Below are 115,100 nucleotides of genomic sequence, written 5' to 3' on the forward strand. Positions count from 1 at the left end.
GGGGGTGGAGGGGCAGCGTGAGGCGCACACGTATTCAGATTTTGGCATATGCTCGCGTGCACGCGCGCGCGCCCGCTTACACACGGAGGGAGAAAGGGGTATTAGACCCAACTGAAGCAAACCTGTGAGCGTGAAAGCGCCTTACTGCCTGCCTGCTAGCAAGAGATGTGACTGAATTCTTAAGCAGCCAGCCAGAGAGCGAGGGCAACTAAACACTGTGCGCGCACGCACGCACACGCACGCACGCACGCACACTGCTTATATCTCAAGGCTCAGATGAAGGCTGGTGCTTCATTCCTCTTGAAGCTCTGCGCCTTCAGAGCCTCTCCGTGCTCGTTGAGGTAACGATCAGATGCGTCAGTGCAGCTCCGTCTGTGGTTTTTCAGGGTCTTACATCAATGTTTAGATCACATTTATTGATGGGTTTTTTTTGTGTGTGTGTGCGCTGCTCTTAAGGGAGAGTTTTATTAGACACTGTAGCTTAGACACAGGGAAAAGAGATGGAGGACTGCTAATAGTTAAAAAGAAAAGCACTGTGTACAGTGATCACACATAACTTTGCAACACATGATGGCAAGGTGTGGCTGAATCAGAGGGTTAAAGGTGTTTGAGTATTCTTTGCGTCCTTTCAAATGATTACTTAATTTCTTCTGGTTTAGCAAAGTTTAATTCTCCACTCCTGCCTTCCAGCTCCCATCAGCATGACTCAATGAAACAGAAACTTTTTGTTCCAACACAAACCAGAGAGAATCACAGCCCCAAATGTACCCCTAACGTTGCTGTTGACGCATTAAATGACCAATTACCGAGTTTATGTATATCTGAGTGGCTCTCCCTTGGGTTGGTGGGAATCACAGGACTCTGAAAGCAGCCAGGCAACAGCAGTGATGACTGACTTTAATAAGAACAATTAAAAGTCAACAGATTCACTACATTTGATGTCAGCCACTCAACAGCAACTGTCTAAAGTGCTTGCTCGGAGGGAAGTGAAAGCTTCCATCCATCTTTCATACCCGCTGTTCCTTGCTTGGTCACGAGGGGGGCTGGTTGCCATCTCCAGCAGTCATGGGGTGGGAGGAAAGGTACACCCTGGAGCAGTTGTCAATCTATCACACAGAGAAAGAAAAACACTGGGAAACTGACTAAAATCACAAGACCATACAGGGAGAAACATAAAAGCAGGACAATACCAACTGAATCATCTTAGCATAGAAACAGAAACAGATATTTGGAAATCAAATTAAAAAAATATCCCATATTCCATACAATTTAACAGATTTTTTTTTTCTTTAGCTGCTGTTGTATTCCTTTGAAACCTTGAAACAGGATATTGTGAAGCTGTTCTTTGCCCACTTCTCACAACTGAAAATGTTTAGTCTCTCTCATAAATTTAGAGAAAAAAAAGTGAAAAGCTCATGTGGAAGTCAAAGGTCTCCCATATACTTGCAGGGATGGCTCTTCTGTTTTGGAGCGAGATGATGAGTCATTGGTACAACAGATGCTACGTTGCCGTGAGTTTGGAGTAAAAGTAAAGACATCCTCAGGAAGTTGGAAGGATGCTAGTGGATCTTATGGATCCTCTGCCTTAGTTAATTTCAGCGATTTCAAATAAATCACACTGAAATTGTTTGGGATACAAAGCTATATCAGCAGATATTAATGAATCTTGAATGCTTTGCGTAACAGATGACCTGTTGCGTTTCTCCACATTTCTCTACTGCAATGAAAAATTAAACAATGGCTGGGAAAGTCAGGAAGAGGAAAGCTGCAAGTGATTATGTGCCTAAAAATAAATCAATGATGCCACACAGTTATTGAGATTTTATAGAAATAACATCAGAAAAAAAAAAACAGTGTGTGCCCGGCTAAATGATTGAATATCTATGACCTCACCCAAAATTAAAGTTGTAAAAATTTGCTGACATTGCCAACGGATCAGTCAAGCAAATACTAAACAGAACATAATTATACATGTTGTAATTTTCAGGATTGTCAAAAAAGTGGGCTTGCTTACACTGAGCTCTTACACTTAAACACCCGAAACATATCATGAGAAACTGACCATTAACATTTATTTCCAAACCTCTTTTTATATATGCCGAGTCTGAGCTGATTGTGTGTGTATGTGTGCCACGTGTGAGCCTCCTTTCTCTTCACTGAGTGCCTTGCTTGGTTACTGTGTGATATCCTTGTGTAGCAGTGGAACAAGGCGGCCTAATTACATCTTTAAGTGTGTAATTAGCAGCAAGTTAAATTGCTGGTTTGCACAAACAGCACACTTTGAATGTGAAAATACAATTCAAGTCTCCCACCGCTGCAGAACTAAAAAAAAAAAAAAACCTATCTCACAATGTAGTTAATGTTTTTTGTTTGTTTGTTTGTTTTGTTTTTCTTATAGTGCTCTGCAAAAGTATTCACATCCTGGAGCATTCTTGTATTTTTTCACAAGATGACCACAAAAGGCACATATTTGTATTTGCCCACTTTGATACTCACAAACAAATACAAAAACAGTGCTTATAATTGCCTGCAGAAGTCACCTAATTACTAAAAAAAAACTGTTCAGTTGTGTGTAATTTAATCTCAGTATAGGTAAAGCTGTTGTGTGCAGGTCTCAGAGGTTTGCTGGAGCGCATTGATGAACAAACAGCCACCATACACAGCTAAAGGTGCAGTCCTGTTTAGTCCACTTTAATCAAACTCCTGTTTAGTCCACTTTAATCAAACTCCTGTTTAGTCCACTTTAATCAAACTCCTGTTTAGTCCACTTTAATCAAACTCCTGTATAGTCCACTTTAATCAAACTCCTGTATAGTCCACTTTAATCAAACTCCTGTATAGTCCACTTTAATCAAACTCCTGTTTAGTCCACTTTAATCAAACTCCTGTTTAGTCCACTTTAATCAAACTCCTGTATAGTCCACTTTAATCAAACTCCTGTTTAGTCCACTTTAATCAAACTCCTGTTTAGTCCACTTTAATCAAACTCCTGTATAGTCCACTTTAATCAAACTCCTGTTTAGTCCACTTTAATCAAACTCCTGTATAGTCCACTTTAATCAAACTCCTGTTTAGTCCACTTTAATCAAACTCCTGTATAGTCCACTTTAATCAAACTCCTGTTTAGTCCACTTTAATCAAACTCCTGTATAGTCCACTTTAATCAAACTCCTGTATAGTCCACTTTAATCAAACTGCTGTATAGTCCACTTTAATCAAACTCCTGTTTAGTCCACTTTAATCAAACTCCTGTATAGTCCACTTTAATCAAACTCCTGTATAGTCCACTTTAATCAAACTCCTGTTTAGTCCACTTTAATCAAACTCCTGTATAGTCCACTTTAATCAAACTCCTGTATAGTCCACTTTAATCAAACTCCTGTATAGTCCACTTTAATCAAACTCCTGTTTAGTCCACTTTAATCAAACTCCTGTATAGTCCACTTTAATCAAACTCCTGTATAGTCCACTTTAATCAAACTCCTGTTTAGTCCACTTTAATCAAACTCCTGTATAGTCCACTTTAATCAAACTCCTGTATAGTCCACTTTAATCAAACTCCTGTTTAGTCCACTTTAATCAAACTCCTGTATAGTCCACTTTAATCAAACTCATGTTTAGTCCACTTTAATCAAACTCCTGTATAGTCCACTTTAATCAAACTCCTGTATAGTCCACTTTAATCAAACTCCTGTATAGTCCACTTTAATCAAACTCCTGTATAGTCCACTTTAATCAAACTCCTGTATAGTCCACTTTAATCAAACTCCTGTATAGTCCACTTTAATCAAACTCCTGTTTAGTCCACTTTAATCAAACTCCTGTATAGTCCACTTTAATCAAACTCCTGTTTAGTCCACTTTAATCAAACTCCTGTATAGTCCACTTTAATCAAACTCCTGTTTAGTCCACTTTAATCAAACTCCTGTATAGTCCACTTTAATCAAACTCCTGTATAGTCCACTTTAATCAAACTCCTGTTTAGTCCACTTTAATCAAACTCCTGTATAGTCCACTTTAATCAAACTCCTGTATAGTCCACTTTAATCAAACTCCTGTTTAGTCCACTTTAATCAAACTCCTGTTTAGTCCACTTTAATCAAACTCCTGTTTAGTCCACTTTAATCAAACTCCTGTTTAGTCCACTTTAATCAAACTCTAGCTCATTTACCTAGAAAGTTTGGTTTGTTTGTGGAAGCGTGAATGTGGAATCAAACTCTGATGAGGACCAAACAAGCAAAACTACGTCCAGGTGAAGTAAGCTGGTGCAGTTTGAATGTAGTTTAAACTGGGGAAGCTGGTCTGAGCTAAAGAGAAATTGGAAGACCTGGTCCTGCAAAAAACCTTAGGCAGGATCTCAAGTTAACTTTCCAGTTGGACAACGACTCTAAACGTATGAATGGAGATACAATGAACTGGTTTAAAAGCATGGTGATCAAAGTCTAGCAGAAATACATTTTTTTTGTTCACAGATGCTCTCCATTTCCTCTTGCTGCTGTAGAGGCTGTGCAAAGTACTTTTAGGATTTACCCATTGGGAAGAATGCAAAGGCAGACCACACTTGTTCAAAGTTTTGTCTTAAAAAAAACAAACAAACAATAATTTTCCACCGCCGTTGCAAAAACACACTACATTGTCTTGATCTGTCTTTTGAAATCCTTCAGAAATGTGTTTCAAAGTTGACAAAGTTGAGACCCCGTATCTTATGACATTGTGTATACCTGTAAGAGGACAGAGATATAATTAAAAGGAGGTCTTACCAAGCACTGAAACTGTACACTGAATTGTTAATTCAGTACCTGCTTTGTAGTACGGTACATAAATCATGCACACACACCTCCTCACAGGCTCACGGAGGAGACAATGGAGGACACGAGGAGGCAAAGGAGAGGAGAGAAAGATTGACAGGGCAGGCCTTTAGCCTCTCGCCTGTCCACAGAAGGGTTGTTTGTTTAGAGGAAATGACACGTGCTGCCGAGGAGGAAATGATCTGCTTGGCCCCATGTAAGATCCTCCCTGGCACCAAGAACACTTCACTCAGCTCTTTTTTCTCCTCCAACTCACACACACACATGTACACACGCTCCGCTTTTTTTCCTCGCTTTCTCCCCTTCATCTTCTCAGCTCTCCATCCATCGCTCGTCTGTCACGGCGGGAGTGCAGCCAATCCATCACGGGTCAGAGCTGTGCGACCCGTCGGAGTGCGCGTGAACAACTTGAATATGTGAGGGAGAGTTTGCGTTTCAAAGTATCACGACAAAAAAGAAAAAAAAAAGACACGGCTCGGCTTCATGTTTGCATGCGAGCTCTGCACACCGGGCCGTACGCCCAAACACACACCTTTCCTTGCTCTTTCACCTCTAATGAACAGCCTGACTGGTGTAGGCGCACGTCTGTGTGAGCGTGTGTGACACAGAGGAAGTGGTTTGGCCCTGCACCTTATGCTTTGCTGACAGATTGTTGGACCATGGCGAGCTGCAGAGACCCACACCGCGCTGGGATAGAGACTTATGATGAAACATCAAATTATGTGGTGCCGGAGTGTGTCTGCGTGGGGGGGCCTCGCCCGCGCACGCAAACACGCCTGCATTTGTGCTACAGCACACCTAATCGAGCCGTTGCTACGTTTAGCCGAAAGTCTCCCACTGAGTCATTATAAGCCAGCATTACTGATGGCATGTTGTTTTATTTACATAATACATCTCCTTTATGCCGCCGATGTGGTCCCTGTAAAAACCTCTTTGGATTTATGAGGCCATTTTCACGCTTGTTGCCACAGGAAATATGAGTGTCTATCAGCATGTGTTGGGGAGGAAAAGAGTGAGAGTCCCAGCTTGACACTGCACGACCATTTCACACACATCCAGCATGCTCTCTCTCCCTCACGCACACACACGCGCACTCATTCACAGACTCTGGTGTGTTTTGTTTTCTGGTGACAGTAAATTGAGGCTGTGTGCTCAAATACAAATTCAGGCTCATAAAACAAACCAGATTGAAGCCTTGTAGGGTGATTTTGGAAGTCAGAGTCAGTGTGAGGTGTGTGCGTTTTATGTTTTCTCCTACATATTATGATGTTTCTAAGTTATTTAAGTGCCCAAAGGTCTGTATTATCATTATTATTATTATTATTGTTTTCATTTTCTGAAAAAAAAAGGACCAAAAAAAAAGTTTGGTGCTTTTTTTTTGAGGACCAAACTCCAAATCCAGTGTACTTTCCTGTGTGTAGTGCATCATTGTGGCACATCGTGTTAAAATTTCCGATCTATGCATTATAGATGCATAGATCTATAATCTATAGATTGTAGATCTATAGATTATAGATCTATAATCTATAGATTATAGATCATAGATTATAGTGTGTGTATAGATTATACACACACTCTATAGAGTGAGGTGTGTGGGTATGTACATAAGTTGCAAGTTTACCGTTCTGAGATTGAATGCCATCAGGGCCACACAGGGATCAAGTAAAACCCAGGAGGAAGCTCTCAACAAGGCATCGATATGCAGCAAACAGCCTCCGTACCACTGCTTTCGTCAGCAAAGTGTTGCTCCGTATGTTAGAGGGAAGCTGAGAACAAACTTTGTGTCTGCGGGTATCTTATTCAAACGGCTCCTATTTTATATTTAGGTCTATAAATCTAAAAATGTGTTCAAAAAGCTCATTAACTAAGCTTTTTTTTCTTTCTTTTTTTTAGTTAAAATTACAATAAAGGTTGAAATTAGAGATGCAACAATTAGGATTTTGCTGACTCATGCTGAATTTATTTAATTAATTTATTTATTTATTGTTTTAGATTTGATGTTGATAACTTACAAAGTAAAATTCTGGTCAAAGCCTATTTTCGTTCAGAAGCTGCTGTTGTTTTTTAATTTTTGCTATGGATAGCATCTTGTAGAAATAATAACGATACTACCTTTCAAATGTTTTTGTTTGGTTTTTCCACATCGCAACCGTAATACTCTCACTGCAAAGTAGTGCAGAATTTGAAATGGAAAGGCCATACATGGTTTTGATTAAAAATAAATAAATCTGGGTCTGAAACTCACTTTCACTGAAATCATTCCTCTATGCCTGTGTTAGTGCTGTTCAAACATTTGGCCAAGTTGAAGGTCCTGAGGAGATACACTTTCTATTAACATTTTGTGTCATAAATTAAACAATATTTCAAGTAGCGATTCACACATTACTGGAAGTCTAATGAAATGTCCTCAGATATGTGCCTGAATAAAAGAAAGGGCAACAGTTGAACTTGACGGGAAAGGGTGGGAAATTATGTGGAAAAGTTTTGCGGGCTGTAGACGCTTTGACGCCCCAACTCGCAGGAACTGTTTTATTTTTAGACTTCTTCTTGTCTTTTAACTTTAAATGACTAAATCATGTTGCAAACAGGATCAAAGTGTGATTAAAATGCTTCAGGATGATTTGGAAGTGAATCAGTTTGCCCAGGTGAACCTTGTGAGTTCTGAAGCCAGTTGGCTGCCCTGGTTTTTATTTACGGGTATCAAAAAGAGACTGAACACGAATGCACAACACATTTATTTAAAATTTATACACAAAAACCTTTGAAAATATTTGTCCTTTTACGCTCCTTCCACAATTACCCACTATTTTGCTTTGTCTGTCTCAGAAGTCTCAATACATTTGCCTGAGTTGAATCCTTTTTCACCTTATTTACACGTCCATCTTCTCTGTGAACTAGATCTGGAGAAACATCCAGTTTTTCTCCCGCTGAATAAATCTTACTCTCATAGAGAAAAGCCTCCTATAAACCCAGGAACAGAGAGTCAATATAGCCTGTTAGCATGAGAGATTAAAAATTCACATCAACTCTCAAGGCTTGAGTGAGTTTTTCCAAATCATTTAGTTTTATCTTTCAGCACATACATTTCTTTTTACATGAAAACTCTGTCTTTTAATTTGTTCTAAAAGTTTCTCAGGCACATTTGTGACAGGAAGTCAAAGTGACTAGCTGCTTCCAAGGACAATAAGATGTAGCTCTTCCTGTCCGGTGAGGAAAAAGACACACAGAGGCAGTGAATCTAAAGCAATTTCAGTATCGATGGCACATGTTTCAATAAAAATCAATGGTGCTTGCCTTGTGTCAAGCTAGGTCAACTCTCCAATTTAATTTCCTACTGGGGTAAAGCTACTCGCACGGTGTTAGAGGAAGCAAAGTGTGGCTGTACGTGACTTAGATATGGGGGTTTGCGAAGGTAAAAATTAAAACTAATTAAAAATAACAAGACCATGAAATGACGTCAGCGATACAGTTGCAGAGTGACTCTTTACAAAAGTGTGTTGTTGTCAGACAAATTGTCAGGTCCTGCCACTCTGTCTATAACCGATAATCACATCTCATCTTTCGATATAATTGTGCAACACAAGACTTTCTGTGTCGCTGACAGCCTCTCTACTGAAACTCTAAAGTTTGTACAAAAGGGCCTTTGTAGGCCATATGGAAGAAAAAACTTATTTTTTTTTACTTAAAGTTGATGCAAGAAAAGAGAAAATAATTAATCTAGTGAGGCTCCTTGAATTTGTCCTCATTCCTTGAAAACAAGAGTTTTCACACACATTAAACTGTACAAAAGTGGATTCTTTTTAAGGTGACTTATTGAGATAATAGAAGATTTTATCCAGGACTATCAAATCAAAAGTTGTTGAAAGTTTCAATTAAAACCCAATAATCTTTCAAAAATAATTCAGATTTCACCTCTCACACACATTTTGGCGTGAATATAATACTTTCATGGACTTTCATCAAGTTTTAAAGAACATTAGAGACTTTTTTTTTTAATTCACACAGTAATATAATACATGCAGACTGAATTTTGTACATGTGATTACATTGTTAGTTGTGAGTTCCACCTTCATGAATTGAATTTTATATTTATCGTGCAAACATAAAGCTGAGCCGTCCCTTTTTCAAGAAGCTAACTGTTCAACGAACTCAGACGCACGTCCAAACTGGTGTTGGGATGGATAAAGCGAGCTAACATTAAGCTAAGACTTCGAATGTGCTGAAAAAGAGCCCAGTCTGGAGCACCAAGCCAATAGCTTGGTTGAAAAATAAAGAACAAAATGTCAGGAGTTTGACAATTTCAAAATGGTTTTGAAATCGTCCTTTATGTAAAAAGTTGACCCTGTTTAGATTAGATGAAAGAAAATCAGTAATAAACTCAAAGTTGTGCTCTCAGTTCTAGTTTAGAAAACCCTTTGAAGTCATCTTATTATTTTACTATTAAGGGGAAAAAACACTTCACAGGAATTATTTAAAAAAATGTTTTCTAAAATGATGAAGGCAAAGTTAATAAAAAATGTCAACGGAACAAACTGAACTCAGGCATAACAAAATTTGAACTTAGACCGACTGAGCAAACAAAAAGCTCACCAAACGACACTAGAGAATATTACGTGAATGATTAGACCCTCCCGGTAACTAAACAAACAAAATAAACAGTACAGTTATGTTCATTAATACATCAGAATGAGCATGAAGAAAAGCAACTTTTGTTTATACTTCAAATTTTTCCTTTTACTTCATATTTATTCATGCAGCAACTGCTTTGCAAATGCTAGACAACAGCATGTCCAAAAGTTTAGCAACTAGGTTCCCTCTCAAATAGTTTAGATGAGCTCTATGAGGAACAAATCCATAAATTGGCAGAAAAAATATCTGCAAACAGCACAAACATTCAGAGATTCAGGTGTGGCCATCATGGCTTAAAACAAAGCTCAGAATTTTGATGAATGTACGTATTTAAACTTAAAATCTGATGCCTTCGCATTGGTTCTACTGGTTTCCAAACAGAGGTGTTGCTGATGGGAACTACACCTGCTGGGATGAAAGGAGCCTCTGCAGTGCTGAGCAGTGGGACTGAATCTTTCACAAAAGACAAAATCTTTAGGGAACGGGACAAGGCACACAGGCAAGGACACAGACCATCTTGATATATACATAAAAAAATACCATCAGCGGCCTTGAGGCTGGTGGGTTTTATGACCGTCTTGTAAACTGGAAGCACTCCTCTGGTGATGTCAGGTGCGGTGGAAGAATATGAAGGTGTTTCACAAGCTGGTCGGTTGGGGAGTGGGGTAGTTAAACGTGGGGGCTTAAGAAGAACAAGGATCACTGAACCCTCCCCACCAAACCTATTCCATTCATATTGTGCTGCCTTATCCCGACTGATCTGCGCCATCTGGCTCTAGATCTAAATTTTGGCACCCGATCCGGGTGGAATGCCCCGACACACGGCTCGCCTCTCTGTGAAATGAAGGGAAAATGAAAATGAAATGAGCCAAGCATCTCTGCTGATCCTGGTCTCCGCTCCGTCCTCGCCACACGTACACACAGCTACACACACTACCTCCCCTCTGTATCATCATTCTCCATCCTCTCACCCCTCTATCTCTTCAAACCCACCCTCCCTCGTCTTCCTCCTCCTCCTCTTTCTCCTTCGCGCCACCCCTGGGTAATCAGTGTGCTCTCTCATTCTGTGGCACACTGAGACACATTGATCAGGCCGTGCGCACTCATGTTCATGAATCACGCATCCGCACACACACTCATAAACACACCAGGATTGTCTTTTCCACCCATAAACACACACGCACACACATTGATCCAGCCCGCAGGTCAAGTTCAATAGGAACAGCCAAGCAGCCATTTTTTCCCCCCGTTTTTTAATGACAGGCTATGCTGTGTGTTGCAAGAAGCTCTCTCTTCATCTACCTTGCTCTCTCACAAATGCTCGCTCAGACTCTGAGGCTCTGTTTTTTCCTGCTCACGCATACATGAATGCGCCCAAATCTGACAACAAAACAGCACAAATTAGCGTACGAAAACAAAGTTATAACCTCCAGCTTTTACAATTTCTTTGTAGGATTTTTTCATCATCGGACCTCAAAAACTATATTTGCATGACCAGAAAGCAATTTAAATGTTTTTTTTTTTTTTGTTTTTTTTTTTAAAGTAAGCTAGGTTAATATTATTAGAGCAAAGATCATTGAGTGAAGGACATACAGTCTGAGCATACTGCTAGATGTTCACAATTATCTGCATGGGAGAGCTGGCCAATCATTACCAAAGACAATCAACAGAAATCAGTCACAAAATTGTTTCTGTCTTTTTTCTAACATCCTGTCTTCTGTTTTACCATTGTCCTCATTGAATTACATCTAAAAATAACAGCTAAAACAGCATTTTATACATGAATAATCTTTTTGAACAGAAGATGACATTCATTGGAAGTTCATCGTTGTAAAACTGATGTTAATCACAGATTAAAATTGATGGATATTTTAAATTAATTGCAAGTAATTGAGAAAACTTAGCTTTTAGATAATCTACATTTGATCTAGTACCTAATCTTTAAGTTCTTTTGAGTAATTCAAATTGAAATAGTGACAAACATATCTTTTTTACATATTACAATTTTTAAAATGTTAGCTATGATTATCTTTATTTGTTTAATTTGTATTTAAGTGGATTATCTGTTCTTGGATTTGATTCTAGCTTTTCATTTGTTGGTGAAAAATAAAAGAATACACTGATATTAACTAAAACTGGACTGAATAAGATTATTTGGTCCAGAATAATTCATCTTTGCCCATATGAATTAGATGTGTTTGTCTTGTGAAATAAAATCGGGGTTTTTTACTCTTACATGATCTATATTATAATTATGTTGTTTTTTTATCCATGCTTTTGCGTGAAATTTGCTGATTCAAGTTTGTCAAATATTATATAAGAAAATCATTATGTTCCCATAAGGTTTTGATCACATGCTATGTAAATAACAGAGCTGATTGGGCCAACACAGTTTATTCCTTTTGCTCAAAGATTTTTGAGCTGTTCTGTTTGACTTTTCCACTGAGATCAAGCTCACTAACAGGGTAAATACATGAATCATGCAAACAGACACAGAGGGAAACATGCAGGAAAAAGTAGATAAAATCAGAGCAGCTCTTACCACATGCTGAAAGAATATGAGCCAACATCTCAGTAAGCAAAAGCAAGCAGCGATTGATTGGGAATGGGAATCCCACCGGACCAAAACCTCTCTTTTCCACTTTCCGTGTAACTCTGTTTTGCTCCTTTTTTTATTATTTTATTTTGGAGTAATTTATTCCTCAGAGGCCTTGCAAGAGACACAGACACAAATACAGAGAGAGTCCCACATTTGGCACTTTGATTCAGAGAAGCAAATTTAATTTTGTTTGCTTTATGCAAAAAAGCTCAGCATCGACCATGACTTGTGTTGATTTCCACTGGAGGCAGAAACATCGCTAATGGGAGCCAGTGCCAAGCTCACCACACAGCTACAGGGATACGACTCTAACCGAATTAGACTCATGCATATATTTAATACAGACTTGCTGCACAAATTAGCCCAGTGGTATGTAGCCTAGCACCTCTCCAGTGAGGGTTTGAGATCTGAGCAGCAAATTAATTGGCGAGGTTGCCTCCAAGAGTGGCTCCTCTGTGTTTCCTTCACCCTGGATTTTTGCTTTTCAATTGCTGAAACACATTTGATATGCATGGAGGAGAGATTGTGCGTGTAAAGCCGCATGCGTGCACAACAGCAACATTTGCAGTGATTCCTTCGGTTTTGGGCGTCTGCTTCTCAAATAACGCAAACGGCGTGTGACTCATTGTCCCCGTATGCATACGACCTCGAAATCTAATTCAGATATGGAGTGTCTCCATTCTGCACGTATTGCTTTGCGTTTTAGCTGAACAGGATTTTGTTCATTAAGAGTCGCACAAATTCCACTTGCTAAGCGACCCTCTGTTAAACCAGAGCACATTCGTAGACCATGGAGACTGGAAATGCTGGGGGACTATTTCTTTGGTGGTTTGATACAGAGAGAATTTATTATCATAGATAAAATATATGCTAATACATTGGAGAAACACTAATTGGAATTAGAGGTAATTTTGTGTCCGGGACAGAAAAATAAGTAGGAGAACAATGCAGGGATTGGTTTGATTACCACCATGAGAGCACACTTTATAGCTCCCTGAGGTCTCTCTGCCATCCATTTCGGTTTCATTCTGGAATGCTTTGGCCGGGCTTCAGTAGGAAACCTATAAATGTAATCATGATTTACTTTTTTTTGTGCCAGGCTTTCATTGAAACCTAAATATTAGCTGTGTAAATGCACAAAGACATGTTTATATTGGGATTTTAAGTGATTATAAAGCAGGATAATAAGCTGTGGACAAACAGAAACATGATTCATTTCTTGAAAATGAGTTATATTTTTCTTGGAAAAGTTCTTACCTTATTGGCTGAGGGGGCATTATATAAAGCGGCGTGAACTGAACAGGCCTTTCTTGCTCAAATCTTATTGAAAAAGCCTGTAACACTTATCTTACCAAACCTGATAATCACTGAATCTAACATGTTATATATCTCAGTTCCTTTTACTTCATGTAATTTCCCTGATTTATTTTCCTGTTTCCCCTCCTCTCCCTTCAACTATGGATTTTAATGGGCCAGTTTGGTAACTTTATTGTTTGCTCCTGTAATTAGTCAGAGAGGCCAACTAATCACACCTCAGTATTTTAGGAAAACAATGCTTGCCACATGTACACAAGAGTTATAAAATTTTACCAACAGGTGGCCAATTGTGCTTGGTGAAACACAAATGTGTGAATTTTTTTATTTGGGTGGATCGGGGGAGGGGGGGCAGCTGCTCTGGCTTGCAGTGCTTGGCACAGCACTGTCTGGTTTTTGCTTTCATGTGTCAAGTTTCGCTGGACTGGTCTGAAAAGCGCAAGAAACAAAGATGTGTGAGAGTAAGGTTTCCATGAAATGCGTAGTAAATATGCAACATCTCCAGCTGACGCTTATTCATGAAACTGGACAAACCTTATATCAGTATTTTTTGTACTGCAAAGCAGAAAGAAGTACGTTCTACTACAAATTATCATTATGTATATACAACAGCTTAGCCTTAAAAACTTGACAATTTCACCTTCAATTTGACGTTACACTCTGTTATTTGCAGAGAACTTGCACGACCGCTGTTGTGGTTTTGGGGTAATTTAGCTCTGATAATGCCTTTCTACAGAACCTTCGTGAAACCGACGCTTTAACTTGGCCTTTGAACAACCTTCACTCTCCTCTGGTTTTGCGGTTTTGTTTGAGTTCTGCTGCTTGGGGTCATCATTTCGCTGTCCTTCACGGTGCTCTTCAAAGCTGCAGCTATTGGAAGCGTGCCCTCACATTTGACTAAGGAAGGCTTTGATCTACAGCAGGGCTGACCCATGACAAAAAGCCCGCATGGGGAGTAGGCAAAGAGAGCAGTTTTATTATTTTATATTTGATTGTAGTTTGACTCCCTTTGCTTCATATGTATGACTGTTTATGTTGTCAATCTCATTTGTAATTAATTTTGTCTTTTGTAATCATTCCACTTATGACTAGCTCACACTGTGAGGGAGAATAAAAACACGAGCAGAGAAACTGTCAAAGTACCACACATGATATCGGGCATTACAACGATAAGATCCAGCACTGAGTGGCACAAACCGTGATGTTTAAATACAGAAGAGTGTGATTGTAGAGAAGGGGATGGAAACAGGTAGACTGAGGGGAAAATGCATAATTAATACTGGGAGCTGAGCTGAGTCTTAAAGAAACAACAAAACACAAGCAGCAGAACAATAAGAAACAAGCATAAAAAACAAAGCACCTCAATAGAGGCAGAAACTGAATACAAAGAAATAAACTCAAATGCAAGACCATTCCTGGAAGAATGGATACGGGAACTGAATGAAATGCGGTGAGACCTAATCGGACGCAAATAAACAACAAGGAGGTGGTGATGACAGAAATACAAATGAGACCAAGCTCTTGAAAACATGTAAAATTCAAACATATATCATAGTTGTAATTACATTTACTCTAATGGTCCCTTCTATTTGTCTCCTCTCTTTTTTTTCATTGCAAATACTGACAGGTTCCCTCTGTCTATGAAGCATTTTATTTAAATAGATAAATAAGACCTAATGAGCTGGGTAACATTACAATCCATATGCTACTAAAACACTTTAAATAAAGTTCCTTTCGAGTAAAAGTGGGGCATGTAGATGACAATGTGTTTTCTAATTCTGTGTGTGTAAAACTTATGATGCGACAATCAGTGTTTTAAAATGCAAATGATATCAGCAGATGTTTTGATATCAGTTCTCAGCGCTTATTTAAATCTCATTGACATTAACTCTCTGAGAATATATTCAGTCATATATCGTGGTGGCTACATGCAGAAGATTATCTGGATAATCTTTGTGTGTGTGTGTGCAAGATGACATCAAATACAAAGGTCTTTATTTTCTTGTCCTATAAGCAAATTGGTTGTGAGATTTGATTTCCCCCAAATAAAAGATAGCAAGACATGTAAACATTTCTTCTTTTGTCTTTTTTTTTTGCATGTGACCACATGTCAAGTTTAGATGTTCGACGAGAATGTGAATTGATTTCACCGCTGTAGGAAAATGTTGGACATGCATTTTAAACACGATACTTTGTAAAAGTCGTCTCTGTGTTCCAAAAGGCAAGGCTTTATGCAATTGGAGATTTTGAGTGTCCAATATTTGCATAATTCTCTATGCTTGTTTAAACTCATTTAACACAAAACTTATCATTTAAGAAAATGCATAAGGCAAAAAATATACGCATTGTCGCACTGGGGGGGGAAAAAAATCACACTGATGGAATTTAGATGTGCAGCAGCTTTGTCTTCCTGTAGATACTCTGATCCATATTGGTTCCTGATAAGGAGGCCGGTTACTGATAAGAAGATCAATCAAAGCTGTGATGTTCACCTTCTATTAGGGTGTGAAACAGTCAATCAGGCATGTGAGCTCTTTGTCTATATGCCGCTCTTGCGTCTATTACCGCCTGGCTGTTTGCAGAGATGCAAACACGGCAGCAAATATTAGTTTTCTCTCTGGCCTTGATCCTCAAACTCTCTGATGAGAGCTTCCCTCAGTCGTACTTGTCACCTCCTAACCAGACTGAGTGTTACTCCACATGGATACAACCACGTATGTTGCTGCCTATAAAGCACTCATTCACATTGATCGCACTTTTACAGTAACCAATTGTCTTTCCATTTGCATGGATAGTTTCAGATTTATCTGTACTGTATGCCGCGGCGTGGGCTTGTGTATGGGCATGAATGGGGATTTACGCCTGTTTTAACCCAGGGGTTAGCCATCAGTATTGATTAGTACAGACTTAGCCTGATTTTAATCCCTGCTTGGCTCGAGACAATCGATCAGGGCGTCGAGCTTTCAAGTGGGTTTAACGACCTACCTGCCCTCCTTCCCCACACCCACTTTCTTGGTGTGATTTTTTTATTTATTTTTATTCAGCTTGAAAGTGAAAAGATGATAGTCATTTTCACAGCCCATAGGAAGGAAGCAGAGCCTTCTTCTAAACACTTAAAGAAGCACCTGCCAATGAGTAGATGGTAAAATATGACTCCACTCATGCTTCTCCTACATTTGCAGCTTATGTAGGACATTGTAAAACAGAGGACAAGATGAACCGCGGCTTTCTCGACAGCAGTGTCATTGTAAAAATACCCAACAGTGAGTTATGTCCACTCAGTTGGAGGTGTGAGCGACTCTTTATGTCTTTATGGGTTCTCTGAAGACAGTTATATGGGACAACATGGGAAGTCTTATAGGAGCCTTGGTGCCCTGGGACTTGGGAAGAGTGGCGAATTTACAGTTCTACACAATGATCACAAAAATGGAGACCTCAGTTTGAGGTGGTTTTAAAACTGTGTGCATGAAGAAAAATGGATTTAAGAGCATTTCTGCTTGTGGAAACACTGACATTGTGTGTGTGTGTGTGTGTGTGTGTGTGTGTGTGTGTGTGTGTGTGTGTGTGTGTGTGTGTGCGTGTGTGTGTGTGTGTGTGTGTGTGTAGGGGGAAGAGAGGGAGGGATAGTTACTCTGCTTGGCGTTTCTCCTCCATTCGTCCTCCCAGAGGCAGATCAGGCGAAGGGGAAATAAATTGGAGAAAGAGAATAAATCAATGCTAAACTGAGCACCATTGAGACCTCCTAACCCTCACGCTGTCACTCACCAACAACACAAAATGTGAAATGCGTCCAGGGTAAGTGAAGTACTGTATGCTACCATTTCTCTCCACAACCCCCATGCACAGTTCATATATGACAAAGAAGAGCCTGGCTTATTCATCGTTCTGGATCACATCACAGCATCTGAGCTTAAAACTCGCAGATATTACCTTCTATGGGTCTGCAACCACTTGTAACTATCGCATGATAGTGATGTGTTAACTGCTTTTATGTATAAAACCTTTGATTGTTTACACAACCAGTTCCAAAGATTCAACTTGTAAGTCCGATCTGACAGCCAGCAATCAGCCTTAATATGTTAAATATTTGAAATATTCATTCCCCTGCAATCTGGCCTGCATTTTTAGTGAACTACTACTGGGTAATGTAGAAGACAAGCCACCTGCTTTCATAATTCACAATCAGCTTCATTTTTATGTCATTGAGTTTAATCATAAAGTCAGTAAAACAGACATGTTTTACTTTCTGTAAAAGATGTCGGCCTTCCTTCGAACACTGGCAGCAACTAAATCATTGGTGAAAGAATGGTGACTTATATTATGCAAAAACAACAGCATAAGCAAGAAAGGATGCTCTCCAATTGATCAAATTGTAATGAGTATTGTACAATTTGGACAGAGCGCAAGAAACAACTTTGTGAATATTAAGAGTTTTTTATTATTACTACTTATATAAAAAAAATGTGAAAGTTGGTCAGCAATTGGGCCTTCAGTTTCTGGGGGCCTGTGACCAGACCAGTGAGAAACTAACAGAGTGAACAGGAGGAACTGCGTAATCAGGAGAAGTGGTTTTCCTGGAAACTGCTCGAGACTCAGACCTTGAGCTCAGTACTCAGAGTGTCTAGGTCAGGGGTCTTCAATTCCAGGCACTGAGGGTCATGTCCTGCAACTTTTAGACAAGCGTCTGGTTCACCACATCTGATCCTAATAACAAATCAAGACCCAGGAGAAATTGACTGAACACTATGGATGTGATTCAGCTACTTGATTCAGACGTGTTGGACTACTAGGGATACATAAGTTGCTGGAAACTGACCTTCAAGGCCTGCAGCAGAAGATGCCTGGTAAAGGTCAGCAACAGGGCAAGCAGAACAAATCCCAAAAAATCAGTGAGGCAGTAATCAGTGTCCATGTACATGAGTCTAGGTTCATAACCAGAGGCAGATAATCTCACAGAGCAGACTAGAGGAAGGCAAAGGCAATAGTCATGAATACATTTATGGGGACCTCAACAAACTGTGACAAGTACTAACAGCAGACCATCTTACCTTCGGTGTGCCTCAGGAGTTTATAAAGGTAGCAACAGCAGGTGAAAACAATCAGCAATCAGCAGCCAGCAGGAGCAAGACAGCAGGTGAGAGAAATGAATTAACTGACATATTAGGGAGGGTGCATGAGCAGAGGAGCAGCATGGACCATGACAGAAAACAGGACACAGGGAAATCTTGACACTAACATTCAGAAAAATATTTAAAATGTGCCTCAAAATGCTTGCTGAACCACTTCTTGCTGCAGTTGCACCTGGAAGGCTTTTGGTGTATATGTGTCTGACACTAAAGATTGTTTTGGGGAAATGTATTTTCATCTTTCCCAAACAGCTCAAGCTCATCTGGAGGTTTTGACTTTGACTGTTGATACGCTTTGATCCAAATCGTCTCTCTGTAGTTCTTCATGTGTGTTCAGATTTATCGCCCTCCTGGAAGGTGAAACTCTTCCCCAATCTCTTCCCCCATCCCTCTCCTCCAGTTTTAACATCAACTCTAACCAGCTTGTCCAATGGCTTCCTTCTCACAACTTCAAAATAAAAGATGTAGATGTGGAATGCACAACTAATACCTGTTATGTTAATACATTCTCCCACCTGAGCCTTAGATCTCTGCAACTCCTCCAGAGTTTCCACTACACACTTGTGTGCTACCATGTGCTGTGTCCTTCAGTCACCACAAGGGGGAGCTACAGCCTCATCGCTTGTTGCAGCAGAGCTTCTATGAGGTGTAGAGCTTAAAAATTAACATTTTAAAGCATCCATTCTGTCTCAACAATCTCTTCAACAAGGAGACATTTAAATGTAAGGATCTAACCTGAATGGGCAAGATGACTGCTAATCCAAAATACAGTTTATGTAACTTCAGAATTAAAAGTTGCTTTCAAAATTCCTCTCAAAGTTTTTGCTCAAGATTGTGACTGTATTTATTATTTTCTTTCTGTTGTTTTTTTGGGGGGATGATTTCTATTCAGACTTGCTGGATATGTTTATATTAAAACACTTCCACAATTTATCTGGTAACTCTTTAGGGTCACATTATTTAGTCAAACTAAAAGTCAAAGTTTGAAAAGTCATCATCACAATTTACCAAGGACTTAATGGACCCCAACAAGGTTGCTGTGTAGAGGTTCTCTGCTTCCGCTCTCAAATTTGAAGTAGAGTTCTTGATGGCTGAGAGACATTTATCATCAGCCAGAAAAAGAATAAAACTTGCAATTCATCACAATGGGACTGTTGTCCTTTTCACCCTCACAATGATTTGACTTTGTAAAACTTGTTCCCTCTTATTGTAAAAGCAGTTAGATAGCCAAAGAATGAATACATGTTATGGATTTTAAAACAAATTTTCAAAAATATGTTTACATTAGTATATAAAACTACTTCCAGGTATCAATACTTGAATCAGACAACATTCCCAGTGTCATGGTGTATCAAGTGGCACCACATAAGCAATTATCTGTTAAGTACAACTCAAACAAGTTTTCTGCAGTAAGAGCAGCTTCACTCTTGTTATTTTGAGGATTACAAAAATATTGGCTGAAGTTTGTTTTGAATCAGAATTTCTAATCGGCATTCACTTAATGGCTATTCTTTCTTTTCTTTTTTTTTTTTTAAATCTTTACTTTTAACAAATCTGGACAATATTTGACCATCTCCAGTTCAAAATAATAATAATAAAAATATCTAGATTCAGACTTGAACTATTCCACACCAAACATTTTTTTGTTTAAATCAGTTTGAAATTCATGATGTACATGACTAAGAGTTTGACACAAACAAAACAAAACGTGACGCTCTGTCCAACCTGGATTGAAAAATTCTCTGATCATAAACTGTTTGAAACACAGTTTACATCTGGAAACCACCAGAGAATGAGTGCATTCTTGCAAGAACTGCAACTAATATTTGATGTGCAATTTGAAAGTTTTGCTTTACTTTTACAACTAAACAGCTGATTTGAGCCGACTCTGTAAGATTCTCTCTAAGACCAAACATCACTGAGCAGTTTTATAAGCTGAATAGTTCAGAGGACAGATGGAGTGGAGCACTAGAGGTTGGGGCTATGGGGGCTCCAGAGGGAGGGTATAGATTGGGATTATGGGGGTGCATGAGGGAAAGACTCTTCACTGTGTTTTCTATTCAACCTAAGTCCTCTAAGACCTCCTTATCTCTTCTGAGAGCAGCAAACTGAGATCTGATCTAATGCCAAGTGCCACAAGTGAGTGTGTGCGAGCGAGGCACAGCACTTTGATGAGAGCCTGCTGGGGATGGGGATGTGTTTCTGGGTAATGAATGAGTTCAGAGTCTCTCTCTCTGCGCGTGTGTGTAGGGGTGTGTGGGTGTGTGTGTGTGGAGGGGGGGTGGGGGGGATGGACGCCAGTTAACATTTAAGGATGGTGAATTAGTCTGCAGGTTTCTATATTTCTGTGCATGGAAACCTGCAGAGGCAGAGTGTCTGTGCACTCTGCCTCCTTGCTGAAGGGTTGTTTGGGGTATTCTGTGCAGGTTTTGCTCCGGGAGGGAGGAGGGTTCTTGGGGTCTCGCATTCAGATGTAATTAGCCCAGACAAAGGCCTGGTTAAAGCTAGAATCCTCCAAGCTCCCTCTTCCTTTGATTGTGAGGGCCAGCTGTGGAGGAATGGCCATTATCTCCCTGTGTCCGGCAGCATAAAGAAGCCCCCACCCTCTTCTGCCCCAGTTACCCCTGGTGTTAGGGTTCCCACAGGGGGAGGGACATGAGAGGGTCACATATTGGTCCAGATAAATTGCCAGTTCACTCAGAGAAATTGCTTCATCTCACACTTGAATCATGCTTTTTTTTTTTTTTCCTCAAAGTGGCAAAAACGAGCAGCTGGCACTACTTCCACAGGAACAGCAAACAGAAATGGATTTCACATCTGGATTATTTAGATTCTGTATAATCCACATTCAATTCTTTCAACCACCTTTATTTCCCCCTAGACACACGGAAGCATCCATCTGTGGATGCTTCCCTGATACTATGTACTTTTTAAATCATAAATATCTCATACAGAGTTTAGCCTGCACATTGGGACACTTAGACCCATTAGGTTTGGAAACAAATTGAATCTTTACAGCTACGGGGCCTCATAATTACTGTTAATTTAACGGTCAGAATCTTCATCATTAACCCTCACTCTTGAATACATGCAGGCAAACTGAGGCAGCATGTGCGCGAACCTGCTGAGTCGGTTAGCAGCCATACCCAGCAGCCTTTGACTGAATTAACAGCGACCCCTTCGACTTGTAAGAACAGGCCTCGCATCATTTATGCATTATTAAGTTCTGTAATTGGGCAGCCAGTAGTTTGCATATTAGTCTATTAGTGTAATATGTTTTGCTTGTCTCAACACACGGCTTGCCAAAACCCCTGGTGACACATTTAGTAATTCTCTGAATTGTGCCCCCGATCATAAGTTGCTGTTCTTTCGATCGCAGTAAATTTACGTCAGTTTAAGCCAATGCATGCCCTGCTTGTTCATTCACAGTGTTTGCTAATTGACCCATTATTATACAGCACCTTGCAAAAGTATTTATAGTCCTTGAACTTTTTTACACATCTTCAGGCTGCAGCCATTAATTCTAGTGTATTTTATTGGGCTTTTATGTGATACATCAACACTCGGTAGGGTGTGATTGTGAAGGGGAAGGAAAATGATGGACGGTTTTCTAAACCTTCAGAAAGCACAAGCTGTAAATTGTTGCGTGCACATCCAAGCAGCCCTCCTTGGTGTTTTGCACCAGCGTTTGCTCCCTTTTATGCAGTAAGGTTTTTGGTCTCCAAGCTTCTCGGTAATAGAAATGAAAATGTCTTCCCTTTCTTCGTGGTAAAAGAACTCAAGCTCGGTCAGATTTAATGGAGAGTGTCTGTGAACAGCAGTTTTCAATGTGACTTAGGTTCAGACTTTGCCTGGACCATTCTAACATTTATATTTTCTTTTCCAAACCCTTCTTTTGAGAATCTGACCGATTTCCTGGCTCTGCAGCTGGAATGTGAACTTCTAGCTTCAGTTTATTTTGCTCAGTATCGAGTTTTCAACTGTGTTTTGCTCCATCCATCTGCTCTAGCCAACTTTGCTCCTGTTGAAGAACAACATCCAGCATAAAGCTGCCACCACTGTGCTAAATCATTATAATGCTGTCTTCAAAGTGATGGGAAGTGTTAATTATCCGAAGTGCATAATGTTTGACATGCATTTGATAAAATTGTAAATATACTGCCTTTTATTTCTTTGATCACCTTTGAAAGCAAATTGTTGCAGTGGATTTTAACCAGGGGCATCAGAGTAAAGGGGATGAGTAAAAATGCATCAGACTCTAGATTGTATTTCTTGAGTTAATTTAAAAAGCATTTAGCGTTTTCCTTCAGTTTCACAATTGCACTATCCATTTTGTCTGTCACATAAAATCCCAATAACATGCAATGAAATTTGATGTTGTAATGTGACACATATGAACACATGAAAAGGGTGACAGTTTCCTCTCACAATGTGCTAATAATCTGACTGCAGATGTGTATCTGTTGGGCTCTCCAAGTTTCTTTTTTTTTTTCCCCAAGTTATCTTTTTTTGCTGTGTTTGCCCCACATTGAGCCAATAAAATCACATATCCCTTAAACTCGTTGCAAGTAGGTCTAGACAGACCCTGGGGGCTTTGGGTGGATTTCAGGGGGACTCAGCAGAATATGATTTTTTTTGTAATTTTTTTTCTTTTAATATCACTCAACTAACTTACAGACGGGATGCGGCAAAATCAAACCTGCCAATGATAGTGAAATGTCTCAAATATCTTACAGAATATTAGTTGAATTAATATAGAATGGTGTAAGCTCCATATATGTAGAACAGAGAACATCAACCTTTTGAATTCTTCAAAATGTACAACATTCTGTACATATTGATGTTATTAATACGAAACATGGGGAAAAATCAAATGAAGAAGACATGATTCAAGATTATTTTATTATAGAAGGTGTCATGCTTATCGGCACATATTATTTATCAATGCTTTGGGTAAATTATGGCTACTTGCTCTTGACAAACTGGAGATATTTCTATCATTTTCAATACTTCTGCTGCAGCTTGGAGCTGTTTTTAAGATGATGATTTAAAATCTGCAACACACTCATTACAAATGACAATGTGCTGCTCTTATTTATGCAACACCAAAGGAAACTCTATGAATGAGTTTCAAAAACTAGAAGTAGTGTGCCACAATTCTCCTCATCAACTGGATTGGACATACACTGAGGTAAATCTTGTTCATGTGCAAGACTTGGATACTGATTTGTCAGATTTATTCACAAAATTGGCATTGCTGATCTGGAAGAATTTTGTCCCCAATCTTTTTTTTTTTTTATCATTAGCATTATTATTTTAAATATGGTACAATTTTCTCTATATTTCAAAGAAAAATGTAATTAAATTGACTGTTTGTCTATCAATAATACATCACATCACCACTATCATTTCATGAGAAGAGGTTAAAAATATGTCATCGTAGAGGTAAGGAAAGCATTGCATTATAACAAATAAAGGAAGTAGAAAAGTCAATTTTTGTGGAAAATCAAGTTGTTTTACTTCTTCTAATTTGTAGAAGTGGTAAAGAATGCTACTTCTACAAATTAATTTGTATACTAAACTAAGAACATGCAGAATAAATTAATTTTCCAAACATGCTTCATGAATTTCAAAAAGATCTGGTTCATTTGCTCGGTCAATTCAAGCTCCTCAGAATTTTTTAGGAGGAAAACAACCCCCCCTCGTGCTACTGTGGGCGCATCCATCTCCAAAGTTTACCCAACAAGCAGGTGGAAGGGGGCACGGCGCACTGAGGGATCCATTCTTGCAGCCTCCTCTCTGTTTGGCCCCTCAGCTGCCCTCTCTGCTCGCCCCCTCCCCTGGATTATTTGTCCCCGACGGTCCGGGCGAAGGGCGCAAAAGAAGCTGCGAATTGCAGCTGTGACGTGGGCGTCGTTGTTCCATTCACCGCGTTCGCCATGGCAACGGGGCAGAAGCTGGAAGCACGCGGTCCCTCTCACACACACTCTCTCTCCCTCTTTCTCTCTCCCTCTTTCTCTCTCTCTATCTCGCTCTCCTTGGACGGCGTCCTGAGGGCAGAGAGGCAGCTGGAAGTTCCTCCAAATGATCTCTGCAATATATCCAAGAAGAATTTGCTTTCCACTCCCATCCTGTTTTGGTTTCGAACACACAAGTGCATAATTAGAAGGTTTACAACTTTTACGCGTCATTTTTACGCAAGAAACCAATAAATGTGACCCACTGACCCAGATTAAGAGGCATTAACTGTAACAAGACGTTTTATTTTTTTATTTCCTTAAGTCTGAACATGTTCTGTGTTTTCCGTGTTTGAACTCAGCTGCCACAAATCTCTCCTTCCACTTTGTTCACCAACATGCTGCAGGACTGCTCGCATTGTTGGCCAGACTGATTGGGGTTTCAGCACAATCTCCCGTGACCAATGAGCGGGGTGCTGTCAGGGGTAACCACATCTGTCAGGCGTTCTCGGCCAATAAAGAGCGGAGCGAGGCGGACCACAGGTGCGCGCCTCTGCGTCCCCTTGGCACAGCGCCCGGGAGATGCTGGAGAGAGACGCCTATAGCTGCCCCGTGGCGCAAAGAGAGTTCCTGTCAGAGGCAGCCTCCCTCTTTAACTCCGGCTACCACTCTGGCTCCGAGAGAGTTTATGGCGACCGCAGCGTCAAACCACTACAGCGTCCTCAGCACCCCCAGCAGCGCGCCGCCGCCGCCGCCGCACTCGGAGTCCGGGAGCATGCAGCAGGCGGCAGCGTACAGGGACGCGCACACCATGCTCCAGAACGACTACGGCACGCTACCGGGCGGTGGGCATCCGCTCAGCCACGCGCACCAGTGGATAACGGCGCTCTCTCACGGTGACAGCGGGGCGCCGTGGCCGTCCAGTCCCCTCCGAGAACAGGACGTGAAGCCCATCCTGCATGACAGTGACCGAGAGGAGCTGCAGAACTCTAGCAGCCTGCAGCAGCAGCAGCAGCAGCAGCAACAGCGACACCCTCACCTAGCGCACCAGCAGGCGCATCACGACGCCAGAGCATGGCGAACCAGCACGGCCACGACGCACATCACCGGCATGGCGACATCTGAGGGACAGAGCCTGGTCTACTCCCAGTCCGGCTTCGCTCTGATGCCAGGGGGAGAGCAGGGAGCGATGCACCACCACCCTCTGCGGGACGAGGACCACCACAGCCACAGCCCGCACCTCAGTGAGCACGGGGGCGGCCCCGGGGCCCACCACCACCAGCACCAGCAGCACGGGGGCCACCAGGACCAGTCGGACGAGGACACGCCGACCTCGGATGAGCTGGAGCAGTTCGCCAAGCAGTTCAAGCAGCGGCGGATCAAGCTGGGCTTCACGCAGGCGGACGTGGGGCTGGCCCTGGGGACGCTCTACGGGAACGTGTTCTCTCAGACCACCATCTGCAGGTTCGAGGCGCTGCAGCTCAGCTTCAAGAACATGTGCAAACTTAAGCCGCTGCTGAACAAGTGGCTGGAGGAGGCGGACTCCACGTCGGGGAGTCCCACCAGCCTAGATAAGATCGCGGCGCAGGGGAGGAAAAGGAAAAAGCGGACCTCCATCGAGGTGGGCGTCAAGGGCGCTCTGGAGAGCCATTTTCTGAAATGCCCCAAGCCGGGAGCGGCGGAGATCAACTCCCTGGCGGACAGCCTGCAGCTGGAGAAGGAGGTGGTGAGGGTCTGGTTCTGTAACCGGCGGCAGAAGGAGAAGAGGATGACCCCCGCTGGGGGACAGATATCAGGAGGGGAGGACATGTACGGGGACACCCCCCCTCATCACGGAGGACAGACTCCTGTGCAGTGACCCCTGTCCATTATTTTCTTCTCTTTATTTTTTTTACTGTTATTATTATTATTTTCGGGGGGGAAAAAAACCACGAACCTCTGCAGGGAGGAAGCTTCTTATTTGTTAAAATTCTCAATGCTGGAACTGGACCTCAGCCAGTTTTAAGTGTTGGACGGACGCAGGGATGCAGAGTGGCACCCCGGTGCTAAAAACACTCAGAGCAGAGATGTGTAGAATGGCTTCATGCCAGGCACATTGAGCTGGGGTGTGCTAACCAAAATAGGGAAGAAGAGAGGAAGGAAGAAGAAGAAAAAAAAAAGATGGGGCGAGAGAAAGCAGCGACATTTTCTGCATCAGTCTTAAAGAAAGGCGGGAGGAGGAAAACTATAGGAGCAGGCTGCAGTCGGTGTGGGTAAATAAACGCCATCTTTCCATCATAACAAAAGCGACAGGGATCCTGCAGCTTGTGGTAAAAGACAGGGCTGAAATGGCAGGCAAATGCTGTAGCCCACAATACCAGCCAACCGTTTATTATTATTATTATTATTATATTATTATTATTATTATTATTATTATTATTATTATTATTATATTATTATTATTATTATTATTATTATTATTTATAATGTCTCCTAAAAATAATATGTCAATTTAGAAATGTTGAAAATATAGAAAAAAATATTATTGATATAATAATAATAATAATAATAATAATAATAATAATAATAATAAATAATAATAATAATAATAATAATAATAATAATAATAATAAGTGTACTGGTTGACTCGTGATTTCCTTTCTGTGCGTCCGTTTACACTGTGTTTTTTGCTGTCGGTTATTTCTGTACTTTCCCCCCAAAACGCTGTGACGAAACAGACCGAGACTGTCCGACTGGAGCCTTCAGAGGGACCCGGTTTATTTTGGCCTTGATTCCTTTAAGTAAGAAGAACGGGGGACATATTTAAAGTGACCCTGATCCCGTTAGTTGCGTTCTGGACTCAGTCAGATGAGGAGACTGTGGTTTATTATTATTATTATTATTATTATTATTATTATTATTATTATTATTATTATTATTATTATTATTATTAAAAATAACATATGTATGGCTTTACTTTGTTTGTTAAATTTTTTTTTTGTGTTTGTTTTGGGTTTGTTCTCCATGTCAAACTGTGCCAAAGCACAAACACAGACACGTGTTCTTGTGCCACCTTAATCCTGTGATTATGATCTGATATGTAAGATGTTTTCTGTGGGGGGGAAGAAATCCTCCACAAGTCGGAGATCAAATCTCTGACATATTTTGATTCAAATCTTGAACGTCAGAAACTCAAACACAATGAAGGAACGTTGATGGCTGCAGAGAAATTATTTGGTTATCATGAATAATTGTAATGATAACTTCTAAGTCCTTTTTTGTTTCTTGTCAGTCAAAGGGAAAAATAGCAATATGTGAAATATTATTCTGCAATACGCACAGATTTTTTTTTTAAATATAGCCTATATATTTTGTTTATTGTCAAACAAACAATGACAGGCTTTTTTTTCTTTTTTCTTTTTCTTTTTTTTATTCCAAGATAGGATAATCCGGAAATCCTTCAGATGAGTTTGAGTTTCTGGTGTTAAAGAGAAGGAGGGGGAGGAAAAGACAAAAAAATCAATAAAACCAAAATAAAAATTTATCGACCTGAAATCTGTGATCCAGCAAAGAGGGAAATGAAATCAACAATTGCACAATTTCTATCTGCTTTTTTGTCATTAAATCGTACTGGTTTTCTACAAACTTGTAGTCTTGCTCCATATTTATTTAGCTCCAAGGGAGGAAAAAAAGGAGGAGGAAACACTTGCAAAAAGCTGCTTCTTTTCTTTTTTCTTTTTCTTCTTCGTTTTTTTTTTATCTATTCTAGCCTTTGCATTTTAATTACGGACTTTATCGCTTCGTCTGGGTTGCTTGGAAGTGTCCTTCAGCCGCTTTGCAGATGTGGGCACCGATACTGCTGTGCGCAGATGGCCACACTCAATCACCTGCATCTGAAATCTACACCAGCGGTCAGAATAATTGGGAAATTATTCGATGGTGACGGCGAGGTGGTTTTTACGGTTTCTGGGAGTAAAATGCTTTTTTTTTTTCGTAATTCATAATAATGCTTAGACCGAGATGTCTTAAAAACGTCCAATCATTAAGACAGTCACAGGTGAGCAGTTGGAGCATGAGATGGTGCAAAGTGTGTTTGTTTGTTGAACTTCTTAACAATGAAATCTGCCTTCATTGACAGTCTTCCACCCTAAAGTAAGATGGACGTTTCATCCTGCTGATGCACATAAATGTCAAACGTGAAAACTCCAAAAAAAAAAGGGTGCAAACGTGTTTCACGATGACGCAATTTATTGTAGAAATATCCCAAAAAATGTATTTGTTTAATTATTATTATTATTATTATTATTATTATTATTATTATTATTATTATTATTATTATTATTACATTTTGGGTAACTGCGTCTTATCTGGCTTCAGCATTTTTGGAGCGTTCAAAACTAAATGAATAATTCTAACAACGAAAATACAGCTGACTGTGATTAACATTTGGGATTCATTTAGATCTCGTCCTTTATGGTTTTTAGTTACGTTTTGTAACTAACAACCTAACAAGAGTGTTTTATAACGTGGCTGGGCAATGACTGGCTTCACTGCAGCTCGCTGCTGTCACCTAGTGGCCGAACACAGCTATGACTCTATCAATCATCGTGAACGAGATACAGTCTCTCAGAGTCCAAGGCGAGGCTAATGGCTGCTTGGATTTTGTTTGTTTATTAGTGGAAAGGAGAAAGAGAGGAGAACCCAGATTAATGTCGGATAAATATTCCAGATAAAGACCCAATTCTTTCTCACCACAACTCAGTGAGGAAGGTTTACAGAACTCTAGATTTCTGACGTGCAGCAAAGACAGAGATTTCAGGGTCGTCAAGCTTCCATGCATACAGTTTTAAGGCTCACATAAATGCAGCAGCATAGTACACATGCTTCTCATTAAGGGCTTTGTTTATTTTTCTGTCAGTTAAAGGTGATTTCTTTTTCTTTTTCTTTATTACGACTCATTGCTGATTTAAATCCAAAACTGCATTACTCAAAAAACTACATTAAGTAAGGCAATTAGAAATACTAATTAACACAGACATGCAGGCGCAATACAAAGTAAGCAGACATGTACTTTATACTTGGTTGCAGCTTCTTTGGAAGAAAAAACTGTGTCCCTTGATCAGCCAGTGTTTCTGTGAAGGTGTTCAGGAAGCCCTGCTTCCTTATCAGCTTATCTGCACTGCTTGGTTTGGTGTTTCTCATCTGACTCTTCATAATATCCCATAGATTCTCCATGGGGTTTAGATCAGACAAGTGTGATGGCCAATCAAGCACAATGACACCAAGGTCACTGAGGTAGGCGGTGGTACTTTTTCAGAGTGGACGGGTGTCAAGTCCTGCTGGGAAATGAAATCAGCATCTCCATAAAGCTTGTCAGGAGAGGGAAACATGGAGTGCTCTGAAATTCCTTGCTTGATGGCTTCAGCGACTTTGGACTTGATAAAACACAGTTGCTCAACAGCAGCCGACAACATGGCTCCTAAAATCATCTGTGACTTTATGCTGAACTTCAAGCTTCTTGGTTTTTATGCATTTCCTCTCTTCCCCCAGACTCTGAGACCCTGAATACATCTGTCTGAGGCTCTGGCCACAGCTGCACCCCACACCTTGTGAATCTCTTAAAAAAAATGAAATTGGATTTTCTTCACAATCCTTTCAACGGTGCGGTTATTTCTGCTTCTTGTGCATATTGTTCTATCCCACTTTTCCTTCCACTCAACTTTCCATTAATAAGTTGGATGCAGGATTCTATGAACATTTACCTTCCATAGCTCTGATTTGTTGTTACTACACATTTATGTAATAAAAGTTTTATGTATTTGTAACATTTCTGAGAAACTGAACTTTAGGTTTTCATGCTTGAACTGGAACACTGTTTGATGGGAAACTGAACCAAACCCAACTTCGTGATGAGCGTGGACGACCAAGGGATGATCTGTATTACGTCTCAGAGGGCCTTCCAAACGACTGAGGTCAACTTCAAGCTGAACGAGTCTTTCAATGAGACAACGGCTGATGACTGGAGGACCTGTGGACTTACATAACTGTGGTTATGTAAGTTTATGCTTTAAAATTACATTTGTGTAAAATTGATCCTGTTTTAGTAAATTGTCTATTTTTGGACCTAAAGTGAACTCTGAAATATATTGTTAGTTACTTAACATATTTGCATATGCTGGTTCCATTAAATTAAGTTTTTTTTAATGCAATAAAATAGTGCCAGCTATGTCAGATATCATAAATTAATTATATTGCTTCATGTTCTCAGATTATGTTCTGATTTAGGGAAGTTTTCAGTTCAATAAAAACTTTGGTCATTTTATTTCCTAAGAAGGCTGAAATCTAAAACTGTGCTCATTTAGCAGCCCTTCTCCAAAAATCCAGATTTTGGTCGTTTTCTCAGCTAGAAAATGAATGCAAAGCCTTTCATTAAAACAATCTGATCAATACATGGCAAAAGAAAGCACAAGTGCATACTTGTGGGGTTGTGTTAGTTGTTTCTTTGATTGTGTGTGTGTGTGTGTGTGTGTGTGTGTGTGTGTGTGTGTGTGTGTGTGTGTGTGTGTGTGTGTGTGTGTGTGTGTGTGTGTGTGTGTGTGTGTGTATATATTCTGAGGCAGGTCTGAATCCAGCTCTCTGGAGGACCCTGCTGTCTGAATCCTGCCTTATCATCCGACGGCCATCTGCCCTCCTCCCGGCCCTCACGCTCCTACAGGCATCTCCTGCATTATTCATACTGCACACACACACACCCACACACACACGCAGCTGCCACCTTTCACACTGTGTATCCCGTCTGAACGGAGGATGCTTCAGTATTGTTGTCAGTCCTAGTTTGTTTTCTCCTGCTTCTGTAAAGCAGACTTTGTTGGAATTCTTTTATTTTATTTTTTTTTGCACAATACCTGCATGACGGGCCAGAGCCATCAAACATCCCTCATTTGTTTGCTGCCGGTTTTCTCTTGCTCCTTGCTGTGCCTCCACAACTTGCTCTTTTCACATTCTGTGCTCCTTTCTGTCTGTTTCTCTGGAGCTCCTGGACAAAGATAAGGGCAAAGAGTTAATCCGTCAGCAGCCTTGGACAGGCTTAGCACCGTCACAGGGCAAACGCAGTGGGGCAAGATTAAGGGACAGAAGTATGAGGTGACATGAAAAAGTGTTTGCCTTCTTACAGGTTTATTCAGTTGTTTGTCACATCTAAATGTTTCAGATCATCCAAAACTGTTTATATTAGAAAATAACAACCTGAGTAAATGTGAAGTTTAATTTATAGAGGATATATGTATCCACAACAATCTGGCACCATGTGAAAAATAACCAGCCTGATAACTGCTGATGTCATAAAGCATCTGTGAAAACTGGGAATAGAGGAATATTGGCCCACTTCAAGACCACTTGAGTATCTATTCATTGTCAAGTCACAGCATTTTAATAAGATTGAAGTTTAGCCTTTAACTTTAACTAGGCCACTCCAAAATCTTTTTTTTAAGCCATTCAGAGGGGGGAGTTGCTGGTTTGCTTTGGATCATTATCCTGCTGCATAACCAAAACGCATAGGAGATAATTCACAAATATGATGCGAAACATTTTCAACACAAAGAAGAAAAGAAATTCCTTTTCAGGATGTCAATAGTGTTTTCAGAGCTGTACCAGAGAGAAACACTTCAAAACCTTGGCTGCAGTAATGCACATATTACTTTTTTTTTTTTTTTACTGCAGGTGACGCTTCTCTGGAATATTAATCAATGCCAAGTCAGTAAATAACAAGGACACACCAAAGGCGAAAAAAAAAAAATCACAGCTATTTTTAATGAAATATTGAAATGAATCAATTTTCATACAGCCGTTTATCTCTGGTTGTGGTACATTCAGAAAATCTTACACAGCATTTTCTCGTAGGCCATGTTGGCGTTTTAATTAGATTGTTTTTTTTTTTTTAAATCTTTTTTATTTACAGCCAGAAGATATTTCACAAGTTTGTTGCCGAAACACGGGGAGACGATGTGAGGCAGCACCTAGAGTCTACAAGCCGAAAATGTCGGGGGGAGGGAAGCGACCGTACACGAGAGTTAAGCCGGCGTTTCCGCAGTTTGGGAAACTTCCTGTGGTCCTGAAAGGAAGGAGGAGAAAGTTTGAAGTTCATGCAGCACTTACAGAGAATCACCTGAAAAATGGGTCGAACATGCAGACATGGCAAAAAGTGGGAAGCATGAAAAATGTTTGCCCAGTTTTGTTTGTTTTGTTTTTTTTTTTATGTCTGCAGGTCAAAGGAAAATGTACATTATTGCACAGATACACAGCTCAACGTATAATTCTGAGAGCGACATGTAAACATAAAAAAAAAAAACACTGTAAAAATATGAGCACATAAAAAGAACAAAACAATTACATTAAATAAACCAGCATTGGTAAAATAATCTAAATATATTCAACATATATAAAAAGAACTAATATACACATTTTTAAAGCATATATTGGCACTGTTGTAAACAATAGAGCAAACCTGAACTTTGTTGAGCCAAAAGGCAACATCATGCAGGAGAAAAATATTATGAAACATAAAAAAAAACTTTGCATTTTTCAGGACTTAATTACATCACTAAACTTCTACTTCAAGGTCTCTCCCATACAGTTACTCGTGAAGGCATTCCTGTCTTCTTTGATATTACCGGTAGTCCAGCAATTCTGTACTTTTTTTCTCGACTTGCAAAATGCAGCAAGAACCTTTTCACATTTTGCCATGTTTGTCTACAGACCTCAGTGCATGCTGTTGGGATTTAAGTGACGAAACAACAAAAAGTAGTGCATATTTTCCCAAACTTTAAGAAGTCAATATCTGCAGTGTGTGGCGTGGATACCCATGAAAAAAACCCCAGTGCATCTAACAGCATTTAACCAAATCCAGCTGTTCTACAAAGGCCTCAGAGTTTTTGTCAGAGAGCATTAGTGAACAAACGACACGATGAAGACCAAGGAAAACAGCAAGGCAAAGTCATGGAGGAAGTCGCAGAGACGTCTAACGGTGGGTTAGGTTAGAAAACAGAGCTTTCAACATCTCACAGAATGAAAGCATCATGACGCAACTTTAAATCCACCAAGACTAGGAGCCAAGAGAGATAACTCTGGAGGAGCTTCACATTTCCAAAGCTCAGGTGGGAGAATTTATAGATACAATTAGCCATGCGATAAAACCTTGAGCTATTTTGCAAAGAACAATCTCCAATCTTTAGATGTGCCAAGCTGATGGAGAAAGACTGGCAGCTTTGATGGCAGAAAAAGCTGTTTCTGCAAAGTTTTTTTTTTTTCCTCAGGGACAATGAATAAAGTTCACATCTGCTGAAGCTGAAGCAACCAACGTGTCACCACACGGCAACAAAAACAAAGTGAACCCACGTGTAATATTGGACAAGTAGCTTTTCAGACACCCCTGCTGGTGCACTATGAGCATTTGTTGAGTGACAAACACACATAAACCCTCCACCTTCACGCCGCAGATCCAAAACACCACAAACCAGCAGGGGCTTTATCTCATTGCAGCTAAAAAATAAGAAATCAACACAACATCAGACTTAACCAGGTAACCTATAACTAAATGAAAGGAAGCCTAAAGGCATAGTTTTGTGGACACGTATCAGCCATGCACATTAATTCAATATGTGAGAATTTAGGGTTTTTTTTTAAGAGATTGTTTAACGCGCTCGTAATGCTTGAATGCATCTTAGATGTTTCTTTTAGCCAAAGCTGTGGCCAAAGTAAAAATACAATGTGTAAAAGTACAAAACCATAAATCATTTTGCTGATGATTTGTCAGCAAAAAAGAGCCAGACTTTTTTCTGTCATCTTTCAACGTGGTCTTCATCATCGCTTCTTAAAATGATGGGGAAATAATGAAAGACTTTTAAAATTAGCTTTAAATTTATGCAGCTTTTCTTTGATTTTCAAAGATATGGGTGAGAAAATTGGAACAAACTGCTTTTTTTGTTGTTTTTAAGATTTTCTTTGGCCTTTATTGACAGTAACCAGACAACAAGTGGGCAATGCGTGAGAAAGGCACGCACCAAAAGTCCTACAATAAGTAAAAATAAGTTTACTTATTGTAAACTTATTACACACGGGCAATTTTAAGCCCATGTAAATCCTGAACATTGTTTGTTTTATGCCTAATGAAGCATAGCACAAACTTAAGGGGCTTAGCAAACTTTGAAAGGAAACTCATTTGTCAGGCATTGATCAAAACCACTTTGAAAAATAATAAGTCAGTCTGGCTCTTTGGAAACAAGATGGACAGAAACGACAGATGGCATTTGCACAGATTTGGAATTCCTATTTTGGATACATTTTATACTTCTAGATGTGACTGCAGGTATTACTCCGATGCATGGAGCGAAAGCAGATGGGACACAGGACAGAAGGTTTCAGGGGTCTTCTTGCTGATCGAGGACCACCATAAACTGGACTTTAAAGGAGAAACACTAACAATATTTACATCATAAAACAAAGGAAATAAGTTTCGGTTGTCAGATTATCTACACACTTTATATGCATAATATAATTCCGTTTTCTATCCATTAATTTACTTTGATTCCTAGAAATATTTACACTGAACGGCTTGGATTCAGTCTGGCGTAGCTGCAGGTGTCGACATAACTTCACCGAGAGGCCTTCAAAGCACGCACACGGCCGAATGGTGGCGCACGTTGCTACGAGGAAACACTGTGGGCGCGCGCAGATGTGGCTGCCATGATCACCAAGATGCCAAGTGTGTAAAAGGGCTTTTGTCTGCCGACGACGTGGAGAACCTGGAGGAGCCTATCAGCAGCAGCCGCGTCATTTACTCCTTTTGACTTTGCAACCTGTTGCTTTTTTTGTTGGCTACTTTCCTCCTCCGCTGGAGATTTGCAGGGAAACCTCTTTCTGCTCTGTCGATTTGTACCAACACAAGGAATCTTCAGCTATTAAATGTTCAGAGGTAGGTGAGCTCTAGCTCCCCCCTGTGGGCGTGCGTACCTACGAGTGTGTGCCACGTTTTGTCAACATTTGAGCTGATCTATTTCAGAGCACTCGGTGTCCATGTCGGAGTCGTAGAGAGAGTGGCCCGTGGGGTCGCTGACGGGCGACGGGGGCTCCTGTGGGGTGGGAGTGTGCGAAAGGTGGGAGAGATGGGAAAGCGGAGAAGTATGCGAGTAAATCGTCTCCTGGGAGGTGTCTGTGCGAGAGTAGAGGCCCAGGTCCGGGAGCTTGGATGGCGTGTCGCTGAGCTCGGTGGCCAGGTCGTAGCGGAAGTCCTCCAGGTCCACGAACCACTCGGGCCAGAAGCGCCGGCGGATGCGCTCACAGTACATGGCCAGGTTGATGAGCTCGCCTGTGATGGACAAAGAGCTCAGTGAGACGAGAAAAAACAATCATTGATTTGCAGCTTTTCCTCCGGTACAGCTTGAAGGAGAACTGCACTTGTTTGACCATTCTTACGAGCGTTTTAAGGCATTAAAAGAGCAAATGCAGAGAAATTGTTTCAAAACATATTTATCTTTTAAGGCAAATCGTATTGAAACAAATCTATCACACAGCAACGTTCCACTCCGCTCAAGTTTGATTTAATCAGACTGTAACAGATTCTACTATCAAGCTTTAAGAGATTTTAGATTTTAGCCTGCATGCTTTTTGCACGTTTTTTCGGAAGAAAAACTTCAGCTTCACAATCTTGGCATTCAGTCTATATGAGTGGAGAATTTAAAAGGCTGCTGTGACGTGTAGAAGACTCATCTGTCCTCTGTTTCTGTCTTGTCTTTTCATTTTTGGAGGAAATTACTCCAGCAACCAGATTATTTCACCACTTCTATTTACATTTTTGCATTACGGCAGCACTAAATTGGATTTTGTTGTTGGCGATATGCGCAGATGCAGCAGCTGGTTACTCTGATACGACGTTTGTTGAGGACACATTGTTTGCCCTCTCGACGGTCCCATTAGAGGACGAGAAGCAGAACAAACACACTGATAACATCGCTCCTCTTTGGGCCGTCAAACCACTGAACAGTAACGCAAATGCACAAGCAACTTCTTACTGAAGCACTTTATGCCACTTTATTACTACTTATTGTGCTCTTTAAGGAGTATTTATTTATTATCACTGCTTTTACTTAATGTCTGAAATGTGCCGTTTCTCTATTTAATGTTGTGACTGCACTTCTAATTTTGTTCTGCAACCTTGCAGTATTATGTCACATTTATTCATTAGTTTACTCAAGAGAATATTTTTGATTTTTTTTTTTTTTGTATTTAGTAAGAAACATATACATTTCTTCTTCTAGCAACCTCACCTTTGATGAGCTGCTCCGGTCGGGATCCTGGTAGAGTCCACATGGCCGGAGCCAGGTGGCCAAACACTGTAGCATCTACTGCTGAAAGCTTGGAGCCCATGATGTACTTCTTATCACCTGAGCGGGGCAAACAGAAGGAAATACGTCGCCACCAAATTAATAATAAAACGCAGAAAGACTTTAGATCATTTCCATTTGGGTTTATGTGTGGAGCAGTAGCTGTGGTGATGCTCAGCAGATGTTATATCTGACAGAGACTCTGGATCACATCCAAACAAACACTGATTGAACAATACAAAAAAAGAAAACACCACCAGAGGTCAGTGTTGAGCTGTTTGAGTTACCGTCTCAATAACTTAACGACGAACCGAATGCTTTTAAAATAAGTTAGATCTGATGTGTCTGTTAACAGCAGAAACCATCTGATAATCAAAATGCTACCTAGCAAGGTGGCCAAGGTTCGCATGTCCTTCTCCATGAGGCTGTAGACCTCCTCCTTAGAGAACCGTCCAATCCCGTGGCCGTACATTTCCCTTTTAACGATCCCGCCCGTCAGGTGACTCAGGATCCACTTGAGCAGGTCGCTCAATGGTCCGCTCACCGACAGCATCTTCTGAGTCTCTTCCAGGTTGTCCACCCACTGGCAGTAAGCCATAGTCCTGGGACACAAACAGCAACGAGAAAACATTTAAGGTCATTCTGTCTTTGGGGCAAAGACTAAAGGAGCATCTAGTTCTCTGGACATTTTACCACTTTGTGACCAGAAATGCCGTCGCGTTTCATTAACACTTCATGTGCCAAGCAAACGTAAAGCACGCCCCTCGGAGTAGTAAGTCGACAGAATATGAACACTTCTAATGGAATGACTACCGTTGAGATCCGTTCTCACCAGTAAAAGTGTTCTTCCACCATTTTGGTGATGGCGCGAGACAAGGCTCTCTCCTGCGGCGTCAGGCTCTTGTTCAGGCTCACGCCCAGCCTCTCCTCCAGAAACTCGACGATGAACTCAGTGCCGTAGACCCGCTCCTGGTTGTACTCGATCCACGGCATCTTTCCCTGCGGCGACAGCCTCCCGTCAAAGTAGTTCTGGAGGAGATCCGCCGCGATTCGGGGAGATTAGACAGTTGACAGAGCAGACAAGGGTGGAGGGCAGGTGGTAACAGTCAAAGCAGAAATAGTTAGCGCTAGTTCAAGAAGGAAAGCTCTGATTTTTTTAACATCGTTCCTGTTTTATGGTTATCATTTTTACTGATCTCACCTGGTAGGGCAGGTCGGCCATACGGAGGTAGGTCTCCAGTTTAAGGCAGAAGGGGGAAAGGGAAGGGGCCCCAGATTTGGGCCGGGAGAACTGGTGGAGGATGATGGCATCTTTAGAGTCCAGCTCCTCTTCTTTTCTATGTGGAGCGAACAGGGACAGAGCTGAATGTCACAGTGTGAGCTGAGGGGATAAACTGCATCCTCTTTTAACACAAGAATTGGCTTTGATCTGAACCATTTAGCTACTGTCTGTTTAGTCTCACTCTGTCCTGTAGGCAGGGGAAAGTTTGCTCCAGTCTCAAGTTTCTTTGAGTCTTCTAGGCTCGCTCTCTAATTATCTCCTGCATCTTCCCTTATGCTCTGACCAGGATTCTCTGTTAAGCATCCCGACGGCAGAATGACGCCATCACCATGTTACATCACAGGGAGGGGCTTTCCTTAGCTACTTCCTCTTTTACAAATAACCTAAATAAAAACACAGAACTATGTTATTATATGAAAATAAACATACTTTGAAACACTTTCGAGGTAAACTTTTTTTTACTTATTCTTAATTTGCATTTCCTGACAAGCTTATATATTCAGATCAAATGATAATCCATTAAAAATGTTGAAATATACAACAAACACAAGAGTGATAATGATACAATCCAATCCTGCACAGCTATGGCTATCTATGGACACTCTGAAGATAATTCGATAATAAGCGCTATTACTACATCTATTTGGCATTAATAAACACTTACTAAGCAGAGTTGAATTGAATAAACTAAGATTTAACTTGAGAAGGAGAAGGCTAGAAAAATTAGTCACTCTCCGATGAAGACAAAAGATTAAGACTAAATAATGATTTATTTTTAGTTTCTGCAGCTAGATAAAACATCTAAAATGGACAGTAAATTGGTACATTGTATCTCAGTTAAATGTCTTTCACTAAAGTGTGAATTCAAAGACAGGATATCCAACGTCTTTATCAGTTCACTCAAGCGCAGAATACTTGAACCACTATTGTAGAAACAGAAAATAGAGCCAGAAAGTCCACCAATAAGTCAACTTAGCCCTCTGGGGAAAAGACGTTGCCTGTCAGTGAAGCATGACGCCGTGAAGTCGCTGTTGCACAAAGCCAAAAAAATAAAAAAAAGGTGCATGTGTGAGTCACGTGGGAGGACGGAGCTCATCGTGGCGCAGCTGAACGGACAAACAGCTGAGTGGCTGCCAGCCCACGGCCACTGAGTCAGGATAACAAAGCCTTTCAGAGATAATCTTTGGGTCATCCTGTTGATATGAAGCCACTTATTGGACAAAAACACGCCTACAAATGGTCATGCTGCAGGGAGCTGTCCACTGAGTTCCGGTGCTGAAGTCTTTTAAGACACCAAATATCTGAGGAGCTGTCTGTTTCAGTGCAGGACTGAAAGGTTCTCCCACCCAAACAAACCAGATTATTGTTTGTTTTCCCTAACAAGATCAAAGACATTAGCTTTTGTTATTGGATTCAAATATCTGGGAGATGGTAATTCGATGCAGAGCACACACAGAGGCAGAGAGCTGCAGTATTTACTGCCACAGCCGAATGAACAGCTTGATCTGAGCCGCTAAACAACCCCCAACCGGACCATCTTGGGTTACGAATACGCAATAAATCTTTGAATCTAAATAGTAAAATTCTTGATTCTCCCCTGACTTTAAGATAAGTAGTAAATATTTTGTACGTTAAGTCAATGGAGAAAGGTTCGCTTGCAAAATGGAGTGAAAAAAAGCACCAGTTTTTTTATTAGTTTACAACCAAAAATCTGAAAAAATGTGTCTGGCATATATGCATTTATACCCCTTAAGTCAATACTTTGTTGCACCTCCTTCCACTGCAAATATAGATGGATTAAACAATAGCTTGTTAGTCCATCGCCGTATTCTTTTACGTAAAATTCTTGTGGCTGTGGCTTTAAACAGGTTGTTCTTCTTGGCAGTTTTCTACAAATTGATTGCACTACATTTCATTTAGTGGTTTCAGTGTGGAGGGGCCTGAGTGCAAACCGAGGTTGGAGCGTTTCAGATTTGAAAAATGAGTAAATCTTTGCTTCCACTTCTCAGGTTTGGTTTGTGCTGACATCTCGTATAAAAAACCAACAAAATGCGTTACAATGGATGTAAATAAATAGCAGAATGTGGATACTTTTGGATGACACTAGATGAAATGAATCTCAAATGTCTGATATTTGCTGTAATGTCGAATGTTTTGTAAAAGTGGGAGGGGAAGCTGAAATGTATTTAACTTTATCAAATCATAAGTGAGGCGTTTTGTCATTAAGATGCAGATCAATCATCCTGCATATAGGCTATATATGAAAATTCAATGTGTGAAATTCAGTGTGTTTGTGAGGATGGAGCTGGAGGAGGTGGGGCTTCCGTTACATCACAACCCACCCCTCACGATTCCTTATTTTCTGCCCGTCTGCGTCCTCACCCCGCCCAATTAAGTAACATCAAACCCCAAAGGGAGGATGCAGCAGAAATCGGATATCTAAGACGTTCACAATTCACACTGAGCTTGCTTTCATCCAGCAGAGGCCTGCAGAGGAGGAGCGCGTCTCCTCTGACCGTCTCCGTGCTGTTTGTGTACCTGATGGTCAGCAGTTCGTGCAGCAGATACGCAGCGGCAGCCAGCAGAGCGCCTCCGGTCACATACAGAGTCTTCCTCCACCACGAGTCCGAGCCCAGCGCCGACATCATCCCGCCGTGGTCCCGCAGAGGCCGGGCGACGATGGACCCGTAAAGCGAGAGCTGCTCATCGAAGCTCCGGTTCCGGCCGAGATCAACCACACACGACCCCGTCCAGGCGAAGCCAACGACGCGCCAGTGCATGCTCGGTGTCCCCCGCAGCTTTCCGCCTCGCTTTAGCAGGTCGGGTCTGCATCGGCGGGGGCGTCATGGGTCCCGACCGAGACGGGGGCAGAGCAGCGGGAAGAGCCGGGGGGACACAGGCATCCCGTCCGGGGCTTATCCTCCAGCCACCGGGGAGGACATACTCTGAAGCCCGTCCTGAGCTTCCTGACTTGACCCCCCTCTTCTTGTCTACATTCTGTCAAGGCGGACCAGCTGACAAGCGATTTCCGGATGGGGTTTTTTCAAAATAAAAGTCGGGTTTTTTTTGTTTTTGTTTTTATCTCAAAATACTGACATGTTTTCACATAATTTTCCAAAGTCAAACTCATAAAGAAGAGCCAGCATCATGCTGTGACACCTCTTCCTTCAGCAGGGATGGGGTAACTGTTAAAGGGAAGACAGATGGGGCTGATAACAGGGAAGTAAACCTAAAATGTCAAAGATTTCCAGAGAAGATTGGCTTTTTTCCCCATATGCAAAATTGCATAGTGTGGAAAAAGACTTGCACCATACGTCACCATACACCCATCATCCCTGCAATAAAATACAGTGGCAGCAGCACTATGCTAAAGTTGGAGTGAGTTGGCGGGAAGATAGAGGAAAATAGATAGAGGAAATAAATTTAGAAACCCTGGAAGAAAAGTTTTTAAAGGCTGCAAAAGGTTTGAGACTGGGATGGAGACTTGTGTACCAGCTGAACGGCGACTCTAAACATACAAGATGAGCAGCAATAGAGAAATAAAATGTTATAAATTGTTCTGTTATTGTAATTTCATTCAGAGTAATTGTTATAGGGGGAGGCCCAAATTGTCCTTAATGATGCTGCGGCAAATAAAATAAAACATGATGCAGCAGCTAAAGCAGCAATGAATAAAGTACTTTTACCAGTAAAAACAGAGACAAAACATCTGCTCGTGAAAATGTGGATTCTGTTACAACAAAAACAAAATACTAACTTTAAAAAAAGCACAAAAGGAGAACAAATAAAAAAAAATCTGAACAGTGATAATCAGATGTATCTGCATATTCTGTAAAAATTATTCATTTTATGTTAAAATTTTCCTCAGATTTGTTTCAGTTCGCTCAATTTATTCTTTCAAGAGCACACATTTAGAAGACCCAAACAACCTTTGCAGGCTTTGTGTCCAGCACTGCGAATCCCTAAGAACGAGTTTCGACTCTAATTTTGAAGGAGACACGATGTACTCTGAGCTACTACTTCCGCTTTCTCATGCAGGCTCCGAGTTATGTCACGAGAATCGGTTGTACCAAAAGGTCAGGTATTACATGACAGTAAGAAGCACGTTTACGCGGAAATAATTAAGGCTTTTCACCTAAAACGTAACGCCAGACTGGTAAAGCTTTGCTCACATTTTTTGTTTTAATTTGAACCGTTTGACAGTGAGTGTTTTTGTTGTATTCCCCCGCTTCACCACCAGGGGTCTCACTACTGTCACCACGAGGGGTTGACATTGAAGTTAAATAAACGGACTCCTTGTACCACTTTTATTGACGCAGTTCTGGAAAATCCTTTCATTTTATTATTTTGTGGAGAACGTAAAAAAAATTTTCTTTAAAGTTATAAAACGTATATTTTTGACCCTTTGAGAGAAAAAAATTGGATACCTCTGTTTTAATCTATTGAGGGGCACATATATTATTAAAAAAATATATATACAAACAATTTAATTTCACTGTTTGAAATGGCAGTGGGCGTGGCCTCAAAATAACATTTGTACTGTCAGAATTACATTCTCCAACTTTGCCAGAGAAAGCAAAACAAAAGATGAAAGCAAGTGATTTATTAATACTAGACATATTTCACGTTACCTGAATGTGTGTGCTTTTAATAATGCCCACTCAAACATACCCTTCAAACATACCCTGTCAGTGTGATTCACTGAATCACACTGACAGACATCTGCAGGTAAATGCACAGACATGTCACAGCAGTTTGGTGTTTTATAAGCCAGCAGAGGGAAGATAGAATGTAAATTGAGCATTTTCTCCAAACTGTTGTCAAAAAATGATTTTAAAGTTTCACAACAGAATATCCAATAAAACAGCTGAACTTTTAGCACAAGCGTGAAGCTAAACAAAGTCAGAACTTCCTTTAAGAAAGCAACAAATTCAAAATTATAAAGCTATTTACAAAAGAGAAGGGATCGGGAGGAACAGTAATTTGCTTTCACAGAACTAATTTCCACTTTAAAGGTGAGCCTTCAAACTTTCCATACAGTTAGATCAGGCTTAAGACTTTTCAGAAATTAAGAGTCTCGCGTCTCCAGAGCGGAATATGTCAATATAAATGCATTCAGAGAGCAGAGGTCCCTGAGGAATGAAACCCCTCCCATCCTGTCCACACAGATAAACCACAGCGCTTGTGATCAAGTTTTCCCACGGAGCTTCCTCGTGGAATGACTCCTCAGGGTGGTTCAAGGATGTCAGGATCATCAAAATGAGTTTTTACTGAGCGATCACATCTCTTCCCCTGGTCAGCTTCCTGCTCCACTGTTCTCCCTTATTCATATCAGAGTGGTTGGCCTAATGGAGACGTTTGGCTGCTCACTGGAGACTTCTCAATCACTGAGAAGAGGAGGCCGAGACACACCTCCATTTATGATGGTCGGTCTCTATATGATTGTGCAGTTTGTTTGGAAACGTTCAGCCCCTCCCAAAGTTTAACATCACATGGATTCACATAGAAACGCAGACAGGACGCTAAGACTGGCTGTAGGAGTTGCTTTGGTTCCCATTGGAGCTCTGATCACTCTCACTGCACAAAGGAAAAAGTAAGAAACAGCCAATTAAAATATTGTTAATATGTCAATTTATTTTTTTCCATCTAAAATGATAGAAAAAACAATGAATTTTGTCCAACAATCAAAACAAATTCAGTCAGACCTGTTTGGAGGTGGTTTGGGTTTGGGCATCTTGTTTAGAACAGCAGCTATCTCTTTCCTATCATCAAAATTTTTCCACTGGTCGTAGAGCTTCAGGATGACACGGATGATCTCCAGGATCTTAAAAAAGAAAAAAAGAGGCACAATTTTACCAGTCATTGGATATCCTCAATTGAAGGATTGTTTAACCTTTTATTTCTTGCTAAATCTCAACTAAATCTGCATTTCATTTGAGGCTCACATTACAACATTTACAACACAAATGCCCACTAATATCAACCTTACTTTGTCCATGTCCACTGAGAGCTCAGCAAACCACTGCCTGGCATCTTTTTGCTGCACAACGCAGGCAACATGAAGACAAGCTGCAGGGGGAAAAAACTGATTAAATCAGATCCGATAAAACTTATTTCAAGTCTGTAACCAGATTACGGAGGTGTACTAAGAAAAGGCGAGAGGGAACGACTGTTACCCAGGGCGATCATGAAGGGAGGGTAGAGCAGGCACAGATCTGTCCTGTACGTATCATTCACTATTCGCCTGGGAAAGACACGACAGAGAAGACACTGAGTGACGGCGGCCAAAGCAACGTGATTTAAGAAGTGCAGGACAAACGGCACAGAATCATACCAGGCCAGAGGCAGCAACATGTCCTCCTGTCCCATGTCCTGCACGTACTGCAACAACGGTCTGTAGGGGTGGTACACAATCAGGCAGCAGTCCTGAAACACAGTAACATTCAGATGATCATTTTAAGTGCCCTACAAAAACATTCATACCCCTTAAACCTTTACATTTTTGTGACATTACAACCACTGATTTAATAGTATTATGCACTTTTTTGTAACATTTTCTTGCATTTAGCCACCCAAAGTCAATGAATACACCGCATGTCTTGTAGGAAACAATAAGGAAAATGTGGAAGCAGCTGATTCACTCAAAAAAAGTGCATTTTCTGAACTGCAGTCTCTGAATGTGCAGAGCGAATCGAGACACGTTATTGTGACGATAGTAACGTGACAGAAAGTGCTTAAAGAGCCATTGTAATCTCATCAAGAACAGACATTTAAAGAATTTACTTACCATCAACTCCAAAAGGTAGAACTCACACTCCAATATCTGGAAAGACACAAACCAGGTTTAAATGGTTTAAAGGGATCATGTTCAACATGTCCAGGGCTACAAATAACAAGTCTTACTGGACAACAAATTGTCCCTGTAACAATTGTGATTAATGTTAATGTTGTTGTTTGGAGACCATTTTCAAATGATCTATTGGTAATGGCATAAGAAATCGAGTTCGCCCTTTCAGAGGTCAATACATTTGAATTTTGTAAAGAGCTCTTAGCAGTGAAACTGGAAGATTTTTCAAATATCCAAAACAAAATGTAACCAGAAACAATTAATAAAACGGAAATAAAAGAACACACATAATTATGATGCCCATCTAAACAACATCGTCCTTCAAAAAATATCAGAATGGAAATTAATTAGTTTATTTGAATTTATTATGCAATTAATCTATGGACTGGTTATTACATATGTCTGAAAAATTCAGACCAAATTAGCTACAAACCTTTCTGATTTATCTGTAGCTTTGTTGGGACTCTGTATGTGTTGCATTAAAGTTCACTACTTTGATGTGCTTTTACAGATTTCAGTAATCTTATCTTCTTTAAGAATTTCATTACATTATTTTCAGGGACGGTGACCTTGTAGACACGAGGACTGTTGGTCTTAACTTCTAAACAAGCCCTAGACACCATCAATCTCTTTTACTATGTCTGCAATGGAGACAAGAAAAAATATGTTTACGTGTCACACGTCTTTGTTAACTAATTCTGCGCTGTGTGAACCACTCCCTCCTTTTGTTGCTTCACCGTGGCCCGCTGTAATTTATAGCTGAGGCAGCAGTTTGTCAAAACGGTGCTGATGACGTTCTGGCGGCTTACTGCTGGCTAAAGAGAGGCGAGTGGACATATGCACGAGCGGTAAACCTAATGAGTTTTTATCACAAGAGTGCCAACATTAGCTGTGGAATCTCACATACTGACGGACAATGCTGTAGCGACAGCGCGCTACAGTGTAAGGGATTCCTGGTAAGCTGGAAAGGCAGCACATTAATAACTGCACAGGAAGCAGCAGTAGGAAGAGTTTGGGTCATCGTCTGGCATTTGGTTAGTTATGGGGTTGATTTTGGAGATTTTGGTTATGACTATGTTTCCAGAAGAAAATATTGTCTTTTATGTCTACTCTCAACCTTTAGGTAGAAATGCAATTATGAACTTAAAACACTTATCAGCTACCACTGACTCTCAATACCTCAAAGTTGTGAGGTCAAATTAAAACTGCGAAAAGTTTACTTACATGATTCATTCTGTAGGGGAATTCCTTTGGAAAGGCGTAGGAAAATCTCGTTTTCACTGTTTAAGGAAAAGTGAATATTGACATAAAGAAGAACAACACTGTGAAACTACTCTCAATTTTTATTGAACGTGTTCACGTACACACAGACGTCGCAGCAGAAATCAGCCTGGTGTTGGACACAACTCCAAATTCCTGGAGAAAGGTATGAATGTTAGGTTCAGGCAAACACACAACACAGTGTAAATTGCAACAAGAAAGAAGAAGAAGGCAAATAGAACAATGCATAAAAACAACAAAAAACAAAACGACATGTTTTATCCAACAACCTGAGGTGGTAAAATTAGGGCGCAAACACTTTTGCCTTGAATGTTCTTACCTCGACTTTAGAGGCCAGAAAAACACAGGTAGGAGCCATGAGCACAGGATCTATACTTTTAAGAGAATACCTGGAAAAACAACAGCACCAGATAAAACATGTTTCTGACAAACAGCAAAGAGATGGAGCAAAGACTGAACTTAGACTAGAGCTGAAATGTAAAATAAAACAGAGCGCATAAAAGTTCTGCAAAATCAAATACACTTTACCTTCTGATATGGTGCACTTGAAATTGATTACATCGTGTTGTTTTATCTAAATAAATATGTTATTTTACTTAAAGCTACCGTGATCATCATCTAGCCTATAAAGTCTTACTGCAATGGTTCCCAAAAACTAACAATAGATGCTAACAGACCCAGAGATTAATTGAAGCGCCCAGATGACAAATGAGAAAAAGACTAACTTTCTAACATTGACCCTTAAGTTGCAACTTAAATAGATTTTCTAAAATCCTACATTTTCTAAAATCCAGATTTGAAACTGCTCTGTATGTGTTGGACAAATTATGCGGGGAAAACATGCGACAGCAGCAAAACATCTTAATTCATGATGTGCAAAATAAAAATAACGAGTCAGGAAAATAAAAGTCAAGTCTCATTGTCCCATCACAACATTTTCAAATGAACCTAAGAGTCTTTCTTGAATGTCTTTTAAACTTAACTTTCTTTCCAAGATCAGAAGTTAGCAGAAATCAAATGTTACCAGACTCTGTGGCAGTAAACTATAAGCAGCTTACCTGGCATAGAAGCGTTTAAAGTACACTGTAGCAGTAGCAATGACCTGCTGTCTGAGCTTCAGGTGCTCACCCAGAGCCTGGATCACTGAAACACACAGGACACGAAATACATTGCAAACAGAAACAAACAAGCCTCGTCTACAGCTAGACGTGATTATCTGAATTGCACAAACATGGCAAAAATATCAACCTAAGGATTTGGTGCTACTTTTGACACATTAATTTAGTACAAAATACCGTTTGCGAAAAATATCTGCAGCTTCCAATACTCTTCTTCTGTGAGGAACTTCAGGTCCTTCTGGCGCTCTTTCATCAGATCCTGTTTATCCAGAACCCACTGCAGACTTTTGAGGCGAAAAACAACAACAACATATCTTAATAAACGCACACAAACCAAACTCACACACTGCACAATAAAAGAAGTGCAAACTTCAATAACAAAAACAGAGATTTCCGTTTCATTTGAAGCTTGAATTTCTTCTCTTTGTGTTTTTATTTAAATAAGGTATTTTTCAGTGAGTATCATTAGTTTTGAGAAACTAGCCCCGAGATTAGCCGCGGAGGCAGCTAGGCCTCACAACAAAGCCACACAAAAACAAAATGAAGAAGTAACATGTCCAAAATCTCTGAAAACTTACTAATGAGAACTCTGCCAGAAGTTTCCCGCCATATCCAAGAGGATTATGTAAAGGGAAATATATTTTTATCGATAATATTCCCCCACAAAGGAACGCATATAGCAATGAAAGTAGCTACAACGGGAGTAACATCAAATATCTTCCGGGTACCGCTTGATATTATTTGGTTCCGTCTCTTTCAGTGTAATGTTTTAATAAAGTATGCATGTGTGTTGTATGATCATGGTAAAAATAAAGAAAAATAAACTTCTTTTTTGATCAATGGGTTATTTAAAAGCAAGTAAGATATGAAACTATTTAAAAGTAACCTCACTGTGTAGAAACACACAACATGAACATTAGACTCCCTGTGAACACTTCAAGTCAAATTCAAACAAGCAATGCCTGTCTTTAACAAGTCATAAATAAAAGCTAAAATCTGATGTTTTATCCTCTACCTTAAATTTTAAACAGTAGACATCATTTGTACTCAAATTTTGGCATAAAATTCTTCAACTTTTACAGGACGGTCAGCAGCATAATGCATCCTCCTGACAGTTCTTTTCTGTCAACAGGCTATAGGTTGTATGAATTATTTGACATGAACTTGGTAGATATTTGTAAGAAGATTCAATCATGTGCTGGGAGGGGTTCAACATTCTTCCGTAGCGGTGAGGTAAGGGCCATGAAGAGTATAAAGACCCTGTCACTTCAGGCTCAGAGGAGGAGTGTGTGACCATTTTTCAGTCTTCAGTTAAAGTTTCATCCATCATCATGAGCCACAGCCCAGAGAGGATGTCCTCATACCGTCGCTGCTTTGAGAGTACATCTGAAAGCCAAATTAGGGTGTCCAGCCCGTCTCCCACCCGAAAGGAGACCCACCACAGGTCAGCCAGCTTGAACAGGAATGTAGGGTGGAAGGGATCAGGCTGCAGAGTCCTCACCAACAAGCCTCGACTGACCAGGTGGGTCATCCCTTATAATTTGTTGCCACTTTCAAGGCATGCATACCCCACATACAAAGAAAATATTAACATCAGATTCGGTTAAAGTAGGATACCAGACAGACAGATGAATTGTCACATGAGAAACATATACAGTGAAGCAGTTTGTTATATAGAAAATCAAGTGCCTGGGCAGGAACTCCAACCCATTTAGCATTTCCACTTGCAGCAGTACTAGCATGAGCACGCTGTGCTTGGATGTGACCAGTGGCCATGGAGCGAATTTGGATCTGGATGCGACTGCAGCGCAGAACCAGGCATTCAAGCTGACTCGCACCAATGAGAGGCAGGAGATGGTGGTGCTCAATGATCGCCTGGCATCTTACATTGAAAAGGCAAGAGGAAATCTATCCATATAGAGAAAAATCGTATCCTTATGTTCTCTTGCTTTGGATTGTATGTGTTCTCTTGCTTTGGATTGTATGTCTTAGTTATGCATTTTGATGTAATTGAGAAAAAACATTTCTAAGTAACTGTTTATCTTCTGCTTTAGGTTAGAACACTGGAGTCCAAGAACAAGTTGCTGGAAGCTGAGATTGAGGCCTTGAAAAATGCCTTTGAGAGAACAGCCGGTCTCAGGCAGCTATATGCATCACAGCTAAAGGAACTGAACAGGGAAGCTGAGCAACTGAAGGAGAAGAGGGTAAGAAAAAGGCTGCATCTAAAGTTATCACGGTATTTTAACATCCCAGCTTTGTTTTCATTCTTTTAATTCATCTGCTTGTCGCAAATGTAGCTTAAACAATAATTTCACAAACAAACCTTTCCAGGACTCGTCTTTGACATCGAAGGAGGCAACGTCCTGCCAGCTGGAAGTGCTGAAGTCTAAATATGATGAGGCTCTGGAGGCCAGGAAGCAGACAGAGCGTCACATTCAGACTCTGCGTCCGGTAATAAACAAAGAAAAGATTATTAACTGCTTAATTATGTTCTTAGAATGGAAATTTGCTTAGTTTTTCCCAACCTTCCAAACCGCACGTCTGTTCGTCCCAGGATGTGGACAAAGCCACTTCAGCTAGAATTAAACTGGAAAAGCAGCTGGAGAACCTGGAGGCTGAGCTGACCTTCCTGCAGAGAGTTCAGAAGGAGGTAACAAACACTGCATGTAGGATAAAGGGTTTAGCATACCCTTTATATTGTTATCCATGGTGTAGTGATGGTATACCTATCACTGAAGATGATAGGTACACATAAATTAAGACTTTTTTGATTGAGTATGCTACAAACACAGCCATTAACTTTGATTGAAGTTAAGCTTGATACATTTTCTGTATTGGTACATAACATTTTTTATAACTTTCATAGTAAATAGGCAAGAACAATCTTTCCTTTAAGTATTATATTCATTCTACGTGGAAATGTTATGCACGTTTTGCATGTAAACGCTCATGAACAGCTGCTGATGACACACTTCTGCAATTATTTCTACATTTTCTACATCATTGTTCAAGTCTTCAATTTTTAGGAGAAGGCCCCTTAACTAAACCTTTGTTATGAAAAGAATCTGGATTAAACCGTGATTTATTTTGTGTTTCTGATCGATTGAAAGGAAGTCGATGAGCTGATGCAGCAGATCTCTTCAGCGGCCTCAAAGATGGACTTAAACTTCGACCTCCCAGATCTTTCCTCTGCTCTCACACAAATTCAGTCTGAATATGACAGCATTGCAGCTAAGAATCTGCAGGTACTATGCAACAGCAAAATCCTTTTTTTTGTGCCTTACAGTCGTCAATATGCATGTGTATGGACAAAAGCAACAACGCAAGTTTAATCCAAGCACTGGTTGTTTTCAACCAGGAAATGGATGCTTGGTATAGATCAATGTTTCAGGACATGAGCGATGCGTCATCCAAGCACGCTCAAAGCATTCGGAGTCTGAGAGAGGAAATTGCTGCTTATAGGAAGGATGTGAGTATGATTACTTTATTTATCTTACAGTGCTCATAAACACCTCGAAATTGATCTTTCACAAACAAGAACAGCTTTTTCTCCAAGTTCATATGCACGGCCATTTCCAGAACGTTGGCTTAGTGAAATTAACCTCTTATTCCAACAGGTGGTATCAGGAAATCTCAAAACCAGGAGCAATGCGCAACCTACGTGTTATTGTTGTGCCCTCTGTTTATGTCAAAGGTGCTGAAAAATTGTCACGACTTGTAACTTTAAAAATAATCCTTGACAGTGTCAGGCCTTGAATTCTTGTGATGATTTTGAAGTGTGACTAATTTGTAAACATTGGGTGAACTTAAATGATGCTTATCTTTGTGCACGTTAAGATTCTGAGCAAGGAACGAGACTTGGAGTCACTAAGGGCGAGGAATGAGTATTTGGAGAAGCACATCCGTGACGCCAAGGAGAACCAGAAGAAGCTAGAGCAAGAGTTGGAGGTAAAAGACTAATGAAGTGTCGGGACTCAACTGCAAAACTGATTAGAAATTCGACCATTTCTGAGTTATAATTAAATTATTACTGCACAAAATATATTGTTAAATAACAAAAACCTGTCAGATATTGAAGACACCGGTCCAGCTCTCTCTCTATGTCAACAGGAACACATTGAGGCAGTTAAACAGGATCTGAAGCTCTCCAAGCAGAAGACTGCTCTGCTGATGAGGGAGCATCAGGACCTTCTAAATGCCAAAATGACAATGGAGATTGAGATCGCCACCTACAGGTGAACAAAGCTTTAACAGACAGCTCCGTCTCAGTAGGGAACACTCTATAAACTGGACATCCATCACGTCAGCAGTGTATCACTACTCCTAACAGGACTGCACTGTTTGTTTAACAGAAAGCTGATTGAGGGAGAAGACAACCGTCTGAGCACCATTACTGGGAAGCTGCCTCTGACTGATCACCTGCATCTCATGAACAGCAGCCCCTCTGATCGTTTACCATCACTCACAGTCAACGCAGAAACACCTCCAGCTGCTGTTTCTATACACAACCCGGATGACGGGAACCTGCAGGCAACGGAGAAGTCTGAGAGGAAGACTCTCCTCATCAGGTAGACTGTGACTTTGGCCCTCAGCGAGTATAGACTAATTAATAGAAAAAAAAGTCTCATTCATATTTCTGCTTTTTTAAAATCCAGAACAGTTAAAACAGATGAGGACGCCTATGTGAGCGACACACAGCAGTGCACCATCTCTATTTCTGGAGCTGCTGAGGACACAGATGAAGAATAAACGTCTTGATGTGTGATGTGTTCTGATCACAAGCTGCAAAATTATATACCTCACGCTTTTATTACACTTTGAAAATCCTGGAAATCTCTGCTCTCCTTCACAAGAAGGAGGAAACCATACTTTTGTATGAAATCGGACCTTTTCACTAACATACTGACTCCAGGTGCTTTAATGTCTGCTTAGAACTAAGCCTCACTTCTCTGCTTATTTAGTCTTCTAATGATTCATTGACCCGTGTTTGAAGATAACAAAATAAAGAGCAAACAAAAGCATTTCTTTATTATTTCTAATTTATTATGAAAAATTGTGGAATTTCAAGTGACATGTAAACTTTCTATTTGTTTTGACACCTGATTCAAACATGTTTAAGCCTCAAATAAGTTGAAAAAATTGATTGGTTAACCATGATGTTCATATATACAATGTAGTGCAACCCTTGATATCACACAAAAATCGACCTCAGTATGTGATACTTTCCATGTTGTGCATATTTTTTTTAGCAGTTACGAAGAAAGAGTAGAAAGTGCAGTTAAACAGTTCGACATAATAGCACCACCCTGGGAAAGAGATATATTTATCTGATTTAGAAAATGGTAATCAACCGGGATTTTCTTCAAAATGTTGATTTTGCGGCAGTGTGCGAATTTGCCTCTAATGCAAAGGTTTGGGTTCATCGCCGACTCCCCCTGCCAGGCCATATACTGCAAGGCTGACTTCATGAGCCAGGGCGTCTGCGCTCTCCTAAAGCAGAAAAACATCACCAGATTATTCAGAATGCTCCAATTCTCCGCAATGAGACGAAGAAAAAAAAAAAAAAACATACATAAGAGGGCGATGCTAACCTGGGTGTCTGCTTCTGCATAAACTCTCACCACGTCCTCGGTGCCAGAGGGCCTCACAAAGGAGCGGGCCTTTTGATACTTCTTCACCAAGTCGTCGATGGCCTCCTGCAGCCCTGCTGGGGTCACGGCGCGTCTCTCTGCATCAGTGGTGTCTATCACTCTGCGGTCGGAGACCTCAGAGAAAATAAAAATGCAAAAAAATAAAATAAAAAGAGTAAAACACAGGATGATTGATAGTTATAAGTGAGAAAAAGTGATCAACTTTTAGATGATCACTTTACTGTAGCACATTTATATGCTACTTTACGCTAATCTACCACAATAAACCCACATGAAATACATTACAGGCTGCCATACGTGTGAGTCAAACTGAAAATGTTTAAGGAGAATAATTAAGGCACTGAATAATGACAGTACATGATGCTCTGTTTGTGTACCTTAACTTTAAGCTGCCTGTTTGGCAGGTCACTGTAGATGGCGTCCCACTGCTGAACAGTCATCCCTTTAATGGCCAGTATGGCTTCAATCAGCAGCATGTCAGAAATGGCATCTCCAACAGTCTAAAGAAAACACTTGCATTACAAATGACATCCTCTGTCTTTGCTGTACTTTTTGAGCACAGTTCAGTATAGTGGTGTATATATACCTGGTTGATGATGTTGATGGTATTCTGCAGCAGGAAAGCAGCTTTCTTCCTCTCATCATTGATGTTGGTGTCATTGGCGAGTTGCTGGATCTTCTCTTCAGCTCCATCACTGAACAACACCTGATCACAACAGAAACAGGTTTCAGGTCCAAACACAGAAGAAAATACATTGTAAAGTTCTGTGAGAAACGGTGTGTCAAATGAATATATATAGCACTTTAAAAACAGGTTTAAAACTGCTGCACAACAACAATAACAAAATAAGTTGATGAAAAGGAAAAGAGAAATAATACAATTAAATATATTTTTTTTAATAATAAGAGTACTAATAAGTTAAAAAAAAAAAGTAAGTGATATTTTCATTCAAAAGTGACAGGGTGTAATTAAAAACAAATTTTAAAAAGCATCCATCCAAAACCAATGCAATAGCAGCTGTCTAGCCAATCTTGACCAGGACATTTGCTTTATACACAAGATACCAACTACTTTAAAAAATAAAATTCTGACAACATAAAATGAATTCATAAAGGACACATTCTTTCTAACAAGACTGTAAATGCAGGGTCTTCAGAAAGAAAAATAGTTTAATCTTTGACTGTGTGTTTCTACTTACTGTCCCGTGGCCGTTTGCCTCAAAGTAGACACCAATATCAAATTCTTGAGCAGCGTGATGTAGATGCTTCACTCCAGTCTTAGTACACTTTACGATTACCTAAATGTTATTTAAAAAAAAAATCTAAACTTTCTGTGTGAATTCTTTGAATACTTTGTGAATAAAGTAATTTTGTCACCTTCATGGTGTTCTCCAGGTAGTGAGTTGAGCTGCCATTTGCATAAGCAGTTTGCACCACTGCTATCTTCAGATCAAGACCAGCCTGTGTGTGTGTGAGGAGGCATTTAGAAAGAATTTGACTTTCTTGTTGTTGTTGTTTTGTTTATTTACACAAACAATTTTGAGAACAGACCTCATTAAGGAGCTCTTTCAGAAAGGTGCTGATGAGAGTAGCTATCTTGTCTCCATCAAGGAGGTGGAAGTCACCCTGAGAGTCGGTGTAATAATAAACTATACGGTCAGCATCGCCATCGAAGGAGCAGCAACGATCTCCAGGGTTGATCTTGATGCCTAAAAAAATGTGGTATTTGTTGTGTTGCGGTTACACGTGCCTCATAAAAATAAGCCCTTATGCGTTTTTGCAATTGTACATGACTGACCCACACAAAGTAGCTGACTGTGTATGTGGAGTGTCTCTAAATTTTTGGATTCACCACTACACTATAATTTAGTTTAATATAACAGGTTGCTAAGGACAATGTGAAATGTCAGTATGTTTCAACAGGCCTAAACGTACATTTTTGGTCCCACCTGACCAGAGGATTGTCTTTTACATCTTTGTTTTAATCCCAATATAAACAGAACTTCATGTCCAGTTGTTTCAAAAATACTTTTCTTTCTGACACTCTTTCATAAGAGCCAGATTTGTGTGGTGCCCAACTATTGGTTACCATATTTATAGAAACTAATCTACACTCTGCTTACTAATGAAGTGGTCTCTGAAGACAAACAATGACCAATAAAAACTGTGGAAGACTATGTTTGTACTGGTGTCGATGATATTTCAATTTTATTTTTTACATTGATTAATCTGTTGGCTACAAACAGATTGGTCTTTTGGTATAATAAAGTTCATCACAATTTGAACTGGTTACATAAGAATTTATTTAGTGGCCTCAGAGTAATGAGGGATACCTACATTTTTTATCTTAAAATGTTTTGAGAATCCTTAATGGTTTACATTTCACAACACAATTATGTGTTTTATCTTTGTAGGTCTATAATCTAGAAAAAATACATTTAAGTTAATGGTTGTTGATGATAAAATGTGCAAACGTTCAAGAGGTTTAATATGTGTGCAGAGAGCAACGAAAAGGTGCAGATTAGCTGTTGCTTTAGGGTGTGTATTCTGAGGCTTTACCTGTTGGAAGTTTCTGCTGCACTTTGACAAAGTCGGCTCCGCATTGGTGGTTCAGCTTTCCTGTGCTGCCATCATTATAGACGGAAAGCTGCATGTGTTTTTTCAGGTGACTCTCCACCTCTCGTACCTTTAAGGCCCCAATGCCATTAGCGCCATCAACTCTAAGGTGCTTCTGGTCATCGGTACGATTAGAGGCCTGGCAGAAAATGAAAATAAAAATGTTATACAAACGACATCGAAAGTGGGAAACGCACCCAGAACACGCCTAAAATCCTTACATCCTTGGCGAGTTGAGAGAAAGCTTGGCTGAGTTTGCGGTAGTATCCCTCCACTGTTGCCTCTCCGTACTTCCCATGCGTGTTCTGACAGCAAACCATGTAATGCAGCTGCGGGGTGGTCACCAAACCGTAATCTGACAGGACAGACAGACAGCGTGAGAAGGCAAACAAACAGAAAGAAGACGTAAAAACAGCAGAAACAGATTATCTGACTGATACCTTTGCTGTGACCACCGAAGGCTTTGACTCCATTCAGCACGGCCTGGGAAAGGCTAGCACTGCTGCTCCTACAGTCAGAAAAAACATTCGCATAGATGTGAATGTGCTGGATTGATTAAATTTTTTCCATCTATAGCCTTTGTGATTTACCTGGTATCTTTTCCCACGAATACGTTGGCTTCCTGGCTCATATTGATGGCCTCCTTCTCTATGATATCCTTCAGAGTCGTGAGTAACTCGTCCTGCTCTGTGTTGGCCAGCTGGGTGGCATAGTCTTCCCATGACGACGTCAACATCTCTCCCATCGGGTCGATAAGCTTCACACCATTGTCCTCCTACAAACACAACGCAACTGTAAAGGTGGTGTAAAGAAGAACATTAAGAACTCCTAATGATTCAATGGCTGACCTCTGGGTTGTGCGATGCCGTCACCATGACTCCAATGGTGGCTTTGGTCTTCTTGGAGCGGAGTGTGGCCAGCAAACCCATCCTGAACATGATGTGGTCCAACTTGTTGGCATTGGTTCTAAAGCCAGCTGTGCCATACTGCAAAACCAACCCTGCTGGTTTAGGGTGCAGATCAGACTGCTTGCTGACTTCTTCAAAATGGGCCATCTCTTAAAAGCTGTAAACAGATTAAAGAAGTTAGTTTAGTAACTTACAGAGAAAACTTTTTAATTTGGATGTGTCTAATGAAACTAAAACTAAATTACCAGACCACTTACAGAGCGGAAACAGATTTTAAAGGGAATAATGAATAAAATATTAATTCACAATTAAAAAAAAAACTAGTATTTTGAGATGAAAATGGAATTTAACAAATTAAATATTGTAAGTAAAGATTGTAGCATACTGAGAGGGGAAAAATGACTTAAATCAGCCCCTGAAAGCAGCAGAGTGACTTCTCCCTTCAAGCTATATGACAGGGCAAAGTATATACACACCCTGATGCTGCATTTGGAGCTTCTCGCTCGCAAACTAACGTCATGTTTCCACATAAACTCTAAACGTAAGTTAAAACAAATACAGTTCCAAGAGCGGAATCAACATTGCCGCAGTAAGTTGTTATTTATTCACTTACTCGCTGTCTGTGGTCTTCAGAGCTGCATTACAACCGTGTAGTAGTCAATGGAAAACTTCCTGGTTCCTCTGGCTCCGCCTTCTCAGCGTGACAACGTGGCCGCAATTCAGGGTTCACCTGCGGAAATCCCGCCTTCAGCGCTTCCGCTTAGAAGGCAGCCATATTGTTCAGGGCAAGTGGAATAGCTCGACAATAGCTCGACAGACAGACAGACAGACAGACAGACAGACAGACAGACAGACAGACAGACAGACAGACAGAGATAGATAGATAGATAGATAGATAGATAGATAGATAGATAGATAGATAGATAGATAGATAGATAGATAGATAGATAGATAGATAGATAGATAGATAGATAGATAGATAGATAGATAGATAGAAAGAGAGATAGATAGATAGATAGATAGATAGATAGATAGATAGATAGATAGATAGATAGATAGATAGATAGATAGATAGATAGATAGATAGATAGATAGATAGATTGTAAATAGTTTTTTTACAAACTGTTTTCATTACCAATTTCCAATGAATTCACTCTTTTTGTTAAATTTCAATTTAGATACAAACATAGAATAATCAAACGTTACTTTTTATGTTATGAAACTTTGATTCTAACCTAATAAAGTAAAATAAAGAAGAAGAAAAAATCTTGCCAAAAGATTTTGGCAAACCTAACTCGTCTAGCCATAATAGATTAAAAAAAATATATTCACACTATGCTATACCTTTGCTTTGCAAAATTTTCACTGGGATATTCATTAGAATTTTTGTAGCGAGGTTTGCGCTTCATTTATGTGAAGAACTTGTGGTTTTAAAATATATACGTGATGCGAAAACGCGTCAAGGATCTCGCTGAGGGAGGAGCGACTTGATGGAGAGGTAGACCGGCCGATTAAACAAACAAACGAGACGAGGGAGGGAGGCAAGGGAAAAGAGGAAACTCCTCTTCGCCCTTTTCCTGTTCGTGGCATCTTGCGCTGCGCAGCGTTAGCGACACCACCGGGAGCTGTGCGCATATTTCCTATCGGTGTGAGGAGCACCGCAGGCGGAGGCTTCCGAGCAGATCGACAGGCAGTGCGGGTCTCTACGCCCGATATGAAAGAGCTTCTATCCTGATGCATCGATGCGGGAGGAACTGCGACTCATGGGGCGCTGATTTGCGTTTTGCATTTTTACAAACTCGGATGTGTGTTTTTTTGGTGGGGAGGTTTTTTTGCACGACCCGAGAGGCCTCGCTTCCTGCAGCTCTATTTTTTTTATTCGATTTTTTTAAAATAACTGCTGCAGGCTGAGAAACGAGCTTTCAGTCCCGGTTGAGCGTTACATAACCGAGTGGCTTTAGCTGTCCAAGGTGCTGAACCGAGCGGTCGAACCTCAAAACGGGGGACGAGCTGTGGGGAAATACACAACCTTGTGTGAGTCTAATGTCATAGCGCACGTTTTTTCAACGCAAAGACGTAGATCATCTGCTGTTTGATCTCGTTTTATTTGTGTGTGTGTGTGTTTCTTTTCCGCCCACACAGAAGGTCAAAGGCCTGGAAAGCACTGGATCCCACCGCGGAGAGCAGAAGTGGAAAACCGGTGAAGATTGGTTAAATTGCCCACATTTTTTTTATTATTTTTTATTTTTTACTCCACGCCATCCCTCGGGGGAGAAATTAGTTTCTGCGGTGGTTGCCAGAGCGGAGAGGGAAAATGTCGGGGCAGACGCTCACGGATCGCATTGCCGCTGCGCAGTACCAGCTAACGGGATCGGATATGGCCCGGGCTGTCTGCAAAGCCACCACTCACGAAGTGATGGCGCCCAAGAAGAAGCACCTGGAATGTAAGTGCAGTCCTTTTTTTCTCTCTCTCTCTCAAGCCCCACTTTTATGTTTCTCACATTTCCTTTCAGCCAATATAGGCTGAAAGTCCCAGACCACATGCCATCACCGCCAATATGAACAGTTCTTTTCTGGTTCCTTCATATGAAAATTATGTAGCTATGGCAATGACCCCTTTGGTGACCCTTTGTTCCTATCTGAAGTGAGAATGATGGACATCCGAGATCTAATGTGGTTGGAGCAGGCTCTATTTTAAGACGGACTGACAAGTTCAATGAAATTCATTTTTTGTGTGTGTGTGTTTTTTTGTTTTTTTTGGGGGGGGGATTGCAATAATTCAAAGCACTTCACACTTTTAAAACAGACTTATAGCACAGTATCATAATACTCAGAGAAGAAATCAGCATTTTCTTTTTTTTTTTTTTTTGTTCCATAAATTAACAGGTTTTCTTACAAGCAGAAAAGTAACAATTATCCGTATTGCTAAAATAAGAGAAAAAGAAGTGGAAGAAATTGCAAGACTCCCATGATACACTGAAGCAGACGACAGTGAAGCAGGAACAAGTATCGGTAGACGCTCATGCTGTGCTCCATTTACCTCTGAAGTTAGAACTTGGATCTGGGAATGACACTCGACCCAGTTTAACCATGTCCCAGATCTAAGATAAAAACACAGAGGGTTTTCCTTATCAACAGTGACTGGGCCAAGGTTTGTCAGCAACACCAGCAAATATCAATGCTTTTCTACATGTTGTGTTCTTTCAAACACTATTGCAATATGTTCTTTAAATACATCTTTATATTTTCTGTGTGAGTGAATGATCACACGAACTAAAAACAATCTGAAGGCCATACTTTTTTATTTTTTTTTATTTTATACTATGGTGATCGAGCTACATCAGCTGGCCAAACCTTCAGTCGGTTGCACAGCTAACAATCTGCTTCTAGCTTGTTTATCTCTAGCTTGTTTTTAGTTTATCTAATCAAAGTTATTGGTGGTGCTCCTTTTGTTTCTGCATCATGGCTTTCTCAACCTGTTTCCAAATAGCTAAATGTATTTTTCTCTGGGGAAAGAGTAGCAGAATCATTTAGTCAGCTGACTAGGGCAGGGAAATGCTGTATGATTCAATGTGCCACACAACATAGGACACTCGGATTTTAGCTGTTCAGAAACCAACAATTAAAAACTTGGTCCACCACAATACCAGCAATCAGCTACTTCTGGTTAGAGGCTGGCCAAACAATTCATCTGCTAGTTTGGTCAATACAGAAATATAGCTGACAATTAATGAAAAAAAAAATCACAATCACTGTTTTATTGAGACATATAGGTTTGAGAACAGGGACCATCTTTAGACAAGTTATCATCAGCCACCATGACTCATCGTGGCACTAAGAACAGATGACTTATGATCTTCTTCGCTTCGTGTCCCTCTACATTTTTCTCTGCACCTTGTCTGCAGCCCCTGGTTTTTCACCTCATTCTGGGGCCTTATATCTTCTGATGTGCTCTCCTGCTGAATAATTTAATAATGAGCCAATGACTGCTCTGCATTATTTACGGAGCCAAAGGTGGTGAGGCCAAAGCTCGAAGGCACCAGAGACCAGCGCTTCCTCCTTCCTTGTTCTGTCACTGTGTGTGCGCTTACATTTTCATCTCCCTCTGTTGCTGTTCTCCAGTGCAGACTTTGTCATTTTAGCAGTTTACTGTGTGTTACGCATCTGTTTCACTCTCCATCTCTTGCATATGATGTCTGATTCAACTCCATCCAAAGCACAAATCTTATGTTTCCTGTTGTATTTTCAAGCATTTAGTGTATTTTAAATCTATTTTTGTGCAACTGAGCAATCTTGAATGTAGGTCACTGTGCTCTTCAGTGCAATTTTTTGGCCAGGGTTAACACACTTATCTCAAAGCACAGAAAAAAAGGGTCCTGTGGGAACAAAGGGGAGCTTCAAAGAAGCAGAAAACTGCATTGAAATAACTCATACAGATTCAAACCACTTTAGCTGATCCTCATTCATAGATCTCTATTTCCAGTGCAGAATGCAGTCATTGCTTCTGACATGCTCTACATCCCTTGGAGTGGACATGGCAGAGACTGTGGCTGCCATGGCAACTGATTGAGAGTTTCAGGGTGTGTCATGATGATGACAAAGGCAGAAATCTCTCTCACAGATGGTACTGGGCTTTGATACACACACACACACACACACACACACACACACACGCAAATCTGCTTTAATGTAAGTATTACTGATTATTCAGATTTGTAGCACAGAAAACAAATTATTTTAACATCACAAAAATATAATAACCAAAGTAGCAGAGTGATTGAGGAGTTTCACATTGGACAGGTACATTCAGGTCTGTGGTTTAAAGATATCATGGGAGCCGAAGAGCTACAGGATTTTGTTGAAAGAAAATCAAATCTCTTTGCAATGTTTTAAACAATGACTTCATTACAAAGCTATATTACGATGTGAGAGACACGGCACTGAATTTCACAAATCATCTATTTTGTCACACCAAGGTATTGGGTCTGTGTAAAAGAGGGTTTCTATTTTTTTTTATAAATTCCAGAAATGGAAATTAGTCTAAAAACATAAAACTCTTCATTCAGCACTAATGTCAACAAATTTGACTTCATCCAAAGTCGTGGTGCACACGTAATAGTCTAAATTGACCAGTAAATATGACATAATGCATTTAATGTCAGCCCACTTGCTTTGTTTAAAGGAGACTAATGTTGGACTGTTAACAGTTTAAATGCTGAATGGAAATCAATGTGAAGTAATAACGTTACATGACATTTAGCTCGTCGAAAGTTTGTCCAGAGCCGAGTGTTTTCCTGGGATTAGCTGCGGCGAAAAGACAAAATAAATTCTTGTGAAAAACATTTAATCCAAACCCCCAGCTGTCATGTTAGACTCAGTTGACTTTTTATTTGCCGTTTCATATGCTTGATAAACGTGCCATTAAATCTGTTGAAGAAACCAAACAATGAAATTTAAAAATGCTTAACATGTGACGCATTTAGTAGTAAGATTTAACTTAATTAAATTTTTATTAACACAATAACAGGTTTTTATGTAGAAACTTTCATCTGAAGTGTATTTCCTACATAGATTCACAAACTGTTGAAATCCTTTTTAATTTGTGATCTCATTTGAAGAAATTGTTTACATGTGTGAAGCTACTAATGTAATTCTAAAGTTTTTTTTTCAGTGCGGTGCTGTTAAAGGCTTTAAGCAGTTAAAATCTTACCTACAGTGGCTTCTTCTCCAGGCATTTTCATCTGGAATGGAAATAAATTCTCTTGTCCTGAAGGTTAAACTTAACAGCTCTAGTCCAGCAGATGACAAAACTTTAACAGAACATGTGTGGAAGAGACTGTCAACCATGATTCAACTAGTATTCCTTTTATATCATCCATCTTCAAAAGTTTATTTATTCCACATCTAAAACATAAACTTTATTATATTCTACAATTGCTGGATAATAATAGCGTCACCATTATTTGCATTAACTAACTTTACAAGCAAATGCTGATTTGATCAAATTTGCTTCATAAAATGTTAATAGCGCATTTTGTTATAAATGACAAACTGCTTATAAATTCTTTAGTGAGTCTTTGCAAGAATACTGTTGAAGACTAGTTATCATTATAGGTTTATGATGACTGGGTTTAAGGTGAAATTATTGAATACATTTTCAATTTGAATTGATTTCCATTTGTCTCTTTCAAAATATTACCTAGATTATTTCAGAGAAAATCTGTTATTTTATTTCATTTTCAGATAGTTTTTAGTTTTTAGCCCTTTTATCCACAGTTTAGTAGGTGGACAATTTTGAATATCAAGAATGAAAAGTTTTGTTTTGCATAGCTACAAAAATAACCTGATACCTGATTATCACACCTAAAGAATTTACATTTGTAAACATAATGTCTTTGACAGTCCTGCTGCTCTTGGCTCCGCCTGATGGTTTGAAGAAGCTAAGCAGCTGCAGTTTGTTTAAACCTTGGACCAGCTCAGCATCAACATTAGGAGTTATTTATTTTTGGAAACTTTCTGGCTACAACTTTGTTGTGTAACATATCGCAAAATTATCGCAGCCAGTCTCAGACACGGACACACTTTCCCCGCATGAGGCTTCACAGTTCATTCTTAGAACCCTTCAGTGGGCTGTGGATTACCGTAAGAGCCTTTATATAGCTCTGCCAATCCTCATTACGCATGTGTATACACACACATACACACACACACACACACACACCACACACACACACACACACGCACACACACCGGTTTTGTGCCAGTGTGTGTTTGCTGCAGGTGATGACACTACAACAGCGAGCATGGATTAGTGTGTGATATTGCCCATCAGGCAACACGTTTCTCACCTGTTAGCGGATATGAAAGCAGATTCATATCTGTCACAGTGAGCAGGAGTTGCATTTCACATAAAATGGGTGTGTGATGCTGGATTCACAGTGCTTGTAAATATACTAGACTTTTACCATGTTAGTGACAATGTAATGTTACATAACATTTCACCAATGTAGACCATGTCTGGTAGTGTATATTAGGAAAAAACTAAAATATTAGAGGATAAAGACAGAAATCAAACACTGAAGGATGTGACTGATCAGATGTGAAAAACAGGGAATTACTGAGGAATGCAATAGTTTTGGTAGAGAAACATTGCAAAAAAAAAGATCTAACATTGCTGCTGCTGTCTGCATCCCAACATGAAATATCATGTTTGATTAGAAGCATTGCCATCTGGTCAAAGTGTTCTGAGGTATTGGAGTCTAATTAGTTCCCCAAAGATCAGAAGAAGATCAGTGAGCATCAAAAGAAAGCCTCATCAAATATTCACATTTCGTTTGATTTTGATCCCTTCTTCTTGTATTGTTTGGTCCATTTCATGCTGAAATGATTGTCATGCTGAACATGTGCTGGTGGAGATTATGATTTTAGTTTTCACCCTCACCCTTCAAAGTTAGTGGAGGGGGCTGACTCTATAGCTAACAAATTTAAAATCAGTATAGCAGTTCTGAAGTGGACTTAAGAGTAAGATTTTCTTTTAAGGACCACAGTTTTATTGTTTCATGATGCCCAGAAACCATAATTTACATGATTTAAAAATAAAAAAATTACTTCAAATTTAACCCGGATGATGTTGTCACAAATCTGGCCTCCTCGATGCAGCACATAACTACAAAATAATTTACTAAATATACATCTTATTACAAGTTCTCATGAAGGAAGTGACTATTTTAGAAAGTTGGCTGAGCTCAGTGGCTGAAGCTTAAAAAGCACTCCAACCAATTTTTCAAGACAGCTGAAAGTCCTGCATCTGATTCTGTAGTATGCAGCCTGAGGAGCGCACACTGCACCAAGTTTTGAAAGTCCGAGTTTTTAGAGTTCAGAAAGAAGCAGAACTCATCCTACTTGTCAGCCAGGGAGCAGACATTAGCCAGGTATATTGAAGAAAAGAGTGAGGGAAGAACTCTTTTGCTGAAGCTTTATGAGGAGGCCATCTGTTCACCTCGTCTGCATCTCCGGTAAATCCCCCTTGAGAGCCACTGAGCTGCCAACCAAGACCTCAGTGAAGCTGAATCAGATGATGAATGGAGAAATAATGCAGAAGAGAGAGGACTGTCTGATGTTTGGCAGTATCTCTATGGCAAAAGTGACCACAGAATGGTGGCAGAGAACAGCATGAACACTCATAAATAATCAAGATATATAATAATCAAGGCTGCCAGCTTCAATACTCTGCAGTCTTAAGTGCAGAATCAGCAAAAATAGAGTTGGGACTAAAGGCCATACTGTGTAGCAAGAACATTTCTCCCAGACCACAACACCACCAGCAAACTGAACATGATGTAAAGAAGGAAGAATCCAGATTTTCTTGTTGTTTGTGGGAAATTCTGGTCTGAATATTGAAGATGAAATCAAGTCTATTTGGATCATGCAATGTTCCTTCAATATGTTACACACTGATATTTTACTATCCATTGACACTTTTGAAGGTAGGTGCTGTAAATAATACTTTATTTTTGTTTTGCCACATGTTACGGTGAGGTTTCAGATTATACACAGCAGACAGTTTCATTCAGAAAAAAAAATCAAACAGACAAATAAAAACAGAAGCTTATCTGAAATAACACATTTTAGATAAGCTAGATATTGTTAATGTACTTCTTCTTTTATTGATCTCTAAAAAGGCAAGCTAACACTACGCATACTCAGACAGAGCAAATCTGCAGATATTGACAGACGTCACCACTAATGGAAGGAGAGGAAGGTTGTTTCACTTATTAGGGCTGAAATACTTGAACACCCTGCACTCAAAGGTATGCCAGAATAAAAATACTCCAAGGTTATAAGTGAAGGACAACAGGGCCTGTATGGCAGAGAAAAAAAAAAAACATAGCTAGGCAACAAGTGTGAGAAATGGGCTAAGAGGAGTTAGAGCATTGAAGCTGTTTGGGCTCAATATGTGCCTGCAGGTTGTAGAGGAAGGGGGGCTGGGTATCAAGGGTTGGATGTAAACAGATTATTACTAATCACTGATTCTGCAGGGAATGTTTTGAACCTCACCCCCACGTCACCAGACACAAACAGAAACAGTTCACAATGTGTACCAGGAATGTAATATGCATTACTTAATTACTTAGACCTGTTATAATTCAAATAAAATACAATGATGAACTAAAATAAATACATTTCTGAAAAAAACAAACATGAAATGATCAATGCTACCTAACCAAATATAATTGAATAATTTCATGTAAAATTTTACTCTTCAGTTCCATGTTACAGTTACATGTCAACACTTTATGTTGCTTCTCGACATTTTGTATGTGATTAGGTATTCATTCAGTGATCCAGCCCCTTCACTTTGGCTACTTCTCTATTTGATCTAGAGTCTGATGTGACAACTAGAGGCAAAGGACATGACACGGCATTTTTTTTCCCTCTTCAGTGTCATTGTGTTTGCTTCTGTTTGCATGTGAGAATCTGGCCACATGCTACCTCATCAGGTCTTCCTCCAGGCTCTTGAGTGTCCAGAGAGGCTCTGCAGTGAAGAACATTAATTCAAGTTTAACTAAAGCGCTTTAATCACAGAATAAGTTGTGCAGACATTTGTTTTAGGCCACATACCTGTACTCTCATGCTTAATGCCATGAAAAAAGCTGAGGCGGAAAATGGGAATCTTGTGTTTGTCTTTTTTATTATGTATTTTAAGAAAAAAAAAACCCTAATCTTTTTATCATTGTCATTGCAGACCTAGTGTCGGCCACCAACACCACCAATGTAAACATCCCTCAGATGGCTGACACGCTGTTTGAGCGATCCACCAACGCCAGCTGGGTGGTCGTCTTCAAGGCTCTCGTCACCACTCATCACATATGCGTCCATGGCAATGAGGTTTGTGGGTGTCATTTCGAGCACATCTGGAGCTGTGGATGTGGGCCACTGGTATTACTGGTATTACAGCCAGATAATGAGATGAGATGATGCAGAACATAAACAGCAGAAGATGTTTGGATTTTACCCAACATGACTCCATAGATTTCAAATTCTAGTTCGACTGAGCTAGAGACTATCAGATAATGAATAGCAGGCCAGACTGTCATAGCACCAATAGGAAGCTTTGAAGCAGATGCTGACTTTAGCAACAGTAGAGATTAATAACTCACCAATGGGCATTATCTTCAAAATGCTTACAAATCTGTATCCCACGTCTCCATTTCTTTTTTAGCTGGCAAACTATTTCCAGATAAACGAATGAACTGTTTCCTTTTTTACTTCAAAATGTGTCTCAGACATGGATACAACATGGTGTCAAGCTTAAAGCTTCCACGCCTACATTTACATCCACATTCGAGACTTAGAACGACAGGAGAAATCACACTGTGACAATAATAAAATAGACCTTTATGGTACAAATTTCACAAGAAATAATGTGACATTTTAATAGTTCAGGATCTCATGCCACAAATAGCTTTTGAGTTATGTAAAAACAGTATTGCAAAGGTAAAGTTTTGTGAACATTTAAGAAATGAATTTATGGATGCTTGATTGTAATATGACATGTATTTTGCTGTTTGTCTTTTCCAGAGGTTCATTCAGTATTTGGCTTCCAGGACCTCCTTGTTCAACCTCAGTAATTTCATTGACAAAACTGGCTCTCATGGTAAGACCCATAAACTTCAAAACCACAAAGCATACATAAACCGTATTCTAAAAAAATGCTGAGTATTTTTTCAGTCAGTTTTCCCATATAAAGATTTTTGTTGAGGTTAGCGAAAAGAGGGCATCTGAAATAAGGCCGAAACATTTAAATAGAAGCGTGTAACTGAGATTATTATTCATTTGGGACATTTTCTCGACAATGCCAATTTGGTCGTTTGTCCTGACTGGAGTTTCTGCAAAAACAGTCCTCAGTATTGTACTTCAAGAAGAGGTTAAGCAGGTTTAAAAAGCTACTTCAATTTTTTGATAATAATCAAAATGCATATTGCTGCATTTTTTCTTAAGATCTGTCTCCACACGTGCAGCTACTATTCTTCAGCTCACAGATTTCCCTGTTGACAATGTTTTCGTGTGAATAATTTTATTGGAGGGCAAGGCCCGTTTGCTTTCCATGTAATTTGATTTGTAAACACATTTAATGATAACTTAGTATTTGCTCTAAGTGTTGTAAAATACAGTAATTAGTATTTCAACTCTCACCCACACAGACAGCTTCATGAGCACAGGTCACATGACACAGAAGAAGGAAGGCAACCAATTCATTCTTTTTTCCATTGTGAAATGGAAATGTTTGGAAATCATGCAGATTGAAAGGACAACCTCTGATTTGTTGTAATAACAAAATGATAAAATAGGCCCTTTGTCATGATTTGTGGTAGTTGTGGTGTGGAACTAAACGCAGAGAGGTGAGGCAGCAACTGAGTTTGATGATTTAATGAATATCTCAAGTGAGCAAAAACTAGGAACTCAAACACTGATAGCAACTGGAAAACTTTACAAGACGACAACACGACATACAACAGCTAAGATAAGGATCTGACAGGAACACAGGCACTGGTGATTATAAACACAAGAGGAGTTGATCAGGGGAACGAGACACACTCCTTACCAGTTGGTGGCGGTAATGCTCACCTCGCGTTTCTTGTTTCTTGATCACATTTTAAAAAAACGTCCAATTGAAAACACATTTATGTCATCATAAAATCTTACACCCTTTTAATCAAAATGGTGAAATTTTTTCCAGCTTCTTTTCTAAGCCTTATGATTTTTAAGTTTGTATTTTTTAAAACTAAGAAATAGAATTTCATGGTTTTGAGCTAAGTCATATTTAAGATGGATTCTTTTGGGATGAGGAATGTCTATTTGTTTAGCAGAAATGTTAATGACGCACAATTTTTTTACAAAGAATCAAAAAAGATATTTTCTCAGGAAAACCTTTTCTGTTCTTTCTCATTTGCATGTCTGTGTAGGCTATGACATGTCTACATTCATCAGGCGGTATGCACGATACCTGAACGAGAAAGCCTTTGCCTACCGCCAAATGGCTTTTGACTTCACCAGGGTGAAGAAAGGGTATGTTGAAGCAAAACCTCAAACTCCACAACAGATGACATCGCCCAGTTCTGTAATCATTTCAGTTAAAACAACAGTGGTTCAGTTTAGCATCTAGTACTTTATTAACTAGGCTGTTGCTCAATATAGGGCAGCCATATTGGATTTTGAGGTAGGTGCAAGGGATAGACCTCTCTCACTTAGGATTCTGACTTTGGGGAACTTGCTGTTTATTTGCTTAGTTTGGAACTTGGGAATTTAGATTCTAAGTGAGATTCTAAGTTATAAAAATGTGTTTTTTCTGTTATGTGTCTTTACAAAGAAATAAAAAGTTGCACGTATTACTTGTTTGGCGTTTCTTTGAGCATAGTGGTACTCAGAAAGTTTTTTTATTTACTGAAGTGGTGCTTATTATTAAAAGTTTCCAGCACAACTCTGCTTTATGTTAAACAATGTTTGCCGTATCTTCTCAGTGCCGAGGGTGTGATGAGAACCATGACCACCGAGAAGTTGCTGAAAGGCATGCCTGTCCTGCAGACTCAGATCGACACACTCTTGGAGTTTGACGTGTGTATTTATATTTTGATCGTCAAACCTGCTGTAAGCTCTATAAAGCGTTCATTTTATTGATCTGGACTCGCCTCGTTTCAGGTTCATCCGAAGGAGCTGAACAATGGGATCATCAATGCTGCCTTCATGCTTCTCTTCAAAGATCTAGTGAAGCTGTTTGCATCCTATAACGATGGAATCATCAACCTGTTAGGTCAGTAGTGAATGAATAATGAAGACACTGTTTAGTGAGAACATTTCTAAATGAATTTGTGACGCTTGCCTTTGGTTCCAGAAAAGTTCTTCAAGATGAAAAAAAGTGACTGTAAGGAGGCCTTGGAGATTTATAAGAGGTTCCTGACCAGGGTGACGAAAATTGGGGAGTTCATGAAGTTGGCTGAGGTGAGTTCAAACTATCCGCTACATCATCACTGTCATACTGACATTAATTTGGGCTTTTGGATCTTATTATCTCTTTGCTTTCACAGACAGTCGGAGTGGACAAAAATGACATTCCTGACATCAACTATGTGAGTTATTTTTCATAAAAAGTCATGCTTTTTGGGTAACTTATTGCTTTATTGCTTGGAAGGATGACGATCAAGAACCTTATGCACGTGAATCCCTCCATTCCTGATTTACACCCTCACACAAACACAACCAGACGCCTGTGCCTCATCCCTGTATCTCCCCACTAGTGTCTCCACCCAGGGGTGGTGGTGGATCTAGCTGATTCAGATGATGAAGACTGCCCCTTTACACCCCTTGAGGACCCGGTAACCACAGAAACAAAAGGGTGCCCTGGCTGAGTGCCTGTTTAACTACAGGATGAAGTGTCAGCATGCCGATCCTAATTTGATTTGACTTCACAAATGTTTAACACGTTCATATAAGTGCATGTATTGCAGTGAGTCTCTGCAGAAACGTCTTTGTGTTTCATACACCAGTGGATGCTCCTCTGCAGTTATACTATAAAGGGACACCCTTCAGTAACTCCAGTTTTCTTCTGTCAGGCTCCCAGCAGTATCCTGGAGTCTCTGGAAACACACATGAACGGTCTGGAGGACATAAAAGGTGGAAAGAAAGGGTAAGGCATTGCTAAACAAACTTCTTGATTGGATGAACTTATCAAGTGCAAAATCCAAAGATATTGGGGTTCATGTCTTTGAAACTTCCCCCTAGTTTTTGTTTCTCTGCTATAACTGGACTCCCTTTCTTCAAATACTGACTAAAGCAGATAAAGATTGAAAACCCAGAAGGAACAGTGAGATTTGGATATAATTTAGTGATTGGGAATGCTAGTTGAGTGCAGATTGAAGAAGCTGGAATTGACACAAGTGTAGTAGAAGTAACATTTCTTTTGCTTCCTTTAACTTCTGTTCTTTTTTTGTTCTCTTTTGTGTTGATTTGGGAACACCAGTGAAGGGTGAGCACATGTTGTTTTGTCTGAAGCTTAACAGTTCCTTAAAGACTATTATTAACAGTTCCATTTACTGTTTTCAACCCACCAAAGAGGTCTATGTTCACATGTGAATTATGTTGCTGTACATTGTCTTATTAGTCTCTGCTGCAACTTGAGCATTTTTTTTAAATTCTTTAGCCAGGAAACCCCAAGTATTAACAAAAATAAAAATCTGTATTTTATAGAAAAAGTTTTTAGTGTTTGAAAAGCTTTCTAGAAAATTATTTGACATTAGATAGATTTTTTTGTTTGTTTTACTTTTAAGTTTTTATTTTTAATAGGTAAATTCCCACAACTTACTTCACATGTGGAAATGTGTGTCCTGGTGCTGTGACTATATGTGCGATCTTTGAGGAAAGATCACACATGTTTACATGAGACATGTGTCTTGAGGAAGACACATGTTTAAATATATTGTATGAGGTGTAATGTGAATCATATGAAATGTGAATCGATGTGTGAAGAGCATGCCTTTCCAAAGTGAATTAGGCTAAAAGAGAAAAATAAATAACACTTTGTTGTTAAAGTTGCATTTAAGACTCAGCTTTTCACTTTGGAAATAAACTCTTCATAGAATCACATTTTGGGTATTACCGGTATTATTGATTTCCTGACAGAAAAAAAAAAACTCCCACTCTCTCTGTTTGTTTCAAGCAGAACTTTTTTGTTTAAACAAACTACTCACTATTTCTCATTCTTTCTCACTTTCAGGTCTCCAACAAAGGTGAGAAATTCATTTAAATCAGTCTTTCATCATTTTTTGTTTTGCAGTTTCAATCAGACACACCAACTTGAAGGTTTTTCTTTCCCTACATATTATTCAGGGGTCTCCAACAAACAACGTGTCTCCAACATCGACTCCAGCCAAATCTTCAAATGCCGTTCCTACGCTGCAGCCGCCTCCTGGGGACGGAGCCGCCGCCGCCGCTGCTCCTGAGCCAGCTGAAGAGTAAGTTCACTGCTATTCGTTCTCATTTTCTCTCCTGTAGGTCAATTTTATTTGACATCAGCCGATGTTATTACTGATCATGATTAGGACAGACAACCTAGACGGCTTACCGCAGTTGTTAAAAAGGTAATGAACAAAATAGCATGCTTCATAGTTTAATGATTTTATGGATGCTCCAGGAAAAGGGCAGCTGATATCATAGTCAATCTGATTGATATCAGAAGAACAGAAGATGTGTTGCCTGAAATCATGTTGTCCTTTGTCAGCCATGGTTAGCATCATCACTTTGGATTAAAAAGGCTTCATGGGAGGAATATTGCTGATAACAAGGCCAAACTCAAATCAATTATTTTTCAAATGATCAAGAACTCATTCATCTGATGTCAGGACTTTCACTTGAAGGGGATTCAAAGAAAGACGTGATCAGCGAAACGAAATGTTTCATGAGCATTTCTCTTTTCTACTTACAGATTTTTCTAAAATCCCTCTCATATTTGTACGTGACATTTTTATTTCTTGGTTCACTCCAGGTTTAAATGAAGGTCACATAACGTTGTCTTAATAAAGAATAAAACTAAGATCAAATATAAACCAATGATCCTGATGTTTGTGCTATTCTTTAGTTCTTTGTTGGACTTGGATCCTCTGGCCTCCACTGGTCCCACAGCGCCATCAGCTGCACCGACATCTTGGGGAGGTAAGAAGTTCCATCTGGTCAAACTGGGCTGAATGTGCTACTATTTGGAGACATATCACATAAATTAAAACAAGTAATCTGTGTGTTTCAAAACGGTCAGCTTCTCAGCAGTCGCTGATAAAGAAATGTTTGAGAGCTAGCTTCAAGAAATAATTTTGGAATCTAAATTAGAAACCTTTCATAATAAATTCAGTCTAATTAAATGTATGTTTTCTTCTCTGATGCGCTCCACAGACCTGCTTGGATCAGGTGAGTGTCACGTCCCTCTGTGTTTAACCTCCAATATCTTATCAAGGATAGTGCAGAAGTAGACTATCTTGATGTTACCAACTTTTATTCCTTGCAAGCACTAATATATAGAGTCAAAGTGACGTTGACTCAATAATAGTGATTGAGTTTAAAATTAATATTAAACTACACTTTAGTTTAGTGTTAATGTCACATAGTTACCTCCCTGTTTGTCTCTTGTTCTCTTTAGTCTGAGTACTTTCTTTGTTTCTCTTTGCCTCTTCTCTCTTCTCCCTCCACATACTCCATTGTCTGTTTTTGGTTTAAAACGGGGGCTACTTTTATTATTTGGCAATTTTTTTTTAACTTATGTATTGAACCTAAATTATATAAAATGGTTTAATTTAATTGGAATTTTGCTTTAACTGTTTTTTCCCCCTTTTCTTCTGTCACTTTGGTGACTCCTCTGGTCATTTTGGTTGCTCCCTCTGGGTTTCTTTTACTGCCTATTTTTGGGGGCGGGGGGATTTGAAACACACCTACCCCACTGGCAGAAATGGGCGATTCCTTGCTATCTGAACCCCCACTCGCCGCAGAGGCCGCCCCCTCCCCTGCAGCAGCAGCGCCCACTCCTGCAGCGGCAGAACCTGGCGTCTCTCTAGCTCCTCCCACTAGCACAGCAGCCGCCACTTCCCCTGGTGCCGCCAATATGGATCTGTTGGGAGGTCAGTGGGCTTCCAGAACATTCTCTGCAAAGGAATACCTCTGGGAAGCTCAACCCTGAAACCCATCTCACAGCACAAAAACACACAAGCACAGCTACATTCTCAATCACATTAAGCATGCACAGTGAAAGTATTTGTCCTCTTTCAGATTTCTTAAGTTTGTTTTTTCTTTTACTTTTTTTTTTTGTTCAACTTAAATGTTTGCAGAACTCAAATTAATTTTAATACTACAGAAAAAAATGATCTGATGAAACTTTGATTGTAGTTTTTACATTCTGATTTCATTTATTAGGGGAAGAAAGTGATCTAAGTTATTCTGGCTTTGTGCTGAACTGGTTGTCATCAAACAGCTGTGGTCAGCAGTTGGAAGCTGTCAGTCAGTATGATGAGTTTTTCTTCTTTTTTTTCAATTTTGGGTTTAGCCAGTGACATTTAATGCAAAAAACTGGATTTCTCATGGAATACATGAATTAACATTTCCCTTTATAAATTATCTCATATTTTGAAAACTGCATCTTGTAAGTGTTGTTGTTATTATTACTATTATTATTATTATTATTATTATGTTTGATGATCTGAAACATTTAAGTGAAACAAAAAAATATCGTTAAGAGGATAAATACTTTTCTTACGGCACTGTAGGTTAAGAAAAAATATTTGCACGATATAAACAAACCATCCAAAGCCGTCACTGCTTTCCACACTGAAGCACGTTTCTTCACTAGGAAGTACTGTGTTTGAGGGGTTTTCTTATGTTTCACCTTATTCACTTTATGTAACTGCTTCTGAAAATGGCAAGAAAGAAAGAAAGAAAGAAAGAAAGAAAGAAAGAAAGAAAGAAAGAAAGAAAGAAAGAAAGAAAGAAAGGAAGAAAGAAAGAAAGAAAGAAAGAGAGAAAGAAAGAAAGAAAGAAAGAAAGAAAGAGGGAAAGAAAGAAAGAAAGAAAGAGGGAAAGAAAGAAAGAAAGAAAGAAGAAAGAAAGAAAGAAAGAAAGAAAGAAAGAAAGAAAGAGGGAAAGAAAGAAAGAAAGAAAGAAAGACAGACAGAAAGAGAGAGTGAAGAAAAGAGACATATGTATTAAAGCAACATTTTTGATTCAGAAGCCTCAAAGCCTAAAGCAGGTTAAATGTATACTTAAGTAATCTGACTTAGTTAAATTTAGCATAGAATAAATCTAGTATAAAAAGGCCATTCATTAATTTATTCTATAATTCAGAGGCTCTACATTTATATTTTTTCCACTTACAACAAATACAAATTTGTTGTAAGTGGAAAAAGTTGAAGAAAATAAAACAGTTTTGTTTCTTTTTCTTATTTCCTTGCATCAATATTCCTTCAGAAATACTTTACACACTTACAGCTGGCTTGCTTCTAAACATCCCTCCAGATTCATTGTCACATGCATTTTGTTTGATGAGCTGGCATGTTTTTCTTTTATTTCATTGGAAAGCAATGCCGTGAAACCCTCCGATGTGGATGGATACAATTATAAATGGCACCTGCAGCATTGCGTAGATGGCTTATTCTGCTCTTTGTGCAGTAGATTAATCTCTGTGTACTGCCTCCTGTCTGTGTGTCCATTTATCCATTCACCTGTCGGTCACTGACGTTTTGTGCTTCTGCTTTATTTTATTTTTTTATTTTTTTCACTGTTTTTGCTCAAATTTTACAATGAAAATCCAGGACGTAATTTACCTTCTTATGCAAATGCTCTGTGTTATCTTTGTTTTCTCAATACTTTCTTTACCTCTAAAGACCTATTGACTTTTTCCCTTTTCCTCTTTCATCTATAACTCCATCATCTTGCCATCTGTTGGCGTTTCTGCCCTTCGTCAGACGCCTTTGCTACACCTGCTCCTTCCTCTGAGACTACTGCTGCAGCAGCAGAGGGTGGGGCTGCTGCTTCGTCCACCCCAGCCACTAACTCTGGAGCTGGTGGGTGACTGTAAATCTGAGCGTGTCTGGTCTGCATGTGTTGTGAAAGAGTTGAAATCGGTGTAAACACAGATAACACAAAACGCTGTTTCTTTCAATGTCTTGTTCAGAATCGCAAGTTATATTTCTTGAGGATGTCATGTTTTTGTTTTTTTTTCATAATACTGACATGTTTCATTATCTCCCTGTAGACAGAAACCTTAATGCTTCATGGTTCTTGTCAAAAAGCATCTCGCCATGTCATATCTGAATCATTTTGAACCTGTCCATAGCAATGTTTCTGAATGCAGGTGGATGTAATTAATGATGCTGCAGCTGACATCAGCGCACGAAAGGTAGTAGTGGAATATGTTTGTGCAAAACCTTTATTCTAAAGCTGCTGTGCATATCTTAGCTAAAGCCTACCCAGTAGTGGCATCCATCAGACAATATATCTATTGGCTTTAGTAGAGACTGAACATAGGCAGCTTGGAGAGAGACTGCAGGATGTCACATTGTTAGAGATATGTGGTTTTTGGTCCACATATCTCTTGAGGACAACATTACTTCATCTATAGTCTCTGGACAACAAAAGATAGCACTGGATTTCACTGCATATATTGTATGTATCAGAGTTGTCATACAGAAACTTAACATCTTTTAACGAAACAAGAACATCTTGCGTCTACGTATGTTCACCCAGTTTGGTAAACTTTACTGCCTTTTTCTTCTACCTCTCTTCATAAATGTGTAAACCTCCAGATAGATGTGAAAGGTAATCAGCAAAGTTAAAAAATGGAGAGACAAGGTTTTGGCTTGATAGCAACAATGTTTGACAGGGTTATGTATTTCTTAATCAAGGACAAGACTTGATTAAGACAACGCGGATTGACAAGATAAGGCATGTCAATTGTCTTCATAGAAGGTGTGCGGCACTATTTGTGTGATGCACAAAATCACACTTACCTGGTTTTACACTTTTGCTGTCGTTTGTCTTATAAGAGGTTTATGTTCTGTGAAAGCAGTTACTGCCTGCTCCAGTTGTTTGCATTTTTTTCCATCAGAAAATCTATTTTTAGCTGTTAATATTCCCACTGACAGCTGGAGTGTGTTTTTATATTTGCAGGTTTTCTTTTCCTTTCATTCCTCACATGCTTCCTTCTATCCTATGCATTTTTGGGAACTGCACGATTTTATTTCCATCACATGAGACACGCAGAGCAGTGCAAAGAATGTGACAGTTCTACAAAATAAAAGCATCATTGGTTATGCATTAAGAAAAATTATGAATTACCCTAAACTTTCAATCAGTGTCATCATCCTTATTTGATCTGCTTTGTGTTAAATTCATTGTCTAACATTCCCTCTCCCTCTCCATATGTTAAATTCCTTAACCCCAAAGACCCTTTTGCGCCGTCGGATGGCAAAACCAACACTGCATCTTCAGGTCTAGATCTTTTTGGGATGATGACAGTGGAGAACAGTAGCTCACTGGACGTCTGTTTTAGCTCTATGGAGACTCAGCCCTCCCCTTCCCCATCCCCTTCACCGCTCTTCACCTCCACATCCACCACCATCACCACCACTGCAACCATTTCAGGCTCCGGCATCAACAGCACAGCGACGGACCTTTTTGGTGGTAAACATGAGGCATACAAGTGAATTTGTGTTTTACGTCTTCCTCCTCTGACTGGTCTGATGCTGCTCAGTTAAATCTGTCCTATACTGTCTCGTTTTCCCTAATGTTTTATGGGTTTTTCTGCATTCAGAACTTAAGAAAAGTTTACATATACTCAATAGGAGCATGAGTGTCATATAAGTTTTTTGGATAATTAAGATTGCCTTTAAACTGTTTTTTTAGGGTGGAAGGTTCATGTAACTCCAATTGAATTCAAAAACAATAATTCAATACGTGGGATTTAAACTGTGTTGACTTTATCTAATTCACAGATGATCAAAGTTACACATGGCAGCACAAATTTGTGCATAAACCTTCTACAGTTTATGTTCAACAAAAAATTGCAAAGAAACAACATACGTACTTTCTGTTGCAGATTACAAATTTCTGGCATAATTCTAGCTGAATGGGTTAGGAGTTATGGTTAACAATAAGTACAGTTTTCTCAGATTTAAAAGTCTCCTATGTACTGCTCCTTGAATTCTTCAGTCATTGTGGCCAAATAGTTCAATCTTTTTCACTTAAGATTTTTCCCCAGACATCATATGGCAAAGCTGACACAAATTTTGGTCAAGTTGTTCCTCATCCTCATTCTTGGATCACGATGATGTTAGAGTTGCTTCGCTGTGGACAGTAAAATGTTATTCAAGCAGTTTCCAGTCATGGCAGCTTTGAGCCTTTGTGTTTGCTAACTTGGCCTTGAACATCTTAATCAATTTATTTCTCCTGTCTAGAGGCTTAATCTAACCCAAACTTTAACAAAAGCTTGTTTACAGCTTGCCTACAATATTCCCAAGAAGAATAGTGAAATAAGTAGCCAGAAATAGGGAAGAATCTTCATGGTGACAAAAAATGTGAAGTCAAGGTGCAATGTCCTAAAGAAAACATTTTGTGTGGATCAGTGAAAACTACCATAACTTCAAACTTGTGCACCCAATTCTTGCTGTTGAAACATATTAATGCGTGTCGTTTGATCATTCCACTATGAAAAAGCAATGATACAAATTGATCAAAATTAATATGACCATCAAGCCCTTTACGAGTGTCTTTGAACTGTTCAATGCTTCTGTATGTCTCTCCTCTGTTTGAGAGTCTCAACAGCAGGTTAAGGAATTATTTTTAAATTGTCTTTTCTCTGTTTTGTTTTTGGTGCGCATGCCTTCATAGATATGTTTGACTCCATGCCAGACTCAAGCTTCTCCAAAACGGACCCATTACCCAGCACTGACTTGTTTTCAGCAGGTATCCTTCTGCAACCCGGTTTGCAACCTTGCGTGCACCTTCCTATTCTCCCAAAATCTCTTGCTGTCTTTGCTTCCAGCTTTGTCCTTGGCTTTATCGGGCAATAGAAGAAAAGAGATAAAAAATAAAAAAAAAACATGATATTGCTCTCTTACAGGTTAGCTACAGGCTTCTCACCTTTTTGAAGCATTTACTTTTGTTTCTTACCTTTTTTTTTCCCAATTCCAGCATGTATTGCGTGCACTGCAACTTCAACTGTTAGAGCATCATAATAAATAAGAGTGATTGCTCAAAGTGCATTTGTGCGACTGCGTGTTGGGGTCTAAACATCATCTCCACCTTGCCTTCTCCAGCCGATTTGTTCAGCTCCTCTGCACCCATCCTCCCCTCTGCACCACCACCCAAAATTGACACAGGAGGCATCATGAGCTTGTTTGGTGGTGGGTAACATAAATGACTGTTTTCCCTCAATCTGTCTCCACGGCTCTTGAAAACACCATCAAAGGAGAGAAGGGTGTAATCTGGAAGTTTCCCTATTACATCGCACTGCGCTACCTTAATTGATAATATTTTTACAAATGTGCTGGAAAATAATTTAACTAGTGGAATATTAATGAATGACACAACTGATCACTTACCAGTGTTCATAGTCTACGACTGTAAGTGCAAAACAGACGATCAAAAATAGAGACACATTACAGACGGGTTACGTCTGAAGAGACACTAAAAGCTCTAGAAGCTGAGTTGTTAGCTTATGATTGGAGATTAATATATAAAATGAATGACGTGAATTCAGCATATGAAGAATTTTTAAAAATATTTAAAATATTATATAACAAGCACTGCCCAATCAAACAATATAACAAAAAGTAATCAAAAAAATGAACAGTGGATCACAAAAGGAATACAAAGGCATGTAAAAAGAAAAACAAACTTTATAGAGAATTTCTAAAACATAGAACGTCTGAATCAGAAAACAAATACAAGAAATATAAAAATAAGTTAACTAATATTATAAAAACATGTAAAAAGGACTATTATCATACATTACTGGATAGGAATAAAAACAACATTAAGGAAACATGGAATATTTTAAATAGAGTTATTAGAAAATCTAACAATAACAACTATCCAGACTATTTCATAGATAATGAACAGAATATTACTGATTTGAAAAGTGTCGTCAATAAATTTAATACATTTTTGTTAATATAGGACCTCAATTAGCAGAAAAAATTCCGACTACAAAAACTGCAACTCAGCAATATCTAATTGAGAATAATCCCCAGCTCCTTATATCTCAGCCCTGTACAAGAAGAAGAAATCATAAACATTGTGAATAACGGTAAAAATAAGACTTCTACTGACTGTGATGATCTGGACATGAAAACTATTAAAATAGTAATTAAAGGTATCTCTAACCACTAACTTATATTTGCAATTTATCATTTCAAACAGGATCATTTCCCAACAAAATGAAAATAGCTAAGGTCAAACCATTGTATAAAACTGGCGACAAACACCTCTTCACTAACTACAGGCCTGTGTCTCTTCTCCCACAATTTTCTAAAATCCTGGAAAAACTATTTAAGAAAAGACTGGAACAATTCATAGAAAAACATTCACTACTTATCAGCAGTCAATATGGATTCAGAGCAAACCGGTCAACATCGCTGGCCGTAACTGACTTAATAGAAGAAATAACCAACGCAACAGATAGTAAAAAACTGGCAGTAGGGATTTTTATAGATCTAAAGAAAGCTTTCGATACAATAAATCATGAAATCTTACTTAAAAAATTAAAACGTTATGGAATTAGGGGAGTAGTTTCTGACTGGATGAGGAGTTACTTGAAGAGCCGGAAACAATTTGTGAAATTGGGAGAGGTGGAATCTGATTGGCAGGAGACTGTCTGTGGAGTACCACAAGGATCAGTATTGGGACCAGTTTTATTTAATCTTTATATAAATGATATCAGTAAAGTGTCCAATGTATTAAAATTTATCTTATTCGCTGATGACACAAATATTCTAGCCTCTGGCGACAATTTAGAACATCTTCTCTCAACAGTCACTTCAGAGATTAGTAAATTAAAGATATGGTTTGACCATAACAAATTATCCCTAAATTTGGACAAGACGAAAATCATGGTCTTTGGAACTGTTATAAAAATACTGAAATCCAAATTCAAATAGAGGACGTAACTCTACAAAGGGTTTTTGCTAATAAGTTCCTCGGTTTAATAATAGATGACAAAATCAGTTGGAAACCTCATATTAAACATTTACAGAGTAAACTCAGTAGAAGTATATCCATATTGGCTAGAGCTAGACATGTATTGAATGCTAAATCACTTCATATTCTATATAACTCCCTGATTTTACCATACCTATCATATTGCTGTGAAGTGTGGGGAGTTAATTACAAGAGCTCTTTACATCCGGTAACCGTCCTACAGAAAAGAGCCATTAGAATCATCCATAATGTCGGTTATTATGACCATACAAATCCGCTCTTCATAAAATCCAGAATTCTCAAATTCGACGAGCTTGTTGAATTTAAAATGGCTCAATTTATGTTCAAAATATCTAAACAGCTGTTACCTGAGCACATACAGAGCACGTTTTCTGAAAGAGAAGGGGGGTATAACTTGAGTCACTCAAACTACAAAATCCGCAATTTCAGAACAACAAGGAAAAGCTTCTGTATTTCAATTACAGGTGTAAAGTTATGGAATAAGTTACATGAAGATTTAAAACAAAGCAACAGTTTAACGCAATTCAAAAGAAAGTACAAAGAGGTCATTTTCAATAGATACACATACGTGTAATAGAAAGCAATAAGGTGTGTATTGCAGATAACTTGGTGTAAGGGTTAAGAAAGACAAACCAGCATAAAATGGGAAAATGAATAGGTAAATATTAGTAACTGTTACTTCTGACTGACACTTTGATTTTGATTTTTTAATGACAGTAGGATTCTACAGTCTCAAGTGTTTAGGGGTAGGAGTTTATAAGTTCTCACTTCTTCCTACCCCATTTTGAGCATGATATGTCAACTGAAACAAAAAATCTGTATTTTCTCTTCTTTCTTATGCACTTCTTGTTACTGTGCACTATTTTATTTTTATATTTGTATCATGTTCGAATAAATTTCATTTCATTTCATTTCATTTCTGTGGTTATAGCTGCAGAATTTCCATCTGTGGTCAAAGTTTATCTGCCTCACATTTCTACCTCTTCCAGCATCACATGCTCAACCTAGTTGAGTGAGATTACAGAACATTTTGGTTCTATTTAAATGAAACAGAAGTTGAGATGTTTTAAATTGGGTGAGTGTGTGTTTTGACTTGCACTGTGGCACCGTTTTTAACTTTAACCGTTTTGTCTGAAATTAGCGGCGTTGGCGCAGAAGGCTGACTATTCCCCTTGTTTGCCCTCATGCTGCGCTGGAAATGGCTGAACGTGTTTTGGCCTGGCATGGCATGATGTGGTCATGTTTGGGATGACCTGCGACAGAGCCTACAGGAGGGGACGCCCCAGCTGCTGCTGCTGCTGCAGCTGCACCAGCTGCTGCTGCTGCTGCTCCTGCTGCAACTGCTGCGGCTCCAGGTTCAGAGCTCATGTCAGGTAAATCGTCACGTGTTCTGCACCAACCTGCATATGTGATGTGTGGCCAATATATTACACACATTTCACAGGCTTTTTTGCACAAAGTAAAATAAATCTCTAATTCAATGTGGGATTTTACCAAAGGACTTGTCTTTACCATAGAGTTAAAGAAATTTTTAAATTGTGTCTCAGAGCTGTTTGCATGTGTGTGTGTTATTTCCCTTTTTACCTGCAAGCATTCGTCTCATCTTTGCATGATGCCTTGTCACTTTGAATCTAATGTCCTCACATCACCCCAGAGCATTATTCCGATGCCATCCTCTCTGGAAGCTACGCAGTGGCGTTTAACCTGTCAAATCTGATGCCTCACAGTATTTGCCACTGTTTCTATTAATTTTGGTATCTGTTAAATAAATAGTCCACAGCAATTCAATCAAACCTGTTGTGATTTTTTTGGTGAAGATTCCATTTAGTTTTTAAAGTGTATTTGTATTTAATGATGATTTTCCTGTACACACGGTGCCTTGTAGAAGCCATGATTGGACTTTTTTCACATTTTGTCATGTCACAAGCATAAACTGTAGAGTACATTAATGGGATTGTGGGGTGAAAATTCACATTCCAGCAGTGAAATGAAGATAAATTTACAGCCAGACATATAATGGAAGGATTTAGATCAAAACTTATTCAAGTGCTATGATGGCCTAGTCAAAGTCCAGACCAGTTTCTAAATTCTGCGGCAAGATATTCCCTGACACATCAGATATTTTTTATAAACATTAGAATTGGCTTTGTTGTTTTACACCAAACTGCCTGGACTAAAAAATGTCCTAAGCTTCAACTAAAGATAAAACAATTGTGAGGTTCATTAAAATATCTGCAAACTATGCAAAACTGTCAGAAACTTACTTAAAGACTTCATTTCAATTGGTGTTATATACTGAATTTGTCATTCTCTCTGTTATATAGTTGTAATAATATCACTGTGTGTGTAATATGCTGCACTTTTTCAAAAAGAAGAGAGTAATAATAAATATCACAAGACATTTACATTCTCACACTGTACTGATAGATGGAAAGATCCATTTTGAATCAAAATTGTCAAACAATCAACCTGTGCACTGAAAACTTCTGCCCCTGATTAAGTTCAAATGTATTTAATGTCATGAACCAAATGTTGGTTGTTAAACAAGAATCACAATATCCAGACAGAACAGCTTTGTGAGAAAGTTGTCCCCAAACACACAGAAGACACAGCAGACAGAATGTTAAAGATGCTGTGGAATAAACTTTTGAAGCTTTTGAAGGAATATCAAGAAATGATTGTGTTACTTTTGCAAGGCACCATATTTGTTCACTGCTGATTTTGCTGTTTGTGTCTAAAAATTAATGTAATCACTCAAGGCGTGCTCAAATCCTGATCCATGTTCATCTTACTCATTCACCTAATGTCTGCTATACTGCTGCTTTATTGCTTAACTCTTTCTCTTTTCCTCCTTCTATATAAAAATCTCTACTGGACTCTTCATCACGCGCTATTTAAAAAGCTCAATATTTCTTTCTCACTTTGGCATCTCTGCTTGTTTTTGCTATCCTCTCTTTTTCCCCTTGCGCCTCCCCTGCTCTCTTTCTCCATCTGGCTCTCGGGCTGGCTCATTTCTTGCTTCCTGCAATTTGATTGGGTGAGTTGCCTTGCTCTTTAACGCGCTAAATTCCCACAGTGCACTGCATTGCAGTGGCGCAGCTCCACTGCACTGTCCCCTCCACCACCAAGATGCTGGATGCTGACAAAGACTGTCTGTCTGTGCAAAATAAAAGCAATATGTAAAGTGTTTAACGTGTAACCTGACTTAATTCAAGCTACAGTGCTAGAATAAAGTCAGCTGAAACCTATCTACTTACACATATCTCTATCTACTAAATATGTTTTGTTTATTTTTAAAGAAAACTTAAAAGTAACTTTGCATGTATTCATGTGTCTTGCTGTTATATTTTTCCACGCACACTACATGGAAATTCTTTGTCATCATCTAAATTCACTACGATCTCGGTGTTTATCGATCATCCCGACTGCTTCGTTGGCATAGAGAGTTGTGGTAGAGTGTGAAGATAGCTCACACAGGATGCTAATGTCTGCCTTCGTCTCCCATCTTGCCCCCTTTCCTTTCTTCTGCCCCCTCCCTGCTGTAGTATTTGATGGGCTAGGCGACATAATGAAGCCCACTGTGACCCCTCAAGCGGGTGATGTTGACACCTCCATGGCTAACATGGCAAGTAGTAAGTAGTCATTTAGGACAAGTGCAGACTCAAAGATGTTACAAAGTATTATAAAAATGTGTATATTTAGAGAATGCTATTGCTATTTCCCTCTGGGTTTAAACATGTGCAGTGCAATAAAAATGAAATTACAAATTGTTCTGCACGGCGCATTGCAGGCTTTTGCATGCACTTTTTCAGGACTGTCAGACAAGCATTGCTGGAAGAGAAACTAGGCATCTGTTGTAATTTGTTACCAGCACAATCATTGAGGTTCAAAGTAATATAACCACAGTCACTTACATTTTATTTGATAATGAAACAATTAGGGAAAATTCATAATTTAGAGAACAGAAATTGGATGACGATGGATCAAAATACCTTCTTAGTGAGAAGTCACTATCTATCCACGTCTCACACAGCATTACGCTGACCCCATAGCAAGATTGAAGATATTGCCGTACTTTTTGCAGCTGTATCCCAATGTCTATTCCAAACTAATCACAATCCAGTCGGATAAATATGAGCCTTAATCAATTTAAACCCCCATTTTTAATCAACATATTGCCATTTTGTTGTTGACGATTTATTTCTGTTTCATACGTTTAAACAAGCCATTGCATTTCCATTCTTAAACCATTGTGTATTAGTTTATCTCTATAGCTAACTTTTGTTTTGGATGAATTACAAACAGTCTTAAAAACGATCAAATGTGTTGCTGAACTTGATTTAGTTGTACATTATTCACTGAAGATTTTGTATTACACCTCATTTCTAGTGAATGTGGTTGTCACCCCAATTTGGACCAACTCTTTTGAATAATAGTCCCTCACATAGTAATGTGAGGAACTTCCTGTGGGTAGATAGTAATTAGAGTGCTAAGATCACATTTTCTAATGGCAAATATTTAGGAGATTATCAAATGATTCTCATTATCTCAGATGATGAAATGTAATATTAGATATGAAACATCCACATGCTCGGTAAGAAGCATCTAGCCTCTTTTTGAACAGTCAAAGTTTGGCTAATAAGTGGAACTGTGAAAGCATGAAATAGTGAGGCAAACATGAGCAGCTTCCTCCTGTTTTTTTAAAAAAAAGGATGTTCAAAAAAGAACAGCAAATGTTCACTTCCTATTTTGATCAAAGAGAGATTTTATTGTTATCTTGTGAACATGAGCTCAGTCAGTGTTTACTCAGGCATTTGTGTGACCTTTCAAAGTTGTTCAGTTATGCTTAGCCATATTCATGTCTATGTGCACTTGTCCATGAGACTACGGCTTTTGCATCAACAAAATGCATAGTTTTGACAAAAGTCCTCTCAGCCTTAGAGGACAATAGAAAAGTCTGATTAATTGGCAACAAAACCAGAAGACATCCACTGTAGGTTGTATGATTTCTCCAGAAGCGCAAATGAAAGCAGTGATTTTGCAGAACCTCTCTTTCTCTCTCTGTCTCTCTCCTTCTCTAAGACCTCACAATGGGAACTGCAGCGGCTCCTCAGGTAGCTCCCCCTAGTTGGGGTGCACCCATGGTAAATGTTGTCTGCGTCTAATAGCATGGAGTGGACCCGCATGGCAGGCAGGGCTCACCTGTAGCATTGCCTTCATTTTGTTCTCCAGTATCCAGGCGTTGCTCAGAGGGCGGGTAACGCCTGGGGGATGCAGGGTTACCTGATGGTACACATTTAGAAAAGCAGAGCTGCTATTTTCACATGCAGCACTACAAACTGAGGAAGGCTTCATTTGAAAAATGTTTTTTTTAATATGTACTGGAGAGTGATGAAGAGACAAATGATATGACTAAATTAGGAGGCTGTTGCTTGGAAACACCTTCTCATACTCTAAAATAAATACTTCTTTTTAAAGCTTGATTGAGTCACTAAATTCACTTTGTGTAGCTCAACTCTTTATTGACACACATGCTTTTTTGGCAAACAGTTTCCCTCCACGATACACGTGTCAGTAAAGAGTTTTAGTAAGGGTTTTGTGTTGCGGGCTTGTCTTTGTTTCTTGTGTGCCGTTTTGTCTGTCTTAAGTCTCACTTTTGTGTGCCTTTGGGAAGCATCAAAACATTCTGTAGCCATTTTTGTCATGTGGTGGTTTTGCGGCATCTCTCATTTATGTTATATAGTAACATCCAAACCCTCCATCTCCGTCCCATTCCCTCCACACCTTTAGACCATTCCTATGGGTCCTGCTCCTTATTTGGGGACTTACCCCAGCTTCACCATGGTAAGATAGCCCTTCCAGTCCAGCCTAGTAATGTTCCATCAGGACATTACCGGCTATTCATGGACAATCAGCTACTTAGGTGTCCCTCCCTCTGCCATCAGATGGCAGACATTCTGTCTAATTGTTTGTTTATCCCTCCATTTTTCCATATCTAAGGCACCAGTTGCCGGAGCACCAATGATGCCCATGGCCAGGCCAGGCTTCCCTGCTGCAGGAGTGACCCCGGGGGCACCGGTAACATGGTCCTAATTGAGTTACTAATTACAAACCAAAGCAAGAGTGAATGCTGAAATCAGATGTGTTTACAGATGTCTCCTGGAATGGCCCAAAGCCCCAGAAAGCCCCCACCACCCAGGAACGCTCTGGATGACCTGAATATCAAGGACTTCATGTAGACTGCCTGACCCATTAACCCCAAGGTAGGTGTGCTCATTATTTGTATATCAGCTCTTCATAAATGTGTGTGCATGTAGGTGTGTGTAAATAATGTTATCTGCAATGCACCAGTGTAACACTCTCCATTATTTACCACATAATAGATCATGTTTCATGCAGCAGATGAGGCCAGCACTCAGGGTAATTTGGGGTTCGTGGAATAGCTTTGTATGAAATCATAACACAACCTAAATCAGCTACTTTGGAGTGAGTTTACTTCTCTACTTATTAATATTTTTTAGAAAATTACTGTTTAGAGATAGATGAGATGGAAGTAAAAATTCTAAATATAAAGGTATAAACTTGAATTTCAAATCAGGTCAAAGGCCAAAGCGGTTAAAAATGAGTAAAGCTATTTCTTAAAGTGCATCAGGATAAGACTTGAATGTACCATACAGAAACTTGAGTAAGTCCAGTTCTCTTGTTATGTTACAGTCCTAATCTCCCTTTTTCTACCCCCTCTGTAGGTTTGTCATTGTGTCTGGAGATCTGTGGATATGGATGTCTGCAACCCCCTCACCCCTCCAGCCCCTTCTTCAGCCAGCCAGCCATCATCTCTTTGGTCTTTTCCCTCTAACCCACCCACCAGCCTTGACTCTTGTAACAAACTCTCCCTACCTATCTAATGTTGTAGCACAACTGTGAATATGAACCCTAGATACAGAAAACCAGAGTTATGTTTCAATGTGTGTGAGTGTGTGTGTATTTCAGTGTTAACCTTTACTTAATATACTATGGAAACATAAAATGACCCCAAAAAAAAAAAAAGTCAATAAATGTGTATTTAGAATCATTCAGCATATCAGCTGACTTGGAATGGTGGAAATATGTTGGTTTCTTTTTGCATCAACCAGACAAGGACTGTGTTTAAAGTTAAATGTGGACTGTGTTCAGTGTAACTTCACTCGCCAACCCCTAAGTCACTCTCCTCTGACCCAGATGTCCAAACCAGTACTGAGCGATGTTTCATGTCATTATTAACTTGCTTGTACCCATATTGGCTTGGGATTCATCCTCCCACCTGTCAACCTCACGACACAAAAGCACCATAACTGAACTTGCACTGTTCATCCGGACTTACAATTGAGCACATCTGCTTTCTGTTTTACATTCAGTTTCCTTCATTTTGACATTGTGTGAAACATGCAAACAAAAAAAACAAAACAAAAAAAATAAGATTGTGAACTGTTTGAATTGACATATGCATTTTAGACTACTTTAAAAGACAGATTTTACATATTTTCAGTAATCTTTATTGTTGAAAAAGTATAAATATATTTATTTTTAGTTACTTTAAATTAAAGAAAAAGAGCAAGTTCGCATAAATTTCCACGTTTTCTTTGTTCTTACTTCTCTGTCAAAAAGAGATGGTATTGAATGGAGTGTGTTCTGTGGCGCCCCATGCTGGTGTGAAGTGATACTGCAATATAGCATGCAACAGGCCGATCTGGGATGCATTTTAATAATCTCAGTGAGCTTCTTTTTTTTTTGTCTTGGTCTTAAACACAAGTAGAAGTTACAGTGAAGGACAAAGTTTGTGTGATTGCAATGGGGTTTTAGCTCTTTTTGGGTCATTTCTGATGCAGCAGCAGTCGGTACATTTGCTCATGTGCAGCCTCTGGATTTTACAGGCTTACTGTAAAAAACGCAAGTGTTCACTGGATGTTTCTCTGTGTTACTTATTTTAAAAAGGTGACTGTACTTTAATCCATTGTGGCATTAAGTGGTATTAATTGTTGAAAGAAAAATAAAAGACGAGTATGACACATTAAAAAGATTGTGGATAAGTAATGTTTGTTTGGTAAACGAAGGCTGATTGCCCATTGTTTTTGGTTTTTGTTATAATGAATGGTATCGTCCACTCTCCTGGCCTGCATGTGAGTCCGAATTAGATGCAATAAAAGGCAAATAACACATCCAAATATCCTTTGTTGTAAGCCACTTCTTGCTTGTTTTTTTAAAAAAACAAAACAAAATAATACTGTCATTTCCCCCCAAAAAAATACATGTATATCAATCAAGGCACAGACAATCCAAAAGTTCAAAAAGACATGATACAAAAATCCCCAGAAGAAAATATTTTTTCAAAAAAGCAAAAAACAAAAAGTTACTGTATATTGGATTAATGCTGTTTTGTATAGAATTACCAGTGATTAGATAAAGCAGTCTCACATATTTCACTGTTGCTTTAAGACAAGACACTTTCCATAAACCTAACTATTACCAGTTCATATCTAAGCCCAAAGCTAACCTGAACACAATTTACACCATAGTCCTAAACCTGAGTCCTAATAAAAAACATTTATTCTTATGTGGCTTTTGCCCTGATAGCAATTACTCCCCATGTAGTATTTGATAGAGAAATGGTCAAAATGGTTGCGTAAAATACAAGGCCACACACACACATGCATACTAAATCTAATACTGGTAAATAACTTAATTGTCATAACTTCAGATGTGTGCATGCAGAAAGTTTCGGTTCATAAAGCGACAGTGTAGCTTGTTTGCATTTGCTTCCATATATGGTTTCTAACTAACATCCATATTGAGAACCCACTTTGTTTCATTGACAGCACATTGTTAACTGCTTCAGTAACTTGTATAAATTTAATAAAATATAATGCACACAACTGCAAACATGTAAAAAATTTACACCACTTCAAAGATGCACAAACAACTGGACCACTAATCTTGCAAAATGCAGGTTTTGGCTTATCTGATCCTGTAGAAAAATCATGCAAAAAAGATGGCTGCTTTCCCATGAAGGGTTGTGCTATTTTTGTAACTTTCATGTAAATTAAATCCCACGGAAACTTCTAGAGAAAGAACAGATTAGTTTATTTGCAAAATGATGCTGCCAATACTACAAAAGTTATGTTGAGGAATGTTGTCACTTAATTTGCATTGGCACAGGACTTCCTCTTTGAGTTTTCTTTATGCTACTGTGGTATCAGGACATTGAGAGCAGAACCTGTGGCTCACACCACAGCATTCTCAATCCCAGCACAACTCAGGATGGATACATCAAATTTCACTATGGTCAATATTAACTTCTCTACTCCTGGATTCCCTCAGCCCTCTTGGAACCAAGGTGGTCTGATCCCTGCAGTGATCTTTTCCTTCTGCCTTCTTCTCGGAGTTCCTGGAAACATTGCTGTGATTATACTCAAGCCAAACTGGGAGCATCTGTCCAGTCTGTGTCAGAGTTTAGTGCTGAATCTTGCCATTTCTGACCTGCTCAGTCTGCTGACCCTTCCACTGTGGATTTACAACTTACTCTTTGGATGGACATTCGGCCTGGTAGCCTGCAAAGCTCTAACATACTTTGTGTACTGTACAGTTTATAGCAGCCAGTTGACTGTGACGGCGTTGAGCATCCAGCGCTACCTTGTTGTTGTGCGTGGACGGCAGTGCTGTGTACAAAAAGGTACACTGTTGGTTCTGCTTTGGCTGGCAGCTGTTACTTTGTGCATCCATGCTGTGGTGGCTGAACAACTAAAGAAAGATGGCCAATGGATCCGTTGCCTGCCTTGTTATTCTTCTGACACAGAGTGGGTGGCTGTGCTGGTAACAGAGAACCTGTATGGACTTATTACATTTTCACTTGTCACATTCTCATATGTATGCCTCCACAAAAAGGTTAACCGGTCAGCCTTTTTCAACAATCCACAGACAACCAGGCTTGTTATTAGTATCACTGCAAGCAATTTCATTCTGTTTGCTCCAGTTCATGTGGTCAATGTGCTGGGCGTGTTGGCGATAAGTCTAAAAAACAAGAAGCTACTGGAGTTTTGTGAAGACAGTTGGAGTGTAGCTAAGTCCATTACATTTATTAATAGTTCCCTAAATCCACTCTTGTATGCTTTTATTTCTATTAAATTCTGTCGTCTTTGCCCAAAGGACTCCCCCCATCCAGATGAGGGGACTCCCCAAACACCTGACATTGCTACAATTGCAGAACTTTGACAACAATGTCTATAAAAACTGAAATTAGTTTGTTTCTTTTTATTTCTTTTCATTCTATTAATATCTGTCTGTTTCATTGTTCTGTGATTGCTTGAACCAAGGAAGTTGATTTTGCCCCTTTGACCTTTGTTTATGTAAAATTGATCAAGTTATATCACTGTGTCTCTACATTTGGTTTACCAATTACGTTTCTACCCACAGACACTTCCAAGTAATATTTTAATTAGTTTTCCTTATATGCCACTTTTTTCTTTGTTCACACTATTACGTCTGGTATTTGTATGTCACCTGTACCTATAATTACTGCTTGGTTTTTTTTATAGCTTTTCCAAATCCTACATATTCATACACTGCTTTCATATTTGTTCTCTTCTTACTCTCAGTCACAACAGATTTGTACTGAATTCTGTCTGGAAAATATGGTGAAAATTTCAAATGAATCTTGTGTTGACATATTTCTTCCTTTCAGAGAAATGGATACATTTATATTGATTTGGTTTATTTATTGCCCCAATTCAACTCAAATAATTGTTATAAAACAGTACAAGTTCTATTGTAGGGTAGCAATAGGTAAAAGGTTCGCCATCTACATAAACCCAACCAAAAGCATCAAGTTCAGAATGTTGCAGAAATATTTCATGTGAAATATAGCATGTGTGGAAATGAAAACTCCCTTTTGACAGGAAGGCGCCTTCAATAGTGTCAGTGTACAACTAACCTAGGCTGTGAAAAGACAGAGTAGGCAAGCAAAAACCACAGAGGCCAAATTAATTTTTAGCTACTAGGGTGTTATTTCCTTTTGCCATTTGGGTTTCACAACACATGCTTCATTTCCTGGAACATCTGAGAAACGAAGAGCAAGATATTTATCAGTAAAGCACCTGAATCACAACTAGATTTCAATTAGTTATGTAGTTTGAGAAGTACCTACGCAGACTCTGTTACCGCAATTTTAGCCTCAGCTTTAAGTAAAAATGTTGATAAGTAAAACGCACGGCCATGTTCAATATATTAAATCTGCTCTGATGTTTCTCGTTTGTTAGATCAAAAGTACCTTATGAAATTAACAACCTTTAAGCAGAGATTAAAAATATTGTTTTCTTTTGGCCCACATCTAATTATCTATCTGTCCGTACGTCCATCCTACTCTGTTTATGTAATTAGGAAGCATTTTTGTTTCTGGTGTTACTTGATTAACAGAATTGGAAATCCACTTAATATTCTGTTTCCAAATATTTACCAAAGATGGCATATAAAAGGTACACACATTGATCGAATACATCAATGTGTGTATTGAGTGTCTTGCCTGGCCTCTCTGCAAAGTACTTGTTTCTAAATTCGGTGTAAAAATAAACATGGTTTCTTCAGAATCTACAATGACTTCATTCACACTCATGCAGCTATTAATAAGACAGTAATATATTAAATATCAGCATCCCATTTTCACAGGTCCTCTTTGACCATACCCACTTTACTTGGGCTAGACATTTTGCAAGCATCTGCTGTGAAGAGCACAGGATTGGACAGAGACCAAAAAAAATGGATCAACTTAATTTCACGGTGGCCATTCTTAACATGTCTTTTCCAGGACACCAACCACATTCCTCCTGGCACTACAGCGGTCTCATCCCTGCAGTGGTGCTCTCCTTCTGCTTTGTCCTGGGAGTACCTGGAAACCTCGCTGTGATTCTTCTCAAGTCCAAATGGAAGATCTCCAGTCTGAGCAAGAGTTTAATGCTGAATCTGGCCGTTTCTGATCTCCTCGGGTTGCTGATCCTACCACCAAAGATATATGCTTCGTTATTTGATTGGACGTTTGGCTTGGTGGCCTGTAAGATTCTGAATTATCTTCTGTACATCAGCATTTATGGCAGCCAGTTGACTGTGACTTTGTTGGGCATTCAGCGTTACCTACAAGTGGTCCACCAGGAGAAGTGGCATCAGGGACGAAAGCGAGTGCGGCTGGTCCTGCTCTGGCTGGTTGCCATCATCCTGTCCATCCCGGTTTTGGTGGTTCGGCAGGTGATAACAGAGCAGCAGTGGACTGTCTGCCAACCACAGTACTCCTCTGAGGCACAATGGGTGGTTGTGTTGCTAATAGAGACGCTGTTTGGATTGGTTTCTGTGTTGCTTGTGGCGATTTCATACATTCGTCTTAACAGGAAAATTAAACATGCCGTGTTTTTCAACAATCCCAAAACAACTCGGCTGATTACCAGCATCATTGTGAGTAATTTTGTTCTCTGGGCTCCATTCATTACCATAAATGTACTCGGTGTGGTAGCCATCTGTGCTAAAAACAAAGGCTTGTTAAATTTTTGCTCAAACACATGGGTCCTTGTCAAAGCTCTTACAGTTGTAATTAGGTGCTTAAATCCTCTCTTGTATGCATATAACTCGAGAAAAAGTATGACATCTTAGAATGCCAAAAACAATGTGTTCTTTAGTTTTGTTTTTCATATGAAAGGGACCATACTATGTAATCTGTCTGTTAATTATTTCAATTCTGACGTTAAATAATTCACATTTGACGCAAGTGGGAATATATTTGTTTTTTTTACATTATCTTGCCCAACAACATGAGCCGATTTCTGTCTCTGCTCATAAACTAATTTAACAAAGAATACTGTACTCTTTCTCTTTTGGTTGCAATGCTGACATATTAAAAATATCTCTCCACACAATCTGTGCACAAGCATGGATATCCAAAAATGTCAATCTCTGGATTTACAGTGGTGGTAGAGACAACCTAACCTAACAGGAACTGAAAACAAATCTTCAATATTTAACTGACAGCAGACATTTCCCGCTTTAGAGGCCGTATCTCCTGAAATAAGAATAAATATTCTTCAGTTTGTGCTTCTAAGAAACAGGTAACATGTTAAATGTGAATGTCTTTCTCCTGAAACTGTCGTTTTTATTTCTGGTGGAGTTCACCTTTATTTGGTGAGCAATACTTTGCTTACCACATAATGCAAACACTTCCGCTCACACGTGGCTTATAAATGTCACACAAACCATAAGGGAGTGGAAAATTGTCAAAACCAAGATTTGAACAAAGATTTAGCAAAAACAGGAATATGCAAAATACATTGGTTTGTTAGCACTCATGTACGCTACAGCCAGAAGATTTGTGCTTCGTTTTCTTTCTACTGGTTACAAACAAGTTACAAAAGCAAAAACATCTGTAGAATAGGACAAAAACAAATATTCTACCCTGCTTGTTTCTCAGCTCAGATTTTGGGGGAAATATTGAGTTTCTCTTTTAAAAATGTGTTTACCAGAGTTTAATAGCATCCACCACATAGCAAAATGGCAGATATTTTGTTGATATGCCCAGTGCTAATACATTGAATGCATTCTGTTCACAGCGCATTCATGTTGAGAGAGGTAGAAAAGGATTGTGCAGATATGATTCCTTCAGTAAAAGTGAAAAAGTTCAGCAATTTCAGAACTTTTCAAAAGATTGAAAAAGGTCAAAAAAGATGTTTGACATTCAATCTACCAACTCAAAGAACAATCGGTTCCAAAACACTGCAGAATGTTTTTCAGTCACCTGTTTATGCAGCTGGGTGGGAACAAAGCACCTCACCTGCTTTTTAGAGAAATACAATTTCTACATAATCACACATTTCCCGTTTTTGCTTCCAAGTTCTACTTTGACTGGCCCCCATCACTTGTTCAGAGAACAACTTTGCTAACAAGGTCCGGCATGGAGCAACTCACTTCCACTGTGGTCAACGGCAACTTCTCTACTGCAGGACATTTGTCGCAGCACCCCTGGAGCACCAATGATCTCGTCACTGCCGGTGTTGTCCATCTGTTTTCTCCTGGGAGTTTCTGGAAACGTCGCTGTGTTAATACTCAAGCCCAACTGGCAGAATATGTCCAATCTGAGTCAGAGTTTAATGCTGAATCTTGCCATTTCTGACCTGCTCAGTCTGCTGACCCTTCCACTTTGGATTTACGCATTTCTGTTTGGCTGGAAATTTGATCTGGTGCCATGCAAACTGTTAGGATATGTCGTGTACTGCAGCATTTATGCCAGCTTACTGACTGTGTCTGAACTAAGCATCCAGCGCTACCTTGTTGTGGTGCGCCAAAGAAGGAGCCATCAGGTAAAAAGAAGAGCACTGCTGTTCATGCTCTGGTTGGTTGCCAGTATCTTGGCCATCCCTGGTTTGGTGGTTCGGAATCTGCAAACCAATCAGCAATGGATTAGTTGCATAGGAGAGTATTCTTCTGATGCCCAGTGGGTGGCTGTTCTGCTAACGGAGACCGTGTTTGGATTCATTTGTTTTATTCTCGTGGCATTTTCATATGTCTTTCTTCAAAAAAGAGTTAACCAGTCAGCCTTTTTCAACAACCCACAGACAACCCGACTATTCACCAGTATCATTGTCAGTTTTTTTGTTCTTTGGGCTCCATATCATACAATAAATGTGCTGGGAGTGGCAGCAATATGTTTGAAAAATGACAATTTGCTCAACTTTTGCCATGAAACCTGGAACGTTTTTGGAGCAGTGACGTTCATAAACAGCTGTCTAAATCCACTCCTGTACGCATTCACTTCTCGTAAAATGTGCAGAGTTTGCAGAAAAACAGAAGAGTTGCAGCAAAGGTTCAGAAATTCCCAAACTGAGATCAGTACAATCACTGAAACTTGATAACATCAATATGTTTTGACACCTTTTAAGCAAAACAGAAATGTTACTTTCAGAGGCAAAAGCGCTTTTGTGTTATCTTTTACGTGCAATGTCAGATTACTTTTTTCAGAGCAGGTTATAGAGCACTTTTGTTAATCACTTGTGAAATTAAATTATAGCACAAAAGATCTTTATGAAAATGTTACTTGGTCTAAGGGATTTCTGTCTTATCTATTTTTATTTCTATTTTTTACACAGAACAAAATCTCTCTCAAAGCTTCAATTAGTGTTGTTTATAACTAAGATAATTTTGTGTTTAACTTCCTTCCTGTGTTGGTGGACCTAAATCTGGACCAAGATAAAAAAGACTAAAATGTTTAGTGGAATCAGGCTGGTTGAAAGAAGACAATGCATTTTTTTATGTTAATCTGTTGCAGCTAAATTCTACTTTGGCGATCTGTGACATTTAGGATTTTGTGAACTAAAATGCCAACAAAGAAGCACATCGGCAGTTATGTTGCAGAAGTGATATGTATGTTTTTGCCTATGTCTACCACAAACCGTGTTGCCCTGGACATCCTCGTCACAAAAATAGCAAGCACTGATAGAAAGCAGTGATGATTCAATTGCTTAGAACAACAGTAACAAATGACTAGAGTTGGTTGATCAAGTTTCCGGCTTGATTAAAAAAAAGGTTGGATAGATTGTACTTATGTGATAGACACAAGTGCAATCTAACCAAGCTTTTTTTTTTTGACTGAATATAGAAACCTAACCAACAAAATCCAGCCCCTTTTTAGTGGTTCTTTTCTTTCAATTCCTCTTAATCTGACCAGTTTACTTCCGTGACAGCACATTTAGCACTGTTAACAGCATCATGAGTAATAACTCCTACATGAACACCTCTGATTTCTCTCTACCTCCTCGCACCTGGGTGCCTAACGGACTGATCCCGGCGGTTCTGCTGTCCTGCTTTCTCCTAGGAGTTCCTGGAAACATCGCAGTGATTCTTTTAAAGCCCAAATGGCAGAACATGTCCCACCTGAGCCAGAGTTTGATGCTCAACTTGGCCATTTTTGACCTGCTCTCTCTGCTTACTCTCCCACTGTGGATTTACGCTCTGCTCAACGCCTGGATATTCGGCCTTGAAACCTGTAAGCTTTTAGGATTTCTTGTGTACTGCAGCCTTTATGGCAGCTTGCTGACTGTGACAGCGTTGGGTGTCCAGCGGTACGTTGTGGTGGTGAACCAACGGAGATGCGCTCAGGTACAAAAAATCCACCTGCTGGTTCCACTCTGGTTTGGCGCTCTGATCCTGTCTATCCCTGCTTTGGTGACGGAGCAGGTGGAAACTAAAGAGCAGTGGACGTACTGCTACCCTCAGTTTTCATCTCGGGCTCAGGGATTGGCAGTGCTGCTGTCAGAGACCACATCTGGCTTTGTTTCCTTTTTTGTCGTGGCCTATTCCTACATTCGCCTCCACAGGAGGATTAGACAGGCAACCTTCTTCAACAATCCACAGACGACCAGGCTGTTGACCAGCATCATTGTAAGCAATTTTGTTCTGTGGTCTCCCCTTCATACCATAAATGTACTGGCCCTGGGAGCTATCTGCTTCAAAAATGACAGTTTGTTGATGTCTTGTGTGAACATATGGGACATTGTCAAAGCAATTGCTTTTCTAAATAATTGCATTAACCCACTGCTGTATGCCTTTAACTTCCATAAACTGTGCAGAGTTTGCATAAGCAAGAAGAATCGGCATATCCTTCACCAACACTGGAAATAAGTACAGTTGCAGAAACTATGATTATCAACTGAAAATGTCATTTTTGTCCACAGAACAGAGCAAAGCTTTGAATGAAAACTTTTGTCCTCTGCTATAAAAAACTGTAAAAAATGGGTTTAAATTTGAAATCTAAATTTTAGGCAACATTATAGTCTTCACTGAGAGGATTGTGCTGGAATTGTTTTGTTAAGCTTTCCTGTGTTTATATAATACCAATTTTGAATTTGGGTTTCCAATTTTGTTTTTGTTTTTTACAGAGTTGGACTAGATATATATTGTAAAGTAATTAACCTTGTGCAAATATGAAAATCATGGCCTTCTATAGACTAATATTTACCAAAGTAGGTAAATTGCTGAGTTAATTTCTACATCAGAACGTTTACATTCTTCAAAACTGTTGTTGTCCATTCTGGCATCTAAACTAAACACAGCCTTTTCTGCAGCAAATCTTTTGTATTTCTATTTGTACAGTAAAATCAGTTTTCCACACCGGTGTGATGCTTGCCTAAAAACAGAAGAGCAACCATGTTTGGCGCTTTTGGCTGTGAGCATATTAAAAATTACAAATGCACAACATATATTTTAAATTGTATTTTAAGTTTTTTTCTTCTTTTTATCTAAACAGGAAAACATAAAAAAAAAAAACGCTTTAAAAACCATAGTATGATGATCAGGTGATTGTAATCTGTCTACTATTGTTCAGGCTGTAACAACATTCAGCTTCCGAGCTTCGATAATCCAAGATACAAGGTTTTCACTGAATACAGTTTTCACAAATTACAAACTGTACATGAAGTAATCAATAATCCTAGTTGAATATTCCAGCCCTGATGAAACCAGTCCATTTATTTTGGATCTTATGCTTAGAAAGCATGTCAAATTTCAGTTTTATTTTTCAGAAGTGGAATAACTGTATCACAAATCTTAAATAATGTTTGGTTTGCTTTGTCTAAATTGTGATGGATGAGATGAAGTCTGGACTCCAAAGCTTTATTTAAAATATTGATAGAAATTAGGGTTGACAGGAAAACTTATTAGCTTTGTGCATCTACCCAAATCTGCCACTTAAAATGTTAAATTAACATTTAATTTCAGTTATTCAGTGTAGAACTGTTTCACTATAGGACTAGTTGAAGTTAAAGATTGCAGATGTTTACATACAGCCTTTCTTGGTAAAATAATTTCTTCATTTTAAACCAGTGTGTTTTGATATTTGAACCGATCAGCTGAAGCCTTTTATACCTCACGCCATGTCTTCATCTCACTGACTGTATTACACCACACATGTATACTTTCATAATACCTATTGTTAAGAATTAAAAAGAGGAATAACTTGATTTAGCTCGTTAACTTATTTCTCCTGTCCTAGGTTCCTCTGCGTCTGTATACGTGTGCAGGGAGAAAGACCAATCATAAGACGTCAGACTTCAGATACCCAGAGTTTTATCCAGAGAAAATCAATGCAAGAAGAATGTTACAATAAGCATATCACCTAGATTATCAAAAGTCCAAGACATGACAAAACAGAAACAATTAACTGAGTAAAAAGGACAGAAACAAAAATAGACAAAAGATGCATCTTCTGGGAAACTCTCACTCAGCACAAAGAGATTCGGACTTCTGCTCTAAAACAAACCATTTTATATAATAATGTGTATTCCCTTCATTTAAATATATGCATTAGGAGGTGTGTTTTTCCTTTGTGTGGGCTGTCCTAAATGTTAATTTTATTGGGGCCTGCCCATAGCAATGCATAAGGAGAGCAGTGAGTCACTGCCTCCATGCATTGCATGGCAGGCACCTATTAATCTACACCCAATAGAATGTCTCTTTATTTATTTATTGGGGCCTGCCTAGCAATGCATAAGGAGAGCAGTGACTGACTTGCGAAGCAAGCAACGTGGACTTGCGAAGCAAGTCAGTCACTGCCTCCATGCATTGCATGGCAGGCACCTATTGTTCTTCACCTAATAGAATGCCTCTTTATTCTTATAACTTATTCTTCCGTGGACCGGAATGCGGCTCGCACTGCTGCGAGCCCACCCACAAAAGTGGTATCAAAACGTGCGGCTCGTTCCCGGCATTGGACCTATTACTTTTATGGGGAATCGGCGTTACGACGGCGACGTAAAAAGCTAAAAACGAGCAAAATTTCCAACTGCCGAACCGAAAAGCTTAACTGCCAAAACCTAGAGTGTAACTGACGTTACACTCACAAAAGTGGTATCTTTTGACCATTATATGTGTTATTTAATCCAATCACTGTTACACATGGGTTTAGATTGGCAATTTAAAATTGCCAATCTCAAGATCAATGAAAACTTCAAAATAAAAGCCTTAAGATTTGTTTGTGGCTAATGCAGCGCCACAGGCGCTGCAATGATATTAGCTTGCATGATTTTTTTCCCTCCGCATTAACATCACAAACATTAGAATTTTATTGTTCCCCACTAGTGCACTGCCATAGGCAGTGCAAGAAGATTATCCTGCATTATCCTATTTCCCTTACTTATTACCCATGTTTAGTATACTGAAGGCAGTAAGTCATGCTTGTGACAGTAAGTCATGCTTTCTTTAGCATGGATGCTAATGTTTAGCATCAGAACACTGGGTCCAAATCGACGGGCACACTTTGGCAGGCCCTGGTTAAAGTTCTTCAGGAATTTTCTAGTATATTGATAATATTTATATTGCTAATATCACTTTTCTTTGGTGGTGGGTTTTTGGTATTAAGTTGTTTACTACATTGGGTGCACACATTTTAGTAAATGCTTGGTTTATTTAGAATATTAACTATTTTGTTTTTGGTTGAGTTGAAGGACTGGCTGGGAGGACTTGATTGTCTCAAACCAGTAATTGGAACGAACCATCAATCTCAGCAGGGACTTTGATGTGGAAGACTCCTCCTCTCGCTCTATTGTTATAATATTTATGGTGTTAGGTTGTGATTTGAATTGTTATTTATGTTTATGTATTGATTCTTTTTGTTTTCTCCCTCACCCCTCCTTGTGTGTGTGTGTAGGCTAGCCTTTGTATATAAATTCCCCTGTGCGTTCATTGAGAAGAGTCAGTTAGTTTTTGTTGAGTTGGTTGAGTTGCTTGTTTTTGGGCCCATTTTTCTTAAATTTCTTTTTGAGATTTGTTGTAAAAATATCTTTTGTTAAGCTCTTTTGAAAAATTAAATAGTTATTTTTTTATATATGCCTTTGTCCTTGAGTTTGCTGGTCGGACCATTACATTGATCATAGATAGACAAGTTCCTGTTCACAATCAACTACATGTATTTGGTATTAACTGCCTTTGTGAAACACAATAATTCTGTGGAAAAACGGATAATTTCTTCTAATTATATAATTCTGTGGAGATTCATAGATTAGTGTCATAATATTTTAAAGGTGACTTTATTCTATCTTTTAAAACATTTTTAGGTTGACATCATTAAACTGCAATAATAGATTGTCTCCAATGTGTACTGTTTCTTTTTTCATCATATAGAGGATCTGGAACAATAGCCGTTTCAGTAAAATACTTCATATAACTTTATTGTACTTGTGTTGCAGCATCTTTAGCTTCTCTCCTACAATAATGGCTTCTTCTGAATGTAGATGTTCCTGGTTAAATCAAGGTATTTTGTAAATGAAAAAATATTCTATTTGGTGTATGTTTTACTAAAAATTCGGTAATTCACTCTGATGCAATCTATTGCAGTCTGTTCCTCTTTGACCCTTCTGTTTGAGAAGCATATAGAAATTACATGCAATTAAAAGAAATAAAATAATTTCATGTAATTAAAAGCACGATTTTAATTACATGTAATTAAAAGCACAATTTTAATTACATGTAATTAAAAAAACAATTTTAATTACATGTGCTTTTAATTAATTACATGTAATTAAAAGCACGATTTTAATTACATGTAATTAAAAGCACGATTTTGATTATATGTAATTAAAAGCACGATTTTGATTACATGTAATTAAAAGCACGATTTTGATTACATGTAATTAAAAGCACGATTTTGATTACATGTAATTAAAAGCACGATTTTGATTACATGTAATTAAAAGCACGATTTTAATTACATGTAATTAAAAGCACGATTTTAATTACATGTAATTAAAAGCACGATTTTAATTACATGTAATTAAAGCACGATTTTAATTACATGTAATTAAAATGTAATTAAAAGAACGATTTTAATTACATGTAATTAAAAGAACGATTTTAATTACATGTAATTAAAAGAACGATTTTAATTACATGTAATTAAAAGAACGATTTTAATTACATGTAATTAAAAGAACGATTTTAATTACATGTAATTAAAAAAACGATTTTAATTACATGTAATTAAAAGAACGATTTTAATACATCTTAATTACATGTAATTAAAAGAACGATTTTAATTACATGTAATTAAAAGAACGATTTTAATTACATGTAATTAAAAGCACGATTTTAATTACATGTAATTAAAAGCACGATTTTAATTACCTGTAATTAAAAGAACGATTTTAATTACATGTAATTAAAAGCACGATTTTAATTACATGTAATTAAAAGCACGATTTTAATTACCTGTAATTAAACTAACGATTTTAATTATATGTAATTAAAAGCACGATTTTACATGTAATTAAATGAACGATTTTAATAACATGTAATTAAAAGAACGATTTTAATTACATGTAATTAAAAGCACGATTTTAATTACCTGTAATTAAAAGAACGATTTTAATTATATGTAATTAAATACACGATTTTACATGTAATTAAATGAACGATTTTAATAACATGTAATTAAATGAACAATTTTAATTACATGTAATTAAAAGAACGATTTTAATTACATGTAATTAAAAGAACGATTTTAATTACATGTAATTAAAAGAACGATTTTAATTACATGTAATTAAAAGCACGATTTTAATTACCTGCAATTAAAAGAACGATTTTAATTATATGTAATTAAAAGCACGATTTTACATGTAATTAAATGAACGATTTTAATTACATGTAATTAAAAGCACGATTTTAATTACCTGCAATTAAAAGAACGATTTTAATTATATGTAATTAAAAGCACGATTTTACATGTAATTAAATGAACGATTTTAATAACATGTAATTAAAAGAACAATTTTAATTACATGTAATTAAAAGAACGATTTTAATTACATGTAATTAAAAGAACGATTTTAATTACATGTAATTAAAAGAACGATTTTAATTACATGTAATTAAAAGCACGATTTTAATTACCTGTAATTAAAAGAACGATTTTAATTATATGTAATTAAAAGCACGATTTTACATGTAATTAAATGAACGATTTTAATAACATGTAATTAAAAAAAACAATTTTAATTACATGTAATTAAAAGAACGATTTTAATTACATGTAATTAAAAGAACGATTTTAATTATATGTAATTAAAAGCACGATTTTACATGTAATTAAAAGCACGATTTTAATTACATGTAATTAAAAGCACAATTTTAATTACATGTAATTAAAAGCAAGATTTTAATTACATGTAATTAAAAGCACGATTTTGATTACATGTAATTAAAAGCACGATTTTGATTACATGTAATTAAAAGCACGATTTTGATTACATGTAATTAAAAGCACGATTTTAATTACATGTAATTAAAAGAACGATTTTAATTACATGTAATTAAAAGCACGATTTTAATTACATGTAATTAAAAGCACGATTTTAATTACATGTAATTAAAATGTAATTAAAAGAACGATTTTAATTACATGTAATTAAAAGAAAGATTTTAATTACATGTAATTAAAAAAACGATTTTAATTACATGTAATTAAAAGAACGATTTTAATTACATGTAATTAAAAGAACGATTTTAATTACATGTAATTAAAAAAACGATTTTAATTACATGTAATTAAAAGAACGATTTTAATACATCTTAATTACATGTAATTAAAAGAACGATTTTAATTACATGTAATTAAAAGAACGATTTTAATTACATGTAATTAAAAGCACGATTTTAATTACATGTAATTAAAAGCACGATTTTAATTACCTGTAATTAAAAGAACGATTTTAATTACATGTAATTAAAAGCACGATTTTAATTACATGTAATTAAAAGCACGATTTTAATTACTGTAATTAAAAGAACGATTTTAATTATATGTAATTAAAAGCACGATTTTACATGTAATTAAATGAACGATTTTAATAACATGTGATTAAAAAAACAATTTTAATTACATGTAATTAAAAGCACGATTTTAATTACCTGTAATTAAAAGACGATTTTAATTATATGTAATTAAATACACGATTTTACATGTAATTAAATGAACGATTTTAATAACATGTAATTAAATGAACAATTTTAATTACATGTAATTAAAAGAACGATTTTAATTACATGTAATTAAAAGAACGATTTTTACATGTAATTAAAAGAACGATTTTAATTACATGTAATTAAAAGCACGATTTTAATTACCTGCAATTAAAAGAACGATTTTAATTATATGTAATTAAAAGCACGATTTTACATGTAATTAAATGAACGATTTTAATAACATGTAATTAAAAGAACAATTTTAATTACATGTAATTAAAAGAACGATTTTAATTACATGTAATTAAAAGAACGATTTTAATTACATGTAATTAAAAGAACGATTTTAATTACATGTAATTAAAAGCACGATTTTAATTACCTGTAATTAAAAGAACGATTTTAATTATATGTAATTAAAAGCACGATTTTACATGTAATTAAATGAACGATTTTAATGACATGTAATTAAAAAAAAATTTTAATTACATGTAATTAAAAGAACGATTTTAATACATCTTAATTACATGTAATTAAAAGAACGATTTTAATTATATGTAATTAAAAGCACGATTTTACATGTAATTAAATGAACGATTTTAATAACATGTAATTAAAAAAACAATTTTAATTACATGTAATTAAAAGAACGATTTTAATTACATGTAATTAAAAGAACGATTTTAATTACATGCAATTAAAAGAACGATTTTAATTACCTGCAATTAAAAGAACGATTTTAATTATATGTAATTAAAAGCACGATTTTACATGTAATTAAATGAACGATTTTAATAACATGTAATTAAAAGAACGATTTTAATTACATGTAATTAAAAGAACGATTTTAATTATATGTAATTAAAAGCACGATTTTACATGTAATTAAATGAACGATTTTAATAACGTAATTAAAAGAACAATTTTAATTACATGTAATTAAAAGCACGATTTTAATTACATGTAATTAAAAGAACGATTTTAATTACCTGTAATTAAAAGAACGATTTTAATTATATGTAATTAAAAGCACGATTTTACATGTAATTAAATGAACGATTTTAATAACATGTAATTAAAAAAACAATTTTAATTACATGTAATTAAAAGAACGATTTTAATTACATGTAATTAAAAGAACGATTTTAATTATATGTATTTAAAAGCACGATTTTACATGTAATTAAATGAACGATTTTAATAACATGTAATTAAAAGAACAATTTTAATTACATGTAATTAAAAGAACGATTTTAATTACATGTAATTAAAAGAACGATTTTAATTACATGTAATTAAAAGAACGATTTTAATTACATTTTATTTACATGTAATTAAAAGCACAATTTTAATTACATGTAATTAAAAGCACGATTTTAATTACATGTAATTAAAAGAACGATCTTAATTACATGTAATTAAAAGAACGATCTTAATTACATGCAATTAAAAGCACGATTTTAATTACATGTAATTAATAAACGATTTTAATAACATGTAATTAAAAAACAATTTTAATTACATGCAATTAAAAGAACGATTTTAATTACATGTAATTAAAAGAACGATTTTAATTATATGTAATTAAAAGCACGATTTTACATGTAATTAAATGAACGATTTTAATAACATGTAATTAAAAGAACAATTTTAATTACATCTAATTAAAAGAACGATTTTAATTACATGTAATTAAAATAACGATTTTAATTACGTGTAATTAAAAGAACGATTTTTATTACATTTTATTTACATGTAATTAAAAGCACAATTTTAATTACATGTAATTAAAAGCACGATTTTAATTACATGTAATTAAAGAACGATCTTAATTACATGTAATTAAAAGAACGATCTTAATTACATGTAATTAAAAGCACGATTTTAATTACATGTAATTAAAAGCACGATTTTAATTACATGTAATTAAAAGCACGATTTTACATGTAATTAAAAGAACGATTTTAATTACATTTTATTTACATGTAATTAAAAGCACAATTTTAATTACATGTAATTAAAAGAACGATTTTATTTACATTTTATTTACATGTAATTAAAAGAACGATCTTAATTACATGTAATTAAAAGAACGATCTTAATTACATGTAATTAAAAGCACGATTTTAATTACAGGTAATTAAAAGAACGATTTTAATTACATGCAATTAAAAGAACGATTTTAATTACATGTAATTAAAAAAACGATTTTAATTACATGTAATTAAAAGAACGATTTTAATTACATGTAATTAAAAGAACGATTTTAATTACATGTAATTAAAAGAACGATTTTAATTACATGTAATTAAAAGCACGATTTTAATTACATGTAATTAAAAGAACGATTTTAATTACATGTAATTAAAAGAACGATTTTAATTACATGTAATTAAAAGAACGATTTTACATGTAATTAAATGAACGATTTTAATAACATGTAATTAAAAAAACGATTTTAATTACATGTAATTAAAAGAACGATTTTAATTACATGTAATTAAAAGAACGATTTTAATTATATGTAATTAAAAGCACGATTTTACATGTAATTAAATGAACGATTTTAATAACATGTAATTAAAAGAACAATTTTAATTACATGTAATTAAAAGAACGATTTTAATTACATGTAATTAAAATAACGATTTTAATTACATGTAATTAAAAGAACGATTTTAATTACATTTTATTTACATGTAATTAAAAGCACAATTTTAATTACATGTAATTAAAAGCACGATTTTAATTACATGTAATTAAAATGTAATTAAAAGAACGATCTTAATTACATGTAATTAAAAGAACGATCTTAATTACATGTAATTAAAGCACGATTTTAATTACATGTAATTAAAAGCACGATTTTAATTACATGTAATTAAAAGCACGATTTTACATGTAATTAAAAGAACGATTTTAATTACAGGTAATTAAAAGAACGATTTTAATTACATTTTATTTACATGTAATTAAAAGCACAATTTTAATTACATGTAATTAAAAGCACGATTTTAATTACTTGTAATTAAAAGAACGATTTTAATTATATGTAATTAAAAGCACGATTTTACATGTAATTAAATGAACGATTTTAATAACATGTAATTAAAAAAACAATTTTAATTACATGTAATTAAAAGAACGATTTTAATTACATGTAATTAAAAGCACGATTTTACATGTAATTAAAAGAACGATTTTAATTACATGTAATTAAAAGAAAAATTTTAATTACATGTAATTAAAAGCAAGATTTTAATTAAATTTAATTACATGTAATTAAAAGAAGGGTTTTAATTACATGTAATTAAAAGCACGATTTTAATTACATGTAATTAAAAGCCCGATGTTAATTACATGTAATTAAAAGAACGATTTTAATTACATGTAATTAAAATGTAATTAAAAGAACGATTATAATTACATTTAATTAAAAGCACGATTTCAATTACATGTAATTAAAAGAATTAAAATAATTGCATGTAATTAAATAAATTAAAATAATTGCATGTAATTAAAAGAATTAATTTTCTTGAAACTATATTTTACTATGCAGATTTTATTTCTTTTAATTGTGATCATTATGAAATCCTGAAGCAGTAAAGAAATCAGTAAATTAGTTAAGTACAGCGAAAATGTAACATTCAGAATCCAACCACAAGGGTAATCCCTTGTGGCTGGATTTAAGTTAGATTTCAACAGAAAATAGGATATTGGCTTATTTTTGAAAAGCCCATCAGACAATTTATAATTTTATATTGCAAAACTGAACTTGCACTAGGAAATAATTTATTGAATCATTTGTCATGAGCTAATGATACAACAACAAATGGTGATTGCAGTGCAGTTTGCATTTTCTTTCAACTGATGGGACAGTGGTATGATCAAGAAACCACTAATTATGTTTATGAGTCCTGAGTGTTGAGTTTTATGCTGAGTTCCAGGCTATGCTGCCTGGACTTTTGTACTCTGAAGATCCTCATCAAATCCTCAAAAACTCAGTTGCTGCCTCACCTCTTTGCTTTTGGAGAGGTGAGACAGCAACAACCGTAAATCACAAACATATAAAGGGGCCAATTAACCGAAACTCGCCAGCTTTTTGGACTGTGGGAGAAGCCAAAGCACTTGGAGAGAACCCACATCTGCACAGGGATATCATGGAAACTCCACACAGAGTTTCCGTGATACTCTGCGTGGAATATCATGGTTCCACTTTGGTGGAACAAAGTTTGCTCTACCACTGCGTTACAGTGGTGGCACAAATTGTCATACACATCCATGCACTTTTCTGCAAGGGAAATGTAGGAAATGTAAAAGAGACTTGCTTTTTTTTGAGAGTGGGAGAAGCCACTTGGAGGGAACCCACATCTGCATAGGAATATCGTGGAAACTCCATGCAGAACATCCAGTGGTGCAACAAACCTGCATGCACACACTCTTTTTCAGTGGAAATGTAGAGCCCAATGAAAAGAAACTAACATGTTGCTTTTTTTTAGAGTGGGAGAAGCCAAAGCACTTGGAGAGAACCCACATCTTCACATTGGAAAATCCACGTAGAGTTTCCGTGATACTCTGCGTGGAATATCATGGTTCCACTTTGGTGGAACAAAGTTTGTCCTACCACTGCGTTACAGTGGTGGCACAAATCGTCATACAGATCCATGCACTTTTCTGCAAGGGAAATGTAGGAAATGTAAAAGAAACGTAATTTTTTTGAGCGTGGGAGAAGTAAAGCACTTGCAGGGAACCCACATCTGCATAGGGATATCGTGGAAACTCCATGCAGAAACATCTAGTGGTGGAACAAACACTCTTTTTCAGTGGAAATGTAGAAACGAACATGTTGCTTTTCTTTTTAAAGTGGGAGAAGCCAAGCACTTGGAGAGAACCCACATCTGCACATTGGAAAATCCATGCAGAGTTTCCGTGATACTCCAATCACGGTTCCACTTTGGTGGAACAAAGTTTGTTCTGCCACTGCGTTCCAGTGTTGAAACAAATACTCACACATCCTTTCACTTTTCTTCGTGGGAAACGTAGGAAATGTTAAAGAAACTTGCTTTTCTGATGGTGGGAGAAGTCAAATCACTTGTAGAGAACCCACATCTGCATGGGAATTTCCTGGATTCTCCATGGAGAAACAAAATGTTGGCATTTGAGGCCTTGGTGACAAGCACCAACTGTGTATTGTGCAATCAGTCACTACTCATCATTGTTTTTAAATACTCCAAAAGACAAGAGGTATTGGTCCATACCACTTTTGCTTCATCTCAGAGATATTTTTTTATCTCAGTTGAGAGCTAATATTTGATCAAACTTACTTGTCAGTCTTTTCTGAAGGAAAAAAGAAGGGAATACTCTGAAGATTACCCTTCAGAGTAGTTTTAGAATTTCCGTGATCTGTTCCTATGAAGACGTGTATCATTCTTATTGATTGTGTGACAGATTTCTTCCTGCCTGGGATCTGTCGGAGATTTTGTGTTTTGGTTCCCGTCAAGAAGTGAATCACTCACTCTGCTTGTCTGATAGATGTCTCCATACCTGGAATATGACAGATGTTTTGGGTTTTGGTTCCTGTGAAGAAGTGAATCACTCACTCTGCTTGTCTCATAGATGTCTACATACCTGGAATATGACAGAGGTTTTGGGTTTTGGTTCCTGTGAAGAAGTGAATCACTCACTCTGCTTGTCTGATAGATGTCCTCATGCCTGGAATATGACAGAGGTTTTGGGTTTTTGTTGCTGTGCAGATATAAATCACTGACTTTGGATGTCGGATAGATTTCTTCCTGCCTGGAATCTGTCAGAGTTTTGGGGTTATTGTTGCTGTGCAGATAAAAATCACTCACTTTGGATTTTGGATAGATTTCTTCCTGCCTAGAATCTGTCAGAGTTTTGGGGGTTTTGTTGCTGTGTAGATAAAAATCACTCACTTTGGATGTCTGATAGATGTCTTCCTGCCTGGAATCTGTCAGAGTTTTGGGGTTTTTGTTGCTGTGCAGATAAAAATCACTCACTTTGGATGTCTGATAGATTTCTTCCTGTCTGGAATCTGTCAGAGTTTTGGGGTTTTTGTTGCTGTGCAGATAAAAATCACTCACTTTGGATGTCGGATAGATTTCTTCGTGCCTGGAATCTGTCAGAGTTTTGGGGGTTTTGTTGCTGTGCACATAAAAATCACTCACTTTGGATGTCTGATAGATTTCTTCCTGCCTGGAATCTGTCAGAGTTTTTGGGTTTTTGTTGCTGTGCAGATATAAATCTTTAATTTTGAATGTGTGATAGAATTCTTCCTGCATTAAATCTGTCTGAGATTTTGTGTTGTCATTCCTATGAAGATGTAAATCAATCACCTCTGTTGTCTCACAGATTTCTTCCTGCCTGAAATCTGTCTGAGATTTTGTGTCGTCATTCCTATGAAGATGTAAATCAATCACCTCCGTCGTCTCACAGATTTCTTCCTGCCTGAAATCTGTCTGAGATTTTGTGTCTTCATTCCTATGAAGATTTAAATCAATCACCTCCGTCGTCTCACAGATTTCTTCCTGCCTGAAATCTGTGTGAGATTTTGTGTTGTCATTCCTATGAAGATTTAATTCAATCACCTCCGTCGTCTCACAGATTTCTTCCTGCCTGAAATCTGTCTGAGACTTTGGTTTTTTGTTGCTGTGCACATATAAATCCTTAATTCTGAATGTGTGATAGAATTCTTCCTGCCTTAATTCTGTCGGAGATTTTGTGTTGTCCTACGAACACGTACATCAATCACCTCAGAGATTTCTTCCTCGCTGGAATCTGTCAGAGTTTCGTTGCTGTGCAGATCTAAATCACTCATTTTGAATGTCTGAGAGATTTCTTCCTGCCTCAAATCTGTCAGAGATTTTGTGTTGTCATTCCTATGAGGATGTAAATCAATCACCTCTGTCGTTTCACAGATTTCTTCCTGCCTGAAATCTGTCAGAGATTTTGTGTCGTCATTCCTATGAAGACGTAAATCAATCACCTCCGTCGTCTCACAGATTTCTTCCTGCCTGAAATCTGTCTGAGATTTTGTGTCGTCATTCCTATGAGATGTAAATCAATCACCTCCGTCGTTTCACAGATTTCTTCCTGACTGAAATTTGTCTGAGATTTTGTGTTGTCGTTCCTATGAAGTTGTAAATCAATCACCTCCGTCGTCTCACAGATTTCTTCCTTCCTGGAATCTGTCAGAGTTTTTGGTTTTTTGTTGGTGTGCACATATAAATCCTTAATTCTGAATGTGTGATAGAATTCTTCCTGCCTTAATTCTGTCGGAGATTTTGTGTTGTCCCTATGAACGCGTACATCAATCACCATCGTCTCAGAGATTTCTTCCTCGCTGGAATCTGTCAGAGTTTCATTGCTGCGCAGATATAAATCACTCATTTTGAATGTCTGAGAGATTTCTTCCTGCCTCAAATCTGTCAGAGATTTTGTGTTGTCGTTCCTATGAAGACGTAAATCAATCACCTCCGTCGTCTCACAGATTTCTTCCTGCCTGAAATCTGTCAGAGATTTTGTGTTGTCGTTCCTAAGAAGACGTAAATCACTCCCTTTGGTTGTCTGACAGATTCCTTTCTGACTCAATCTGTCAGAGATTTCGTGTTGTCGTTCCTATGAAGACGTAAATCACTCACCTTGTTTGTCTGAGAGATTTCTTCCTGCCTGAAATCTGTCAGAGATTTTGTGTTGTCCTTCCTATGAAGACGTAAATCACTCACTTTGGTTGTCTGACAGATTTCTTCCTGCCTGGAATCTGTCTGAGTTTTTATGTTTTTGTTCCTGTGAATGTGTAAATCGCTCACTTTGGTTTTCTGAAAGCATCTAGGCATGAAGTAATCTTTCAGACTTTTCTTTTTTTTCTTGCGTGAAAGCTCTTCAATTTGGTCTGACAGATTCGTTTCTGTCTGGACTAGTAACAGGTCTTGATAGATTTTCTCAGCTTGCTTTAACAAATCGTTGTTTTGCTGAATCAGAGCTTTCTTCTTGTCTTTTGACATCTTGTACTTTTCTTCCAATATACTCATCTTCTTCAATTTCATGGTCAAGACAGCAAGGTCTTCTTGAAGATCTCTCATGTTTTCCCCCAGGTCCTTAATTTCTTCCTCTTGAAACTTGTATTTTTCCTCCAACATATGGAGAGAGTCCAGTTTCATTTTCAGAGCATGAGCCTTCTTTTTCAATTTCTGGTTTACCGCACGATCGATTTTGATCTGTTTTTCCAGGAACTTACAATCTTCTTCAAGATCTTCAGTGTCTTCTATTTTCATGGCAATTTTTTCTATTTCCTTAGCCAAAACTTCATTCTCTTCCCGGAGAGTGCTGGCTGTGTGGAGATGTCGGCATACTTTGTCAACAAGTTTCCCAACACTTCTAGTAAATCTTTTCCTGAGATTTAAGGGTCTTGACATAAATCTCGAAATCTTTTCAAACATTTTCCGCTGAGTTTGATGAACAACTTCTTTCGGTTAAAAGGTTTGCAGCAATTTCTGTAAGCAGAGACGATGCGTTTCTCCTTCAGAATCAAGCCAAGTGAACCTTACAATGAAATTAATAGGATACCACCTCTGTGACCTCAGAGGAGTTGTGACATCATTGTTGACATCATTCTTTAATCCTGTAGCCATGCCAACACGATGACCTGACAACATTCTGACACGCCGGGGCCACCACAGAAACTTTCAGTGATGTGTGATAAACTGCTGATAAATAAAACACCTTTGTCTTAATATAATTTCAGTAACTATTATTTTTTTGCCCTGTAATAAGATTAGCCATTCAAAATTAAAGGCAGCCATGGCAAAGTACATATTAAATAGCAGAGAATGAAATAGGTTGTTCTCAAAATAGATATTTATGAAGATTATTAACAATTAGAGGTTAATTGCACCAAATAACATGAACACCATATGCCTGTTTTTAATGTGTTCCTTCTTGAATTCCAGAATTTTTATAAAAATAAAAAAGATTAGGGAAATGAATACTGATAACCACCAGAAAAAAATTCCGCATTTTAAACTAAGGTATTAAACTAAGATATAGAATATAACTTAAAATTTTATTATTTTTGGTTGTTGTAACACTTAAAGACAGTAAAAATTGGTTTGTTTTGTTTTAAAATACATATAAATGATTTTTTTTAAACAATTATTTTTTGGTTGCAATGCTGACATATTAAAAATGAAATGTAACTCAGTCCCTGAAGTGCTCTCCTGCATGACAGAGTTTTTTTTTGTATATAAATATACAAAAAATTGTATATTTATATATATATATATATATATATATATATATATATATATATATATATATATATATATATATATATATATATATATATATGTAGCACCCCACTGCTCTGTCACCTAATAACTGGGACGAGAACTCCAACTCACTGATGGGGTGCTATTTGGGTTCGTTAAGTTCTGGTAGATACCACGCAGGTTTACCTATGTGAAGTAAATCATTACTCATCCAATCTCCTTACACGACTTTGATGTAACATAAATAACTCCAGACAACCAGCTAACAGAACAGTTTCTTTTAATCAGAACTTGAAGAAATAATGTTTTAGCTCACAATGCCCCGAAATAATCAAAGGAACTTAAATATAGAGCAAAGTTATTAATCCACAACAGTAAAGGTTTCCCAACATAAAATAAAGCCGATAAGGCACTTTTCTTTTCAGTCCCTTTTGTTTTCCTCACTTTAACTTTTGGTCTTTTAAGAAAAACATCACCTTAACCTATGGTCTTACTACAACCAAAATGTAACTTTAGTCACCAACAGAACTCCATACATTTACCAAAAATTTACCATTTTAAACACAATATCACACATGGGCCCATACTCTCTCTCACACACACACTGTCCGGTACCGGTTAAAGTTTCCGTTGCAGGCCTGATGAAGCTAGGGTGCGATGGCGTTCCGACATTCCTCTTCTCTCAATTTGAACCAGAAAATAACTCAAACCTACTCGCTCAGCCGTCATCCTCACCGTCAAGGTTGCTTCCCGAGTCCAAATTTCTTTGGCAACTTTGCCACACAAGTTGCAGGACTACTCCTCCGTCGCGCTGAAATCCATGTCGCCGTGTTGCTAGGTTCCTCTTCTCCTCGGATCAACCGCAGTTTTTCCTCCGTACTTTCTCCACAGAACACTTGGGCTGGTATCCTACACTCCGTGTGCAGAATCACTGGTACAAAACATCCAAAAAATACAGTTCCTTCTCCAACCTTGACTTCTAGAAACATTAGCATCGGCCTCCATTAACTTCCTCCCTCCTTTCTCTCCCGCGTTCTTCTCGCTTCTCCTTCCCATAATCCCCTTCTACTGAGTTTTTTTTCTCTGTGTTGAGTTCACTTGTCCCTCGTTAATTTAAACTACCTTCATAGCTAGGAAATTCAATAGTCTTTAACTGATGAGATCATTTCTAAAACAAAAATACACTTATGTATGTACACAAGTTACCTCCAGAAAACTTTGGCTTTCTGCTTTTTTCATTATTTCTCACATTACCACAGTACTTCTCCCTTAATCCATTTAATCACTCAGATTAAATGTACAAAACAATAATGCATGTTTCTCCTTATTCCCTTTTTTCATTTTTTACACAAAACCAACCTCGGAAATATTTTGTAAATATTAAAAGGCCTTAAGTGCATTGGTTTTTAACCAGGGGCTATATATATATATATATATATATATATATATATATATATATATATATATATATATATATATATATATATATATTATTCCTAATAATGACCTTTTTCTATAAAAATACAGACTGATTTTTTTATAAGCCTTAATTTATCTTCACTGAGAATTTTCTGTTTCTCCTAATGTTAAGATTAGAAGACTAAGTCAGACCAATAAAAAACATTTTTGATAAATTTGTTCTCAATGTAAAGTATGTTGAAAACCTACTTAATGATTGAGTTTCAAGAGCCACAACAAAAGGCCAATTTTTTGAAATAACATGAATGTAAACCTGACTAAGCATGGGCAGCATTTTCATTTGACTACTTTCTGAGTTTAAATGTGTTTTAAGAGAAGTAATTGGCAAAAAAAAAAAAAAAAGAAAAACAAAGACTTCCTTGTCATCATTGGTTACAACTTCTCTGTCATGTTTGCTCTAAGGTTTCTAACCCACATGCAAGAACACAATCAGGTAGGCAGTTAAAGCACAATAATGATTTATTGAGACCGAGGAAAAAGGGAAAGGAGATGGGTTCTGGAGCGGGTAACCTGTTCGTCCGACTGTCAATGAGATGGTACAGGTTAGTGAGCGGGTAGAGAGTCTCTCCGGATTTAACAGATTGGATCTTACTTGGAGGGGGTGAGTATGACTACTGGCAGAGTACTGGAGAACTGAGCTGGTTGGAGGGCGGAAAGGAATCCTGGTCTCTTGGGGAGGCGTCCAAAGCGATCGAGTAGCAACGGAGGCTAGGAATTCCGGGGCAGACGGCCCACTCGGGAAATCAACAAGGAGACGGCGGGTTTACCTAACGTCAGTGAAAACAGGAGTTAGATCGGAGTAGATCTCGGAGGGCCTATCATGCAACGATTGTTACCGAGGTAAACAAAACACTCAGGCGGAGAGGAGTCGTTCCGCCACTGTCCTATAAGCACCCAGGCCGAGCCCTCCAACAAGCTGCAGGTGTGTCGACGGGGTTGGCATGGCACACCAGGGGCTCTGCATCCTAGCGACACCTGGTGGGTGCCATGGGAAGCAGCAGGTGCTCCAGGGAGACAACAAAAAAAAAAAAGAAAAACAAAAAGAAACAAAAGAACACAGACCCTGACACTCTCCACACAA

At 38.2% G+C, this 115,100-nt stretch overlaps 9 protein-coding genes and 1 pseudogene across 20 annotated transcripts; 7 read left to right on the forward strand and 3 right to left on the reverse strand.

The window, feature by feature from the left end:
* The first annotated feature begins 24,897 nt into the window (after positions 1–24,897).
* pou3f2a (POU class 3 homeobox 2a) lies at positions 24,898–26,815 on the forward strand. Its single transcript, XM_055044422.1, is given in 2 exon segments — positions 24,898–25,035; positions 25,038–26,815. Coding segments are annotated over 2 exon segments (1,392 nt in total). The 3' UTR covers positions 26,292–26,815.
* Positions 26,816–32,202: 5,387 nt separating this feature from the next.
* On the reverse strand, positions 32,203–41,342 carry faxca (failed axon connections homolog, metaxin like GST domain containing a). The gene is made up of 6 exons (XM_055044501.1): positions 40,610–41,342; positions 37,991–38,126; positions 37,622–37,818; positions 37,174–37,391; positions 36,733–36,849; positions 32,203–35,774 (listed from the first exon to the last, which is right to left on the reverse strand). The coding sequence occupies exons 1-6, from the start codon at positions 40,849–40,851 to the stop codon at positions 35,443–35,445; spliced, it is 1,242 nt and encodes a 413-aa protein (XP_054900476.1). The 5' UTR covers positions 40,852–41,342; the 3' UTR covers positions 32,203–35,442.
* Positions 41,343–42,659: 1,317 nt separating this feature from the next.
* ccnc (cyclin C) lies at positions 42,660–48,013 on the reverse strand. Its single transcript, XM_055044485.1, has 12 exons — positions 47,896–48,013; positions 47,495–47,601; positions 47,258–47,342; positions 46,519–46,588; positions 46,283–46,334; positions 46,143–46,198; positions 44,859–44,894; positions 44,406–44,497; positions 44,248–44,315; positions 44,061–44,140; positions 43,777–43,895; positions 42,660–43,648 (listed from the first exon to the last, which is right to left on the reverse strand). Exons 1-12 carry the CDS (start codon positions 47,925–47,927, stop codon positions 43,594–43,596), a joined length of 852 nt encoding a protein of 283 aa, XP_054900460.1. The 5' UTR covers positions 47,928–48,013; the 3' UTR covers positions 42,660–43,593.
* A 604-nt stretch (positions 48,014–48,617) lies between these two features.
* ngs (notochord granular surface) lies at positions 48,618–52,338 on the forward strand. The gene is made up of 11 exons (XM_055044484.1): positions 48,618–48,839; positions 49,048–49,213; positions 49,372–49,521; positions 49,649–49,768; positions 49,872–49,967; positions 50,428–50,562; positions 50,676–50,786; positions 51,155–51,265; positions 51,428–51,552; positions 51,670–51,885; positions 51,973–52,338. Exons 1-11 carry the CDS (start codon positions 48,649–48,651, stop codon positions 52,064–52,066), a joined length of 1,515 nt encoding a protein of 504 aa, XP_054900459.1. The 5' UTR covers positions 48,618–48,648; the 3' UTR covers positions 52,067–52,338.
* A 20-nt stretch (positions 52,339–52,358) lies between these two features.
* On the reverse strand, positions 52,359–57,175 carry pgm3 (phosphoglucomutase 3). The gene is made up of 13 exons (XM_055044483.1): positions 57,106–57,175; positions 56,433–56,649; positions 56,175–56,359; positions 56,025–56,092; positions 55,806–55,939; positions 55,528–55,723; positions 54,520–54,677; positions 54,346–54,429; positions 54,168–54,266; positions 53,555–53,674; positions 53,346–53,468; positions 52,909–53,082; positions 52,359–52,807 (listed from the first exon to the last, which is right to left on the reverse strand). The coding sequence occupies exons 2-13, from the start codon at positions 56,637–56,639 to the stop codon at positions 52,718–52,720; spliced, it is 1,638 nt and encodes a 545-aa protein (XP_054900458.1). The 5' UTR covers positions 56,640–56,649; positions 57,106–57,175; the 3' UTR covers positions 52,359–52,717.
* An 833-nt stretch (positions 57,176–58,008) lies between these two features.
* Positions 58,009–88,435, forward strand: LOC129369004 (clathrin coat assembly protein AP180-like). 12 transcript variants are annotated; one of them, XM_055044238.1, is made up of 24 exons: positions 58,010–58,526; positions 58,635–58,936; positions 66,238–66,380; positions 67,074–67,149; positions 68,459–68,561; positions 69,014–69,107; positions 69,192–69,303; positions 69,385–69,491; positions 69,578–69,619; positions 70,103–70,176; positions 71,263–71,275; positions 71,376–71,500; positions 72,124–72,197; positions 72,432–72,446; positions 72,980–73,150; positions 74,987–75,085; positions 76,467–76,703; positions 77,910–77,984; positions 81,503–81,613; positions 83,786–83,872; positions 85,323–85,384; positions 86,241–86,318; positions 86,393–86,503; positions 86,987–88,435. In XM_055044238.1, exons 2-23 carry the CDS (start codon positions 58,807–58,809, stop codon positions 86,477–86,479), a joined length of 2,115 nt encoding a protein of 704 aa, XP_054900213.1. In that variant the 5' UTR covers positions 58,010–58,526; positions 58,635–58,806; the 3' UTR covers positions 86,480–86,503; positions 86,987–88,435. The 12 variants fall into 12 exon arrangements, with proteins under 12 accessions (XP_054900222.1, XP_054900213.1, XP_054900220.1 ...); XM_055044241.1 differs by having other exon boundaries at positions 58,011–58,526; positions 85,323–85,354; XM_055044240.1 differs by having other exon boundaries at positions 58,011–58,526; positions 83,801–83,872.
* Positions 88,436–88,737: 302 nt separating this feature from the next.
* LOC129369006 (C-C chemokine receptor type 8-like) lies at positions 88,738–90,485 on the forward strand. The gene has a single exon (XM_055044251.1). The coding sequence runs from the start codon at positions 89,535–89,537 to the stop codon at positions 90,483–90,485; it is 951 nt and encodes a 316-aa protein (XP_054900226.1). The 5' UTR covers positions 88,738–89,534.
* Positions 90,486–92,024: 1,539 nt separating this feature from the next.
* LOC129369007 (C-X-C chemokine receptor type 4-like) lies at positions 92,025–92,953 on the forward strand. Its single transcript, XM_055044252.1, has one exon. It carries the CDS (start codon positions 92,025–92,027, stop codon positions 92,904–92,906), a length of 882 nt encoding a protein of 293 aa, XP_054900227.1. The 3' UTR covers positions 92,907–92,953.
* Positions 92,954–94,082: 1,129 nt separating this feature from the next.
* Positions 94,083–95,152, forward strand: LOC129369117 (C-X-C chemokine receptor type 2-like; annotated as a pseudogene).
* Positions 95,153–95,371: 219 nt separating this feature from the next.
* On the forward strand, positions 95,372–96,920 carry LOC129369119 (leukotriene B4 receptor 1-like). Its single transcript, XM_055044454.1, has one exon. The coding sequence runs from the start codon at positions 96,009–96,011 to the stop codon at positions 96,918–96,920; it is 912 nt and encodes a 303-aa protein (XP_054900429.1). The 5' UTR covers positions 95,372–96,008.
* The last annotated feature ends 18,180 nt before the right edge of the window (positions 96,921–115,100 follow it).

Source organism: Poeciliopsis prolifica, unplaced genomic scaffold (genome assembly GCF_027474105.1).
Source record: "Poeciliopsis prolifica strain line A6 unplaced genomic scaffold, Auburn_PproV2 SCAFFOLD020, whole genome shotgun sequence".
Classification (NCBI taxonomy): Eukaryota; Metazoa; Chordata; class Actinopteri; order Cyprinodontiformes; family Poeciliidae; genus Poeciliopsis; species Poeciliopsis prolifica.

Coding starts and splice junctions, on each gene's coding strand:
- LOC129369006 (XM_055044251.1), top strand. CDS start 89,535: ATGGATACATCAAATTTCACTATGGTCAATATTAACTTCTCTACTCCT.
- LOC129369007 (XM_055044252.1), top strand. CDS start 92,025: ATGGATCAACTTAATTTCACGGTGGCCATTCTTAACATGTCTTTTCCA.
- pgm3 (XM_055044483.1), bottom strand. CDS start 56,639: ATGGCCCATTTTGAAGAAGTCAGCAAGCAGTCTGATCTGCACCCTAAA. Junction 54,430..54,519: donor TGAAAGAGCTCCTTAATGAG/GTCTGTTCTCAA, acceptor ACACACACACAG/GCTGGTCTTGATCTGAAGAT. Junction 52,808..52,908: donor ATGCAGAAGCAGACACCCAG/GTTAGCATCGCC, acceptor TTTCTGCTTTAG/GAGAGCGCAGACGCCCTGGC.
- ccnc (XM_055044485.1), bottom strand. CDS start 47,927: ATGGCGGGAAACTTCTGGCAGAGTTCTCATTA. Junction 47,343..47,494: donor GCAGATATTTTTCGCAAACG/GTATTTTGTACT, acceptor TGTGTGTTTCAG/TGATCCAGGCTCTGGGTGAG. Junction 46,199..46,282: donor TTCTGCTGCGACGTCTGTGT/GTACGTGAACAC, acceptor TTCCTTAAACAG/TGAAAACGAGATTTTCCTAC.
- faxca (XM_055044501.1), bottom strand. CDS start 40,851: ATGCACTGGCGCGTCGTTGGCTTCGCCTGGACGGGGTCGTGTGTGGTT. Junction 37,819..37,990: donor TGGCCGACCTGCCCTACCAG/GTGAGATCAGTA, acceptor GATCTCCTCCAG/AACTACTTTGACGGGAGGCT. Junction 35,775..36,732: donor ACCGGAGCAGCTCATCAAAG/GTGAGGTTGCTA, acceptor TGTCCATCACAG/GCGAGCTCATCAACCTGGCC.
- ngs (XM_055044484.1), top strand. CDS start 48,649: ATGAGCCACAGCCCAGAGAGGATGTCCTCATACCGTCGCTGCTTTGAG. Junction 49,769..49,871: donor ACATTCAGACTCTGCGTCCG/GTAATAAACAAA, acceptor TGTTCGTCCCAG/GATGTGGACAAAGCCACTTC. Junction 50,787..51,154: donor TTGCTGCTTATAGGAAGGAT/GTGAGTATGATT, acceptor GTGCACGTTAAG/ATTCTGAGCAAGGAACGAGA.
- LOC129369004 (XM_055044238.1), top strand. CDS start 58,807: ATGTCGGGGCAGACGCTCACGGATCGCATTGCCGCTGCGCAGTACCAG. Junction 75,086..76,466: donor AGCCACTAACTCTGGAGCTG/GTGGGTGACTGT, acceptor TTAACCCCAAAG/ACCCTTTTGCGCCGTCGGAT. Junction 77,985..81,502: donor CACTGACTTGTTTTCAGCAG/GTATCCTTCTGC, acceptor GACCTGCGACAG/AGCCTACAGGAGGGGACGCC.
- LOC129369119 (XM_055044454.1), top strand. CDS start 96,009: ATGAGTAATAACTCCTACATGAACACCTCTGATTTCTCTCTACCTCCT.